Genomic DNA, 121,896 nt, shown 5'->3' with positions numbered 1-121,896 from the left:
CTCACGCAGCGATAAATAAGCCGGGGCAACGGAAGTGGTTTACCACCTGGTGAATAAACATAAGCCCTCCCCGACTTCTCTGTGTGCCAAGCTGGGGCTTGTGGCAGTTGAGGAGCGGATGCGTGACCTGGCGGAGGAGCAGGATGGACAGCTTGCCCGCCGGCCAGCCCGCCGCTTCGGGGTCACTGCCAGCCCCCAAAATCCCCCAGCGGGCAGGATGTTCTCCCTACCGCTGGCGTCCTGCCGGCGGCCCGCGCGGGCCTGTCCCTTGTGGTCTGAACACCGCGGGCTCGCAGGGCGGAGGGGCCTCTGTCAGGTGCCAAAGGCCTGAGGGGGCGGCGAGCCCCTCTGCCGACCCCGGGAGCTGCCGGCACCTCAGCGGAGTGCCCGGCCGGGACACCCGGGCCCGCGGCTTGAAGGGACACCCGGCGCGCTTCCTCCCCGTTCCATTGGCTTACACATCTGTCCGTGAAAAATCTCCTCTCTCTCTCATCGGCTAGCCTGAGAGAGTACCCACCCACCGGGGCGGGCTGCCCATCGGTGGCAGCGGCTTAGTCCCACCCACTCTCTCGAGTCTTTTTATCCGATTGGCCTTTAGGGTTGTTTGTTACGAGAGCCAGCTCTCCTATTGGGTAGAGAGCACCGGATACGTCGAGCGGGCTCTGTTATGTTTGTATGTGTAGAAAACAAGTCGAGCTGGCAGCGGTTCTTCCATTGGCTTCGCGCGCTTCGCGGGGGCGTGGCTTTCCCTCATGAATGACAACTGCCCCGCCCGCCGTCGTCGTGGCTACAGGTTAATCCACCCGTTCCGTCGCCGGTGATTGGCTGGCACCTCCTTGGCGGGCCAGGGGCGGGGCCGCCGCGCCTCCCGGGGCGGAGGGGCGGGCACGGGGAGGGGGTGGGGGAAGAGGGCCGGGGCAAGGAAGATGGCGGCGGCGGAACGGAGCCGATCCCCGATGGGGGGCTCCCCGGTGCCGGCCTGTATGTTCGCCCCGGAGCCAGGCTCCCCGGGCGGGGGGCCTCGCGTGGCGGCGGCCGCCTGCCCCCTCCGCGCCACCTTCGACGCCGAGGACGGCGAGGCTCTTAACGGCGAGCCCGAGATCGACCTTACCAGCAAGGTAGGCCCGGCGGGAGGGCGGGCGGCGGCGAGCGCCATCACCTCGCCGGGCCTCGCGCTGCCCTCTCCTTGGTGGCTGCCTTGCCCGTGGGGCGGCCCTCTGGCCCAGCCGGAGCGGAGCGGCCCGTCAGTCGGGTCCAGCCCGTCAGCCGGGGCCAGTCCCTCTCCTCGCCGCTCCCATCACCGCAGGAGAGCCAGGGGCCGGGGGCCCGCCTGCCTCCGTCGGGAGGGGATGTTACCCTGGGCCATCCTGGCAGGCTGGAGTTGGGTCCCGGGGGCTCCCCCGCCCCGCCCGGCATCACCCGTCTGGGCGCGGAGGGCCGGGCGGGCAGAGCCCGCCGTGCCGTGGGGAGGCGGCCGGGAGAAGTGCGGTAAAGTTGAGCTACGAAGAGCTGAGAGCGGAGGGTGCTGGCAGGCTTGTCCTTGTTGCTCCTTCCCCTCCTCGGCTCCTCCGGGAAGTACGTGCAGCGGGTGTTGCATCCTCTCAGCAAGTGTAGGGTTTGAAGCTGACAGCTGCTTTAACGTCTCGCTAGCGTTTTTCCTCTGCGATGGTTCTCTGTAGTTACCTCTGCTGCTAGTCGTAGTAGTTCCTGGGGCTTTCTTCACAATCATAAAAGCAGGTCAGAGCTCGTAACTTTTGAGCACAGGGGCTCGGCAACAAAGGTGCCTTGCTCTTGCAAGCTGGGTTATGTCAACAGGAAAAGTTTTGTTCACCTTAGGCGTTTCCTTGCTAAAACGTCACTTTGTCATCCAAGTGACAAAACTGTGTGGTGGTCTTATTTGTGTCAGTTCTCACTTGCATCTTGTTGGAATGTACATTGTAGTAATATGCATGTGCTAGGGCCCGCCACAGACTACATCAGCTGCCTTCCCATGCCGCCTTCTATTTTGTCCTACTTGGCTGATCTCTGTAACTGTATACCTTTTGCTGCCAAGGATTTGATGTATTGTAATGCCATCTCCCACTCTCAAGTCTCCTGAAAACTTGGTCAATCCACCTGTAATTGTGTGATCCAGAAGTCGGCATAGCTGGTTTTTCCTCCTGTTTTCCTACCATCCCTCCTCTTCATGCTTCCAGCTGGAGTTGTTCCAAAGTCCCGAGTTTTCTTGCCCTCTGTGGGGAAATAGAGAGGAATTGTGGTATGTGGATGTGGAAACGTTTGTTTTTGAGGAGATGACTAGATTTTTTACAGTGCATTACTGTGTTAAAACAAATGTTACGAAGATAAAGGACAGAAATCAAACTTGCAGTATTTATTGAGCCACCCGTTCATACCTTAATGAGCTGGACAAGATTTTGATACAGGATGCCAATATCGATCTGTGCTTTGTCTTGGACGTGACTGATGAGGAAGAGGGTACAGGAGTACATCAAGAGCTGTGTCACTGATTCTTGAGAGCCAGGAACCTGACCAAAACTCTGACGAAGAGAGAGGAATGCTCATCTCCCACAGCTGTTTGTGTTGTCAGGCCGTCTTCCGTTCCTAGAAATCTGCAGGCGCTATGGAGGTGATAGGTAAGCATTTTTTTGGCAGTTATTACAAGTTACTTTTCCATACAGCATTGTACACCTGCTATCTTTTCCCTAGACCTTTCATTCATCCCTATCTTGGATGAGAGCTAGTCCCTCCATCTTTTCTGCCTTCCCAGTTAAATTGCTGCCTTCCAATTCCTGCTTAAAATGATGATTCTCGCTGCAGGCAGTTTGTTTGCTAGCTGCTGCTTCTGTCCTGGTTTGACCCACCCCCTCACTGTGTTACATTCTTTTCTCCTAGTCCTCCCTCAGTGTGTTCAGTGTAAGGTGTGCTCTTTTTAGAGTGGAATGCTTTGGGATTCTGTTGCCAACTGTACCTTATCGGCTGGTCAAGCAAACAGTTCTGTTCATCAGCAAAAATTCATTGTCGTGTCGATCTTAATGCGTGTTTGTTTTCCCTTCATTACTAACACACTGCAGTAGCAATCATCTTTCAGGTCAAAAACGTATCACACAAGGCTATTAGGGAAACCGATACTACATTGACTCACTTGAACTATGTATGTCCACAGCAAATAGGAAGCAAAATATGACATTACAGAAGGTGCCTTTCCCCTGGTGGTGGCCTTCCAGCCATGCAAAATGTCAGGTTGTGTTATTCCAATAATGAACAGCACTACATACTGCATAGGATTTGATTTGCCCTTAATCTGTATAGTTTGGCTGCCTTACAAATAGGAGATGTTTTTTTCCTAAGGCCTCCCTGGACAAGTGCTGATAGAGCCTGAGCTCAATCTCATTGATGCCTTGAAATTGCTGTTAATTAATAGTATGGCCTTTTGCTTGCCATTGGGCAGTGCAGAATGGCACAGTCCATCTTGTCCCCCTGGAGTAAGCTCAGACAGCTGTAGCTATTACCCACCTTTGGTGTATGTTAATCCCAAAACTGGTGAGAAAAGACACTTCTTCCCAGAGACTGGGAAGGGACTTCAGAGATGGCATCTCAAACTTGTGAGATGTATTTCCTTCTACTGTCATGAGAATAAAACAATAACTCGTTGTTACTTTTTTGCCCTATAGGAAATCTGAGGTTGCTAGACCCACATGGCTCCTACTGTTAACTGCTTAATGCCTGGCAAAGTGGAAAGAACAACAGCAAAATTTTTTGACTTTATGAAAACCTCTGAAAAACGTGAATACGTAGTGCAAGCATGGAGGGGATTGCACAGAAGCGAAAAGCGGAAAAAAGCAGAGTCCAAGATGCTCTCTGACCAAGGAGATTGCAAAGAACAGGCTCCCTCTGTCCAGGAAGCTAGCTAAAGAGGTCTTCAGAACAGCAAGTAAAGTCTTGCAGTGAGTGACCTAGGAAACTGCAGAACCAGCTGGGGGCTGCAGAAGCAGCTGTTAGAAATACTGAATGGCATTGGAAAGTGTGATCCGTGAAAGCTGTGCACATCCTTCTCTTGACATCCTGCTATATCAGATCGGCTGTAAGCTTCGTCGGCCCCAGGGTAGGCTTTGGAGGACTCATGCTGTTTTGGGGCAGCACTTTACCACTGGAACACCCTTCAGCAGCACCTTTGCGCGGCAGTGAAAGCAGCAGAGTACGGGAACAGTGTTCTGATCTGTGCAACCTGACCACGTGTGGGTACCGTGCCGTTTGACCCCCTAGCCCTCCTGCCTGGCACCATGAAGAAAGGCTGCAGCCAGCTGCTCAGCTGAAATGTCCCCTGATACTTTCATCAAGACCCTGCCCACTCACACTGATGAAGCATTTGAACTCGTAGGAAAACGAAGCTGGTGATGAGACTTGAAGAAACTGAAATCAGTGTGCCTATACACTAGTGGCCCCGGTTATTTTATTGACCTTTATGTGTGTGACAGTCTGTTTAATAGATCTTCCTGAGTCCCTGACCAGTGCTGGTGCACTAGCCTGTACAGTGAGCCTGTCTGCTGTGCTTCCAGGAATTCCTGAAAATGCTTGCTGGGCGAAACAAGCCCTACCCGGCAATACATAGCCTTTCATTCCTCTCCTGATCAGGCCTCCAAACAATAGCTGATTTTCCTCTGAATACACTTACATCCCATGGTCTCCTTTAAGAAGAAAACAAACCAAATCCAAACAACTTGTAGGGGCAAAACTCAAGTCTTTTGTAGCACAAAATAGAAAGACTATGTGGCATTCTAGATCGGAGTGCTTTGCTACCCTTTGCAGACCATGCCAAGTAGTTCAAAGGCTTAGGTAGGGCACGCATCTAAATTACGCACGTGAAGGTCATTGTAGCTGTCTGGCCCTCACAGACACGTATGTGCTCTTGTGACCATTAACTTTTGAGGAAAGCATTGCTTTGGCTGCCTTAAACCTTCTTGACAGTGCTTGCTTTCTGTGCTTCAGTTTTCCAGATGGATGGATCGCTGTAGTTTTGGAAGTTGCTTAAGCATTAGTTGTCGGGTTTTTGGTTCCCTTACCCTCTAGATTTCTAATCAAGGTCTTCTTCACCTAGGTAGTAGTAGTAGGTGGTAAAGATAATTCCTCCTTGAATGTACATTTTGTTAGCCGTGCTAGCAAGTCAGGCTGCGTTAGTAGTGCGTTACACAGGCTTGAAGATGTAATCATTGTGAACTGCTGTAGACCATGTGCTTTAAGCAAACATAGCATGGATTTCAGACTGGCCGTAGTGCATAGTGGAGGGAAATAAATTTTTCTGGGCATGATTTTCAAGCATGTATGTAAGGACAACTAGTGGAAGTACAGATTTCTTTGAGTATTGTGGCATGGCACAGGTGTGTCTACCCATAGGGCTATTGGTAGTTGTTAGGCTTTACAACTCGTACTAAAAGTGCTTTTTTAACAGCAATCCATATCTCAATCACAACAGCTATTGAGCCACTGTAGCAGGATGCTTGGCCATCAGCAGATCTGTAATCTTGGAGGCAGCTAGAGAGCAGGTAGCTTTTTGATCCTGAATGGGTGACGAATGTCTCCTTGGTCTGCCACTGCCAAGACATCATTGCCACTGCCAAGACTTGTCATCAGTGTGACCACTCGGTGGAGGCCTCTGTGCAGGTGTCCTCAGCTGTACTGTATGAGTGATGCAGGTTTTTGCCAGAAACTCTCTTGTTGTCCTCATTTTCCTCTTTGTTTCTGTCCAGTTTTTCTTTCTCTTGATCCCTCTGCAGGGAAGGACAAAGGAAGTTGTGGTTGCTGCAATAACTGCAGTCAAAGCTTGTTGGTAACACAGCCACTGGCTTGCAAAACTGCAGCTCTCCGCTGATGAAACATCCAAATATGCTCGTACAAACTGCTTTGTATATCTGCCTGTCAGCATTGTAGTGCAAAGTACCTGAAGTTTTGTTAGGAGTTTGAAAATAATCCTTATTTGCGTTCTCTCCTTCCTCTGTGCCGCCTCAGAAAACAAAAGGAGAGATCAAGTATGTGAAAGACTTATGAGATGCTCTAGGCTTTGGTGCCTAGGTGTGCTCTGCTGTGAGGTCTGGCTAGCTTCCTCTAGCTGTCCTGTCATGCTCTGGGCGAGCAGCAGCACTCTTTGCAGCAGAGACTGTGGAGTAGCCAGCTAAGGAATTTCTTTGGAGAGAGTATCTCCTCCCCTTTCTGTTTTCCTTGCATGGAAACATATTACACGGAAGTAGAAGTGGGATGTTCACTTAAATGTGGCTTTTAAACATTGGTTGCTTCAAAATGAGATGCTTGGTATTCTTATTTGCTTTGAAGTATATCCTCCAACATAAATGAACTCTGAGCTCAGGCAAATAACCTTGTGCAGTGTCACAAGGAAATAGATGTCAGCAAAGCTGCTTAAAAAAACCCCAAAATAACAAAACCAAACCACTAGAAAGTGGTCCTTAAAAAAGAGCCTGTCTCTTTCAGTAAAGCACACGGATTGATTGTCCTTATAACTGAAGCTGGTTTTGAAATTGTTTGCTTGGCATCTGCAAATGGTTATTTAATCTTTTTTCCAGCTGGTGATGGTGAGTCCAACTTCAGAGCAGTATGACAGTTTGCTCCGGCAGATGTCAGAAAGAATTGATGAGGGATGTGGGGAGACCATCTATGTCATTGGTCAAGGATCAGGTGAGTATAGTTCCTCAGGAAAACAACAGAAAACATTAAAATTATAAGAAAAAACAAGTTCATTTAACTGGACTGCTGCTGAAGGTAGTACTTACTTCTCCAGAGTAACTTGGAAACCTCCATAAAGTATAGCAGAACATGTGGGACAGATTCTTTTATTTTATTCCTACCAGCAACTGTCTTACGTAGCGGAGCTAAACATATTTTCTGTATAAAATCATGCACGTTCTTTTTTTGGAAATAAGGCACAAGTTGTCTGGGCTCACCAAGAAAAGACGAAGGATCTGGAATTATAGTAACAGTTTTAGCACAGAAGTCCTTGATGTCTGATGGAGGTCTTGTTCTGTTCTGGTTTTGTATTTACTCCATCGTAAATAACAAAATTTTTGCCCCACGGGAATGTATTGGGAAATACTTCAGATAGCCACAATATATGCTGCTGACTTTCTTTGTTAGTGTGTGTCTGTACTGTGGAGAGAAAGATTTTCCTTTTCTCAGCATGAGGCATTTATTGTCACGTTAACTCAGGTGTAATTGCTGTCATTTGCCTTTGCAGATTTTAGCAGTTAGCGTGGATTACCATTTTATTCTTTTTCACAGTTTGAATATTTGCACCTGATGCTGGTAAAATAATACTGAACATGGCCTTGCTTTGAAATTGAAATTTCTTTTTTGAATGAAAATAAATTGTCTATGGTTATCAGAAGGCTTAAGGCACGTTTCAAATATATTCGGTATCTGCTGGATATCAAACTGTTACGATAAAACATTCTACTAGTTACCATGTTTGAGGAAGAATGCAAAACCCTGGCTGTAAGTGCCAGGGTTGGCTGAGATAATGGAGGGAGAGAGTTTTGTTACTTCTGAACTGTGTGCTTTTTGGGTTTTCTTGGTGTCTTGCGAAGCAGTTGACATAGAAGAGAAGACAGGATTAGAAGGCCAGTGGTCGTGCAGCCAATATCACAGAGCTAATAGTCTTGTGTCCAAGCGAGATTCCCACATGTAGTCTGAATTCTTGGTGTTTGGGATAACCACATCTTCAGGGAGGTCTAGCTAGTCGGGCTAGTAACTGCTTTCTCTTCTAGGATACCTTGTGTGGGTGTTAACTGGTGGTTGTTGCAGTGATGTACTTAGAAGCAGGCATTTGTTTCTTAAAGTGTGAGCTAAAACTTCTGACTTCATTTTGGGTTGCTGCATAGTCAAGGAAGATGGAGATCTTTCCTGTAAACTGGAAATAGTAGCCAACAGAAAAAAATCTTGATCTCTGCCACCGTCCTTCCTTCTCATTCATTTTGAGTGTCTGTGATTTTGATCATCATGGATACCCAACTCAGATGACTGAGAAGTGAATGAAGACTGCCAGGAGGCTCACTGCTTCATCAGTAGTGACCCGTCCCTTTCTCCCTTGGCGTTTACCCTCTCCTGTTCCCTACTTCTCATTCCCTTTCTATGACCCAAGACCCCAGCTGTGGTGCTTTTTTTCCCCACCATCTCAACAGCTTCTCAGCCTGCTTATGAGCTAGGTTGGAAAACACCCAGCAACTCTTACTTGTAGAGCTGTGGAGTGGTTCATGCAAACTGCAGTTACTGCTCACTAGCTGATGAGTCAGCCATGCATATGAATGCACACACAGCAATAGCTTTGGTCATCCAGGTGCAATGTGGCTGTCCACCTTTGTTGTTGATTTTTTTTTACCCATAGAGGAGATTCTGGCCTGAAATCTGTACAGCTTCTCAGCACCTGGGTTAGGAGAGAATCGGAGAGCTGTAATGGCCTTTAAATTGTCTAGGTAGTTGCCACTCGATTGCTCTGACTGTCAGCTCTTTGCTCAGGTGGGCTGCTCAGAGGCAGCAGTGCTTCCTTGTTTTTTTTCTGGCTTTGTGTGCTTGTCAGCATTTCTTTCAAGTGCCAGGATGAAGGCAGTGAGACAGGCCAAAAACGTTTTTGTAACCGGAGTACGTGGGGGCTAAAGAAATTGCTGTGCAGGCCAGGCTTGCAGAAAAAGTGCACTTGGGACATGGTTTTATAAAATAAGCCGATTGTTTAAATTGGTCCCACGTTCACTGGTTAATTGTGGTGATACTTCAGTCAGAGCTTTTGTTTTGTTAATGCTTTTCCCCTTTATTGCCATGAGAGAGGAGATGTTGTATCTGACTGAAGGGAATTGCACACAAAGTACCTTCAGCATGTGAAGTAAGGGAATTAGACAGAAACATGTCTTTCTTGCCAATCCCTAAGTAGTTGCTTGTAGAAATTGTGAGGAAAACTCCTCTAGATGAAAGATGCTGCTTTTCTAGTATCTTTTAAGACTCAGAGCGAAGACAGTCCTTTTTTTTATTTTGGGCAAAGGATGCTTATTCTGTTTACATGGCTGACATCTCCAGTCCACCTATAAATCCTGATTGGTGTGGGAATCCACAGCAGGATGACATTCCTGCCGGCCGTTGCAAGGTGGTGCTCACTGACTGTCCTTTGTTTCCTCAACATCACACTAGATGGGACTGAATATGGTCTGAGCGAGGCAGACATGGAAGCATCTTATGCCACGTTGAAGAGCATGGCAGAGCAGATCGAGGCAGATGTGATCCTCCTGCGGGAGCACCAGGAGGCAGGGGGCAAGGTGCGCGACTACCTTGTTCGGAAGCGTGTGGGTGACAACGACTTCCTGGAGGTCAGGTGAGGAGCCGGGTGGAGACAGGGTTAGTCAGCAGCCCAGCTGCATTTCTACCGTGTGAGCAGTCCGTGATGCTGAGCCAGCAACGCTGATTCGAGTCTGGGTGTTGTAGCTACCCAACAAAGAGAATTGAGCTTGACCACTCCTTGCTAACGAAATCGCCTTTTTGATGTTGTTGCTGTCTCTTTTGTGAACAAACTGTTTGTGGAGATTTGCCTGTGTTTAGCTGAGGGCTATTGCTGTCTGGGTGACAACTTCATTGTTTGGGGATCTTTTGTGTGCCAGAATCCTGGTAGGGAGTTATATGTGCACGAGTGTCTGTATTTGTGTGCATATATGCACGCTGCTGGAGTACAATATTTTTGACTAAGGGTTCAATTCTATTCCAAGACTGTGATGCTTCAAGTCACCTTTTAATGAGCATGTAACAGCTGGTGTGATACGATTTGAGAGTCAGCCCAGAACTGGATGGAATGGATTGACAATGTCTGCCAACAGCCCTAATAGCCACCTATATCAGGGACAAGGATGGAGGTTGCTGTAGGAGGGGGCTTTCCCCTAAACCGTTTCATTGTTGTTTGAGCTTTTCCTTTTCTGGAAACAGCAATTTAAAATCAAGTGCTAGGGAGAGCACAGAAAGCTATTGCAATGTGACAAACATGAAGAAGGCAGAGGTATTCTAGACCAAGTTGGGATTTAGACTTTCTTTTGAATTGCCACAGTGTATGTGTTGGATTGCAGAGGCGAGGAGTTGGACAAGAAATATTCTATATAGCATCAAGCAATGTTGGGTTCAACTGTCTGTGTCCTGGGCACCAACGACATGTTTCCACAGCCTTCCGCATCCCAGTCCGCAAAGCCTGCGATCTCCTGTGTTACCTAATCACTGTGAAAGAATCTCTGCTTTGCTTGTGAAGGTTCAACATTTTTGAATCTCTCTTCGAAGGTTAGCGAGAAAAAGCTAGTAACTTGCAGGAGCAGTAGTGTTTGGGGTTTTTTTTCCATTGTTTGTTTGTTTGTTTCTTCAGGTATCAGATTTACTAGGTTTCTTTTTTCTTTCCCCTTCAGGGTAGCAGTGGTTGGCAATGTGGATGCAGGAAAGAGCACGTTGCTGGGTGTCTTGACACATGGAGAACTAGACAACGGCCGAGGCTTTGCTCGGCAAAAGCTCTTCCGCCATAAGCACGAGATTGAGTCAGGCCGCACCAGCAGCGTGGGCAATGACATTCTGGGCTTCGACAGTGAGGGCAATGTGGTGAACAAGCCCGACAGCCATGGTGGCAGCTTGGAATGGACAAAGATCTGTGAGAAATCCACCAAGGTCATTACTTTCATTGACCTGGCTGGTCACGAAAAGTACCTGAAAACCACCGTATTTGGCATGACTGGCCACTTACCTGACTTCTGCATGCTTATGGTAGGTAGCAAGACAGACTTACGGTGTCAGCAGGAGCAGTGCTGTTCACAGCTTGAACAACCTCAACTTTCCTGTTGCAAAGTTCCTGTGGGGTTGCGGAGGGAGGCAGCATCTCACAGAGGCGGAGAGCAGCAGCCACTGTGGTTATCCAGACAGGGCTCTGAGACAAGCGCCCCAGAACTGTCAGTCACAAAGAGACACAAGATGTATAATTCTCGAAAACTGAAAGATTTCTAAACTCCATAACACCTTGCTAAAATTAGGGAGTAATGAGTCCTTAGCCAGTGTCCAACAGTATTTGAAATGGGCTGGGTCTGCTCATACAGTCCCGGTGACATATCTACAACCTAATCACAGCCTACTGTGCAACAGACACAAGACCTTCTCTGTAACCCCGCTCACTGCAGGAGGAACGTTTACATCCCAGTGTGTCTTGTATCCCTGGTATAGGTTGGCAGTAATGCTGGAATTGTTGGAATGACCAAGGAGCACTTGGGTCTAGCTCTTGCACTTAATGTTCCTGTCTTTGTTGTGGTGACCAAGATCGACATGTGCCCTGCCAACATCCTGCAAGGTGAGTCCAACAAGCTCTCTCCAGGGCTGTTTCTTACCTCTGTTGTCCTCTGCTTGGGTTGAGGAATTACTGCTGAAGGAAAGCTGCTTTGTCTGGTTTCAACTGCATCTTAAACACCTTCCAGAAATCTATCCTTTTCCCTTGCCCATTTTGCAGGCAGTTCACTTGTTGTCACCATTTCAAAGTTACCCAAGTTGGGGGACTTAGCTGGACAACCCCAAAGTGTTTGCTACAGGAGCTCTAAGGGAAGAAGCATACAGTTAGAATTGTGGCTTTACTTTCTCTCTGTGTATTTAAACCTGGAGGGAAAGTCTGAAAGTTCTCTTGAAAGATGCTTTCCTCCTTGCCCACACTTTGAGCATGATCTTAAGCTGTGAACTAACTTGTTCTCCAGCAGCCGTCAGGTGAAGGGGCAGCTGCTTGTTACATCCTGCTCACCTGAACACTTCTCGGACACGCTGGCATAACTACAGCAGCTCCTTCCTCTGTCTGAAAAACCAACCAACACTTAATAAATCATGGTTCAAAGCAGCTGTATATGTGGGCTATGGTAACAGGACTGGACTAGACACAAGCAGGGATGGCTTGTGCAGCAGGGGCTAGCAACTTTTTTGCTCAGCAGCAGTTAAAGCAGCACCTCTAACCCCAGCAGTGTCCCTTTAACCTGTGCTTGACACTTTTTCAGGCTGTGACCAACTCTCGCCTTTAAAATTCTCTTGATGCATTTCTCACACCTTCAGGAACATGCTGTGGTCAATTGGAGCAATGTTTTTTTTTTTAAAGCATACTAAGAATCAGGGAAGTGAATGCTCCCAGTACTGTCTGTGATTAGTTCAGTATTGCAAAAATCCTAAATATGTTTCAGGTGGATAGATGCATGTGATCAGAAAATAATCTAAACGTCTCTATTATAGATGTTTGGCAAATAAATGTAAGGCTTGACCGCAAGATAACAACTGGGAAAGAAGGAGAATGTTTGGCTCGGGTGAGGGGAGAAGAGCTGCTCTTGGGAGAAGCCACTCCTGTGTCATGTTCTGTTTAAATTAAACAGACACAAGATTTGGCTCAAGTGTATCTGTGGAGAGCAGATGGCATGATTAGATGTTTGTGTTTCTGTATACAAAACATTACTTTCCCATAGGCAATCATTTGTTGACAAAAAACATCTAATTGGATGACAATTGGAGAATATAAATGATTTGCTCTTTTAAGCCCTTAATAGCCTTTTTTTTTCTTCTCATTTATTTGAAGGCACTTTGCAGGAGACTGATGCTAGTGCATCAGGTAATGCCCCTGCTGGCTCATAGATATGAGGCTTAGAAAATAAGTTAAAAAGAGGCAAAAGATCAAAGTTGGGAGCCATGAGATTTGTCCCAAAGTATTTATTTCTGAATCTGGTCCACCTACACTGTTGTAGTCTGTGATGGTGATCTTTACCTCTTTCATGCTTCTCTAACCTTCTAGGGCAGGTTGATTGCCAGGGAAAGTGTGTTGAGGTTTGGTCAAAATTGATTTCTAATTCGCATATTCTTAAATATTCAAATTCCTGAGTACTGCTGGTTTTCATTGAGTTCCATATAAAAAATCCTTTATAGGAAGAGGAAATACCTTGTAACTGCTTAAAGCTACTTTATGGACAGTAATAAAACGTCTACTTCACAGCATTGCACTTGGAGGTGCAAACATGTATGTCTGTTCATGTATGGTGTCGCTTGGCAGTGGGCTAGCTGGCATGAAATGGAAGATGGAATGGCTCCTAAGTCCCACCTGGGCTGCAGCAAACTCAGTCTCACTCACGCACCTTTAGCCATCTTCTCCTGTCTGTTTTTGGCAAGACCACCAGTCTCCCTTCGGGGAGAGACCCCACAAAAGCGATTTGTAAAGACAGGAGATGCTGCCCTAACAATATTCATTTCACCCTTTAAGAAACCCTGAAGCTGTTACAGCGACTGCTGAAGTCCCCAGGGTGCAGGAAGATTCCCGTGCTGGTTCAGAGCAAGGATGATGTCATTGTAACAGCCTCCAACTTCAGCTCAGAGAGGTAACGGGAGTAGAGGAGAGTCGTTTCTCTTTCAATCCTATTTGGAGACCGGGTGAGAAGATTCAGAAAGAAAGTCCCATTGTCTAGATGTGTGAAGGTTGCATCTGCCATGTGGTGTGTTGATTCCATAAGAATGTGTTGATTCTGAGATTGACCTGCTTGTGTTCCCCTCTCTGAGACAGAAATGAGAGGCTGCTTCTGGGCAGTCTGCAGAAGATGGCAGGGTATTCAACTTCCTTCAGTCCTGGAACCTTACACCTATTCCTGAATGCCATTAGAAGGCAGGGGCAATGTTGCAGGTTTTCAAACATGGGGTGTTGTGCATCTGACTGCTTGCCAGACCCTCCTTTCCTAGCACTGTGTATTGAATTCAGTCCCAAGATTTTGGGTGTCTCCCTACATGTGGAATTCCAGGTAGGGAGGTGAACTAACTCCATTTTCGTCAATTTTCTGTTACAGGATGTGCCCAATTTTCCAGATTTCAAATGTTACCGGGGAGAACCTAGATTTGCTGAAGATGTTTCTTAATCTCTTGTCTCCACGGACCAGTTACAGGGAAGAAGAGCCAGCAGAATTCCAAATAGATGATACTTACTCTGTCCCGGTAAGGTGCCTGGTATTTGGAAGAATCTTCTGCACCCTCTTTCAGATTGAAGAAGGCATCTTCCCTAGAGAGGGGAGTTCTAGAGCTCTTCTGCTCGCATGGTCGAGTAACCCCAATTACTGTTTTTTCTTTTTGGACATAGGGTGTAGGAACAGTTGTGTCTGGGACAACACTGAGAGGCCTAATCAAGCTAAATGACACCCTGCTGCTGGGGCCAGATCCCCTTGGCAACTTCCTACCTATTGCTGTCAAGTCCATCCACCGCAAGAGAATGCCTGTCAAAGAAGTGCGAGGAGGTCAGACTGCCTCCTTCGCTTTGAAAAAGGTGAGGTGATCTGCTGTAGACTCCCAGAACAGGAACCGCCCTCTTAATTTTAGAAGGCTCTTGGAGTTCTGCTGCAGTCAGACTGCTTTGGCAAACCTTAGCTGCTTCATTTCACAGTGTGTTAAAATTCCACAGAACCTCTGTGGGTCCTGTGTCCCAGTTGCTCCACCTGACAGCTGCCAGGTAATAGCAGTGTGGCCCAAAGTCATGAGGAATAGTGTTGGAGATGTGTAACAAAGCAGAGGCATTGTCAGAGAAGCCTCCTCTTGTGCTGCAAGCATGTTAGTGGCCTAGGCAGGGTATTTACGCTGTTCCTCTCAACTTGTAGGACCAGCTGCATGATTTGGGGTTTAAAAATTAGAAAAATTTGATGCGATTCTTCTATCTTCTGTCGATAGAAGCTGCACTGATTTTTTTTTTTTTTTAAGGGAATGTAGTTTAAGCTTTATCAAACTTCATGTGTTCAGTCTTACCATTTTGTGTTAACAGACATCATGCTTTCAGAGAGATCATCTGCTTGGGTAATGTGCAACCAGGATGTATGTTTTGCTCTTAAAGGATCAGTGAGTTAAAACTTCTGTGTCAGTGTCCAGCATTCCCAGCGCTCTAACTGAAGCCTCCTTAGAAACTTCAGCTGTACTTGGATTTTTTCCAACCTTTGCATAACATCGTTACATACTGCTAAACAGCTCTGGCTTTGCCCTCTGGTGAACATGAGTTAATATCTATGAAATCCCTTAGGATCCTTCTGGATGTAGTCAGCCAGAGAAGCAAATCGTCTTCCGTGGAGAATCACACTTAAGGTTTTTTGTGTCTCTGCTTTTTAGATCAAGCGTTCTTCCATCCGGAAAGGCATGGTAATGGTGTCACCCCGCCTGAATCCACAAGCATCATGGGAGTTTGAAGCAGAGATTCTGGTGCTCCATCACCCCACCACCATCAGCCCACGATATCAGGCCATGGGTATGTGTCTCAGTGTTATTTCGTCTTTGTCTCCCAGTGATAATAGTTTCTATTGGCTCTAGACCAAGAGAATTTTTCTCCTGATGGCTCTGTCAGCCTGAATATAAACCATAGTTTCTGGTTTGACCTTTCTCAGCAATGTGTTACAGAGAGGGGAGGGAGCTGACAGAGTAGAGTGGGGGAGGCTGTAGATAAAAAGGAGATGTGTGACTCCAAGTGTGCTTGGAGCCTGCCTGAGTCAGGTGTCCATGGTGCAAAGATTCTTCTGCTTCAAATGCTGACTGAGACACTCATTTTAGGTCCTGCTCTCTAGCCTGACTCTTTGGTGTGTAGGTTTCTGTTGATGATGCTTCAGGAAAGTCTCTGTTCAAAGGCAACTGTTATAGCTTGTATGTTTTCTTTTTGAGGATTGAACAAAGGCAGCTGTGTGACCTGTATAGCCTTCGGTACACAGTAGATTTTTACAGTGCAAACTCAGTGCTGTCAGCTGTAGGGTAGCAAGAGCTGCCTTAAATGTCTGTCCAAAGCTTATTCTGCGAAGGGAACTGGCTGTTGAAAGCCTTTGTGCATTACATTCACAGTGCATTGTGGCAGCATCCGTCAGACGGCCACAATCCTCAGCATGGACAAGGACTGCCTGCGGACAGGAGACAAAGCCACAGTGCACTTTCGCTTCATCAAAACCCCGGAATATTTGCATATAGACCAGCGTCTGGTCTTCCGTGAAGGCCGCACCAAAGCTGTGGGTACCATCACTAAGGTAAAAGCTGAAGAGTCCAACTTGGTTTTTGCCCATTACCTGCTCTTGGTGCTGGGAAGCCAACAGGAGAATCCAGATAGCTCTGGAAAATTGAGGGAAGAGGCCATCCTTCGATCACAAACGTCAGCCCTGACATGGGCTGCAGATGACCGATGTGCTTTGTCATGTGGTGGGTCTTAGCTGGTGTGAATGAGGGAATGTGAAGGCAGGGGGTGAGCCAGATGCCTCTGGTTCTTGCAGCTCGGTCTCTTTGTGACAGCTCGTAGCTGGTCCCTTTGAGGAGTCCTATTTTGGAGGGCTGAGCGTCACCTCAGCCAAGTGGCCCTTTGAGTGTCACCTCAGCTGAGTGGCCCTTTCCACCCTGTAAAGGTTCTTGAGGGCAGCTCAAGGTCCTGGATTTCTTTGAGCAGCTTCTGCTGCTTTCTTCTCCTGATGGCTGTTGGTATCGATTCTCTCAAAGGTTTTTGTTAAAAAGCAGCATTGAACCTTGCCATATTGGCCTAGCTATTTTCCTGCTGATTTTGACCTCTCCCTTTGTAATTTGCAGTTACTCCAGACCACTAATAACTCGCCAATGAACTCCAAGCCACAGCAGATCAAGATGCAGTCAACCAAGAAGGGAGCTGTTACGAAACGAGAGGATGGTGTTCCCCCAGCTGGGATGGCAGCTGGAGGCCCAGCAGCTGCGGACGAGGCCTCCTCAATAGCTGCAGCACCACTGACACCTACTGCCCTGCAACCATTGGTATGTGAGGAAAATGCCATGTCAGTCCTAGCTGTTTGCATCCTGATTTCATCTGTAGGAGGAAGGGCACTCTAAAGCACAAGCGTTATCCCGTCATACCCTTGAATTCACCTTGGGACTCAATGTGCAACAGAAACAGATAGAAATATCAGTAGTCTTACAGCAGAAATCAGAATTCTCTGACTGGATGACTCCTCAAGGCTGACCTTGCAGCAGCTCGCAGCTTAGGGTCCTGGGACAATTCAGATTGGACTTCAGGGAGTGTGTAGTCTAACGTCCTTCTCTAAGTAGGATTAGCTGTGAGGTCAGGCCAGGTTGCTCAGGGTTTTATCCAGTCATGTCTTGAAAGCCTACAAGGAGGAAGACTGCACAACCTCCCTTGGCAACCTGTTTCACTACTTCAGTGTGTTTGTGAGAAAGAAGTGTCTCCATGTATCCAGTAGCTGAACTAGCGAAGCACCTAACACGCACTCACAGAATAGGTCTCTGCTGTCTGAAAGAGAGGTAGAACATCCCTACGGTAGAGAAATTAGAACCTAAGTAGTAGTATCAGACACAGGTTGCCTGTCCTGTCAAGGAGGGAGGATGGAGACATCCAAGGAGGAGGAAAGGCTTATCTCTTTCAAGAGAATTATATCTAGGTAGTTTAGTTGGTTTGAGCTCTGCTCAGCTTGTCTGAGAAGGATACCCAGCCTTTCTGGTCTGAAAGGAATGGAAACTCAATTCTAACTACAGGCTTTGGGAGCTATTTATTCGCTTTATTACATGGTCTTCTCCTTTTAGTGTACTCCTCTAGGAAGTGAAAGTTTCAGGAACTGACTCTGTCAAGAGACCCGGTCGGTGTTCCCCCTCTTAATTTTAGCCATCTTAGTTGTCGTTGGTAAAATCTCGGCCTCTTGAGCCAAGCCGGCTGCTGAAAGAGGGCCCTCTGGCAAGGGTTCTCTCCCTTTGCATGTGCCTGTGGCTTCTTACTGATCCCACATCTCCTTGTCTTGTTGCAGCATCACTGTGGTTTTAAGTAGTGCTCCCAGCTTGCTCTTTGTTTTGTCCCTCCCCCTGAGAGTTTGTGTTGCATTTGTTCTTTTGTTTTGTTGTTTCACCTCTGCCTCTCTCTCCTTGCTGCATCCCCTCAGCCTGCGCTGGATGAAGAGCCCCACGTCCGTGAGGGCCATAAGGTATTTGGCTGCTTTAAAAGAGAACGGTGGGCTTGCTGGCCTGAGGCTGGGAACAGTCAGGTTAGCAAGAGAGGCCTGATGGGGGAGTGGGGGGCTCTCCTTCCATTCTGCACAAAGCCAAGGGAGCCTGAGGCCTCCATTTCCCAGGTGCCGAGCCCCATGGCACCTGCTGACTCTCCTGGGAGTGAAGTGTTCAGAAAATTGGGAAATCAGGTCCTCCCCAGCTTGAAGGGCTGAACTTCATGCTGGATCTGTCTCTTCTCCTTCCTTCATGGTGTGTCTGTCTGCCTTATCTCCTTCCTGGAGGGGTAGGAAGCCCATCAGTCACAACTGCCCTTCTGCTGTCTGGATGTGTGTGTAATCCCTCTGAACTCCTGCTGTGTTGATATTCTGATTTAGAGGTCTCTGTGCACTACAGTGTGTCGTCTTGTTTTTCAGTCAAAAGTCGGAGGAGGAGGCCGGCGACGTGGGGGTCAGCGTCATAAAGTGAAGTCTCAGGGAGCCTGTGTGACTCCTGCCAGTGGCTGCTGAATTTCTTACTCTGAGGAATTCCTCTCCTTCCCTTCATTTCTTATCCAAAAGATCTGGAGCAGCTTAAACCAAAACCCATCCCAGCTGATTGGCTGCAGAAGAATCATCTCTCCTCCCCAAAGGAAGTGATGGAGAGGAGCATAATTTCTAAGCTGATGAAGGTGATAAGACACACAGAACTGAGTAACTGACACCTTCCTCCTCCCCCTATCAACACATTTTTGTACATCATGGGCTTAGTTTTTATTCTTTTTAGTTTTTATTATATTTTGTGTGCATGAAGATGAGAGGAGAGTCTGGATAGAACTGAGAAGAGCCAGTTAGCTGCCTCCCTCCTCCCTCACCCCGTTTTGTCCACAGGACTTGCTGCTCTCCTCCTGTGTGCTCTATCAGATCCAGGAGTTGTTGTCAAACACCTGAAATTGCAGACTTGCAAAGGTTAAAACATGTTGGTTAGGATGGTTCCATAGGGTATTGTTTCCTCACCACTGTGGCCCTGTGCCAATTGCATTTCTGGATTCCCTCCGTCTTAAACTATTTCTAAGTGAGTTTAATTTAATGTTATAGTGACTGAAGTTGGAAGGAGGTGGTAAGAAAGTTAATTAGTTGGCGATCTAAGAGGGAAACAAATTGGAAAGCAATTCCTGGTGTTGCAGAATCCTATACTAAATATCCTTGTCAAATACATGAATAGCACTGAAGATTTTAATTAGAGATGGAATTAAATGGGCAGTCATTTGCCCATCCTATTCCCCTTCCCATCATGTTGCTTTTCCTATTGTTTGTTCAGTGCACATAGGAGCAAATCTAACCTGCCTCTCGAGGCTGCAGCAGCTCAATTGACAGTATTAAGAATGTAGTGCAGGAACATTTGGTCGGTCCCTTGAGCCAGAGAAAGCCTTCTCACCTCCACAGACAGAGGTCACAGGTGGTAATATACCTTTGGAAGAGAGACACCGGGCAAACATGACCTCCCTTTGATTTTATTTGCTCCAAGATTTCCTGAATCTTTTCTGGAACTCACTGGCCAAACTTTGCCATGGCAGAGGTAGGATTTGTCTTCTTGACGTTGCCAAAGAGGGCAATGATGAACTGGTACCAAATCTAAAGAAGTGCTTTCAGGTTTGGAAGGATGTGGTAATTTTTCTGACTTCCGTTTCTTTAAGATTGTGATGGTTTTTAATGACAAATTCTGGCTTCTTCGATAAGGCCATGCAAAGCCAGTCTATGAATTAACTTTATTGTTACCGTGTTTTTGAACCCTGGGTTGTGCAGGCAATCGGTTCCCTGCTTATTTTGATCTCTCTTCTTCTAACCCTGCCTCTTTGCTTGGATACTGTGAGGACAGGAGTTATCCTCTGCCAGCTTGTGGTGAGCTGTGGGAGTGTGGTAGCATTTTGAGGGAGGAGGTGGCATCCTCAGCAAATCGTTGCTCTCCCTAGCAGGTGCGGTCAGCCTCGGTTTCTTTGAGGGCTTCCTCCTCCAATGAAGGACTTTTATTTTAATTCGAGGGAGACGGACACATTTCTGTCCCTCCTTAGTGGGTTGCTCCTGTTTCTCACACTGTGGCACCTGTGTGGAGTTCATTCCAGTTCACCTTGCGATTCGAGGTAGGCTTTCAAGCCGACTGAGGGACAGCAGGCTGAGGGTGGGGAGGGTGCATCTCCCAATGCCAGCACCAGCACTCCAAGAGCATTAAGTGGTGTTGGAGAGGTGAGGAACATGGTTTGGGGCCGAGAGTGCTGTGCCTTAGACACTGCGGTGGCCTGTGAGTGTGGGTGGCAGCGGGGAGGTCAGACAGTCCTTTCCAAACTATGTGCCTAAATACCAGCACTCTCCTGGCGAGGGAGGAACTATAGGCGGCTACAACACTAATAGCACCCGCCTTGTGAAGGGGTGTGAAGTGTGGCTGAGCAGGGCACGAGGGCCTGGTTCCTTTGTCTTCTGGCCCTCTAGCAGCATAGAACTGCATGTGATTTCACTGCCCTTTGCTTCCAAGGGGAGCGAGGAGCTCCAGGCGGTTTTCTCTTTCTTCATTCCTTGTGCTCCAAATGAAGGAGACTGCCGGGACTGGAAGAGGGTTTACTTCAGTTTGTGCAAAGGAGGTGGTGTGATCTCTCTTTTGTGACCAGCATTCAAAGATCACTCAGGCTGGTGTGATCTATAAAATAAATTTTAAAAAAGTTTGTTCCAAGTTAAAAGCATGTCTTGTTGCTTTCTGTCTCTCTGGGAAACCAGCAGTTGCTGCTTTAACACCGAAAGCCAGACCAAGCGCGTTTGCTTTGCACCATGCTCCTTCGCTGGCTACGAGGGGCGGCCATGTTTGTAGTGATGGTGGAGGGGAGAGCTCGCCGTGCCATGGGAGAGCCGCCGCTGAGCCTCTGCGCAGCCCCCCACAGCTTTTACTCTGCCCAAGATTTGGGGCTTCTCAGCGGCAGAGTGGTGAAATGAGAACGCTTGCGCGGTGTGAGCGATGCTGTCTGAGGTGTGTACGCAGGCACTTGTGCGTGTGTGTGAAGAACGGCTGTAGCAAATGGTTTGGGTCCCACTCTATCCAAGACACTTTGCTGAAGGATGCAGATTTAGCACAGCACTTCCATGGCTTGCCTAAGCTTGTGCTTCCCTGAGCCTGCGCAGTCATTTGCACCTCACCTGTTTCTGTAAATACAGCAGGACTCTTCAGTGCTTGGAATGGGCCTTTTCCTGCCTCAGTGGATCTCATAGGTTCCTGCCCTGCACAGCCCTTTCCTAACACAGGTCAGTGTTGGGCTGGGAGCTGGTGGTAGGTGGAGCGAAGGCCCACCTGGCCCCTCTGCTCCTGCTGTATTGGCACTATGGACACCAGCAGGGAGTCGGCGATGCTGCTGGAAGTGTGCTCCACCCTCTGCTCATGTTTACGCGTGAGCCCTTGGTCCTGAGCACCCAATACTCCATCCCTTCCCTTTTGTTGTCTATATCAGTTTTTCTGCTGTGTCCCTCTCTGAGCTGGGGCACTGATGTGCCCAACATCCCTCCCACAAGGAAAACCAGTGAGGGCAGATCCAGGGCCAGCAGAGAACAAGCCTTTCCCTAGGGTGGCCTTCTGCAAGGAGCTGCATGGGTGCTCTTCAACACAAGTCTGCCTCCAGCCCATCCTGGTTAAGCAGACACCCGTGTGACCCTCCCCAAGCTCGATCCAGTCCAATTTCCCTTTTTGCAGCCTTCTTCTGTGCTCTAGGTTAATTGTCCTCAGCATGAGAAAGTTAAGTATTTCCTTTCTACTTGCTCTTTACAGGCCATGTTAAGGAAAAGAGAGCAACATACAGCTGCCCTTAATTGTGACTTGTGACAGGCCAAGCCTTATTTGCCACTCCTCAGGGCCAAGCTGGGCTCTGCTCATGGCCAGGATAAGGCAGTGGACAGACTAATGCCCAGGGACAGTTTTGAGGTCACTGCAGGATGGACTGAGCACACAGCCATGGTCCATCACAGACCTAGACTGCCAGAAGTCATCCAAGATGCAGTATTTTGATTTTAAGTGTCCCAAGCTATTCGAGTTTCTAACAGTAGGTCTTCTTTTCATCACTGCTCGAAGCAGCTTTGGCATCCACAGAGGCCTGCTTGATGACAAGGTGAAAACTGCTGACCCTAGAGTTAGTAGGTCAGGCTGGAAAACAAGGAGAAGAGGAGCGCACTCTGACTAGTAGGTGTGCATCATGCTCACCAGCAAATTCACCTGCAAAACACCCAAAAAGCTCACAGCAGTTTTGATATAATTTATTTGTCTTGGTCTTTTTTCTTCTTGCATAGGCATAAATTACAATCTGTTGATTAAAAAATAAAATGAGGAAAACAGTGCAGCATTTGCAACAGGCTACAGCATCAAATACCAACTTGTCTCCTGCCTGTAACCATCTGTTTCTGCAGGGCTAATTCAGAACATGGGTGTAGGGCAAATCAAGGAGGAAGAACAGAGGAGGGAAATGGAGTAAATAAGGGAAGTCTGCTCTGACAGCTCTTTCGCATTTCTCCTGCCTCACCAGGCTCATCTTCTGCATCAGCAATAGGATTAAATACCCCTGGGCAGAGAGGCAGTTGTATGGATGTGCTCTCTTTTCCATCGCAGCTTGGGAAAGCACTACAGAAACACTGCAAGCTGCAGTTGGTAGAGGTGCTCAGGATGCAGCCCCAGCACTACTGCAGAATTTAGGGGCTGAAAAACAGCTTCTAACTTTAGCATGCTTTTCTGGGGATCCTCCTGCGTTTGTAAGAGCACAACTCTGTGCATGCAGGGCACCCACGAACATGACTTCAAGGCAAGCTGGCAGCTGTAGACAAGTTTAAAATAACTTTGGCTGCAGATGCCAAGAATTAAGACTATGCTCAATAAAGGAGAGAATGTATCGTCACTGGATCCGGCTGTGGGTCTGCTTTCTCCCGGCAGCAAGGCCTCCCAGCTCTGCAGAAGGGGCTCCACGGGGTAATTTAAACCTGTTGGGAGGTGGGGGCTGCACCCTTTGGGCTCACTTCCCTTGCTTGGAGCAAGGAGACCCCTGCAAGAAGGGACAGGCTGCCATCAGGCTCATCCCCTCGTGCTGGCACGGAGGGGCTCAGGGCTCAGCGCCTCTGCCCAATAAACATCAGGGCGTGCTGAAAGGAGACGCTTCTTCAGCCCCTTCCCCCTCCTCTACACACCTTGCCCTACAGCGCTTCAAGCAGAGACCAGAGCAGGAATCAGTTCATGGTGCTCCTCCAGTGCTCACTGTGTTGGGGGAAGGTGATGCCAGCATCGGACAAGGCTGACACACTAAACACGAGCCCTTCAGCTTTTCTTTCAACAAAACGCAAGACAAACGTGGAGGTTATAAACACCGTCCAAGAACATAAGCCAAACTAAGCGTGCTGCAGGCAGCCAGGAGGTGGAGCGGCCAGATGGCCCTGACACTCCTCAGCCTGGGGAATCATGGAATGCTTTGGGTTGGAAAGGACCTTAAAGATCATCTAGTTCCAACCCCCCTGCCACAGGCAGGGACACCTTCCACTAGATCAGGTTGCTCAAAGCCTCATCCAACCTGGCCTTGAACACTTCCAGGGATGGGGCATCCACAACATCTCTAGAAAACCTGTTCCAGTGTTTCACCACCCTCAATGTGAAAAATTTCTTCCTTGCATCTAATTGAAATCTCCCCTCTTTCAGTGTAAAGCCATTGCCCCTCGTTCTATCACTACACACCCTTGTAAAAAGCCCCTCTCCAGCTTTCCTGTAGGCCCCCTTTAAGTACTGGAAGGCTGCAATAAGATCACCCCGGAGCTTTCTCTTCTCCAGGCTGAACATCCCCAACTCTCTCAGTCTGTCTTCATAGGAGAGGTGCTTCAGCCCTTGGATCATCTTCATGGCCCTCCTCTGGACCCGCTCCAGCAGCTCGATATCCTTCTTGTTTTGGGGATCCCAGAGCTGGACGCAGTATTCCAGGTGGGGTCTCAGCAGAGCAGAGTAGAGGGGCAGAATCACGTCCCTCAACCTGCTGGCCACACTTCTTTTGATGCAGCCCAGGATACAGCTGACTTTCTGGGCTGCCAGTGCACATTGCCGGCTCATGTTGAGCTTCTCATCAACCAGCACCCCCAAGTCCTTCTCCTCAGGGCTTCTCTCAATCCCTTCTCCACCCAGCCTGTACTTGTGCTTGGGATTGCCCCAACCTATGTGCAAGACCTTGCACTTGGCCTTGTTGAACGTGTTGAGGTTTGCACAGGTCAACCTCTCCAGCCTGGCAAGGTCTCTCTTGATGGCATCCCTTCCCTCCAGCGTGTTGACCACAGCACACGGCTTGGTGTCATCAAACTCGCTGAGGGTGCACTCGATCCCACTGTCTATGTCACTGACACAGATGTTAAATAGCACTGGTACCAGTACCGACCCCTGAGGAATACCACTTGTCACTGGCCTCCACTCAGACATCGAGCCATTGACTGCAACCATCCAGCCAATTCCTTATCCACCAAGTGATCCATCTGTCAAATCCATGTCTCTCCAATTCAGAGACAAGGATGTCATGTGTGACAGTGTCAAATGCTTTGTCTAGTCCAGGCAGATGATGTTGGTTGCTCTTCCCTTATCCACCAATGCTGTAACCCCATCATAGAAGGCCACCAAATTTGTCAGGCACGATTTACCCTTACTGAAGCCAAGCTGGCTGTCACTAATCACCTCCTTATTTTTCATGTGCCTTATGGCACATGAGGTCCCCATGCATGCTTCCTGCAGTCCCCTGCCCCAACTCTTCCCCCATCACATGATGGGTACAGACAGGATTTATGTGCCCACTGCAGGCAGGACTGCCTGGCCTGGTCCTCTGCAGCCAGGGCTCAGGGAGCTGAGCGATGCCAATGAGGAGATGGCGGGAGGGAAAGGGAGCCCTTCCAAGAGAAAAGTCAGCTCATGCCAGCCACCTGCCGTCATGGACCAGGAGGTGACGGAGACAGCCCTGAGCACTGCATCCTCCAAGGTGAAGCAGTGTGCTGGCACCCCCAACCCCTGGGGAAAGTGGTCTCCTCTCTGCCCTGTCTCCCGCCCAAGAGACCACTGAGGCACAGAGAGCCACGCAGACCACCATGCAGCAGCTCCCGCTCACTGCGAACAATTGCCTATATACAGACACAGCCACGAGTGAAAGGCCACAGCCTCGCATTGCAGTCTCTGAGGACATCTCCACAGCAAGGAGGGCAGGAGTGCCTCCAGCACCCCACAAAGCAGCAGTCCACAGAGGACCTTGTCTCCCAGGTCCAGCTACCAAGCCACTGATGACCCTTATTTTAAACAGCTCTGCTCATCTTATTCTAGCTTATCCTACTGCACACGCTATTCTCCTACTAAACAAAGCTCTAGCTCTCTCCACATCTAAGCCGCTGGCTCAAGTGGAACCACGTAGCATTCTCTGGTTAAGTAAAAATTGCATGGAAAAAATATTTTTTCCTTTGTTATTACAAAAAAAAAAAAAATCCCAACACTCCAACTGGAAAATTCCCCCCTCCCCGTCCTCCTTAAAAAAAAAAAAAAATAAAATCATAGAACAAACCCAAAAGGGGAAGCAGGTGACAGGAGTTTTCAATACCAGCCGGGGAGGCCAACGGCATCGCCAAGACCCAACACAGCCACTAGTGGCAGGAGGGCTCGAGCAGACAGACAGCAGCACCAGGGCAGGCTCCACCACCAACACGTACCAAATTTCTCCCTTCCTGCTGCCCCAAACTGTTAGTTTTATGTTAGTGCTTCATTAACACTGTCTTATTTCTCCTCTGCCAGCCCAATATCGGAGGTCTGGAGGTCTTTACCTAAACCAACACCAAAGCAGGAGAAGCAATCCCGCGCAGAGGGGAGAGACCCAGTGTCCGTGATCGGTGGCTCCCCCCTACTCCAGCAGCACCAAGCCGGTCACGATGCTCCCGTACGCCATATCGCACCCGAGTCCGCGCCAAGCACGTCGCAAAATGACACACCCCTTTCACAAGCCTTGGCAACACTAGGCATGCTGTTAGAGAGGAACAGGGTAAGGGGAATGAGGGGCTGCGCAGACCCGGTAAAAAAACAGCTTAAAAAGTTAAAACATCCGATACGCTCCGAAGACAAGCCAGGCTGCGCTAGAACCCACGTGGAATGCGCTAGAGCCCACGTGGAATGCTCTTGCCTCACCACCCGCTTTGCAGGAGGGAAGGCCTCTCCCCTCAAACACGAGTTCTTCTCCTCCCCAGGGGGGAGCACCTGGATTTTTATGTGCAAAGCAGTGAACTGGACGAATCCCCTCCTGCTGTCAGCCCAGTGGCATCCTCATCCCGCGTGGGAGCCAGCGGTCAGGGAACCAGCTCCCCATGCACGCGGAAGCGGTAGATGCAGGTGTATTCGGGGTGGCCCCAATTGCTCAGCACCCGGAACTCCACCAGTGCGTATGCGCCCACAGCATCACCCTGGGGAGAGGAGGAAGGAATAACCGGAGCCCTTGAGCACTGAGAGACCCCAGGGGCTCCATCTTCTTCTTGGGGTTGAGTGCTCCGAGGGCAAAGCACTTACCTTCAGGTAAAAGGTTTGGATGGGGTCGCCATCGTGGTCGTAGGTGAACTGCCCAAGGAGCACGCCCTCCTCCTCTCTCTCCTCCTTCAAGCCCTATGAGGGAGCAGGGAGGCAGAAAGGGAGAACCAGGGGTGGTCAGAGAGGGAGAACTGGAGGCAATGAGCGCACCCAGAGTGGAAGAAAGAGATGGAGACACAAGCGCGCTTGGCCCCCACTCCTGCTCTTCCAGACCAAAACAAACAAGTGGGGACGGGGACCGGTGGGGAAGGATGGGAGGAAGACTGAGAGTTACACCAACACAATCCCCTCTCCCCCAGTGCCCCTCAAAACCCTTCACAAAGCCCAGTGCTCCCCCTCTCCTTCCCCAGTACTGCTTCTTCCTCCTCTCCAGAATAATACCCACCCCCCAGTCAGGCATGGGGCTTGCTAGTCCCCCCCTCCTGCCCCCTCCCACCATGGCATCCTCCCACTGTTTCCCCCTGCTCCTCCCTCGGGTCCAGTCGAGGGCACTCACATAGACAGCGAAGTCCTTGGTGGCGCTGGGGATGATCCCCTGGGGCGAGAGAGCTTTTGGGATGTGCTCCAGAGTCACGGCCGTGGGGCGGATGACGTTGGAGAGGTGGATGACAGCAAAGCCCTGGGATCCACGAAACGCCCAGCAGTTTCCGGGGTCAACATTCGACTACAAGCACAGGAGCAAGACAAAAGCAAGGTTACTACCATCTCCCAATATCAGCCTGGCCACTTGCTTGGAGTGACAGTGAGAGCCAAGTAAAACCCACCAAGCCCATGTGAGAATCAGCCCATCCTGTCCTCCTCCTCGGCGGGGTCTCACCCAGAGGGTGCCTACCTGCAGGATGGCACGAGGGGACTGCGACTGGTACCACAGGGGGATGCCGAACAAGCTCAGCACCGCTGTATGCGCATCATAGGTCTCTGAGCAGCGGGTGTTGATGATGCTGGCCCCTGCGGTGGGGAGGGGACGGCAGCGGGTAAGCCCCGTGACACCCCTCGCCAGGACAGCTGGTTTGTCCCAGGGAGGGTGAGAGCCCTCCGACACCTACCTGCCGACTCCAGGGCGTAGTCGACCATCCCCACGCGGTCCTCACTGTAGCGCTTCAGAGCTTGACCCACAATGAGACGCACTTGCTGCGGCGGGAGTAGAGGGCACAAGAGGGGTGAAAGGCTGAGGCAGGCATCCTGCCCCCACCCGTCTCCGCCCTGTGGGAATGGAGAGGGCGCAAGGACCTTCCCACAGAACAGCCACGGGATGAATCATCACAGCCAAAACGAGAGGACAGGCATTTGGCTGGGAAGCCTTGTTAGAGGCTGCTAAAAATACCTCCGATAAGAAGTGCTGTGCAATGAAGGGGCAGCACCCAGGCACACTGGGCTCGCCTGTCCCCATCCCAAAGAGCAGGCTGGCCCAAGATCCGTTGGTGGTACCAGACGGAACTCAACAGCCTACCTGGTCCTCCCCAGCATCGTCTACTTGTCCCCTCTACCCCATCCCACGGGATCCCCATCTGGAAAATCTGATGTTGTAGTGGAGGCCAACCAGAGCATCCCTCAGGAGCCAACGCCAGGAGCCAGGTCCCTGCAGCACCACTCCAGGTCTAAACTTCACAGCATGCAGGAAGCCTGCACAGGCTGCGGGCACTGCTAATCCCACTTGATCCCTCCCCTCCGTGGGGAATGGCCAACAACTCTTTCTAAAGCAAGCAGGCTCATTTTTTCCCGTGGTGTCATTCTGCTGAAATGCTTTGCCCCAAATGACCCTACAATGCTGCTGAAGGAGGGAGAAAAGCAAAATGCTCAACCCGCAGGTGCCTTGCTGGCACCTGCCCCACTTCTGGGCAAAAAATGCACAAGCAGAAACTTTAAGACAGCAAGAGCCCCGCAGGCATGTAGATATCATCACCTACAACCCCTTCCAGGACAAGGCATGGGCACAGCCCAGGGGAGGCTGGCAGCATAGAAGGGATGGAGGAGTTTCAGGATGCTCTTGCCAAGTGGGGTGTGAGCCCAGGATTGATATCTCAACTGTAAGGGCTGTCCCCATGGCTCTGCCACTGTGCCAGGCATGGGTGCCAGCCCGCCCTGCACATACGCAATGGGGTACAAGCCCCCGATCCCACACCTGTGGTCACCACCACGTTCCTGGGGCTCAGGCCAGCGCTCACCTCTTCTGTCACCCCCGCAGTCCCCTCTTGCCGTGAGGTCAGTCCAACACCACCCTGAGCACCCTGTGCCAACAGCCTCTGGTTTTCCAAGACTTTGGCCAGGATCTTGTGCTCCAGGGCCTGGAGCTCCGCTTGCAAGTCTTCGTGGCGAAGGAAGAGCCCGTCCTGCCGGGACTGCGACAGGAACCGACTGATCCATACTGGGAACTGCACTCCCATCTGAAACAGTGGGGACAGAGCTCAGGCCAGAGGCAAGGACCCTCGCGCCATACTCTGCAGACCAGGGCGGGGACCAGGGACTCACTTCAGCCTGCACCGCCTTCAGCTGCTCCAGTATCCCCTCCATCTGCTTCCCAATAACTTCCTTGTCCGACTTGAGGCTCGACAGCTCCCTCCTCAGCGCTGCCACCTCCTGCTCCAGCTTGCCTACTTCCTGCTGGAAGCTCTCCCGCAGGCCCTCCTGCGCCAAGCTGTGCCTAGAGGAAAGCAGCAAAACCTTGCGCTGACAGTCCCAGCTCCCCTCTGCGGACACGCGGAGGAGGTTCATCCCCCATCGCCTATGCTCAACCCCATTTCCAGTCCCAAATGGTTTCAATTCCTGTGGCAACAACCTCTTCTACTGCATCCCATGGGAAAGCATCCCCAGCTCGCCACTCAGCTGAAGGGCCACATTCCCCACAGTAATGCAAAACGATGGTGGTGAAGGTCATTTGCCTCAATCACCCCTTGAGCCCTGATGCCACCCAGGATGCTTTCTTGCCAACATACCCACATATCCATCCCTCCTTTCCCCCTCCAAGATTGTACCTTTCACCCTCTCCTTTGCCCTGAGCAAACCAGACCTGGAAACCCCTTCTAAGCCTCGCTGTGGGGACCTCATCCTGTGACCTGCCTGCCCCTAAAAGAGCGGTGGCTCTGCCCAGGCAGCCAGTGTTACCTCTGCCACTCCGAGTTCAGCTCCAGCAAGCGTGCCTCCATCTCCTGCCAGGAGAAGGGGAAGGAGTGAGACTGGTGACGCCAGTGGTGAGGATGTCCTGCCCGAGTACCCTTGCATGCTCGTCCCCTTACCTGAGACGCTTGTGTCATCTTCTCCAGGCGCCCATCTAAATCCCTTTGCACCTGGGCTCGGAGGGCATCCAGCTCGCCCTGCAGGGTGAGGGAACATCAGAGCCCAGCCCTGTGTGCCCCCATCTCCCCACGTGCCCCCTGTGCCCATCACCTGGAGGTGGCTGGTCATGTCAGTGCGGAGATGCTCCTTCAGGCCCACTTCCCGCCGGCTCACCAGCCCCTCCAGCAGTGCCAGGACATCCCCCGGTAGTGGCTGTCCTGCCTCTGCCACCACTGCTGCCCGCCGCTGTAGCTCCCACTGTGACACATCAGCCTCCAGCACCTCGAAGCGTTTCTCCAGGGCCTGAAAGCGAGCCAGGAGCCGGTGCTTCTCCCACAGCCCCTGTGGCGACAAAGGCAGGGTGCAATGCAGCCCCTCGGGGAGGTGCGGAGCCCCGGGGGACTGCCTACTTCACAAAGACCCCTGTGAAAGGGGACCCAGACTACCTGCTCCCCAGAATCAGTGGCATCTTATTCACCTTCTGCTTCTCAGGAGAGGGCAGATGTTCCCCCTGCTCCATTCCTGGGACACCGCGAGATGGCCACAAGTTGGGGGAGCCATTTCATCACTGTGGAGCCATCATCTCCCCCACTTCCCCATCCCCTCAAACGGCTCCTTCAGCCATGGACAACACTGTCCCAGCTCTCCCTGCAAGGCACCCACCCGACCCGGGCCACCACTTTGCCAAGGCTTACCTGGTCCAACGCGGTCAGGTCCCCTGCCTCAGGCACATCGGAGGATGAACGCTTTCCAGCTCCCCACCATGGGAAGGCAGGGAGGCTGAGTGTCGACAGGACATTTGGGGAGAAGTACCAAGCTCCTGGGCATGTAGGGAGATGAGATGGTTAAAACGGCAGACTGGTAACAGGCCATAGTGGGGAACAGGGTGGACTTCCAGAAGCTCAGCCATCGGCATTGCCTGGGGTTACCAGGAGGCCCCAGCACAGGGGCGCAGATGCACCAGGGTACCAGGAGCCACGAGCACTGAGCTCGGGGTCATTCCATCCCCCCGGTACGGCAGTGGGATGCTCTGAACTGCCCCAGATCTCAGGGCAACAGATCAAGCCAGGCCAACTCACCGTAAGCAGCAGCAGTGAGGAGCAGGAGGAGCAGCAGCAGCAGAAACCTCTTCAGTGGCGGGTAGCGCCTGGAGCACAGAGAAGAAAGAGGCACCTGTACGACTGCAGCCACCTTCCCCCACTGCAGCGGTCCTCTGGATGGAGGCCAGAGGGAAGGCAAAGTCCAGCTGGGCTTCGGCACAAGACACCCACTCCATGCGTGCCAGGCTCTGCGGGACATCCCCTCTCCGGGGTCCTGTGGGTTTTCTCTATGCTTCCCCCATCCCAATGTCCCACCACCATGCTCACCTGGAGAAAGAGATGCCATCCTGGTGGGGAGCCGCACCGGTGAGGCGGTGCCAGGCAGCTGCCAGCCCCGAATACAGCCACTCCAAGAACCAAACTGCTGGGAGAGAAATCAAGCCTCAGGCAGGGTCCTGGAATAGATGTCCCCTCCGTCCCCAAGGATGGTCCTACAGGGCAATAAAGCCCCTCCACCCCATCAGAGAACAGCACACACAGCACGTGAGGAGTGGAGACACTGGCAGGGAAGAAAGGTGCTGCTGGAAACTCCCCTCACCAGCCCTCCACTCACCTGGGGAGGTGAGCACCTGCCAGAGGAAGGAGCCCACTCGGGAGGCTGCAGTCCTCAGCCCTGACCCAGAACTACTCTGGCCTGAGACAAAGTGACCTGGAAAGGAAGAAGCGAGGCAGTAAGTCACCAAACGGAGCCTGCATCATCACTATCCACTGCCCAGAGCAAAGGCTTTGCACAGGGGGTGGCATGTAGGAGAGGGGCTGGCAGCACCCTGGGCATAGTCAGGCCCTGGGCTGGTCCCCTTGGGGATGTCTCCCCCAGCATCCCTGCCACCATAGAGAGGCTGGTGCATCCCTACCGGCATAGTCGTCTTCTGAGGAGTACCCAGACGAAGAGGCGTAGGCATCATATGTCTTGCTGTCCAGCGGCTGGTTGATCTTGCTGGACTCAGTGTCCCCTGTACCTCTTCTCTTCCTGGTGGAGAGGTCCCCACCTGCCCCTAAAACATAGAGTGCCCCTGAGAAACCACAGCCCACACACCCCCACCCCCTGCCCCCCCCAGAGGGGAATCCAGTCAGTGGGCCTGGGGGGCTGCCCCAACACCCCCTCAGTGCCCAGGGAGGTCCCCAGCTGCCACAGGAGGGAGGGCTCACCCCAGTATGTGCTGCTGTCCAGGGCATCATCCAGCACAGAGCTGCCCAGGGCAGCAAGGCCCCGTCTGCCTCCCAGGTAGGACTCACTCATCAGGGACTCACTGTAATAGGAGGTCTGGGTGGCAGGGGCAGAAGAGAGGCGCTTCGTGCTGCTCGATTTCCTCCTGATTGCCCTGCCAGGGCCAAAAACAGGCTCATCAGCTATGAGTGGTTATGGGGCAGGGGCAAGGGGTAGTCACAGTGCACCCATAGGGGAGAAATGGGGCATTCACCCCAATCCCTCAGCCAGCATCGCTTCCCTCCGCCCACCACACTGTACCAGATAGCGGCAGGTTTCAGAAGGTGCAACCACTGCTTTGCGAAAGGCCCTGCAACCCATCCCAGGGCAGCTGCCAGCACCGCTTCCGCTCGCACCGCTGCGGTTTTCCGGCCCGGCACTTGCAGCACACCTCCCTCCCACCATCAAGCCAGGGGCGGCAGCGGCTGGGAGGAGGCACCCCAAGCCACGGCAGCCTCCTGCACTGGGGTTCAGGGTGGGACACAGAGGCACCAGAGGCAGGGAGCACAGGGCTTTTGCCAGAGTGGGGCTCAGCCAGTGCTGAGGTGGCCGGCGGCCCTGCCAAAACACAGCGATCTTGCCAAAATGCTCCCTTCTGCAAGACACCCTGATGCCCCATCCCAGGAAGGTGCCTGATCTGCAGTGGGGGATGCAGCACCCGGGCCGCATGTGTGAGGGGGGACCCCCACCCCTCCCCACCCCTGCACCTCACTAACCTGCCATTGCTCTCCTGGAGGGAGCTGCTGCTGCTGCTGGTCATGGCATCATCGTCCCCGGAGTAATAGCGCACAGCGATGAGACGCTGGCTGCGGCGGGACATGGCAGCAGCACAGGCGGGGTCTCAGTTGACCTGGGGGGGTCAGGGTTTACCTGGGGGACCAGGGACAGAGCAAAGCGTCGGTGGGAAGGGACCCTCCTGGAGGGACGCCACTCGCAGGGGTCACCACCTCTGCAGCTGGCGCGCCGGCACGCAGCAGAACTCCCCGCAAGCAGGCAGGCAGCCGCGGGGTGCCTGGAGCGGCTGGGAGCGCTTCAAACGCGTCGAGGGTCGCCGAGGGAACTGGGCTGGGAGGGGCCGCTGCTAGGACACGGCCGCCCGCCCCGCAGCCAGCGCGCCGCCTCCCTTTATGACGGCCTACAGGCCCTTCCCCTCCCCCCCCACCCTGGGCCACCCAAGCAAGTATACCCACGAGAGCGCGGAGCCGCTGCCCCGCCGGACCCTCTGCACCCCCCTGGCCCAGCACCCGCCGTGCCCGGCTGCCCCCGGCCCCGGTACAAGCCAAGCCAACCCACCCGCAACCCGCCGCCCGCCCCACGCAAACCCACCCGCGAGACGCAACGAACAAAACCGGAGCCAACACCGCCACCATCCCTCCCCACCGCTGCCGTCGCTCCGCTCCCTTTTGTTTTGCAGGAAGGCGGCCCTGCCCCCGCCTCCTCGGCCCCCCCACCCCGCCGCCGCCGCCGCCGCCGCCGCCGCCGCCGCCGCCGTCCCGCCCCGTTGTACCGCGCGCGCGCGCCCGCTGGGGCCGCCGCCTCCGCCGCTGGGGGGGCCGCCACCGCCGCCCCTCCCCCCCGCCCTACAGGGGCCTCTTCGGTATCCCTACGTTATTATTGTTGTTGTTTTATTATTTATTATTATTATTATTATTATCATCGTCATCATCATCATCATCATTTGGTTATTTTATTAACACCATTATTATTTGGAGGGCAGCAATGGGGGCACCCGTCCCCGCCACCCAGTGCCCGGGAGAGCTGGTCGCCAAACGCCTCAGCCCCAGTGCTCTCCTTTGCCCCCTTGCCAACCAAGGGCTGCAGGCAGCGCACGCTGCCAGGCAAGGGCAGGCCCCCGGGCAGGTCCCATGGGTGATGCTGCCCAAAATGGGGGCTCCTAGGTGCAGGGCTGTGCCCCAGCCCCATTTGGGTTTTGCTGAGGTGGTTGGTTTGCCAGCCCCAGTGAGATGGGAAGTACCCGGTGCACCCACGCACTGCTTGGCACAGCCAAACCCATCCCTGCCATGTGGGCAGCCTCACTCGATGCCCATGTGCCCACGCTCCCTCGACCGGGCAGGCGGGTTCTGCTGCTCCCCAGGCCCATGGCCTCAGACACCCCGTTACCATCCCTCTCCCCTCACAGGCAGCCCAGCCGGCTCGGCAGCGCAGTGCGAGCCAAACCCAGCTGCTCCCATGGGACTTTGAACACGCAGCAGCACAGCTGGGACCTTGTGCAAACTCGCGGGATTGAGAAAACAGCCGCCCTCCCACGCTGCGGTTTCTAAATCTGACGGTGCCTCCAAAAAAGATTTGCTTGGGGAGGCTCAGTGAGGGGAGGGGAAAGTCCACCTGTGTCTGGAGACAGTTATGGGGCTGCATCCGTGGGGCATGGGGTGGGAATGGCCCCACCAGCTTTGCATATGGCAGCAAAAAGGCATTTATAGAAAGGGTTAAAAAATAGGAAGCTGGCAGAAGGAGAGTAACCTGTTGAAAAAAAAAACAACAAACCTTATCCTGCCTGTGCTGGAGTTTGGTGTGCAAGCGGCAGGAGGATGTGCCACCAGCATCTGGGAGGGCACACTGCAACAAACCCCAATTCAGAGTCTCCAGCCCTATTGTGTAAGACAGACAGATCCTCTTTGTCTCTCTCTTTTTTTTTTTTTTTTTTTTTATCCTCTCCCTTTTGAGCCCATTTTTTCATTCTGGCCTAAATCTCTGCCCGGCTTTTCCAGGGCAGCTCTGTCCTGCTGCACCAGCCACCCTTTTTCACCCTTTCCTGTGGCTTCCCATCACTCTGCGGGTGACCAGCCGTGCCAGAGGACATCTCTCCTCCCTGGTGGTACCTTTATCTCTGGCCATGCCGATGCCAACCCTTGGGCCCTGTCCTGGGGACACTGGTGATGGCCGTAGCGATGGCACCTGCCGCAGCTGACGCAACCCTGCTGCGGATTAACTCCCCTGGGAGGCTCCGGGTATAAGCTGGGCACTGAGCCACTGTGCACTAAATAGGGTACATGGCCCTGAGTCAATCTGTCCCCTCCCAAGAGTCACTTTTTCGGGCGGGGAAGGAGCTGGCGATGGTTCCTGGGGGATTTGGGGGGATGCTGAGGGGGAAAATGGGGCTTGTCCTCCCCTTGCTGCACCCCTGCTGCTGCAGTGGAGGCGTGGGAAGAGCGGGCCAGGGATAAGCAGTGAGTGGGTGGGAGCTTGTGCCTCAGTTTCCCCACAGTGGCAGTGGGGAGCCTGAGCTCTCTTTTTGAGGGTCACCAGGGCATCACCGTGCTGGGACAGGGGTCAGAAGGAGCTTGCCAACTGCTCGAGTTTGGCAGCTCTTGCTGGGGAAAGGCAGGAAAAATCTCTACCTTTTCCTAAAAGGCTTTGGAGGGCTGAGGTGACACATCCAGGCACGCAAAGACAAGCCAGGGCTGGGAAAGCAGCCCCAGCAAGGGAGATCTCAGCTCGTGTCTTCTCCACTAGGCCAAACTTTTTATTTAAATATCCCCCTCGTCCCAGTTATCCTTACAGCCTGCTTTCCTGGTGCATCATGCCGGTGGCTTTGGCACTGCCGAAAGTTGATGCTACACAGAGTCAGATCTGCACACCAGTCCCCGTATTGCCCCCGGCAGCATGCCGAAAGGCCCCAACCCAGCGGGGTACCAAGCCCCTGTCACACCTGTGACCCCATGTCATCCACGAGCACCTTGTCCGGGCGGGCCGCTCTGGCCAGGCAGCGTCCCACTGCCGCCAGCACCTTCCCCAGGCGACGGTCCAGCGCCCGCAGGTGGGGCTCAGCCAGGACAGGGGCCAGCGGGTCAGTGGCCAGTGCCTCCCGTAGCAGGTCGCTCAGGCGGTAGGGCTGGGTGGCCAGCAGCTGCAGCCGCAGGTAGGTTGACTTCTTGATACTGCCGAAGATGAGGAGGGAGAGGTCTCAGCCCAGAGTGCCTCTTCCTGATGGCCGCCCTGGGGCGAGTGGCAGGAGCCCCTTACCTGCAGCACTGCTGGAGGGGCGCCAGGATGGACGGTTCATCACGTGAGTGCGTGCCGAAGCTGAGGGGGAGAAGCCCGCCGGTGGGCATCAGGACAGCATCACTCTGCGGCTCAGAACCCAATGTGGGGCATGTTTCAGCAAGACCCGCGGGCTCCCCCCACCCCTTTGCCAGGATTGCTTCCCCTCCATCCTGCTTTACCCACGGCCGTTGTCCAGGTGGAGCAGGAAAGTGTTGTTCCCAAATTTCTCAAAGGTCTCGTAGTGGTGCCGGTCCATGTTCCCTGCAGAGGGGCAACAAATTAGCCATTGGGTGATGGGCCGGGAGGGGGGGGAGCGGGGACACAGGGCACCCTCCTGATGCCAGATAGAAACCCAGAGGCTGGGGAAAAAGGCTAGGGGCACCTCTAAGGTGCCCATCTGGTGGCTGCAGCTGCAGGGGAGATCTGAGCGGAGCCCCGGGGGCCTCCAAGCCCCTTCTCTTCCCAGCAGCCCCCGAGCTGCAGAGAGACAGCAGTGGCAAATGGAGCAGAAGTAACGACAAAGGCATGGCTGCAGTAGCCAGGAACGAGGAGATGGGAAGCTCTCCAAGTCAGATGAGGAGGACAGCGTTGGGAGGAAGGAGCCGACCTGGGGACAGGAGAGGCAGCATGAGCCCCAGGGAGCATCGCCACTGGCCCCAGCTCCCCAGGGGCTGCACGTGAGAGTTTGCCAGGAGGCGCTTCCTATGCCCAGGGTGTTTAGCTGGGATCTCCCTGGCATCTCTCATCCTTCAGCTTCTGCCCAGGAGGTGTCTGAATGGCACAGGCTTTTGATCTCGTTTTGGGTAAGAGTGGAGCTCTCTGCAGCCTGAGCAGTGGTTTGGCCAACAAACCTTGCAGGGCACAGTACCATGGGACACGGAGCCATTTGGGCCTCTCAGTCCTGAGGGGCCCCCGCAGCCCCCAGCACTGGCACAGCAAGGCTCACCCATGAGGAAGTCGAGGACCGTCATGTCGATGAGGTCAAGGAGGCGATGGCCGCTGTCATAGGGTGGCGTCTCTCGCACCTGAGTGCAGTAGTTGGGGTTCAGCTCCCACCTGCAGGCAGAGGCCAGGGCAGGGAATGGGGCCATGAGAGTGGCTGTGGGGCAGCCCTCTCCCGTCCCACGGCTCTGCTCCCCCGTGCCCCCCATTCCCCCTGTTCCCCGGCTCACTCAGCCTTCTTGCTCTTGTGGTAGGAGCGGCGCCAAGGGCTGCGCCAGGAGCGACGCTTGGCCAAGGTCTTGTCGGGCAGCAGGGCAGCCATGGAGCCCTCCAGCTGGTCCGGCTTGCCACAGAGGGCATGCTCGGTGGAGCAGTAGTAGGAGCACTCCCCGTAGAAGCAGACATTGCCCGCTGGCCATGGGGACAAAGCAAAGGTTGATGAAGAGCAGGAGGGCAGCCAGCCTGCTACCCCCATACAGGGTAGCCTGGCAGGCAGCCGGGCGAGGATGCTCCATGCACCGTGGCCACATACCACCGGCAAAGCAATGGCAAGGAAAGCCTTGAGGAGCAGGGCAAACGGTGGGAGCTGGCACAGTCCCCAAAGGGATGGTTTGCCCCAGTCCAGGGGGAGCCAGGGCAGGGGCAGCTGGCTGCGGGTGAGCTCCATGTGGGTGGCTGCAGGAGAGGATGGACAGCACGAAAGCTCACCTGGGGAGATGAAGAAAGTCTTGGCCAGTTTCTTGTCCGTGGTGATGTCACGAATCTCCTTTGTTATGTTGACCAAACGGCCAGAAACTGGGGGAATTCGCCGGAAGCCCAGGATCCTGAAACACAGAACTTGGAACCATTTATTGCCGACTCTGTCCGGTTTTCACAGCGAGTTATTAAAACCAACATGAGATGGAGGTATCCCTTGCAATGGGAAGGAAGAGGTGGAATGAAGGAGCAGCTTCTCTGCCACTTCACTGTCACGGGAGGGCAGAGTTGGATACAAAGCTTGCACTTACCTGTCTAGGTGGAAGGCTGCAATCTCCGCATTGTGCCGCTCAAAGTCCGAGAAATAGAAGAAGTCGACGGGAGTCTCCTGGTCCCTGGTCTGCCTGAGAGGAGAGGTGAAGGTGGGGGCAACGGCCATGGACAGGGTCACCCCTAGTGCGAGCTTGGCCCCAGACCCCCCAGCCAGGCCCCCATGCACCCCCATGCTTGTAACCCAAGGGCCGGGAAGTTCTCACGGACTGACTGGTCCTCCTATCTTCTTCTTTCTACCACTGGAGGTCACTACTCCATTACAAGCTGTGCCCAGACTGCCGCAAGCATCACCAGGGAAGGCGACGGGAAGGGAGCCATCCCGCTCACTCCAGTTTTGGGGTGAGGTGGGGCAAAGTGAGACAACGCACGAAACGTTTCTCCATTTCACCCTCCGTGGTCTCTTCCGGCTGCTCCTCGCTACCTAACAGAACTGTACAGGTGGGGTACGGGATTGTCCCTGGCTCTACTCACTTCATGGGCTTGAAGAGGGCCTGCCCGTAATTCGGGAATGTCATGATGAGCTTGAGCTGGGTCCCACCAGACTTCTGGACTGAAAGGGAGCACATGGGGATGAGAGAGGCGGGCAGCGAGCAGCAAGGCAGGAGTGAGGGCAGGGGTGCAGGTAGGGACGTGGTACCTGAGCTGACGATCCTCTGTGTGGCCAAGTCCCGGAGGAGGGTGGGCATCAGGGGGTCCCGACGGGGGTATAGCTCATAGCGGTTGATGCCGACGTGGAATTTGAGCCAGGCAGGGTAGGTGTCGTAGGCCGTCTTCCCTGTCGGGAGGAGCGTCTCGGCTTTACTGCTGCTGACCCTGCAGCCCAACAGCCACCGCCATCCCAACAACAAGAAAAGCGTTTAGTTGAGACAGGATGGGTTCTGCATACCCAGGCCCTTCCTGGGAGCTGGTGGCATGGAGGGTGAGGTGGGGGGAAAGTCTAGCACAAGACCTGGATGGTGGCAAACCCCCCTGCCCCGTGCGCCCTCCTTGGGGCTTCTGGCACTTGGGCAGATCCCACCCATGGCTGGTGGCCAGCACAGCTGGAGGGGGCTCAGTGGCTTCCCTCGCATACCCCATGGAAAAGCCCCGGTCTGATTTTGCTCCTTTCATCCGTGCTTTTATTTCCCTGCCAGAGCAGCTCATCTCATCATACTTCCCCAAGGGATTACCTCCCAGGAATACTATCGGCTACACGCACCCATATGCTCACTGGGGACACACACACGTCCATAAAACAGAGGTGAAGGAGCAGGGGCTTCCCAGCCATCCCCAGCACTGACCTGAACTCCCACCCTCAACATCCAGTTCCTCTTGGACAGGTTTATCACACACCCCTGGTTTCCCTGGGGGGATGAGTTTGGGTTAGCACTATCCCTGCCTCTGTGCCTCTTGCAAATTTGCAGTTTGCTGCCGTTCAAGGGGGGCTCCTGGGGGTATCTGCTCCTTCTGTACCAGTGCCCACCAGTACTGCAATGGGACAGTCCAGCTCAGGACATCTATAACCCAAATCCACATGTCTCTCTCTCTAGGAAAATGCAGACTGTGCCCCGATTTCATCAAACCAGACCCATCTCCCATAGTTATCCATAGGCGAGGTTGTCCTCAGAGACAAGGCAAATGCCCATTTGTGGAAACCAGCTCTTAAACCAGCTTTTATTCGCTCCCAATTTTAGCGGCCACCGCATTTGGTAGGTGTGCTTTCCATAAGGAAGCTGCTACGTGTTATCAACACTAAAGCTTTTAATATCTTCCCTCGTAATTAGAGGTTAGTAGTCCAGTGATAAAAATAGGCTGTCGGCAGCAGTGAGCTCACCATACGGCCAAGCCTAAAGAGGTCAGGCGATGTCCTGCGAAATGCAGGACGGGAATGGTCTCACGGTTAGAGGTAACCTACATTGTGGGCTTTGCATCTCCAGTGTGCCAGGAGAGAGAGATAAAGCTGGTTAGAAATCTGGAGTGGGGACTTCCTCATGCATATAGAGAGACCAAAGGTAGACTCTGCATTGGGGAAGGAAAGGAGATGAGGAGATGACCTAAAAGATACCCTACATAATACTATGAATAATTCAAGAATCTCCTTTGGCTTTGCCGTGTGTGCTACAGGATCCAGGGTAGCAGCCCAGAAATTCAGGTCTAAGAGAGGACTTGAGGCACAAGAAGAGCATGCTTGGCAATTGGGAACCCTCCGGGGTACCGTGCTCATCTACGGAGGGAAACTACATGTTTGGTCCCTGCCACTTGTCCTCTCACTCACTTATCCCCCAAAAGCAAACCAGGGCTGAGCTTACTCCTCACCATTCGTCACTCCCACTGCTGCGCAGGCTGAACTTCTCCATGGGGTTGATGACAAACAGCTTGTCTTTCTCTGTCACCTCCGGGATTGGGATGTTGTAAAGAGGATGCTCGAAGAGTGCTGCCAGCTTTGATCCCGTGGTCCAGTCCGCATTCCTGTCTCCACGCTGGTGCCGGACTCCTGGCTCTCCAGCCCTTGTGTGCAGCATCACTCCCTGCGGCTGGGAGCTTTTCTCCAAGGAGCCGTTGCTGCCACTGAAATCCTGAAGGATTCGCAGGCTCAGCTTTTTGGGGCCGACTAGCATGGTGCTGCCTGACGGCACACCTGAGGCTTTTGGTGCTTTCACATCACAGCCACAGGGCCTGCGGGCTGCAGGGAGAGCCAAATCCATTGCCAGGTGCACCAGGAGGGCCAAGAGCAGGAGAAAGAGGAGGCTGACTTTAAATTTCCTTTGGATAAGTGTTTGCAGTCGGCGCTGCATCCTTCTTTGTCTGAGATGCTCAGCAAGGGACGGGCACCCACTCAGGGGCTAAAAGAAAGTTGGTGTGGCCGCAGCCTCCGTGCAAAAATGGGAGCGAGGTGTCCTGGATTTAGAGCATCGCAGCAAGAGAGCAACTGGTGCAAGGGCAGAGCTGGAGGAAGAAACATCTGCCACCTCGCAGCTTGACACCACCGGGCCAGCAGCAGAACGGGGCAGGAGGTTGTAGCGGGGTTTATCAGTGCTGATAAGGGGCGAGGTGGCACCGCCAAGGTTAGCGTGAACGGGGCAAGTTCCAAATCAATAGCCCCGGGGACAGCGATGGCCACAGATAACCCCTGCACTGTCCTGTCCATCCATGCCATCCCCAACACAGAGCTGCAGGACATTTCTGGGTATGCAGGGCCTTAAGGCGGTTCTGCCCATCTGAAGCACCCACCCTGCCCAGCACTACGCAGCCCCATTCCCCATGTCCATCGTATCTGCACACTCATAGTCCAGGAAAGCTTTTCTCCTGCTGCTCAGCCACCGCAATTTTATCATCCCTTCGAATACATTCGTAGAATCATAGAATGGTTAGGGTTGAAAAGGACCTTAAAAATCATCCAGTTCCAACCCCCCTGCCACGGGCAGGGACACCTTCCACTAGATCAGGTTGCTCAAAGCCTCATCCAACCTGGCCTTGAACACTTCCAGGGATGGGGCATTCACAACTCCTCTGGGAAACCTGTTCCAGTGTTTCACCACCCTCAATGTAAAAAATTTCTTCCTTGTATCTGATCGAAATCTCCCCTCTTTCAGTGTAAAGCCATTGCCCCTCATCCTACTGCTACACGCCCTTATGAAAAGTCCTTTCCCAGCTTTCCTGTAGGCCCCCTTTAAGTACTGGAAAGCTGCTATAAGATCACCCCAGAGCCTTCTCTTCTTCAGGCTGAACAGCCCCAACTCTCTCAGCCTGTCTTCATAGGAGAGGTGTTCCAGCCCTCTGAACATCTTCATGGCCCTCCTCTGGACCTTCTCCAACAGCTTCATGTCCTTCTTGTGTTGCGGACTCCAGAGCTGAACGTAGCATTCCAGGTGGTATCTCATGAGAGCAGAGTAGAGGGGCAGAATCACGTCCCTCAACCTGCTGGCCACACTTCTTTTGATGCAGCCCAGGATACAGTTGGCTTTCTGGGCTGCCAGCGCACATTGCTGGCTTGTGTTGAGCTTCCCATCAACCAGCACCCCCAAGTCCTTCTCCTCAGGGCTGCTCTCAATCCCTTCTCCACCCAGCCTGTACTTGTGCTTGGGAAAGGTCACTTGTATGCATCCCCCCTTTCAAAAACCACGCAAATTAGGTAAAACAAAGGCGATGTGAGTAGGAGCATGGCTGGGAGGCGAAAAGGTGGGCTGGTTGCGTAAGGAAGGGCTGCCAGGGCCTCTGAAGCAGGCAGGAGCAGGGATGCTGCCTGCTACCTCAGGCATCAGCAGAGAGGGTCAGAGGGACCCACTGAGCACTGGGGAGGATTGGCAGCTTTCAGAAGGGAAGGGCAACCTATTTTTAGGAGAAATTCACCTTTCCAGTGACACCTAGGGATACAGAGCCATGCCGTATGGGCGAAACCGGTTGGTGACTTGTAGGGAGAGAGCTTTGGATTTGCTATGGGACAGAGAAGCACGAGACCACCTGCAAGCCTGGGGCTTGGGTATACAGTCTGGAGCGATCCTTCTCCTCTTTTCAATTTCCCAAAGGATGTAGAGGGCACGTGAAATCATCATGCAGTCCTTCCTTGCTGTGTGATGTGCAAGCAGCCAGCTTGGACATCCTTGCTCCAAGTGAGGCAGGGTAGCATGAGTGGTGGCCAGGAGGGGGTATGGTGGAGACCCCCTTCTCTGCCGCATCCCTGCGCTACCCTCTCGTCTGCACTGCCCTCTCCGCACTGTGCCACGCCGGCTCAGTCCGTGCCGGGCTCAATCCCCTCCCAGACAGTGTGGTGAGAACGCAATGTTCCCGGTGTTCTTGGCTTGCAGTGTCCCACGGCGCGACAGTTGCCTGGAAACTGCCTCCGGCTGACACTGTCAGCCGCCCCAGATTCAGCCAGCCCCGCGTTCCCTTCCCCGTGCCTTGTGCTAACAAGATGGCCGAGGGGAGACAGGGCTTGCGGGGATGAGGAGGAGGAGGAGGACAGCTTTCCAGCCCGGCTGGCGAGCTTGAAGCCCCACAGAAGGAGCTGGGTGGAGGGAAGCAGATGGCTTCCCCAGGAAAGGGAACACAGCGTCTTGCTCCAGGAGGTTTGCTGGATCCAGTCCGGACATACAGTTTGGAAGAAAGCACCTAGGAGGGGTTGTAGCTGGAACATGGGATCGTTAGGTCATTGCTTAGCAGAGAAAAAAAACCCAACAAACCACCAGCAAAAACCATGTGCTAACTGCTTGCATCAAAGGAACTGGGCTCGACTCCCGCAGCGGGACCACAGATTTCTTTATTCCAGAGCCAGCCCTGGGAGAGCGAGGGGAGCAGGAGACCCCCCGCCTTCCAGTGCCCCAAACCAGCTCCAAACTGGGCTGGGGGCAGGGCTAGAAACCTCCCTCCCATGCACTAGAGCCAGACAGGGACAGAGACTCTATGGGCCACAGCCACTCTTCTGACTAGGAGTCCCATTCCTGGGCTAGAGGATTTCACAATCCTCCCCACCCTCCCACCCCCCGCCCAATCTAGCATCCCATTGGAAAGCAGAAGCAGGGGCATTAGGTGGGGCACTTGCCACCCTTAGCACTTCAATGCCAGCATTAAGTATTAACCCAAAGATTTTTCAGGGACTCAGACATGAGCCTGCAGCAACAGGGAGGAGCTGGAGAGCTTCAAAGCCTGCTCTGAATGCCTGACAGCATGAAGACATACATTGTTGCCATGACATCATCACAGAGAAGTGGTTCAGTTCACACCTCTTCCTTCTCGTCTCCCCCCGCCCCCCGCTCTTCCTCCATCTTCCCAGCAGGTTCGAGTCACCCTTGGGGTGGAGGAGAAGCCATACGCCTGAGGACATTTCCACTGCTAGCACTGAGTCAGGACTCTCCAGCCGCTGATAATGATGTTGCCCGTCTCCCCTCAGCAGGGAGGCATGAAGTCATGAAGCACAGCTCTCTGAGCTGCTATTGCAGCTTTCCGGGATGGGTGGATAGGAAGGGTCGTTTCAGCTGGCACCGATGCATCACCCCGTGTTTTTCATCTCCTTTTCTACATCTGACTCAGCCTGATGCTTTGATGGGTAATGGCAGCAATATGCAGGGGGCAAGAAATGAGAGGGAGAAGAGAACACAATAGCAAGCCACCTGTTGCCAACTTCCCCAGCTTTCTGCTGAAAATTCATAAGGTAAAAACCTCCAGCAAGAGATTGCAGTTTTATAGTCAAAAGCAGATAGGCCCTAGAGGCTCCAAAGCATCAGCCGCAGAGGACTGTCTTGTGGGAAAACACAGGAGAAGGGACCATCTCTGATCCGTGAACCGTAATCCTCTGCAAATTACAGGCATGCCTGAAAATGTGCCAGTTCAACAGCAAAAGGAGGGCAAAAGTCTTTTGGAGTGGGAAAACTGAACACTTGGGCAGGAAAACCAAACACTTTCCTCAGAGCAGGGGCCTTGACAGGCACAGCTGAATTTTGGGAAGCTGAGGTTTGCGCTTTCACATGTAGTGCTGATGACAGGTACGCGGACCAGCTACGATGGGTTGGCTTCTTCGTGGTGACTTCTTGTGGGAAATCTGTTACCCTTGGAAACAAAATCAGCCTGCTGCTCTCCTGTGAGCCACCTTGCACTTACCTTGGAGGAGTTACAGCGTGGGAGCTGACTTGCTGCAAATTCACACCTTGCTCACCTCAATCTGTTTGCACACTCATGCTTTGAGAAGGCAGAGGAGCAGTCAACATTCGCCTATTGCCGATGCAGGTCATGGAGACATTAGCTTTGGTCAACTGGTGGCTAAAGAGATAACAGACTGGCAGCGAGGCCGAAAGATTGTGTGTTGAGGTAAGCAGCTCCCCATGGTCATCTGCAGGTCAGCATGACCCTGCAGAGATGCCCATGACCAGCAGCAGTTAATTATTCATTAGTGTGAAAGAGGCACTTTCACAGTGATTAAAGCAGCTGTGGTATGGCTGACAGTATCATCGTGCTTCAACATAAGGCATTCCAAAGACACTGGCTTTACCTTTTCCTCTGGACCTTCAGGCATAAAACCTAGAGGAGACAGGAAGCTGTGGAACAGCAAATCAGCTTTTCCACCTGCCAGCTGTAGAAGTGCCAGTCAACAGTGCTATCTTCATGTAAAGGCAGCCAGCTGGAGTGAGTAACCGATGACATCAAGGGACAGCTTGAAGGATTTGGACTCCTCTACACTGCACAGTGATCCTGCCACCATGGTCCACCACACAGGGCAGGTATCATGGTACCAACTACCTTACAGTACTAGTTCTGTGTCCTCCCTACCTTGCAATTCCCTTTCACCTAACCAGTAAGGAATTAGATGAGAAGACATGAGACTCAGCCAGCACAGATGGTCTGAATTTGTATTTCTAGATGTCTTCATATTACTCCAATTCCTGGCTTATAGAAGAGATCCTGACATGCCGAAATGGAGGAAGGACATCTCCAGCACCATGCTGAGGTTCAGGGAAGGAAGAGAAGGAACTGTAAAACCTTCCACCAGTTTGATCCACCCCGAGCCCTAATGCAGAAAGGTCCTTTGAAACTGAACTACGGCCTAGACTGTGGCCTCTCATAAAACATGAGATGCCAGTGGTACTGCTGGTGACATTCTCAGAGGAAAGCCTGAAAATCAAGGAACCACAAATGCAAGACCCTGAAGGTCAGAGCAGAGGCACGGTGCCTGGGCAGAGGGCACAGGTACACTCCCTTGCTGCTACTTCAACAGCTGTGTGGACTGAGGACTTTGGTCAGCAGCGCTGCGGGCCGTGGCTTGCACCAGTGAAAGGAATTCAACAGGGAGGATGAGAGCGCATCTCTGATACCTGTGGGTCACCCAGGAAGCAGGCGGGATGGAGACTGGTCACTGTCCTCCACATAAGCCACACCATTGCTTATTTACTTCCATGTTTCCTGAACTACTTTTCGTCCTCATCCTCCGCTTTGGGATTTTCATTTTAGAACACACAGAGAAAAGGACATTTTACTAAATTTTTATTGTAAAAACACAGTTCCCCAGATCTATATAAATAAGCCATATACGTAACATACAATTATGTTCACTCCATCCTCCAGCATTGACAGCTTTAAAAAATGAAGCAGGCTAAAAGAACGCAAGTCCAAAAAGACATTAGGTTCCTGATGACCAAGTGATATCTCACATGGAGCCTCCTTCCTCTACCAGCCTCCAAACAAGATGCTGAAAGTACACAGCACTTGCAACACCCCCAAGAACTGACAGGGAAGCATTCAAGCCTTATGAAGAGTTCTCACCCACTCCCCAGGTGTCGTCAGCCGCCCATGTTTTCATGCCATCTCAGTGTGTGGTGGGTGAGAAAGGAGGGGGCAGTTTGCATGGCAACCTCCTACACCCAGGCAGCTCAGCTGTTGTACCCTCCCAAAGAAGCGGGGAAGGGCAAACCGAGTCCTGCTTCCCTGTGGCTAACACCTCCACAGGCAGCGTGAAAGGAGACCCTTGGCACTGCCAGTTCTGTACAGACATCTTAGAAGGGGGGAAGAAGGTATTCTCAGCAGAGAGAGGAGAGACAGGCGCTGCTCAGAGCCATGCCACACAGTAGTGGGGAAGGCAGAGAAGAGAAGACTCGACGTGGAACTAGTGGGAGGACAAAAAAAACCATAGGGCTAGATAGCACCTTTTCTCTTTTGCTTCCCCCTCCTAGTGCTGCTGTAGGGCTCTGCAGCGTGTCATGAGATTACCTATTCCCTACCTCCTTCCTGCTTCAGTTCAAACGCCAAGGAAAGAGCCACAGCCAGATGAGAAAACCCATGAGCAGGGACAGGACAGCCTAGCAAGTTTATACACAACACATGCACCAACTATATGTATCCTACAGAACTCTTAAGTTGTTATGAAAAAAAAAAAAATCTTGATGTTTAACTATTAAAAATAAAGCCCCACCTCCAGATTGTACAAAACCTGTCAAGAGAAGGAAGAAATCTCTTGTATGCAGTGAGTCTGGGAGCTGGACAGATGTCAGGAGCACTTCCAGACACACACAGCCAGGCTGCCGCCAAAGAACATGTACAGCAGATTCTTCACCTCGTGAGTGATCTCAAAGCCAAAACCTTCCCCAATCACCACATGCCAGGAGGACCCAAATTTCTTGTCCATCATCTCTTTGATCATCTTGGCAGCACTCTGGAAAATGTTAAGAGGGAGAGCATAGGGTGAGACAGAGCAAACAGTTTTTATGCAAACATCCCTCTAGTCTTCTTCTCCCTTTAATAAGCTACTCAAGCCACAGGCAAGAGGTACAGCAGCTGCACTGCAGAAACCGGGAGCTCCCCAGAGCTACACCCAAGGGTAAAACAGGTCTCTGTGTTTTCAGCAGCCTCTGACACAACAGCTAGGAGAAACTGAAGAACTGCATCTAGCAATCACTTCTCTTGTTCACACAGACTGAAGCAAGAGTTCTGGTTTAGACGCTGATGGAGTTATGCTGGGAGCAGCAAGTGTGAGAGGAGATTCAGGTCACTAAGCTGCAGCTATTTTTACAGGAGTCCTTTTTTTTTTTATACCTCAGCTAATTACCAAAACACTGGAACTAGGCTGACTTTCAAAAAGATTGCTTCTCCCAGATTACACCCTACTTGGTCTAAGAAAGGAGAGAGGAAGATTTTGCAGTGACACGTGGTATCTCAGGCAGGATGGGACAGAAGGAACCTCTGGCTTCATAGCTTTACCTTGCTCCAACACAAAACTGCTTCAGCAACAAGTAGTCTGTGCCCTGCCCATGGAACAAGATGTGTTCTCTATCTTTGGCTCTCAAAGTTAAGGGCAACCTTTCCAAAGACTGTAATTTATGCATCACTCTCGATTCATATGGTCTCAGTAACTTCATTCAAGAGGCTGAAAGCCAAGAGGAGAGACTTAACAGACTCTTCCTAAAGGTTCAAAGACTTTCATGTGCTCACTGCCAAAATAAGTCTCTTCCCCTGGTGGGGAGGGCCTTGTTCAACTCTGAGGAACTGATGGGAAGGGCCCATCTCCACACAGTCCTGAATGAAGCCCTCAGGACACAGGCATTTTATGAACAGAGTGGAAGCATGTCATAGGTAAGGTAGGATCAGGAAGGAGGTAAGGTTTGGGAGCAGCATCACTACTAATCTCTGCTTCCTGTATGAAAGCAAAGTACTATTACGGATCTTGCTGACAAAGGGAACTGAATCTGAGAGCTAGACAAGCTCTTTGCCTTCTTCTACCCTTACTCTTCACAGAGAGTAATAGGATGTCAGGATCTGACTCCACCCTGTCCCACCCCCCTAGCCCTGCTCCTGCAGGTTCTGAGCTGCAGCAACTGGAGGCCAGCCGTTTGGGGATTTGGTTAGTACCTCATTGTTGGTGGCATATTTCTCACATGCTGTGACACACAGCTCCATGGCCTCTACACGCATCTCCTCCGGCATGTCTGTGTGCTGGAAAGAGCAAACAAACAAGAGGAACTAAGCAGAAAAATAAGAGCTAGACACAAGACAACAGTAAGCAGCCCTTACTTTCGTGAAGACTATAGCGGGGGCCTAGACTGCTGGGCATGGCAAAAGGCAGCTAGTCTGTGTGACTTTTACTGCATGCTTTAAGGTTGGGGGGCATCACCAGCAACACAGGTTTGTCAGTACACTGAGCATTTCCACTGTTTCAGAGAAAGGTAAAAATGAAAATGGCATATTATGTTACAAGTGACCCATTTGTTCCTTTGTCCCAGCCAATGCAAGATTCTTCTCTACCTAATATTAAGGCCGGCGATAAGTGAGCACAACTTAAAGGAGGAGATAAATACATTTGTCAGTTTTTCTGTTATAAAATGAAAGGAAAGCAGGCTAATACTGCTCCAACCACAGTCCTTAATTGTTGCTATAAACATAACAAAGCAGTCTAAATAAAACAGCCTTTTCTTCCTTTCCTGCTATCTGGCTGGCCAGCAAGATCTTTTACTCCAGCTCCTCTAAGAAAAAAAGCAAGCTGCATCCAGAACACAGGAGAGGGTTCTGAAGGCAGCATGTTCAACCTATTAGACAGGTCACTTTGCCTCAGGCTTCTCCTGGCTGACGGGGAAAAAAGGTGCTAATAAATTTCCTTGGCAGAGGTCAAGGACAGAGAGAAAGCAGCGGCGACAGCTGGGATCCCTCTGCAGGAGCATAGGTACACACGTTCTCACAGCAGCTTGTCAGGGGGAGAAATTCTAGTTTGGAAGGCTGGTAACACTGGTAAACATGTAATCCATCCCTCTTCTTACCCTAATCAGTGGAAAGCTGTGAAGTCTTTTATAGTCAGCCTCCTCCTTCTTCCCCTCCCCGGTGTCTGCCATGGTCCTTCCACAGTGACCCCGGGAAGGGGTGGAGGGGCTGCCTGGAGCTTGGCAAGGTGCTGTGGCACAGACAGCTGAGAGGAACAAAGCTATGAGGACACAGAGCAGCTTCAGCAGGAGGGGAAACTTCTCGGCCCAGAGGACGCTGCTTGAACAAAAACAAACACAGGAAAGAGAAAGAAAACTTTAAATTAAAATGGAAGGTCATTAAAACTATTACGATTTTTTTTCCCTTCTGTCTCAGTTACTTACTGCTTCTCAGTACCATCTTCACACACTGCACACTCAGAGAGTTATCTTGCAGACCATTAAAACAAACAAATTTTAAAAATGTATCATTTGCCATAAATGAGGCTTCAAGAGCACAGCACTTCCCAGAAGCACCAATTCAGCTTGAGGGAAGAGCCAAATCAGGGTACAGCTTCCGCCAAGGGATGAGGGAACAACACATCAGCCATTATATCTATTGATTAATTCCAAAAGGATTTTCCCAGTACGCTATTACCTGCGAGAGCTTCAAACTGCACATGACAAGTGAAGGGTAAGAATATTTTAGGAACAGGATCAGTGTACGTGTCTGGACAGGAAAGTTTAACAGGAACATCTTGCTCTGTTTTATGCACTTGCTCCTCACATGTCCAAGCATTTGTCAGCTGGGGAGGACCATATGGGAAAACACTGGACCATGTCCCTGGGCCTAGTTACCAACCAGCTTCTTCCTGGGCAACGCAGACGCACAGCACTGTTTGACTGGCAGATTCATAACATGTCATCGCAGTCTTCCCTCTGGTTCTCTCATCCAGAACAAAGCACCTTCCTCTCCTAGCCAGAGGAAGCAAGGGCGATCCCATATTAAAGGGAGAACAAAATGAACACAGTGCCAGGCAACACCACACTGACCAAGCGCTTACGCCAGGCGTATAGAATTGCTGGTGAAAGCACCAACTCTAACAGACTACCGACTCTCACACAAGGGACCATGGGACCTGTAGACATCCCTACCACAGCCTCCACAGGACAGAACCACCGCCTGGCTGGCACCAGCCTCCCGCAGCAGGGCAAACCCCGGGAATCACTTCAATATCCAGCTTCTCCCCGAGATGTGCCCGGGGCCACAGACCGAAGCAGGTCGCCGGAGGCTGCCCCACGGGCCGGTTTCCCTGGGAAGGTGCCACCGACAGGTAGTTGCGCGGGTTAAAAGACAGGGCAAGGGAGGCGGTCCGGGAGCAGCTTGCCAGCCCTGAGTCCGGAAAGGCACACCGCAGCTCCAGCGTGGAGCAGCCGGGATCGGAGCCACCGAGCACCGGGGCACGGCACGGAGGCGCCCCCTCCGACCCCCGGCACGGCATCACCAAGGGCTGAGGGGCGAGCGGCGGAGCACGGTCCGAGCAGGCCGCACACCCGAAGCAGCTCCCTCACACCGGCCCACGGCCCTCAGCTCCGCAAGGCAGTGGGGGTGGGTGGGGTGGAGTGGAGGGGAGAGAAGGAAAAGGCTCGGCCAGCGGCCCCAGACGTAGCAGGGGGAAGGGAACGCGGGGACTCCGGGCACGGTCTCACCTGCGCCGCCACCGCGGCCCGCACCACCACCCCAACGCCGGTTGCTAAGGAAGAGCCGCCGTGCTTGTCGTGGCAACCGGCGCAGGAAGTCCCACCCACCTCGCAGTCCATTGGAAGCGAGCGCACCGCCCGGCGCGTCTGATTGGCGGCCGGCCTTGCCGGCTGGCGGGCGGGGGCTTGGGACGGTGGCAGCAGTGGGGTGTCCGAGGGGCGCCTGTCTAGCGTCGCCCTCAGCTCCCCGCGGGCGGCCTGGTGTCCCGGACAGGAAGAGGGGAAGCGGCTGAGGCCGGAGAGGGGCTGGAGAAAGCGCAGGAGGCGGTGTTAAACACCCGCGGTGTGGCGAGCGGGGAAGGCCGCGGCCTTGGCCGTGCCACATCTGTGCCCCGCAGTGCCAGCCGCGGCCCGGTGCACTTCCCCTCCGCGGGACGCCTCCCAGAGGCCGTCTCCCAGCAGCGAGGAGGAGCCGCGTCTCCCCTGGCCTAGGCTTGGAAAAGAGGCTTCCAGGAGGCTCCGGCCTTCCCACCTTTTCCAAGGGTTTGGGGTGGGTTTTGCCTAGGCAGGCTGCAGTGGCCGGCCCTGAGCCGCACACGAAGGCGGACCGCCTTGTGTCTGGAGTCTTAATGTTTTTCTGACTTAAACCCCTTTTGGGGCGTAGTGCTGCTGCCGCCTTTTGTTTTAAACAATATCGGAGTGGTTTGGGGCAGTTCAGGTTTTTTAATGTGTTTTCATGGCAACCACTCATCTTTGCGTGTTGATGCAACTGGAAAATGGAAAAGGAGAAAATGGTGCTGTGAGGATGGGTTATGAGTTTGCAAACAGCTTCTATAACACTAATCCCCATCCCCCTGAGCTCTTCGCCCCCTTCCCACCCTCCATGGCCTTGTATTTGTAACAACTATTTGCTTTGAGGTTTTCCTCGACTCCTGGCGCTCTAGGAAACCTGTGTTGTCTCTGCTTCCTGCTAGCCAAACACCGATTGCCTCTAAACCAGTTTAAACAGTTTCCTGGGGGTCTAGGATTGTATTAGTCTGAAATTAACACAGGTGGAGAAGCAGCAAGCTCCAGGATAATATCGAGGGGAAAGACTTCTCTTATGCAAAGCCCCAGCTGCTGGGCATGATGCTTGGGTTTCCATCAGGGCCTGTCCTTGTCTTGCAGGGTCGCTCACAGGCCAGACCTTCTGTGCAGTTTGGCTGGTGTATATTTGAAATGTCCTCATTCCTGCTTGTCTGCTGAGAGAAGAATTGCTTTCTAGATGTCTGAGAAGGTAAAGACTAAGGGAGGAACAAGCTGGGCACTTTCCTAACCCTGCCAGTTTGTGAAGAAGTCCTCTTCCCTTACTGTAATCCCCTATAGCCATAGGGAGGATATAGAATCATAGAATCATAGAATGGTTTGTGTTGGAAGGGACCTCAAAGATCATCTAGTTCCAACGCCTCTGCCATGGGCAGGGACACCCTCCACTACACTAGGTTGCTCAAAGCCTCATCCAACCTGGCCTTGAACACTGCCAGGGACGGGACATCCACAAGTCCTCTGGGAAACCTGTTCCAGTGCCTCACCGCGCTCAGAGTGAAGAAGAATTTATTCCTTCTATCTAATCTAAATCTGCCCTCTTTCGGTGTAAATCCATTGCCCCTTGTCCTGTTGCTACACGCCCTTGTAGAAAGCCCCTCTCCAGCTTTCTTGTAGGCTCCTTTAGGGACTGGAAGGCTGCTAGGTCTCCCTGGAGCTTTCTCTTCTCCAGGCTGAACATCCCCAACTCTCTCAGTCTGTCTTCTTAGAAGAGGTGCTTCAGCCCTCGGATCATCTTCATGGCCCTCCTCTGGACCTTCTCCAACAACTCCATATCCTTCTTGTATCGGGGATTCCAGAGGTGAATACAGTATTCCAGGTGGTGTCTCACAAGAGCAGAGCAGAGGGGCAGAATCACCTCCCTCGACCTGCTGGCCACGCTTCTTTTGATGCAACCCAGGATACGGTTGGCTTTCTGGGCTGCCAGTGCACATTGCCATCTCATGCAGAGCTTCTCATCAACCAGCACCCCCAAGTCCTTCTCCTCAGGGCTGCTCTTAATCCCTTCTCCGCCCGGCCTGTATTCGTGCTTGGGATTGCCTCGACCCACGTGCAAGACCTTGCACTTGGCCTCGTTGAACTTCATGAGGTTCTCACAGGCCCACCTCTCCAGCCTATCAAGGTCCCTCTGGATGACATCCCTTCCCAAGCATGTCCACAACATCACACAGTTTGGTGTCGTCAGCAAACTTGCCGAGGGTGCCCTTGATCCTGCTGTCCATGTCACCAACAAAGATGTTAAATAGCACTGGTCCCAGTACTGACCCCTGAGGAACACCACTCTTCACTGGCCTTCACCTGGACATTGAACCGTTGACTGCAACTCTTTGAGTGCGACCGTCCAGCCAATTCCTTATCCACCAAGTGGTCCACCCATCAAATCCATGTCTCTCCAGTTTAGAGACAAGGATGTCATGTAGGACAGTATCAAATGCTTTGGATAAGTCCAGGTAGACGATGTCAGCTGCTCTTCCCTTATCCATCAATGCTGTAACCTCATTATAGAAGGCCACCAAATTAGTCAGGCAGGATTTGCCCTTAGTGAAGCCATGTTGACTGTCACCAATCACCTCCTTATTTTCCATGTGCCTTAGCATAGTCGCCAGGAGGATCTGCTCCATGATCTTTCCGGGCGCAGAGGTGAGACTCACTGGCCTGTAGTTCCCTGGGTCTTCTTTTTTCCCCTTTTTAAAGATTGGAGCTATATTTCCCCTTTTCCAGTCAGTGGGAACTTCACCAGACTGCCACGACTTCTCAAATATGATGGATAGTGGCTTAGCAACTTCATCTGCCAGTTCCCTCAGGACCCGCAGATGCACCTCATCAGGTCCCATGGACTTGTGCACCTCCAGGTTCTTTAGATGGTCTCGAACCTGACCTCCTACAGTGGGCGGTTCTTCATTCTCCCAGTCTCTGCCTTTGCCTTCTGTGACTTGGGCTGTGCAGCTGGAGCTCTTGCCAGTGAAGACCGCAGCAAAGAAGTCATTGAGTACCTCAGCCTTCTCCATATCCTGGGTAGCCAGGTCCCCTGTTTCCTTCCGGAGAGGGCCTACGTTTTCCCTAGATCTCTTTTTATCACTGACATATCTATAGAAGTTCTTCTTGTTGCCCTTGATGTCCCTGGCCAGATTTAACTCTATCAGGGCTTTAGCTTTGCTAACCCGATCTCTGGTTGCTCAGACAATTTCTTTGTATTCTTCCCAGGTTACCTGTCCTTGCTTCCACCCTCTGTAGGCCTTCTTTTTGTGTCCGAGTTGGTCCAGGAGCTCCTTGTTCATCCATGCAGGCCTCCTGGTGTTCCTACCTGACTTTCTCTTTGTTGGGATGCACCACTCCTGAGCTTGGAGGAGGTGATCCTTGAATATTATCCAGCTTTCTTGGGCCCCTCTTCCCGCCAGGGCTTCATCCCATTGTTCTCTACCAAAGATATCCCTGAAGAGGCTGAAGTCTGCTCTCCTGAAATCCAGGGTAGTGAGCTTGCTGAGCACCCTCCTTGATTCCCTAAGAATCTTGAACTCCATCCTTTCATGATCACTGCAGCCAAGGCTGCCCTTGAGCATCAAGTTCTCCACCAGCCCTTCTTTGTTGGTGGGAACAAGGTCCAGCAAAGCACCTCTCCTCATTGGTTCCTCTACCACTTGGAGAAGGAAGTTATCACCAGTGCATTCCAGGAACCTCCTGGTTGCCTATGCCCTGCTGTGTTGTCCCTCCAACAGATATCGGAGTGGTTGAAGTCCCCCATGAGGACCAGGGCTCGTGAAAGTGAGGCTGCTCCAATCTGTCTGTACAGGGCCTCATCCACTCGGTCCTCCTGGTCAGGTGATCTGTAGCAGACCCCCATTACTATGTCCCCTGTCCCTGCCCTCCCTTTAATCCTGACCCATAAGCCCTCGGTCAGCTCCTCATCTGTCCCCAGGTGCAGCTCCATGCTGGTCTTTGACACAGAGGGCAACCCCTCCTCCTCTTCTCCCCTGCCTATCCTTCCTAAAGAGCCTGTATCCTTCCATTCTGACACTCCAGTCATAGGATTCATCCCACCACGTCTCCGTGATGCCAATAAGATCGTATTCCAACAGGTGCACACACACTTCTAACTCCTCTTGCTTATTCCCCATGCTGCGTGCATTAGCGTAGAGGCATTTAAGTTGGGCCCCAGATGAATCTGACTTCCTGGCTGGAGTGGCTGGAATTCCTTTCTGCTGCTCTTCAGGTGCTTCTAGCATATCTTTATCAATCTTGATATTACCCCCTCCTCCTTCGAATCTAGTTTAAAGCCCTGTCAATGAGCTCCACTAGCTGTTGCGCTAAGACCCTCGTTCCCCCCTGAGAAAGGCAAGTCCCATCTGGTGCCAGTAGGCCTGGTGCCATGCGGCCCATCCCATTGTCAAAACAGCCGAACTTGTGGCGATGACACCAGCCACGGAGCCACATATTAATTGATTGGACGCATCTGCTTCTTCCAGTGTCACCGCTTATCTTGTTGCATCTTTCTCTGGTGTAACAGTGAATCAGACCTCCTGGTTGCCGTTTGCCTGACAAAGCAGTGGTGGAGGCAGCAGAGCCGTCTCTCGGCTCAGACAGGCGACGCTGCAGTGATAGTTCATCTTTCCCTTTGCCTTCGCTGCTGCCGGTGACAGGAATGAAGCGCTGCCTCTGGTCCCCCTCCTTCTACCCATCCCCCCCTCCTTCTACCCGTCCCACCCCCTGCGCCGATTCCTTCTCTCTCCTTTCGGTAAGTCTCAGCCTCTTGCAACGAGGCAGGCCCAGCACTAAAATTCTCAAGAGACAGATAAAAGCTGGGAGATCATCTTTTTTTTTTTTTTTTTTTTTTTTTTTACAGAGGAGATAATTAGGAATAGAATCTCTGCAAGGAAGAAGATCTTCCATCATCATTACTTTATCTCCAGGCAGCTACTCTAATCTCTCTGGGGACAGAGTGCTTTCAAGCATCGTATTCTTGCTGTGTTTTTTTTGATGCTTTAATCCCTGCGCAGTTCACCCACTTTTGCTACTAAGCAGCAAGTTGGCGCGAGCTGGTGTGTTTGTGCGCGTATGCCTCCGTTCGGGGGTGGGGGGAGCACGCATGCATGTGTGATTCTGGCTTCAATTAAATGTGCCTTCGTTTTGATCAATGTGTCCCCAGGGAGCGTTTCCCTCAGGAAGTGCTGGGACTGGCTGTAAGGATTATTCATCAGCGGCTCCTAGGTGAGAAGCTCAGGAAAAATGGCCAAACTCAAAACTGCAGAGGGCTCAAAGATAGGAACTCTGCGTTTTGTGATTGTGGTGGGTGATACTGCGGGGCTGCAAGGTAGAGATGCCTCCTGAGGAAGAAGAGTGTCCCGGTGGCCTGTCTGCATCTGCTATGGCTTGGCAAAATGCAGGCACTTCCTTTCTGCACCCTCAAGTGCTGGGTTTCGGCGGGCTGCCTCTCTACAGCACCACAGGCTGGGCAAAGCCTTGTTGGGCCGACACAGCTAACACGTGCTGGTCCCTTAGCTGCCAGTGCAAAAGGCAGATACACGCCTGGCTTCACATCGCTTGGTCTTTAGTTTCCATACCGATCGACCAGGTGCCCGTCTGTAGATGAAGAGGAGTCCAGGGCAAGGGTGGACTGGATCACCCCTTGGATCTATAAGGAACTGTAATCATTGGTCTGCTCTGGCTGGCCCTTCCTTCTTTGCCACTAGCCACTAGAGATGGAAACTCTTTCAGCCTTTTGCCTTTGGCAGCCACGGTGGAATGCATGAAAACAAAGAAGTGCTGTTTGCCACCCGACATTAGATTGCGTTGTACTCCTCAGCTGTGAAACAGAAATGTAACTGCTGATTGCAAAATATATCTATATATAATATATATACCGTCCCACACTTTCTTTTAGCCATTTCCATTGTTGACAGTAGAAGACCGAACAGCAGGCTGACTCTTCATCAGGCGCAGGGCACTCACAGACTCTTTTCTTGGCCGCTTCTGGCCAGGTTTTGGAACCTCCCCATCATCCCCGTGGGCACAGACCCTGCCATGCCCCGTCTCCTCTCTGCGATAAAGCAGGGGGCTAGAGTTTGCTGTCCTGCCTGTGGGCCACAGCCCAGGGGCTGGGCACTGCTCCGTGCTGCCTTGGGTAGTACCAGAAGGCTGGGGCTGGAGACTTGGGACACGCTAAGGTCTGCCCTGCAGCTGCCCTGGGGTAGGTAAGATGGTCGCAGCTCTATAGAGGCAGGAGGAGTGCTCGAGAGACCCTGTGGGGATGCCAAAGCCACGTTTCGCTGGGATCAGCACCCTGCCATGTTGCATTGAGCTGAGGGAAGGCAGAGACGAGGCCACTGGTGTGCAGGAACAAGTGGCAGCCAAAAGCAGCTCAGCCCTCTGCTCTGAGGAGAGAGCAACCCGCTTTGGGACAGCCAGATCCTCTGGCCTGCTGGGCAAGGCAGTGCCCTACGCATGATTCCATAGCTACTATCTCTAGTAACAGCTGCTGCCACAGTACTAACAGTGGCACAGGGGCTGTTCCTGTGCCAGATGCTCTGGAAGCACGGCGCGTTCCCTGTGCGAGTGCTGCATGAGTCTTAATGAGCCTTCCTGGGGAGGGAGCGAAGGAGGATCCCGAGAAGACGGAGAGGTGTGGGAAGGCAATTAAGGCATCCCCCCGTTGCTAGGGCAGTGCAAGTAATGGGGACTTCAGAAGTGTCACCTCCTGGGGACAAACTACAGACTGGCTTGACCTGGTTTGACAGGACCGGGAGGCTGACATGGCACAGGGAGCTGTGACCTGTGAGCCCAAAGCTGAGGCTGCAGATGTCAGGGAACACAGGAGCTCCCCAAAGCCCACTCTAAGGGCTGCCTGTGTCCCCGGGGAGGCAGAGCCTGCACGGCTGGTGGTGCCCTCTGGAAAGCCAGGCAGGGGATGGAGAGGTTCAGGAATTGCAGCATTTTCTTTGCAAACCTGGTAATTAATAGCTGTCAGGCCTGAAGGTTTCCCATTGCCATGTTTGACTTGGTCTTCTTTTTCATTGCAGGATGAAGCCCTTTTCGGCGGGGGGTGTTTGAGTCCAGCTAAGCCTATGTGGCAGTGAGTCCTGCAGATTAGGAAGGGAAATGGCAGTCCCTTTCCTCCTCTCGAAGCATGTTAGCAGCCCCTTGGTGAGGAGATTGAGGAGAGCGTGCAGGTGGTATCCATCACATCTACCTGTCTCCCCCACCATCTCCTCTTCCACCAGCCCCCGCTGAACTGCCACAGCCCAATGGTGCTCCTGCCTTTGCTCTGCCCACATTTTGGATTGCTTTCAGCTCTTTCCCTCTTCCACCCCTGCCCTGTCGTAATTATCCAGACACAATACAGCATCCCAGCTGAGTGGACTACACCAACCGCAAAACCTTCTCCATGCCATTGTTAAAATTTTCCTTCTTTAACCCCCCCCAAGAAGGTGACTTTGTTATTCCTCGTCTCTTCTGCGCACGACGCGTTGTTTTCCAACCAGCTGCCCTTAGAGAGACACGGGGCTTCTCCTGAGTGCTCCTGGTTAATTTAGAAGCAAGCAATATGTGTAGGTCATTGTAATTACTCCTTCCAGCCAGCAACGACATTGATTTATTGTCTTCTCCACCTTTTAAGCCGTGTCAGGTTTGCAGCTCTTGCAGGGCCTGGCTTACCAAAAATAAATGGTCCCTTCTTGCTCTGCTCCCCAGATGGGTGAGAAGGAGCCGCCGCTTCCCGCAGAGAGCCAAGGCAGGATGGAAATCAAATATTTATTCCTACTCGTGATTTTCTGTCTCCCAACCAGTTTCTAATCTCTCAGTAATGCCTTCGGTTCCTGAAGAGCCTTATAAGGCGGCATTTGCTGTAAGCTTTTAAAATGTCTGGATAAATTATATCAAGTTTTCCTGTGTCCCCCCGCAGTGTGCCCAACTGGTTGTGACCCTCTGGGGGGAGAGGAGGTCGCCCTGCAGAAGCTGTGTCGCTGGGCTCCCCCATTTCTCCTGTCCCAGCAGTGACAGATCCATGCGTCCCAGCGACACAGCTGGGGTTGGGATCACACCAGCATTGTCTGGCAGGGAGGCAGAGGGCAGTGCCGAAGTCCCTGTCTGAGCATCTCCTGGTATCCCCTTTGTTTCTGATGAAGGTTCACACAGATTTCAGTGTGGGCTGGGTTTCCGGGCTCTGGAGGAATAGGTTTTATGCCAATACCCTACACCAGCAGTCAGGCTGTTTCCATCCTTGTTTATCCTCACGCAGGTCTTCTGCCTGGGCCAGCAGCCCCAAAAGGCCCCTCACAGGGCTCCTGCAGGTTTTAAAAGGAGGAGCTTCTGGACCAGCATCTCCCTTATTTCACCTCCTCTTAAGTTTGTGACCTCAGCAATCGTTTTGGACATTTCCTCCTCCAAAAGGTGCCACTCTTCCTAATTATAGTGCTGTTGTTTGTGCACACAAGCAGAGGTCACCTGTTGAAGTCCCTCCTGTTAGTGATGGGAGGGGGCGGTGAGCCTCCAGCTCAGCAAAGCCCTTGAACTTATGCATTTTTTTTCTTCAAAAACCCCTCAACTTTGAGATGTGCTGAAGGTGAGAGCCCCAGAGCTCACCTTACAGCATTAAATACCCTCCAGTAGGAGCGATGAAAGCTGCGGAAATGGTTCTGGATCAGCGAGGAGACCTCACCAGCGCAACAGCCATGGCAGGACCCTGGGGAAAACTGGGCCTTCTGCCTTTATGCTCTGTTTTCGCCAAATATCGGTGAGGTGGTGGTGCCTTTCCTAGGAGGGACAGGACCCACTGAGGGGCAAAAAGCATCATGCAGACCTGGCCATGGGTTGCTTTAGAGTAGGCAGCTCCAAAAGCTGTGCTGAGGGCAAATCAGCTCATGCCTGACTACGTCAGGAACTCATTATTAGTACTTAATTAGATTTATACCTCAGGTGAGCTCCTTGCCATGATGGTCTGACCCAGAGGCTGTGGTTTCCCTCTGGTTTCTGCTTCCCTGTCATGACGGTGGGGGTTTCCTCCTCCACAGAGTGGTGCTTCCCCCCAGCCGCCCCCTGTACCCCATGCTGCTCCATGATGGGGCAGATGAGGGGTGCCCAAACTGTGCCCCCACCCCCGAGGCAACAATACCCAGATGCTCACAATATTTCTGTAACCCCAGCTATGCAGCTGTAGGCCAGACCGTCTCCCTCCAGAGAACCCACCCTGAGCATCTGGGGGAAGGACACCTCGGCACGGGCCAGCTGGTCCCCTCCATCCCGGCAGCGACCTCACACCCCACCAGAGGCTCGAACAGAAGATGTCACGTTTATTGTCCACAATCAGCTTTACAAAAGAAACGTCCCAACACAGACGCGCCTCAGGGGCCCCTTTCACGAAGAACGTGCCTTAGAGGAAGCGCGAGCGAATGAGGCAGAGGGGGCAGCTAGGGGGGTGCACGAAGGTCACAGTGTTTCCCACTCGGCACGAGGGCTGCGCCCCATCCCCGCCGCATCCCACCCGGCGGGCTGAGCCACCCCACCGCCGGTGGGGACCCTGCGGGACAGGGTGGGGGCAATGCTGGGGAGGGGGGGGCTGTCCCCTCTGCCCACTTCGCCTCTCCAGGGCTGGGGGGCAGCCGTCGCCGAAAGCACAAAGTGGGACTTAGGGTAGGGGGGAGCGCGGGAAGCTTGACACAGCATTAAGCAACCATGAGACCCCTGAAATTACCCTCCCACCCCCCTGCCAAACACACACACACACACTCACATATTGACACGTTGGTGATCACGCGGTGTGGAAACAGCATATTCTCAGGCACTCCACAGGGAAAATACCAGCCCACCCCATCACCCCCCCAGTTCCAAGGCCAGGGGCAGCCCTGTCCCTGGCTGGGAGCAGCTCAAAGCAGGAGACCCAGGCGGAGGTGAGGGCAGCAATCCCATCAGTGCCCAAAAGGCTGGGGGATGAATGCCAGGGCTCCTCTGGCCACCACCATCCTCTGTCTCATTTTTGTTCTTGCTTTCATTCCCTTGGATGGCAGTGCTGTGCTCCCTCCTCCTTGGCCAGAGCTGGGGGAGATGCTTTGGCCTTTTCTCCCAGTTTCCTCAGTGGCGGACTGACCCCCTAGCTGGGGTGGGGTCCTGCTCTGCCTCCCTCTGCCTCAAAAGCCTGACTCCCCTTCAGGCAGCCCTGCCCAAACAGGCAGCAGAGGCAGGGGAAGTGGCGCAGGGGGGAAGCACCACCTCACCGACCCTCCGCCATCCTCCCTTGGTCTCCTCGGGGCTGCAACTGAAAACCAGGGTGGCAGGAGAAGAGGAGGAGGCTGAAGGGGAAGATGCTCCTGGCAGAACCTTTGGGCCCATTTGGAACACAGGCTCACAAAACCAGACAGCGGGATGGTAGAAATAAATAAGGAAAGGGGATGTGCTCGTAGGATGCCCGCACACTGGCATTCCACTGAGGCCGGACCGTGCTCAGGGCAGACGGAGGTCTCCCTCCCACTCTCTGTTGGGGCTGACAAGGCAGGGACCCTCACCGCACCCAAGATGCCTGTGGCTATGGTGAGGTCCTCCTGAAACAGAAGTGGGGCAAGGTGAGACCTAGGGGCAGGCGTGCCAGGAGCTGGGACAAGCCACACCGCCAGCACAGGGGCAGGAGAGAGGCTGCTGTGACCCCCCCCTCCCTCCTGGGACGCAGGCGTGGGGGGCTTGAGCATTGCCCTGGTGCAGTGGCAAGGCTCGGCGGTCTAGGAAGGGAGAAAGGGGCTCCTCACTGTCTCCTTCAGGGCTGCCACCGGGGTCCTTGGCACTGGGGAGGGGACGAGGGGCCACTCATGCCTTTCTCCCTTCCTCGCAGGCAGCGAAGCTCCCCTTGCTGGCACCCCCGAAGACCTCCACCGCCTGGTCGTCCCACTGGATCACGTTGCCTTGGAGGTGGGAGGTGCAGTTGGCCAAGCCCAGGATCTCTGCTGGCGCCAGCATGTGGTCCCACACGCCAAACTGCGCCAGCTCCCCCACGAAGGCCTGCGTGGCGTCAAAGCGGCCACCCAATGTGTCCTGGGAAAGAGCAGAAGAGGTGATGGAACAGGGATAGGAATGGGACAGGAGAGGGGATGCGCATCCGCCAGGCAAACAGGGTGGAGGAGAGGGGGAGAAGCAGAGCGAGATGCCCAGAGGCAAGAAGGGGAAGGGATGGACGTGTGGGGGAGATGCAGGCAGACAAGGTGAGGAGCAAATCGGGGACAGAGGGATGGGGAGAGGGAAGAGGAGAAGATGATGAGCACACACAGCCTGCCTGGAGGTGAGATAAGCAGGCAGGAGAGCCCCTCACCCGCACTGCCAATGTGCCCTGCCCACACTGACTCCTGCCCTCACCCCATTTGGGGGTTCCCCCTCTGGCTGGCTTCGCGCCAGAGCGATGCAAACCGGCAGCCCTCAGCAGCAGGCTGGCACGTACCTGCTCCTGGCCCAGGATGATGACGCCCTGGGGCTTGATGGCGTGCCAGGAGGCCAGGTTCTCGCCAGCACCCCGCTGCTCACCGTCCTGGTACGCTGACCACTTGCCATCTCGGGTGGTCCATGCCACGCAGATGTGGTGCCAGGCTTTGTCCTTCAGGCTCAGCGGCAGCTGGGCAACCTTTGTAAGAAGAGCAAGAGTCTGGCACTCAGTGGGGCTGCTAGAGGACCCCAGCATCCCTCCAGCTCCTCACAGAGCAAGCAGTACAACCCCATGGTGGCGGCACCCTGGATTCTACAGGCATTTGGATGCGCTGCTTCTCCCTCTCAAAACTAACCCCTGCAAGCAATCCTCCCCATCCTCATCTTCCTGCCTTCTCCCTCCACCTCAGGCTCCTTCCTCCCAGCTCCTCCATGCTGGTACCCCAAGAAGCATCATTTCCCAGGAGAGTTGAAGCAAGGGAGATGAGGGCAGGGGCTTCCCTCTCGTCCCCCGTCCAGCTGGACTGACCTTGTCATTGATGAGCAGTTCCAGGGGGTTGGTGCCCCACTCCAGCAGCACGATCTCATTGGCTTGGCTTGGGACAGAGTAGGAGAAAGGGGTGCCAAGCCCCGCCAGGGCCTTGGACTTCAGCCACATGCAGATGGTGAAGGCATAGAGCTCCGGCAGGCTCTTCTTCATGCGGGCGTACATGTAGTTGTTCTGCACTGGGATGGTCACCTTGAAGGCATCAGGAGGGCTGTAGCCCGGCGGTCCTGCATGTCAAGGATGGGGAGGAGAGAGGAGGATCAGCACCCATCATTGGGATGAGAGTGGCCAGTCCTGAGGCTCTCCTGGAGATGCACCTTAGGGTAGGGACCCCCCTGCACCGCCTCCATCCCTGTTGGGCAGGACTCACCGTGCTCCAGCTCTGTCACCCGGTTCTGAAGGGAGTTCAGTTCCTTCTCGATGTTGTGTTGCTGCTGGCTGCGGTCGGTGCTGGCAGCCTGGCGCTCCTTCTGCAGGGTCAGGATCTTGGAGAGGAGCTGCTCCTCCAGCTGCTCCATCTTGGTGTGGAGGGCATCGCGGGCGAGCGCTGGGGCAGTGGGCGCCGAGCTGTTGGTGCGGGCTGGCAGCTCCTGCTGCACTTGGCAGCAGCCATGACAAGGTGGAGAAAGGAGGGAGAAAAGAGAGAACTCAGCGCATCATCACCATGAGCGGTTAAATAGGGACATGCCCAGCCCGCAACACCACAGGGAGTGCTGGGACCACAACCCCACATCCGCAGAGAAGTGTTCTCCAAGAGCCTCCAACTGACTTTGTACTTCCCCTCTCAGAGCCCCCATTGAGTTCACTACTATGAAACAAAGCTTGGCTGCTCTTAATGACTTTCTGCCACTTCAGAAACAGAGCAAGGATGGGACACTCAAGTGCTTGGGTCATCCCTTGGCACTGCTCCCATGGGCAGCCTCGGGAGCTTGGAGCTTCCCTTCCCCGCCACGCGTGAAGCTGCTTCACCACGGCCAGCACGTTAACATCGCATAACAGGGCTGTATTCCTCTTAGCCCAGCTCAACCAGCATGTGGGGGTGCATGCACACACACCAGGTTGGGCAGGAAGCTCTCTCTGTAAGCGTAAGCCAGCCTCTCCCAGGCCATCAGGATGCCACAGAGAAGTGGGGCTAGTGGTGGGTCCTCTGGTTCTCAAGACATGACCCATCACTTGAAGATATCCAGCATACCTTGTCCCATCAGGGTTAAAACCCAGACTAAAACCCTTCCCTTGGCTGATCCAAAACCCAGTGCCTGGTGAAGATGCTCCCAACCGCTACTGCACCCTGCAAAGACCCTGGATCTCACCTTGCTGGGAGACCCCATCCCGGCTGGAAGAAAACTAGGCTGGAAGGGAGAAGGTGGCTCTTTGTTTTTCTGCAAATAGCAGCCCTCTCCCTTCCCCACATCCCATCCTTGGGGCGTTAAGCTCTCTGCCATGGGCTTGGAAAGACAATGACAACGTTCTCCATGCTGCCAGACCTTCCTGAAGGTGCTGGAGTGGCCGTGGTGGCCCCTCCCTTGGCCTCTTGCCAGACCACGGCCACTCCAGCACTGAGAGGTGGTCTGCATGGCTACTTCAGCCCTGGACATTCACACAGCTTGTGCTGGTGGGACATGAGGTGATGCCATCCCTACTGATCTGGACAGGCCCCCACTCTGGCCTTTGAGCTAGCCTGGAGGAGGTCACCGTGCTCATCTGTGGTTGTAGCTTCCAGCTTATTTTTCTTCCCTGTATCCTCCTCTTCCAGGATGGAAAAGGACTTGATCACACACACACCAAGATGCAAGAGTGGGATGACCCCCACGTCACCCCCAATCTTTGCTATCCATCATGAACAGGGGAGGGGCAGGCCAGAGGAAAGCCAGATTTGGCTGGGCAGGATGCAATCTTGGCGGATGGGAACAACAGGGAGAAAGTAGCAGGGAGAGAATGAGTGAGAAGATGGTGCTGGTGTGAGCACAAACGGCCCCGTGCCAGGTAGGAACACGATTGGGCTGCAAATAAGAGGATGGCTGTGATGCCTTGGGGTCTGGAAAAGCCTTCAGTGGAGTCTGCAAGCACAAACCCCCAGGTTGTGCAAGGAAAAATAATGTGGAGAAGCAAAACCCAGCAAGGAAAGAGAGGTTGTGCAGGGGACATATGTCAGCCCTGACCAAACGCCAGCTCTCACTGCGGGCTTGCTCCAGTGCCACTGGGGATGCTCTTGCAGAAAGCAAAACCCCTCTGGGAGGGGAAAAGTGCCTGGTAAAGGGCATCCAACCTTTGGTCTCCTTAAAGCAGGGAGGGATTAGCCAATAGGGAGGGGGTTTTAGCCCTTTTTTTCGGGGCGGGGGGGGTAGTCTTGGGGACATGCTGATGCAGCTGGCTGAGAAGCAGGGGGAGCATGGCAGGAGGGAAGGAAAGGCGAATGGAAAGGTTAATTCCCATCCTCCCTGCAGGGATAATTCCCACACAGGGCTGCTCGCGCTGCTATCCAAGAGGAGCTGGCTGTGTTGGCGAGGGGCAGCACAGGAAGGATGGGGGTTGTCTTCTCCTCTTTGTCCGCATCCCGCGGGCTCTGAGAGCTTTTCTCATCCCTTCAGGCTGCCTGTCTGCGGCGGAGGCTGGCACGCTCCTGTCTGCCGCACGCTTTGATTGCTCGAGCTGCGGGTTTGGAGCCTACGTCCCTGCTTTCATGCATGGCTCCATCTGTTAATGACGAAAAAAGAAAAGGCTGGGAGCTTTTGTCACTCTCACTAGCCCCCAATAGCCTGCCCTACATTATTCAGTAGTGACTGAGTGCTTTTTTTTTTCCTCCCCCTTCCTCCTGCTTTTCTCCCTGCTGCTATTTTCTTCCCTCTGTAACTTTTCTCCCTATGGCTTTTTCATTTCTCTGGCTTTGGAGCCTCACCTCCTGATGGTTCCCTCCACACACACACATGCTGTCTCTTCCCTTTTGCTCAATTCCTTCCCCTCTCCTGAGTTTTTCCCCTCTCCATCCCTCTCTATCTCTTCCCAGCCACAAGACCGGCTGAACCACTGCCAGCCCCACGTTCCTCCTGGCAAGGGATGCAGCCAGTGCCCTCATCTGGCAGAGTTTGGGGGCCACCCCATCATCATCCCAGGAGCATCCTAGCAGACACCATCCCCATCCCAGGAGCATCCTAGCAGACACCATCCCCATCCCTGCAGCCAGACAGGAGACTGGACCTCCCCATCCCACCTCCTGCAGTCGGGACATGCTGGGTGATCCGGCCAGTGCCAAGCTGGGCTGCATCCCCTAACCATCCTCCGCATCGCTGAGCTGTCGCTCGAGCATCTTTCTCCCAAATCAAATTATTTGCAAAATTATTAATGCTAGCTGTGCAGCTGTTATCTACTAGTGACCTTTGGGGAGGAGGGGGGGGAGGGAAGTGCCTTCTCCCTGGCTGTTCCGCATGCACCCGGTTTCCCATCTGCCGCCACGCAGGCAGCAGGGGAGTGGGCAGCGGGTGCGGGGGAGGCTCGCTCGACGCTTTTTGGCCACCGGAGCTGGCAAAAAAAGATTGAAAGATGCCAGGTAATATTAATCACATTAAATGTCAACGGCTGGCAGTGGGGTGGGGAGGGGGAGGCAGGGGGGCCAGGGCAGCCACGCCACCGCACACTCGCTCAGGCTGTAGCTCTCGGTCAGCAAATTCACTTTGATTTATGTAAGGAGATCAGAGCCTCATTTACTAATGCACTGACAAATCTGGGTCCCGTCGATCCCCCTCAGCCGCCAGCACACAAGTGCCCACCTTAGTTGCTGGGACAGGGCGAGCAGGACCATGCGCCAATGCCCGCCAGACGATGCCCCTGAAACATCCCAGGAATCACGATGGGGAGCTGGGTGTGTGCACAACAGCGGCCCTGTTCCCTTCCCCGGACCAACAAACCCTCCTGGCCTGTCTGCAGCCACCGCCGCAGGATGGCACACCTGCCACACCAGGATTTTTCAGACCCTGCCACGTTTTTGGACCCAGGAGGGAACTTGGGGGTCATTAAACTCCACGAGGGACTGCCCAGAGTGGGGTAAAGCAGGGATGCATTGGCCTTTCCCTCCTCCTCCTTGCAAGAGGAGGGCTCATTGCTGATTCCCATCCTCCTCAAACTTTGCTGGGGGCCTGGGGCTGTCACGATTTGGGGCTCTCCATCCTCTCTCTGTCAGAGACAGAGGTGGGAGGGAGGCAGCTGGCTCACTCCTGTTTCCATGCCCTGACCTGCTGGTTTCCTGCCAGCAGCTGGGTCAGCAGCCACAACGGCACAACTGCACACTGGCTGAAAAGCAAACAGGCTGTTATGGCTCTGCTGAGGCTGGGTCCCTTGTAGGGCCCATCAGGGTTTCCCTCCATCATGGTCAGCTCCCCTCTGAGGGACAATGGGGATGAGGAAGGCATCTACATCCCAGCACAGCCCAGGAGGCCGAGGCAATTCCCTCCCCACTCCAAAGCTGCTCCATTTTCCTTTGCAGCAGTAATTAAAAGTGTGGAAAAAGGAGCATTTGGACCCCCCGGCTCCACATGCTAAGATGCACCCAAGCGTACAGACACGAGCATGTGGGGCATGGGGAGGCCTGAAAAATGGGAGAAAAAGCCCAGCCAGGCTGCTGTGCATGAGGAAGGCACGAGCAATGCCTTGAGGGGGGTTAGCAGGAGGTGATGGAAGATGTCCCCTGTGAACACTTTGCCAGTGCTTGCCCATCCCCACCAAAACGGTGGAGGGCAAAGAGCAAGCCTGTGGAGGCCCTCCCTGCATCCCCCCTGGGAAAGCCTGCTGCCAAAATTAAGAATCAAATGACTTAATAGGTTTTCAGCACATGGATAAATCTTGTTATGCCTTACAGCTGGTGCTGAGCGCGCCCAGATTAGGTCAGCGATCTTCCACCAGGCCTCTCCTCGCAATCCTGGCTCTGGAGCCCCCAGCAGTAATCCCTGCTGGCAAACTCACTGCCAGCAGGGAGGTGCACTGGGACACAGCCTTCCCGGGGGGCCAACAACATTTTGTGTCATCCCTCTCCCGAGACTAAGCCACCCAGGGCTTCGCCAGGGTTTTCTCTTCTTCATTCCCTCCCGCAGGGTTTTGCGGAGCCTCCGGCACGCTGCCCATCACCCCAGGACCATCCCGGTCCAGATCACCTCCTGGGGTGATCGCTGCCTCCCTTTGGGAGAGCTGCTGGGCGTGGGGATGCCCCCCATGCCCTGGGGTACCCCAGGAAGGTTCCCAGGACTGGCAGATGGAACTGCATGGGATGGAGAGACACGAGCACCCTGCTGTCAAGTTTTGGGGTGCCTGCTCATACATGGGGAGGCAAAGGCAAGCTGGGGAGGGGAGCGCAGGCAGCCCTCCCCTCACAGCCAAGGTGCGACCCAGGGGCTCGGCTGGCCAGGCTGTGGCTGTCCCAGGCAGCACATTATGGCAGGCTGGAGCCAGAGCAGCCCAAGTCCAGCCTACCTGCGACACACTGCCATATTTCTTAAGCCCACAGGGCTCGCCAAGACCCAGGGTGTTGCTTCTCCCCTGCAGAGTACCCTTGGGACCCTCGAGTCCCAGCAGCACAAAAGGGAACATTTTTGGCAATATGACGCTTGTTTTCCTCATCAGCACGTGTCTGTGCAAGCCTCAACCCAGCATCGCTTCAGGCTCCCCAGGCGCAACGGGAGAGCCTGCTCCGGCTCTGGTAAGCTTCACCCTCCTCCACCATGAACCTCCTGTGATCACCACAGACCCCAAAAGTGGGGCCAGGGCAGCTCAGGGGTGACACAGGCCCTCAGGAAAGGGGGAGAGGGTGACCAGAGAGCAGCTAAAGGCCCGATGCTCCCTGAGGTTCAAACTGTTGTGCCAGGCACTGTCCCACTGTGCATCGCCTGGTCCTCATGCACACACAGGCATGTGTAAGGGCTTATTTTTTCCCCGCTTTTATTTCTGGGTGAGCATGTCCACCGTCTATGCAAGCATTTCTTAGCCTGGTTGTGTGATCCTGCTTGTGAGAATCTGACTGGGGCTGCAGGGAGTTTCAGGGTAGCTCTGTCCCTCCCTTTGGCTGTACTGGGCTCTGGGCATCAGGCTCAGCCAAGCTGCGCGTCCCCCTCTCCCCACAAGTGCCAGGCATGCCTTCTTCACCGTGTGTGTGTGTGTGCACTACCCTGACAGCTCACAGGTGCTTCCTCCGGTCTCCAGCTCTTTCCCCATGCGTGTGTGTGTGTTCACTTACCTTTCCCTGTCTTTCTATCCCTGTTCATATCTCCAGCCATTACAAAACTCACCCCCCCCCCAGTCTCATTTCTCAGCCTGTGACCTTAGTGGCTCTGAATTTTCCACCTGTGGCCTGCCGCTATTGTGCCCACAGGGCAGTGAGGGGGGGCAGAAGGGCAAAGGTGGGGAGAGGGACCCTCCCCTCATCCAGCTCCACGCTCCATGGAGGAGTGGAGAGGGCGACAGGGAACCAAACGGGAAGATTAGGAGGTTGATGATTTGCAGGAGGCACCTTGCAGGTGGCTCTGGCTCTCAGCAGACCTCAGGGAATAACATGTCCCACAGAAAAGATGGGACATCTGAAGCAAACCCTCCAGGGAAATCAGACAACTCCATTCTGGCAGTTCTCAGATGCTCAAACTACTGCCCCGGCTGTAACCTGCAAATTCTGCCAAGGTCTGTGTGACTGCTGAGCCCACATCAGCCCAAATAAATCGGCACACACACACACACTCTATGATGGGCCTCATCACAGGTGTCACCGTACAGCCTTCAGTGCCACCGGCTTGCAGCCGGGCCAGGGCTCAGCCTACCAGGCACACGCTGCATGGATGCTACAGAGCAGGGACCGGGGGATCACATCTCAAGTGCCAACAGCCCGATGTCACAGCAATGGGCATGGCAAGTGCCTCCCTTCTCTCCTCAGCTCCTACGAACAGCACGGGAAGGGGTGCTGAACTCACAGCGCGTGGCACCACGCTTTACTTTGTGAGATGTCCCATTCATAACTGTGCTGGGATTTACCTTTCTGCTAAAGGGCAGGATCTGGCCCTGAGGTGACAACTTGCTGCCCTTGGCCCAGCAGACGCCTTGGTGGGTGCTACAGGGTGAGCGAGGTGCCCTACCTGGGTGCAGGCTAGTGGGCAAGCAGGGCAGCCCCGGCCCCTTGGGGCCACCCAGCTGCAGAGGGAAGAGAGGGGGGCTGAGAGGAAGCCCCCAGCCCTGGGCAGAGACCTCGGGGAAGAGAGGAGAAAGGACAGCCTGCCCGAAGCCTCATGAGGGGGATGAGCTGGTTTGGGGAGCGGGTGGCAACAGACCTGGGGAGAGGCACGTACAGGAGCATCCCCTTGTGAACATCCCGCCCCGACCCCCGGGAGCATGCCTCGCACCTCTATCCGGTCGATGCGGTCCTGGAGGGCGCGGACGGCCTCCTCCAGCTCCCGCACAGCGGGCGGCTCGGCGGGGGGGTGGCCCATGGTGCCCGGGCGCGGGGCGGCGCGGAGACCGGCGGCGGCGGGGGGTGCGGCGGCGGCGGCGGTGGGGGTTCGCAGGCCGCCCTCGCAGCGGCTGAGCTTGCCGGTGAGCTCCCGGATGGTCTCCTGGTCCATGCGGATCCGCTCCTTCTGCTCCAGCGCCGTGCGGCGCAGTTGGGCCGCCGCGCTCCGCAGCGCCAGCAGCTCCTCGGGGCCGGGGCTGGTGGCGGGGCCGGTGCCGGTGGCCGGGCACTCGGCGCTCAGCGGCGTGCAGACGAAGCGGCTGAAGAGCGGCGGCGGCGGCCCGCCCGGCAGGCGCGGCCCGGCGCTGGCCAGAGCCTCGGCGGGGCCGTGCAGCGCTCCCAGCCCCTTGTCGGCGGCCGGCAGGAGGGCGGCGGCGGCCGAGTCATTGTCGGCGGCGGGAGCGGCGGCGGGAGCGGCGGTGCCGGCCGGGTGGACGCTGGCGATGATGCAAATGATGGCCCCCAGGAAAGCCAGCATGCCCGCCGCCAGCAGCACTGCCAGAAACTTCAGGGTGGCAGCGGCGTGGGGGGCCCGAGCCCGCGGACGGCGAGAAAACAAAGCGAGTGGGGAGGGGGAAACAGAAGGAAGGACGGACAGCCCGGAGGGACCCGGCGGGGACGGACGGTACCGGCAGCAGCACCAGCGCCGGGGCCCCGGCGCGCCGCGCCGCGCTTATATGTGCCGGGCGGCGCCGCACGCACCGCGCCGCCCCCGCCGCCGCCCCCGCCCCGGCCCCGGCCCCGGCCCCGGCTCGGCCGTGCAGCCCCGCCCGGCCCTGTCTCTCTTAGGGATCCCCTCCCCAAGCATCCCTCCCCGGGCTGCAAGTGCGAGGGGCCCGGGCGGTGGGAGGTGAGCGGGCGAGGGGCGCCGGAGACGGGAAGGAGCGGGCGGGGAGGTGGGGACACCCCGGAGGCACCCGGCGCCGGGGGCAGCCTGGGCTCGGGCTCGCTGAAATCAGCCCGGCGGGAGCTTCCAGCCAGGGGATGCGCCTCCGGGACAGCCCAAGAGAGAATTTTTCCCTGCGAGATGCTTAGGCTGGAAGTTAAAGGGCCCTTGGTTACCCTGAGGGTCAACACCTCGCAGTCGGGCGTTCTGTGGGAGGGTCTTTGGGGCTGCTGGTGGGCCTTTCCGTCCTTGTCTTTCTCCTAAAAATTAGACCGTCGACCTTCTAGCTCTTGGAAAATGCCTCCTCCAGGAGGGCAGACGGGACGGCTGTCCTGCTCTCCCATCCTAGAGAAGACTTGCAGAGAGCCACCATGGGATGCCTCACCCCTTGCCCCGCACACCCACACCATCCATTTGGGAAATAAATACCTACATTTAATCTTCCCCTACCACCCCTTGATCTTAAACTGCTCGTAAAGAAGATACTTCAGGCGCCTGCTTTCTCCTTGTTCCAACAGCGTGCTTGCCCACCTGACGCAAGCCGTGCCATGCCACCTCCCCAGGCACACCAGAGTCTCAGCCACTCAGCCCAGCTGAGCCAAGAGGAGCAGTGGAGGGAAAGCAAATAAAATCGATTTTGAGCTCAGCTCAGTAATGGCAGGAAATCCTTCCTAGCCGGCAGGGAAGCGGCAGCATGTGTGTTTGAAACAGCTCCAGCGCTGGATATGGAACACTGGTAAAGATTACATCTTCCCCCGCCCCCCAGGTGTGTTTCAGTGGATAGCAAACGAGCCAGAGCTACAAAGGCTCCTCAAATTCGGCTTCTTGGGAGGAGAAGGCGAGGAGTGGGATGCCGCTGGCGGGGCATGGCCACCCTCTCTCCCTGCAGAATGCATTGCACCCCAGCCTCCCAAATCTTCACCCTGGAGCAAGCGACCAGCACCTGGCCCAGGTGGTAAGGCTGGTGAGTGCTCTGAGCAGACAAGAGCTCGGAGTGCTGGGACGAGTGGGTGCTGCTGCAGAGCACAAAGAAAATGGAAACCTGCACCCTGTGGCATGAAGGGGGCCACCAGCCTTCAACCTGGCCCTTCCTAGCAGTGGTGGGCGATTGCACCCCCATGTGTCACCCCCTCCCTGCAGCGTGCCCACTCCTGTCAGTGGCCAGGCAGGAGTGGATTCGAAACGAACCCATGTGGGTGCTGGACCAGCCCAGCCCAGCCCATGGCGTGCAGATCAGGGTGGGAAATGCGTCCTTTTCCTGCCTGCCCTGCAAAAAACCCGCCGTATGCCTCTGAGAGCTTTTTCGGGTCCCACGCTGGGGGAAGCGATGCTGTGCTGGGGACTTCGCACTGGCCCAGCCATACAGATTTTACTGCCAAAGGCTGTGGGATCGCAGTGGCAAGGTTTATCCCGCAGGCTGACGCTGCTGCGGCAACGAGTGGGGCAAGTGAGCCCCTCCAGACCTGCCCCGACTCACTCACTCGTGCTGAGGCTGAGGGAGGTGCAAGAGTTGGGTGCCACAGCGGGCAGCGCTCACTGCTCCTGGGGTCTCGACCTCTGCCTCTCCTTCAGCAGGGACCACAACTTCTTCCTGGAGACAAATGGGAGGCAAAAATAGATTTTCGCAGGGGGTGATGACTCAGACTGGTGAATAGCCAGAGCAGCCTCCCAGTCCCATGAAAAACAATTCAAAGATGCTCAGTGGGCAAAGACGGCTCTACGAGGACACAGTCATGCCAACCCTGCCCTCAAACGGGTGGTGGGGTGGGGGGGAGGCAGCGGGGGCACTTTGGGGAGCCCAGTTTTGAGCAGGATTGGTGACAGAAGCTGGTGGATTCAGCCCAGAGAGATGAGGAGCAAGTGATTAAGGTATTTTCGTTCCCTAATTAACACCCAAACAGTGTCCCAGGCTGGCAGCTTTCTCTCAGGAGTGGCCGTGGGCAGGGCAAGGTGGGCCAAGGGGCCACCCTGCTGCAGCCCCTGGCTGAGAGGGACATTCAGGATGGGCTGCTGGCACTGGGGGAAGGATGTCCCCTGCTCTGAGCTGGGTGGACGTGCTGCCCCCCCCCCCCCCCCCCCCCCCATTCAACCCTCTCTATGGCAACAAGGCAGCCCCTCACCCACCAGGGGAACCCCTGGCCCATTTGTTATGACCAGGCCAGCACAGTGGTGGGGCTGAGGAAAGGGGAGAGCCTTTTCCCCGGGAAGGGTAACTGGGGGCCTCTGGGGTGGGGGATTCTCTCCCCAGGGCTATCACCCAGCTCAGGGGCATACTCAAGGCCACCCTAATGGGGCAGAAGGGATCATCCGCCAGCTGCCACCCTATGGACCCAGCTCCACCTTCTCCTTAGACCAGGAGCCTTCAGTCCACCTCACCTGGGGATCTGCAGACTCCACGTAGGGTGGAAATCCTGGTTTCTTTCATTTCCAGGTCTCATGGCCCCACAGACAAGCCTCATGTCACCTCTCCCCGATTACAGTATCTGCCTGCACCAGCACAGTTGTGCAGGACCTCACTGGATGTGTTTGGTCAAGGCTGGCATCTGCCTCTCCAGCCTTCCTCCAGCTCCAGAAAGCACAGGTCAGAGGTGGCTTCATTTGTTGTACTCAGGTCCAGCCAAAAGCCCACTTGCCCCTGAGCAAAACCAGGATGCAGGGCCAAGGGAGTGCTGGCCCCGCGAGTGTTTTGGCATGCAGCGGAGGCAAGGTGAGCCTGATGGCACGACGTGAATAGCACAACATCTTGGCCGTGCTTGGCTTCAGCGGGCAGCGTTCCCTGTTCCTGGACAGCCAAGACACATCACTGTTGGAGAGGGCTTTCCCGTGACTGTCCGAGCCTTGGACACTGGAGAGGCATCTCGAGGCATCCTCAGCGTTGGCTAACGAAGCATCAGCTCTTCCCCAGGAACCCCCAGCTCAGCCCAACCTCTCCCCCTCTCACTTGAGACCCAGATCACCACACAGGAGGGCAGCCTTGCAGGTGTTTCGGTCAGAGCTTCTCCATGGTGACACCCCACAGCTGTGCCCAGCCACTACCCTTTCCCAGCACCCAGAAGTACTGATTTCCCACTCTTCTCCCCTGCCTGCCTGAAGAGCTGCCACCCAAAACCCATCTGCTTTCCCCATCACATCTTAGGCCGATAGCACTTCCCCACCTAACATTTTGCCATAACCTTTTTGTATCTACGGGCCAGAGCCTAATGCAGTGAATTTGGGGCTTTGATTACACCCATTAGGAGTATTTTTCACCATATTTCTTGCATTAGCACATCATAAAGTGCACTTAGGCACACGTTTTGGAGGTGGGAAAAGCCTAAAGCGTTTTTCAGGTTGCACTTAATTTTTGAAAGAAAAGGATGCGGGAAACTCAGGGGAAGTTCTCCAAAGCATGCTGGAGGAGGGTGCTCAGGTTCCACTTGTTACAGCTTGGCCTTCCCAAAGCGCCCCCCCTTCCCTCAGTGTTACAGGAGAAGTCGCCTTTGTCCATTGTTGGAGCTTCTCAGTGTCCAGAAAGGTCTGAGGACCCAAACCAGAAGCGACCCACGGTGCGTGTTTGATGGCAGAGCTGATGGACACGGGCTCAGGGCAGGTGCTTCAGTATCGCCACTACCAGCCCCACAGCTCACTCACACCCAGAGCAGGTCACAGCCCACCCAAAGCAGAGAAGACAACAGGTTTTGGAATGTAACAATTTATTGGGGTTAATTTTTTTATTTTTTTAAATTTTTAACTCCCCATTTCTGGCATTGATACAATATTCAAGAGCAGCAGAAAGAACAAAATGTACAAGAATACAAGAGTAATTAGCACAACCCCCACCCCCAAACCTGGAGCAAACCATTTTCTTGTGGGAAGCGCCACGGGAAGGGGCGATTCAATCACCCCTCCAGTGGCTTCATTTCCCACCCATCCGCTCTAGACAGAGTTTAGCCAGCTGGGAACTGGATTAAAAAAAAACAAAACAAACTAAACAAAACAAAGCCTGAACAAACACTATATTTAAAATGAAAACTGCAAGACAAAAAAAAAAATATATAGATACACAATTCATCCGTGCACAATCCTTAAATGCATTTTTTTTTCAAAATAAAAAAAATTGCAAGATACATATTTAGGTTTATTTTAAATTAAAAAAAAATTACCACCTTCACTCTGTATGCCAAGTGAGGGGAAATAAAGAGACAGATGGGTTGCACCAGAACCATCGGCACTCTAGGAGTTAGGTCTGACCTTCTCTAAGAGAAAGGATAAGGCTCTGATGCTGCCACAACTCAAAGCACAGGCAGAACCTGAAGCACCCAAGTACCAAAGAGCTCAGTTGGGTAACTCGCCTGCTCGAAGTTCAGTATTTGCAGGAATTTGCAGGATTTGAGTCTAAGCTTGGCACCGGGGAAGGTGAAAGGAAGGAACAGATGAGGCAGGCCCCTGTCCTCCACCACTATCAGACAAGTTTCTATCATCCAAAAAAGAAAACAAACAGGGAAAAAAAAAATCCCAAAATAGAGAGTCCTCTATTCTTAAGGAGCGTACAAGGCTTAATGGCAGGGGAGAGAAGAGAAGGAGAGGACGGCATACCAAGTTGATTAGTTTTGGGGATGTGCGGGCACAACAACTTTTTTCTAAAAAAAGTTATCATAATGAATTTTTTTGTTGTCGTTCTTTTTGAGAACTTGACCTAAGACTATGTCCCCCTTTGCAGCTGGGGGGCTGGAAGCAGCAGGACCCCTCCAGGACAGCTAACGAACAGCCTACCTGCAAAAGAGCACCTACCTGCTGCTCTGCCCAGAAGGAAACCCTCAGCACCCCTGGAGTGGGGCGCAGCTGGGGAAATGCTCGGGAGCACGTAAGGGCCCTGCTAGTCCTACGAGACCCCAAAGTCCCATGAAGTGCTTTGACGCATCCAGCTGCGCTCCTGCGGTTTAGTGCGAGCTCTAAGTGCTCAGCTGAACAAGGAACGAAGTCAAGAACCTCAAGAACCAGGGTCCTGCAATGGGAATTAACACTTCAGCTGCTTGTCCTGACCATGCCCCTTCCCTCCCGTCAGACATATCTTCTGAAGCTGGCATCACTCCGGCTGCCTCTAGCCACATTTCTGTCACCTTACTTCTTCCCTACACTGCAGCACGGCACTCGCTGCCCAAGGACCGCGCTTTCGGACAGTCCTGGAGACATTTCCAGAGAAGCTGGAAGGGACAGAAGAGCTGCCAGAGGCAGTCCATCACCACAGGAAGGGCAAACTGACAACACCTTCCTTCGCTCCCGAAAGGAGTAATTTAAAGAAAGGGAGAAAGAACAACTCAAGGCTGTGTGACAGCCTTACAAGCAAGGCAGGTGGGACACCAGGCACCTCGGATGCACCACGCAGAACACGTGCAAAGCTGCTCATGCCAAGGCTGTTGACCCTGCACAGACAAGGGTGCAAACCCCACCAGCCACGTTAGTCTGACACCAGGCAACATCAGAAAGAGAGAGAAGTAGAGGATGGAAGGGTAAAGGTGAGGACGGAGACAAGACTCCAACATCTCCTCCCATCTACACCCCCGAAAAGAAACCATGCACATTGCGCTCCAGGGAGGGACCTAAAAAAGAGGAGTAGGAAAAGAAGATACAGCCACTTATTTGCTCAACCTCAAAGCATCAATCAAACGAAGATACTTTGCTGGAGTTACCTCGGGAAGGAAGCACGGACAGGGAGAAGGGGATTTCTGAAGCAATGCTCTGCACTCCTCTGGCTCTGTGCAAATGCCGCGGGAGTCGGGCTGCCAGCACCCTCAGCAGGATGGTCCCCTCCACCCGCCGCCCCCTTTGCATGAGGGTGACGGAGGCACAGGGCAGTGACACAGCTGGCAGAAAGGCCACGGCAAACCAAGAAGGAACAGAAGCCAGGAGGCACCGAATCCCCGGCCCCAAATCAACCCTCTACAGCATGCCACCTTCAGAACAGGCATCAGGAAGGCTGCTTGCGGGGTGGTGGGCAAGACGGGGGGAAAAGGGGGCGGAGGGGAGGGTTTCTTTTATATTTATATATTTATATATAAAAAGTAAATAAGATCCCAGCTCTTGCACGATTATTGGGCGATTGAAAAATGCAGCAAAAGCAAGCGACATTGGAGTAAAAGTATGCGCCAGGCAAGGAGGAAAAGGTCTTGTCAGAAGGTGGGGAAGGAGGCGAGGGGAAAAACAAGCACTTAGCCAGACACGTGCTCCAGGTTTGTTATGTCTCCCTGGGAAGAAGGACCTGCTCCTGAGCAGCCCCACTGATGCCACAACCTGGGTGGGCAGAAGCATGGGGCACTCGGGACACCATCCTTCAGCACGGCAACCTCTTTCTGCCAGGAGGTCCCCAGGAAGGTGATCATCTCCAAACACTGGGAGCTGCCAAAACCCCCTCTACAAAGAGAGGCTGGGAAAGGGAGTGAAATCCCTAGGAAGACTCAGCTCTGAGACAGCTCCTACCTGGTAAAAAGCAGGATTGTTTTCTTTTGTTTTGTTTATTTCATAAAATCTCCCTGGGAACTTGGGTAAGGGGAGATGTGGAGAAACGCTGCCTTTTGCTTTTGAAAACAGAACTTAAGTAGTGGCTCACTGCAGTTGGGCCTGCTTGCCACATTCTATTTCTCTGTTTTCCATCCCAAAAGGAGCTTGCATCTCATTAGCTTCACACCTCCCCAGTCCCACTCTGCTCAGCGAGGAGAAAAGAGAGCATGAGACAGGAGGCTGCCACTCCAAGCTGAAGGCCATGGGAAGCACTGACAGAGCTCGACGGGCAGAGAGAGGAGAAGTTCCCAAGAGCAGCCCAGGCTATGGGAGGCAGAGACATCCGTCACCTGCCTCTGCAAAGCCAAGGGCACCAGAGAAGTCCAGACAAGAAAAGCTGTCCTAGCATCCCCTGCCTGCCACCTTCTGTTCAGACACCAACATCTGGTGAGTTCCCTCTTCTCTGCAGTCACTCCCACGCACCAGATGAATGCCCAGCAGAGACATCTTGGATGGAGAGGCTAGCACGTAAGAGCTGCCGCCTCACTTTGAAGAAGCATTCGGGCAGCTCTTCCCCACCACCTCACAGGAAGCTGGAGCAGAAGGCGGCAGCCCTACTCGAGCAGTCCTGTTGGGATGTTCCTCTCCGCTCCCCAAAACCTCCAGCATTTGCTGGCCTCAAGAAGAGAGTATGCCTCACGCAACACCTTCAGAGCACACAAGGCAGCTCTCTCATCTGCGTCTGAAGATCTGACCACTGTCAGAGAGGGGATGCTGGACGACATATAGATGGGATTCTGTTCTCTGTCCTGATGTGGTGAATCCTATATGGAAAAATGCCACTCTCCACCTGACACTGGAAGAGGCTAAGAGACCCTAAGGAGGGGAGGCGTATCTGCTTCCCAGGAGATAAGCCCACTGTGTTTTAATCCTGCTTGGATACGGGGGAAGGAAAAAGAGAAGAGACAGCAACTTGGCAGGAAAGGTACATGCCAACCCCAAATCTGAGCAGCTTGCTGTGCATGCAAAGTAAGTCAACTGTTTCCATAGTGGTGGCCTGATCCATATTCTGGCAGAACGCAACCGGCCACTTCTGAGGGCCACTCGGCCGCAAAACCACTTGGAGACTCCACCTTAGCTCACAGGAGAGGAATGGGAGGGAAGGGAACTCACTCCAACACTTGGGAGGCAAGGACGGGAAGGGTTTGTAGACAGGGTTCCTCCAACATGCAACTTGCCTTTTCAGCTCAGAGATCGCCGCTTAGTCCCAGAATGCCTTTCCTTCCAGTTCAAGCAAGCCAAACACCATCCCAGACACACATGCTTCGATACTACAAAATACTCTTTTCTCTAAGGACCATCTAATACCACTACAGTTTGTGCAATCACTGCATTTATTATTCATTTTTAAACTCTCTCTCTCTCTCGCTCTCTCCCTGTAGAAATTTTTTTTAAACTTTTCTTTTTTTATGCAAAACTAATCATTTCACTTTTTCCACTCCATCATAAAATCTCCTCTAAAAACACGACAACAAGAGAACAAACATGGCACAGACACAGAGAATATTTCCCTGTTGTTTTTTTTTTTCCTAGGTGTTACGGGGAAGGGAAGGGGATACTTTCAAATATACTCCTCCCTCAATACCACACCCTTTTTAAAGGGCATGGATGGATCTTCTTTCCCATCTCCGTTAAGGAGCAAGGGCAAAAATTCAGAAGGAGGAGTGTAACCCACGTGAATACGAAGGTAGGTTAGTTAGCCTCAAGTGGCTTGTCCACTTGAGGGAACTTGAGGCTGCTGCCGCATTCAAGTTAGCAAACCTCTAACTCAAAGCAGCATTGGATCCTCATTTCGGATCCAGAGGTTCAGGGTTTGGTTCCCACCTGGTGACCCACCCAGGGAGAGATTCATCACACAAGCAGTCGAGCTGTGTCTGCAAGCCGGATCATACTCCTTTCTTCCTCCACAAAGAGGATCTACTGCACGAGTTCCTCTGTCACAACAAGTCCCCTCATCTCCTCACCAAAGGAAGAAGGTCCTCATGGAGTATCCCTACAATGACCCACTGTTTTGCTCTTCACAGACAGTCCCCTTGCTTGTCACTCTGGAGAAAGGCAAAACCCCTTCAATTAAACAATTCCTGTCCCCTGCCCCAAAGAACACCATACAAGAGACACTGGGGAAAAGAATTCTGCCAAGCGAACACACACCTTGGCCAAAACACATCAAGAGTTTCCTATTAAAGTTCCCTTTTATCTCCCACTTAAACGCTTCAATATTTTTTTCTCAGAACCTCAATACCACAAAACAAAACACCAACACTTACACGCCAAACAGTAACTCAACAACCTAAAGTGACTGGCTGGTTTGGATCCACCCCACAAAGAAGCTCCTCTTATCTTGCAGCCGCAGAATAGTTCTTTGTTGAGAAGGGGGAAAAAAAAAAAGAGAAGAATCTCCTTGCTATTTCCCTAATAAAGAGCTTTTCCCTATGCCTACAAACTGCTCATCTTTGAAGCTGCAGTCAAATGGATAGGCTATGATAAAATAAGGGATCCCCGGGTGTGCCAGGCACAGAAAAGATGCAAAAAAAAAAAAAGACACAAAAAATACAGGCAGGTATTAATACAGACACACGCACAAGTCCAACAAGTTATAGGAAGCCTTAGCTTGGTGAATGGATTGGGGAAGTCTCTTTCTCCCTGCCCCTAGCTTCATCTGTGAATGCAACCCCATCCCTGGAGTCCACTAAGCTCTTTAACCAAGGAAAGAAAAAGACAGAGGTGTGCAAAGGGTGGTGCTAACAGCACCTAGAATCCCCCTCGGACTGTTGGCGCAGACATCGAGCTGCAACTGGTGCGAATTCACCATGCCCCACGGCTTTGAATTCCACCCGCTGCGAGGCAAGGCTTGTGGGGAGAGCGGCAAAGATTGTATTACACCAGCCGTGGCACTGGAGGCAGGGAAAAGACGAGCTCTGGGCACGGAAGCCCTAATTAAGGTCAGAAGCTGGTCTATTCCTCTGCCGCCGCGACGACACCCCTTGGGCAGACAAATATTACCTCTCTCCCACAAAATGCCTCCCTTCTACCCTCAGACCACTGCAACCACAAAACCACTACTCCACACGAGAGCACTCCCTGGAGCCAGCAGCTCCTGAGAATCCTCGTGTGGAAGCACCAGAGGGGTCAATTCCACTCGTGTTTACCCGCCCAGGGCAGGTATGTAGGTAGGTGAGCCCTGGCGCGGGGAATCTTTTTTCCCCACCCTTTGCACCTCTGCAACATGTTATGTAGAAGTCACACTGCATCCCGAATATGGGGGACAGGGCTGAGAGGGTGAGGCTCTCCCACTGATTGATCAGCACCTCTTTTCCTTGCCCCTACAGGCTGAGCCCTGTGCAAGCAGGGGGAGAAGGGAGAGCGAAGGAACAGCATCTCACCGTCCAGCTTAGGACCCATACAGAAACGGAGCAAGCCAGAACTGGCAGGTGAAAGAGAGAGCTTATTTTGGATGTGAACAAGGGTGGTCAGGGAAAGAGGGAGGTGTGGGTAAGGAACAGCAAGCTGTGGTCTTGCTCGCTCCCACTTTCTCAGGGTGAAGAGAAAGAATTTCTAGATCAGCTCACGGGAGCTCTGGGGGAAGAGATCCAGCACACAGGCATGTGACTCAAGAGAAAAGAGTTATTTCTTATTAGCACCTTTGGCTGACAGTTGTATGGGCTGTTTCAGATGCTGAAAGAGGGGAACCCTCTTTCAGGCCATCCACCTGGAAGGGAAGGCAGGAGAGATGCAGGGAAGCAAGAAGAGCAGACGACCTGCCTTAGCATCCATCCATCCCTCCCTCTCTCCCCCCTTCCGAGGGAGCAGAGGAAGCAAAAAGGGTCAGGGGAAGCCTACGTGCAAGGTGGGAGACCAGCCTCACCCTGTTGGCATATCTTCCCCCAAACTGAAGGATGGATGCATGGCCCACTCCCACTTCCACCACAGAAAGGCCAGGGAAGGGCATTTAATGCCTTTTCCCACAAGCAAGTGCAAGTGAGGAAGACCAGGAGGAAGATCTGGGCCAGAAATACACTTTGATTTTCTTCCCTTCCCCCTGCAAAGATGAGCAAGTTGGAAGATGCAGGGGAAGAAGGACCAGGCCACCTGAAAGCACCCATACAACTGCCAAGGTAGCACCAATAGTCAAAGGAAAGGGGAAGCCAATACGGGGTGTATGCTGCATGGGGCACCCCCCACCACCCCAGCTTTGTCTCAAGCACCTTCCAGGCATGACACTTCACCTGCCTCTCTCCCCCTCGCTCTGGGGGCACCTGGATCAGGCACTGCCATGACAACAGCAGAAGAGATGGCAGATCCAGGCCACAGGCCAAGAAGAGGAAAGATGGCAGGATCGGAGTCATGGCAAGGGAAAAACATAGGAATGGAAGAGACTGCATGCACATTGTGGGAAAAGGCTTGGAGGGCGCGGGTGAGGGCTCCAATCCTTTTCCATCCTCCCCTCAAGGGTCTGGAGCTCCTCTCCAGTTTTTGTCAAGGATGGAAGGGGGAGGAGGGGGAAGAGCACCTTCCCCACCACTCCCACAGGCACACAGACACATGCTCACCCATCCCTCATCCCCAAAGGCTCCACTGCCCGTTGGACAACACCACATTCAAGGACAAACAACCACTCCTCAGCCCCACCACGACCCTCCCTGCCTCTCCTCCCAGGAGCAGCGACACCCCGGAATGGTGGGTGCCCCCACTCCCCCCTACTGACATGCTCCAGCCTCCAGGCAGGAGGGAGTGGGCAGGGGGAAAGGAGGAGGAAAGGTGGCAGTGAGGGCAGAGGGACAGCCAAGGGGAGAAGGAGAGAACTAAGGACAGCCATTCGCACCACGACTTCTCACAGGAAGAGCTCCCCTCATGCCCCTGGAGCAGGGGAATCTGGCTGCTCACTTGCTGCCTCCTCCGCTGCCCGCCGCCACCTTCTCAAAATCCTCCGCATTGCAGAACTCCTTGATGGTGACGGTGAGGAGGTTGCTGGTGACATCCGTGACCACCACGTTAGAGCAGGGGGACATCTCGGGACGCCAGTCGCCGGTCTCCTGCTCCGGGTCAGAAGAGGAGAGGGACAAGGAGGGTGTCTGCCCCCCGCCACACCCTCCTGATGGAGAACGCTTGCTGGTGGCGGCTGACTCAGGTGGGATCGAGAGGTCGAGGACCTCTGACTCACGCCAGTCGGGGATGGCTGGGCTGAGGGTCTCAGGGAGCAGCTTCGGAGGGGAATCATCTGGGTCGGAGGAGGAGTGGGGGGCAGGTGATGGGCAGCCTGAGGAGCTGGAGCTGTGGGCATCATAGGGGGTGGAGCCCATAATGAGCCCACAAGAGGCTGCCTGGGAGCCTTCGGCCTCCCCTTTGCCCTCCAGGGAGGGGGCAGGTGCAGCGGACGGCTTATTGTAGAGTGAAAAGGCGCCGAACTTCATATGGCGGATCTGGGTGCGGAGGACGCTCTCGCTGAACTTTTTGCTCTTGCCGATGACACGGTTTCGGGATGGGATCTTGGGTCGAGCCAGGCCCCCGGCCCCGTTGGCTGGCTTCCCACCTTTGTCAATGACTTTGAGGTTGAGGATGATGCGGCTGCGCTTGGGCTCGCGGGGTTTCACCTTACGGTTGATGATGCGGACGGTCTCCGAGAAGGGTGAGACAGGAGGACGGATGCCAACCCCGCCACCCACACTCCCGCCATTCTGGGGGTCTGGACGGGGCAGGGGGCGCCGGGACATGCGGTGGCATCGCCGGATGTCTTTCTTGAGCCGGTGCACCGCGGCGCTGGAGTGGAGCTTGGGAGAGGAGGTGCTGGAACCAGGCTTGACAGAAAAGTGTACATCCCCAATGTGGAGGGCCTCCGCTTGGGCCCGAGCCTGCGGTGGTGGGGAGAGAGAAAAAAAACAGGGTCAGAGAGGCAGCCTAGGTGCAGCCAAATCTCAAGTCACCCATTGCTCACCTCAGGACAAGAATGCCACGTCCCATTTATACTCACATTAATGACATGCACACATACACACCTATGGACTATTAAGAGCCACGGCACAGCCCCCATAGAAGCATGGGGCACTTTGACATCCTTTTTGGGCAGCTAATTACTCCCCAGGCAGTGCCTCTGTTGACACTTGCTTCCCCCAGGAGGAAGCTGCCATCCTCCAGCCACGTCCCAGGGTTACAGTTAATGGTTTCCAAGGCTCCCCCTCAGCCTTCATCAGCCAATGTGCACAACCCTCCACTGCCAGCCAAACAACCAAGCGTCCTCCTGGGCACTGGGGTTGTTAGTGTTGAGTCAGCATCCAAAATCACGTAGTAGTCCCAAGACAGGGAACTGTATCTGGGCCTCTAAGAAATAAGTATGAGACAAGGGGGAGAGGAAGACTAATGCAACCAGTTTGCTCTTCCCTTCCTGCATCCAGGCTCGTCTGCTCTGGAAAGCATAGTAGAAGGAGGTCTTGAGGAACACAATGGAGGCGGGTGAGGGTGGTCTGACAGAGCTGTTTCAGCTAAACACAAGAAATGCAGAGATCTGAAGCTCAGTTTTAAGTACAGACCACAAGAAAGTTGTATATCCTTACTCTGCTGTGGGAGCAAGGTCCAGTGTTTAAAGCTGGAGACCAGGCCAGCTAGAACTCAAGTGATGTTTAACTGTATCTCCAAAGAAAAGATTGCCTTGTCCTTTTGAACACCACACTTGTTTCAAATCTATTAATGAAATAGAGCAGGAACAGCACTGGTTCAACTGCTCAGTGCCAGCCCTCCCTGAGAGCCAGGGCAGGGGAATAAGACTTTTAAGCTCTTCTGGTGCTTGGAGATAGTGCCAAAACCTGCCCTGGCTCACGCACCAGAGACAGCAACATTTTCTGGCAGCAGGAACAAGTTTCATTGGTAAGCTGAGGCAGTATGACCTGAAGACCCTGTGGGCACGGAAACCCAGACCGTGTTCTTACATCACCCCTTGTCAGAGCACAGTTGCTTGTAGAGCTCAGCCTTCCACCCACACTCCACTCCTTGCCCAAACAAACCCCCTTCCTTATTCCCTCGCAGTGGTGGTCACAGGCAGAAGTCACCCAGGCCTGGAGGGGACAGGCGAGCCCCTCTCTGATTGCCCATCTAGTGAGCAGCTTCCCCCATCTTGTGGGCACAACAAGAACTGCAGTGCCAGAGGAAGACGGCTGCTTTTCCTCCCCAACTTTTCCATCCCGTTGCCCCCCAGCACACGCCAAGATCGGGATGGCTTCTTGCCAGCTGAGAGCTTAAGCACTCCGACACCATCTCCTTTGTCCCCCTGCAGGCTGTGCCTCCTACCAGAGAAACGCCTGGGGAAAAAAATGTGCGGTAAAGGCAGGGATCTAACAGATCTAAGCGAGGGGCCCAGGCCAGCTCTTGCACAGTAAGCTTAAAAGCCTTGGACCTACAACCCCAGAACTCTGCTGTCACCCGGTACTCCTCTTCTCCCACTGAGATCCCCATGGGAACCATAGAAGATCCTGAATGAGCAGAGAACAGAGACGTGAAGACATTTTGTTCCTCCCTGGCTAACGCCAGATCATGCCTTGCAATCCTACTTGTATCCTGGCTTTAGAAGACTGCAAAGATGAGGCCTCCTTCCCCTGGCTGTACATGAAAACGCAGATCGAAGGCTCATCTGCACCAGGGACTCCAGACATCCGTATTAGCCAACTGACAAAGAAACAGGGACAAGCAACACGACTGTCAAGGAGGGCATAGACACTCTCCACACTAATCCTGGGCTGTACAGTGCTGTTTCACCAAGCTAGAAGGAAGCATCCTCAGCACAGACAAACCCCAACACATCCTTCTGTAGCAGGAAGCATCCCAGTGTCCAGCTAGTTTCTCTCCGCTCAGCCTCATGTGTTACTCCATGCCCCAAACTGTTCAGAAAATGAACAGACACAGCTCCTGTCCCAGGCATCCTACAGGCTAGAGCACAACAGGAGCACCGGATGAACTCCCTGCATCACGCAGCAACTCTCCCCCTCCCATCCCAATGATCCACAATTTAAGAGACCCCCCCAGGTCGTCACAGGCACAGACAGATGCACATCTAGGGCTGTGCTCGGTCTTTCTCTTCTCAGGTCCCTCTGAAGCAGATGGTAGACACCAGGACAAGCTACAGTTTGCTTTCTGACATTACATACCAGCACAGCCTGGATTAGCAATTTTGTTCTTCCTTTTCCCCACAGTTTCCCACCACAGCCAGCCCTTCCAGCATTGCTGCTCTCGCGCTTTGGGCTTCTCGCCAATTTACCACTGCTCAGCAGAGAGCAAAGTGCAACACAACCTCCCGTTCCAAAACACAAGACAGGGAAGCCACGCTGAGGGTACAGACAGACGTACAGGTCAAAATCCTCAATCCACAGCTGCAGCTGATGGACAGAGTCATCCTTCAGGGCCTCTCCTGCTGCCAATACCGCATGTCTCCTAGATTAATTCCTTATCCTGTAATCATGCCTCAGAGTGAGTTGTTCTGCCCACTCTGTGCCCCTCTGAGTCCAGTCTAATTGCCACCTGCCCGCAGCACTGCCTTCCATCACCGATGTGAGAAAGAAGCAGACCTCTCCCCACATCTCCCTTGAGCCACAGCTGCCTTACACATACCAAAATTCCTCACCAAAGCTTCCCATCAACCACATTAAATGAAAAGCGATAATGCTGGGATGGTCACTGTCCAGCCACTTCCATAGTCCCGCTGATTTTACTTTCTCAGCCTGTGCACATTAATCAGCTCCTGTCCTGTTCTGACAGAGAGACTCGTTTTGGTTTTGTATTTACACAGTGGCTAGCAGAGCCCTGGTCTGTGGCTACAACTTTTCCTGTATGCCAGAACCACTACGTCTCCTTTACTTGCCATGTGTCTGCGTTTCCAGTTACTTCTGGGGCACCTCCTCAAAGCTGAAGCAGTTTCTAACTCATGTTTCAGCTCTCTGCATTTATTAAATTCTAGTTTCAGTAGTGTCCCGGTAGACTACATGCACCATCAACCTCTTTGGTCAGATTATTAAGAGAGCGGGTAAGCTGGAACCCAGCAGTCCTCTCCAGGTGCTACACTGCTGTCCCCAGTGACCAGCTTCACACGAGCTCCAAAGAACAATATGCAAATATTGCGCTTACCTTGAGCTTGTTTTTCCAGGTAAGGTTTCAAGAAAAATAGTATCAGATGCTTTATCTAAGACCAGCCCCCAGAGTCCTCTCACTTGCAAAGCTCAGTATTCCTACCACAGGATCAGGTTTATTCAGGCATCGACTACACAAACTCAAGTCTCTTCCCTGCAGAGCACAGCACATTTTCTGGGCTCCCCTTCTCCTGCTTCCAACTTTACATTAAGTAACTTCCTACCTCTGGTTTGGAGAAGACTCAGTATTCAGTTTTATCTGTCAGAAATGCACTTCCCACTGTTATGGGTCCATCACCCTCATGTGCCATATGAGCATGAGGTCTTTGAAAAACAAACCCATTTAAATCCTTTCAGCTGTGTCACCACAGTTTTCTACTTAGAAGTTTTCCAAATGGAAACTACCTCTCTGGGTTTTGCTGTTTGCACCTGCAGGATTTGCTCACTGCTGAAGAGGTACTCAGCATGTATACAAAGTAATTCACTCTCTGCTTACAGCTCAGCCTACATCAGGACGCAGCTTCTGGAGGTTTACTGCAGTGCTCTGTCATGAGAGCAAGGCAACTGCTAGGATTGCTTCCCTCCCCCCCTTCCCATCTGGGATATGTATCACCTTTATTTAGCTTGTACAGCTTTCCCTCATTGCCCCTGGGAACTAGTATATCTCCCCTATTCCCTACTATTTCTGAAAAAATGTCCCTTGAGGCCCAGCAACTGTATTTGTTCATTCATTCCCTTAACGCACTGAGGCACACAAGCACGTACACGGACACGTGCTTAGAAAAGCCTCTCTTACCTGATTTGTATCAAAACCTCTGTAATTTGGAAGAAAAAAAAAAAAAAAAAGACGACCGAAAAAAGGCCTTGTAAGGCAACAGATTCCTAGTTAATTATTTCAAAATCAAGTCATTTCCAGTAGCGCTGCTGCACCATAGTAGCACTACTCTCTCATAAATTACTGGTTCTGCTTTGTCTTTTATTCTCCACCTGCATTCCCACAGTCCTTGCTCCAAACAGCATTCGCAAGAGCTCTTCTTTCCCCTTTTTGGCTGCCATTCTGCCTTTTTATCGCCCTCTTTCTTCTGCAGTCTTCCAAGTGACAAGGCAACAGCAAGCCAGTTCATAGCACAGTTCTCCCAAGCAACGCTGCCATAAACTACAGTTTCCCTACTGGATGGGGAACAAAACGCTACAAAGGGGAATGGTCTGTTTTCAAACCGCTTGGGGATAATTTACGAACAGGGAGGAGATCAAAAGAAACCCAACTCCAACTTCAGAGTTCAAGGAAGGGCGAAGTGACAGAACACCACGCTGCTTGGCCCCTTCTTCACCGCCCTCCACCCCCAAGACTCTCCCTTACTTCTTCCTCCCCATTAAACTCCTCTAGTCTTTTCACCTTACTATTTACAGCCACCCCAACTAGGGGTCTTTGCTAGCCACCCACTGAGCTTGCAGACCAGGCTCTGTGTCTTAACAGCACTTGCTAGACTTTATTAGATTAGCTGGCGAGTTTTGCATTCCTCTCAGTGGTGTGCTCAGGAAAAAAGCAAAATAAAAAAGCTAACGGAGAAGGGGAAAAGAAGGAGATCACTATAGCACGTGCTATGTCTCTTTCTAACCTTGCGCTAGCTTCCATTCTGACCTCCAGCTGAAGGGCCTGTCCCCAAGGACGACTTCTGCCAGACACCTGAGTAGTAAGGTAAGAGGCTTACGTACAGCGCTGCCCATTTCAGACCAAGGACTCTGCTTCCCATACGCTCAGCACAAAGTTTGCAGCATACCAGCAGCCTCCCAAGAATTACAACCCCCCGCCAAGCTTGATCTCAGCAGCTGTGGGAAAGTTTGCCCCTAGTATGCAGATCATAAAGACCCATTTCCTGCCCAAAACTCTGCAGTTGAAGTTTGCAGGGGTCACTTTCAACGCCAGCCATCTTGATAGCGATATTACAAAGCCTGGACTGTAATCTTCCATTGCAGTCTGATCGAAAGGGCAAGTGTTACGACAGCTCTCAGCACCACGAGCCTGGCTTACAAAGGCAGCAGGTGGCCAAAGATGCAGCTTTTCAAAGCTTTTCCAAAGGCGTGGGCCACTAACCTGCTGGAATGCTTTCTGCAAATCCCCCCTAGTGCCTATCTGCAGCTTTTGAGAACTAATCCCAGGGTAAACCAAGCCCCAACTGCAAACTAAAACACCCACACGAGCCAGGGGACTGTTGTGGTGTACCAGGATGCTTGTTTCAATGCCTTACTGAAGACTCAGAAGCCTAAGTTTAAGCACAGATACACAGGAAAAATCCTAGCAAGCCACCGAGTTGAGAGCAGACTAGTTTACCAAAGCAGTCCTAGGCCAGACTCCCACTTAACCGTCATTGCATCCAGGCCTGATCTGTTCAGTTAACAGATCAAAAAGAATACTGTTCTAACTGCCAAGTCCAAAGACTCCCTCTGGGATGCAAGAGTCAAATTTCCCCCCCTGCTTCCGAAATTCTCACTGGCAAGAAATTCCACAGCTGAAAGAACCAAAAACATCATTAGGGATGCGCGAGGCAGAACAGAGTCCCGCTCCTCCCGCAGCAGCGCCGGTGCTGCAGGGTGAGCAGAGGTCAAGCCCGCATCTTGGGCAGGTTGGAATTGGCTGAGAGATGCGTACGACACAAACCGTCGTGCTGGTCTTCGTCTCGTCTCCAGCCGCAGTTGCGTTGCTAGTGGTTTGCCTGAACAGAGCTCAAACGAGTTCAGATAGGGCTCACTGAGATAGGGTTACTTCTTGCTGCGTGGCCTGGGGCGTTATTTTTAGGGTAGGATCAGAAGTCACAGAAAAATAGTAAGTCAGAGCGTTAACAGTTTCACCAGCTCCAATCCCCACAGGGGCAAACAAAGTGGCAGTGGCAGCACTCTGCCCTGCCAGCCTCTCCCACAACGTGGCACCAGCCTTCAGGAGAGCTCATCTCGCTCCCTATCGCGACCCATCTTCTACAAAGTACCGAGCCAGCTCCACAAACCTACAGGTTTACAGTAGCATTTGAGAAGCTGGCAGAAGAAAGATGCGCCACAGAAACGTGTCAGGGACGTGACTCAAAGGATGCTGTTGAATAATTCAGGTTTCAAGTTTAGGGGGGGGGGCTTAAAGGGCAGGGGGAAAAGAGGAGGAATGAGCGGATTTTATTTTTGAGTTTGGGGGTTGGTTCTGTTTTTTTAAAGGAGTGAAAAATTGGCAGTGGATTTTGCCATATCACGTTCAGAATCAAAAAGAAAAGAAACTGATTACACGCAGTAACGTTAAAAGCACAGCATAAACACTTCTCTACTGCTCTGAACAATGTCAGGTGTTACAAATACCAGTATTTTTTAATTCAAGCAGAGAACTATTTTAAGCTGGTGGTTTCCCTTTAAGCGTTCCTCTGCATTGTTAGAAACCTAAACACAAGGGTTTCATTTAACGCATGACTGCCAGAAAGAGAAAAACCAACTAGTCTAGTTTCCTTGAATAAAGAGTAAGAGGTAGTACACATCAGTTATGTTTGTAGTTCTCAGTCTGCAGATACAGAAAACTGTTAGCAGAAAAACAGGCAACGCGTAAGGAGGATAGTTCCATCAGCAGGGCCTTCCGAGGATTACTACGGTTCCCTGGGTTTTACTCGGAGCACCAGAAGACACCTGTTCCCACATTCCTTCCGTGTGCTTCATTATGTGCTCTTCAAGCAGAGGAGAGGTGACACTCTACCCCTCACCACTCCTTCCGGTGCTCACACAGTTAAAGTGCTGCACTGACTTGAGTAAAGCTCCTACCACTGTCAGGCAAAGGAAAGTATTAACCTCTTTCACAGATGGGGAAACACGCACAAAGGCTAAATGACTTGCCCAAAGCCATGGGATGACTTAGTGACAGCGATGCCTTACCACAGGGTCCACCCTGGCTGTTCCAGGCTGTGAACTCCCTCACCTGTCTTAATCGTAACAAAGGTGCGTTGTGTTTCTACTTTCATTTGAAGTCTGGGACTGAGCTAGTTGGAAAGGGAGAAGAGAGGAAGAGGGGAGCAAAGCAAGGAGTTTTGTCTCTAGACTAATAAATCCACAGAGCTCCCATAGTGGTCACACAGCTACCAGATTTCTTAATTAAAAAAAGAAAGTAAAAAAACTGGCGAGCCTACACTAGGGACCACCTTCCTCGTTCATCACTGCAAGTAAGCACAGATACTACGACAGTATCTTCTTGCAGAGATGCTGGGTTTCTCAGAGGGGAACCGAAAACTTCAACTGCTATCCTACGCAGAGGTGATACATTCCTCCTTCCTCTCACCCTCCTCCAAAAAAACAGTGAAACAAGCCTGTAGTTTACAGATCAAAACATGAACATTTCACCAAACTCCTGTGGAGCACCTACATCCTGAAACATGATCAGAGGAGCACAAGCGGCAGCAGGACTCTTGCCACAGCTGCCCGATTGATCAGCGTGCTGCTAAGTTGCAGGGCACAGGCTGGACAGAATAGGCTGCTGAAGGAAGAGGGAGCAGGGCTGGCTAGCTCTCCACTGCGGCAGCAGAAGGCTATAAAGAGGGAGAGGATATTGGAAAAAGAGATTGCAGCCTCACCATGCACATACGCATGTACCGACCGTTCTGCTGGGGCACCCATTGCACGCAGACATGCTCTGCCCTCACATGCTTCTCTGTCCCTGCCTCCCACCCACTTTCCCGTTGGGTTGTCCCCATGTTCCCAGAGCCAGGCAGCAGCCATAAGTCACTCGAAAGTCCAGACCTTCCAAGGGCACGCACTGGCGAGGTTTAAGAGACATTTGGCTAGGCCTAAGTTATTTAAATAAGAGTTACCTTCAGAAGAAAAGTTTTAGGCTTAGGTCCTCTCTTCTTGGGCCCGTACAGCTCACGCTCTCGTTCCCTTTAGGAAGTCAAATTCGTCAAGAAGTTAAAACTTTTCCCAAAGGGAGAAACCAAAGCATACAAGTTAAAAAAAAAAAAAAGGAATAAAAAAAAAAAAGGGGAACCTGGACACCCTTTCCACTAGTCCACCCAAAGCCAAACCTGCTGCAGCCCCCCCAGCCCGGGGTGGGAGATGAGCACTCACTTCTGCTCGAAGGCGGCGATGAGGCGGGAGTCCAGGATGTTCTCCTCGGGTTCCCAGGTGCTGTACCTGCCGGGGGCGCGGGCAGCGCGGGGCAGGAAAGGGACGACACAAGCGGAGACATTAGCGCCCGAATCCCCCCGCGGCCGCACACCGAGACCCCCCTCATCCCATCCCATCCCATCCCACCCCGTTCCCCCCACCCCCGCAGCCCCGGGGCCGACTCCTGCAGAGCGGCGGGGGCAGCCGGCGGGTCCCCCCCGGCGGGATGCACTCACTTGATGGCCCAGCCTTTCCATTTCACCAGGTACTCGATGCGCCCCTGCAACACACGGGGGAGAGGAGGGGGGGGTGTGAGGCGGGGGCCCGGCGGGCGGGCGAGCGGCGCGGCCGAGGCCCGGCGCTGGGGAGCGGGGTCCCGCGACCGCTCCGCCACCCCCGCGCCGGCCGGCCCCTCACCTTTCGGATGCGCCGCTTGATGATGGACTCAGCGGCGAAGACGCGCTCCCCCACTGCAGACAGCTCCATCTTGCTCCTCGGCGGCGGCGCCCACAGCCCATAATAATCCCGCCCGCCCGCTAGCCCGCGCCGCCCCGCCCCCTGCCCCCCGCCCCGCCCTCCTCGTGCCGCCGCCGGCTCGCGCACACCCGCGCGCCCCCTCCCGCCGCGGCCGCGCGTGACCCTCCTCCCGCGCTCCCCGTAGTGGGGGGGGGGCTGTTGCTAAGGGGCGGGGGGCGCGCGCAGGCGCGGCCGTTACAGGGTCCGGGCGGCGGGTGGCGCGAGGGTGGGGGCGCCGTCGTCGCCCCCCGCGAGGGGCGGCGTTCCACACCGGGGGCCGGGGGCGGGCGGTTCGCGGGGGAGCGGGACTGGAAGCCCGGCCGGGCAGACCCTCGCCATGGCGGCGGTGCTGCTGCGCCTCCGACGCCTCGGCCCCTTCCCGCCCGAGCGGGTCCTTTTTTTCAGTTGAAACAATGGCGGCAGCGGGGGCCGCGCAGCCTCCTCTGCTCCTGCACACGCAGACGCACCGTCACCCACCTCTAGCCAGCGGGGTGGCACCGGGGGGAGAAGTGGGGGCGCAGGCAGGCAGAACGGACAATAAAGACGCTTAAAATCTTTTTTCTTTTTCTTTTTTCCTTTTGGCTGGTGGTGTATGTGCCCTCATTTTTGAGCCAGTATAAGGTACTGCAAGGTAAATGGGCCAAGCATGCTACATAAACCTTAAAAAAAAATGATAGAAAAATGTTAAGTCACTTAAAGGAGTTCCCTGCCCTGAGTTCTACTGCAAAATCTTATTTAATTTGCAGTGTGCTTTACAATCTCTTGCAGGTACTAAAAAGACAGAAAGAAAAAAAACTCAGTCGCAAATCATTCTCTGATTCAAAATGGAAGCTCCCAGCCCTGCAGCTGGCTTCATGTGGAGCTCATGGTCTTCCACTACCCAGGGGTACCACTCATTTTTGGGACGAGGAGAGGGCACGTTTCAGAACTATGCCGTCTGGAAGTAGGAAGAGCTGCGATGAGAGCTGTAGGCACTGGCCATCCTACTTTGCCGCTCTTTCCCAGCACACCACGACCTCACCAGCTACCTGCAGAGCACTGGCACCCCTCCGCTACCCGCCTTTTGGCCAGCCTGGCAGGGAGCGCTCACAGCCTCTGTGGCCTTTGCTAACCTTTTTTCCATTTGCCATTCACCTCCCCTTTCCCTTTCCACCTCTGGCTCAGAAATTCCACCCAGAAGGAGGATATTCTGGAAAAAGCTGTATTTACCAGTAGCAGCAGGCATGGATTTCCCAAAATCAGGGTGGTCTGGTAGGAGAATGAGCGTTTTCATCACTGCCTGTGATTCAGGCAAGACCTGTTACTGCGTTTTGTTCTTTTTCACCTTAGCGGCTGAAACGTCGCAGCCACCACAACCTCTCTGACCAGAGAAAAAGTGACTCAGGAGAGGATGTGTTCCCCACTGCCTTGTCCTCATCGGAAGGGGAGTGGATGGAGAGGTTGCTGAACGCTCACGGAGACGGCAAATGGACAGCTACATGGACCCTGGGGTTCAGGAGATGCAAACAATTCAGAGAACACAATGTTTCCGTGGTCAGGAACTGAACCACAGAGTACTTCACCACCAATAATTCTACATTTAGGTCATACCACTCGCTTTGAGGATAGGCTGTAAGAGGTCCTTTTTCAGGTATTTACCATCACAGGCCAACTGAGAACAAAACCCCAGACAGATAACTCAAGAGTCTCACCTAGTCTGGGACAAGCTCTTCTGGACTGCCCCACTTCTCTAGACACCGCTTTTTTTAATCTCAATTCTTCAGACGATCGAAGGTGACTTCAAAAGAACAAGTTGATCACACCTGTTGTGTTTTGCTTTTCACTTTTTCAACCGCTTTTAACTTTGCACATTAAGTGTTCATTAACACCATCAACATTTAAATTGGCGTATTTGTTACTGTTCACGTTGTTTAAACAACTGCTTTTACACTGTGGCTGAGCGTCAAATAATTGAACTTCCAACCATCAATATCCACCCTTAAAAGCAGGCACTCCCGAATAAAACTGGGGAAAAGTCCTCACACAGCTACACAAACACACACACAGCGGCTGTGACTGACCACCTTGTCCCCAAAGAGACATACAGGTCAGAAGCAGCACACCTCACCTCAGGGCAGGAGCACAAGGCAGCTCCTATCCATGGACCAGAAGGGACAGCAGTATTTCAGACTGCTCTATGTGCTCTTTCCAGTTATTTTCTCCTTCCACGTGTCAGCAGGACCTTCTTCCTAGCCGCAGCGACTGCTCAAATCACTGTGAGCAGCCATTGTACAGGTATTGCCCAACCCCAAGCCTCTTTCATCTAACTTTTACTCTCACAAAGCAAAATAGCAGTAGAGTATCCAGCTGGTCAGAGCATTGTTGGGTATTTCCTTTGTTTCATTCACGTTTCCAGTAAAATACTTCAAAAAAAACCAAACCCAAACACAACCTGGGAAGATGGCTCTCCCGGAACAGCTATTGTTCACTATGGGCACTGAAATAAAGTGGGGTTTTTTGGCCCCCCACTGCCCTCAAGACCCTGGTGCCGTAGGATACACTGCAGCACTCCTTGGTAGCACCAAGAAGCCAGCACAGGGAAGCACTAAGCTTTGGGGGAGCAACAAGACCGTTCTCACCATAAACCTGTGAGCGGAGGGGAGAGCAGCAGGTGCAAGAACATTTTTATTTATTCTTTAAATGGCACTGATAATGGGAAACTCACCTGCTCGAAGCCGATAGCTGCCTCCAGGCTTATTTTTTGCAGACCTGTGACCTGGCAGGAGTAGCTGCACTTACCTCCGTTAGAACAACTCCAAGGGTTGATCAAACAGCTCTGTAGCTGTTTGCCCCAGGGAGGTTGATGTCAGGAGTGGGAAATTTCTGTAAAGAAACGGTCATTCCCTCGCCTACACTGGGAACTGGAGCAGCCGCACACGCCCCGGCCCTGCAAGCAAATGCTGCATAGGTTTTTAAGCAAACCCTTGGCGCTATGGTCATCCATGTCAAAACATGGTGAGATTCCCCAGCTGCAACTCTGAAACACACAAGAGCAAAGACAGAACCCTCAGAGCTGACCACGTATCTCCTTGTACAACAGTTAAGGGTGGCTTGGCACAGCCAACCACCCCTCCAGCCTGCTAAATTCTTGATGTAGCAAAGAGCGGAGAAGGCCTGTGGGGTTCATGCAGTGCCCACACCACTGGGGTACTACGATATCCGTGGGGCCTGCCTACGAGTCCCCAAAGCAGGGACTCCAGGCTGCCACTGGATTGGGGTGATCACACGAGTCCCCTAGGTTTCTTGCATCCTAACTTCAAAAACAGTTCCTTGGCAAGCAAGATGCTGGGAATAGAAGGACCGAGAGCAGGGAAGACGAGTGGCGCTTCACAGAGAGGAGGGTACTGCCAGCTTCCTGACAGCGCTCACCATCATAGGGGCCACACGGGCTGCACTCCACTCTGTGCTTCTCAGAGCACACCAAGCTGCTCAATCCATGTCTCTCCCCCTTTCAGGTGCTGCTTACCCTAGCAGGGGCCTGGGGGGCACATCCTGCAGTGCAGCTGAGCGCCCTTGTTCTCAGGCATCCTATTGGGAGAGCTGCACAAGGCAAGCCGGCTGCGCTGCACAGATCAGAGGGGCAGCATAGCAACAGATTATTGAAAAAAAAAAGAAGCAATCCCCAGATTAACCTTTAATCCAACCAACACATGCATGCGAAAGGACAAGCCGTCAGGAGTTTCTAGCGCCAGCCAGCCTCTGCAGCACTGGCAGGGGTAGGAAGAAAGTGTCTCCAGAGTAGGCTTTCCCGTAACTCTGCACTGCAGTTTCTTACAACTTCACTGGACTCACTAGCTGCTGCCAGAAAGTAAGCGGCTGGCTGGAGTCCTGCTCTGATGCCATCACTGAAATCCAGCCACCCTGGCTCAGGTCAAGCACGCCAACTGTGCTTTGGTTAACACAGGCAAGACCTAACCACGGTTGCCTTGAGCCACGACCGACTCAGGAAACACACCCCATCCCCCTCTGCTTTTGCTCCGCGTGCTTTTGTGATTGACGTCATAGCTTCATTCGGATGCAGGGCTCACCCCCACATTACATCTACTAAAGACATCTCAGACAGCCCCACTCGCTTGCTGAGGGACCTCCATTAACAGGTAGCCTACCCCTCCACAGAGGACGGAGAGGCACACGCCTTGCAGGAGCAAGTCAGAAACCCAAGTGGACTAAACGACACTTGGGATTCTCTCCATGGAGCATCAGCAGTTCTAGGATTTGGGCTCCTTTGCTAAGCTCTGCATTACCTGCAGTGAATCAGGGCTAAACTCCAGCCAGGAGCCACTGCGACCTTGAAAGTCCTGCAGGCCAACCCACCATAGGCTTTGGCTTGGAGAAGAGCAGCTTCCCCACTGGCAACCAGCGCAAGAGCGCATTTGGCAGCCCAGACCTCACCTCAGATTTTCTCCGTTCCCACAAGCGACGCAGGATATGGGGCACATCAGTGCTCTCCTGGTGCCAGCAGAGCTGTCCTGGCACCACAGCATTATGCAATGACGTCAAGAACTCCCTAAACCCAGAGCAGCAGTCACCCTGCCATCGGCGTTCTCCCCTTCAAATTCTAATCCATCAAAGATGAACCGTCCCAGGTCACCTCTGTACAGCTCTAACTTACCCAGTGGGTTAAAAATTAATAAAAACCTAACCTCCTCGAATCAAAGTAATGACTAATGTCAGAAACAGCCTTTTGTGGGCTCCATTCTTCATCGATCCTTCTTTACTGATCTTTCTCACGCATGCACACACATTTTCCATTCTTTTTCCAGCCACGCTGCATGTTTATACCAACAGAAGTGACTGGCGGAAAATAATTCAGCTGTCGAATTAAAGCAAGGGGAGGTAAATGACCACACAAACAAACCATTAGGTAAATGTCAGTTCTCATATTTAATATTTTAATAATTTTTGTTTGCAACATTTACCACATAAATCATCTAAATAAATAGATGCTGTACAGTCTCTTATCCATATCAGTACAAAAATAAAACCACACTTTGTGTCAAATTATACTTGAGCCTGCCCTCCCTTTGCTATTACAATCTCCTTTTACAGCACATACTCGCTCAGAAAAGGCATTATACTCCGATTGGTTTGTTTGGAATTGGTTTACTCCCTATTTCCCCCCCCTCCCCGAATACATTCAATTAGTCTGTACAAAAGCTAGAAGCTCATTCTGTGCAAAAGGAAGCTTTCTGTGTGCAAAGACTCAGATACTCTAGCGTGCTGACAGGAACAACAGCAACAACTGAAGAGACAAGAACAAAAATAATCGGGGACCCCCCCCAACTGATCCCATCCCCATCTTCCCCACCAACAGAAAGGAAGCATACCAAATTAGACGAGTCAGTGTGCGAAAGAGTCCAAACAATGTGCGTACGCTGAGGGAAAATGTTGGTGCTGAAAACCCAGCGAGGGGACTGGGGTTCCCTCACTGTAGAGCTGGCCAGAGGTGAGGAAAAAAGATTTCTCTCATCTTAGCCTGCTCAAAAGGTTGTTGAGATACGCAGAACAAAAGCTTCATCTAAATTATTTTAGTTCTTTTGTTGCTGTTCTGTTGGAGACGAGGTAAGGAAATTGCCTCTGGAAAAATCCAGCAGCTACTGAAGGCAGCTCCTGGTTCATCCTCCCTTCCTCTCCCCACTCCCTGCAGAAGGACAGACATCTCCTCGTTCCTCAACTAAGCTAATAAGGTGCAATTTTTCAGACAGGAAACTCTATAAAGATGTCTCCAGAGCTGGAAGAAGTGGTCGTAGTTCCAGACTAGGACCACTCAAACTGAAACTCAACTTCATTTTTCCCTTTTCTCAGACAAAGGAGGTGGGGAGGGAGGAAGCCAATCTGCACCCTGAAGGAGGGTGAGGGACTTGGCAGGTCTCCTCTCCACCCTCCTTTACTTGGCACCGTGGAGCACACTCCCCCTTCAGCCATGGGAGGGAGGCAAGGGCTGGGGGGCAGCTCTGGAAAAATGATAAGGAGCAGCCAGCGGCCCGAAACAGATACATCTTTTGCTTTTCAAACGCCACTTTTAGACAGACGATAAGGAGTACTTAGCACTCCTAGCGCTTTGCATTTCCAAAGTGCTTCAAAACATACTTCAGATTTAAAAGCAAAAAAAAAGCTGCTTAACATTTTGACAGATTTGCAAAAAGCTTCTTTGTGCTGACACTACATTTTCTGGTTATAAAATAATAAAAATAATAAAAAAACTTTCCACCTCCTTCTACTTCAAAATACCCCTCCCAGTCAAAACTCTGCTACCCCAATAACGAGATAAGCTGTGATAGAGGTTCTGAATGGCCTTATGAGCTCTCCCCTTCAACGTCTGACTGGCCCTCTCAGATGTCATCCACACTGTGTTTCAGACAAGAACCCCTAGCATCTTTGCAGAGCAGCCCACAATAGATGGGAACAATCTCAGCAGCAACGCTTCTCCCCCATCCCATCTCCCCCCTATGAGCCATTACGTGCTCCCACCGAGCTCTGCTCCTCTCCACAACTCCCACTTAACTAGGGATTGTCTCCCACCGGCTCCCTGCTATGCGACTGTACTTTAAGAAATCAAGGGTGCAAGAGAAAGAGAGGCGGAAGAGAAAAAGGGGTCATCTCTCCAGGAAGTGCTTGCTACAGGAAAGGATCTGAAGCGTCTGAATTCAATTTTAAGTGATTGCTTCTCTCTCCTTCCAATTGTTCTGGGGATGTTTTGTAGGCCTTCCCATCTTGACCAGCTGGGCGGAATCCAGGTGGTTTGACACCCAGAAGGTTCATGCTTTCTCTGCGAGGCCAGTAAGTTCAGCAGGCAGAGGACAACATGGTCTCTTGATCATAAGCTACTGTCTCAAAACAAGTTTACCATGTCCTTGGGGAAAACCGTTTTATGACAAGCATGGCAAAAGCAACATGTTCTGTTTACCTGTATCTGCCAATGCTATACATTCCCTGTAGAAGTTACCCTATGCAAGCTGTTAACATACACACCTCCCTTGCTTTCCCAAATGGTAAGAGACATACATAAATGCAGCACTGACCATCTTCTCTCCACAGAGCCCACTCAGAACTCCAAGGGGCATCCACCCACTGACGCAAGGGATGAGCTTCATTACAAGTTCTCTGCACTTCTAACATGCCTTCTCTCTCAACTTCTCATCCCTCCCAAAGGCCTGTCCTCAACCTCCTAGCAAAACCAACTCTCAGGCAATTCCCTGACAAGCAGCTGCCCCTATTATTTTCCTAGAAATGCCCACTGCCCTCTTCTTCCTAGGCTGCAGGTAAGCAACGGAGGAACAGAAGACAGGTAGATTCCAATTAGCTTTAGAAAAGGAGGTTTTTGCACTTTCCCTACGTCAGAAAGCACAAACTTAAACCTTGAGAGGAGGGGAAGGGGTGGAGAGGTGTTGGTAGATTTAGCTTTGCTCAAATACATGGATGTGGCTAACAGCCCTCGCTGCTGTCTTCCGCACCCCGGCCTCTGTTGTGGCTGCCCCTGAAGGTCTTGCACGAGCTACTCTGCCTATTTTTTGACCTGTGCAAGGCCTCCCTTCTCTATTCCAGTGAAACCATCAAACAGCGCTAGCTGGCGTACAGCAGGAAACAGTACTGAGGCCAAGGGACCCCTGTGAGGTGAACAAACAGTTTTATACATTCAGTCACAAAACGCCAAGAGAACAACTCTGGACATTTTCACACTAACAACAAAAAAAAAGCCGTTCATTTCTCAATAAGCTTCTTTCTGTCTGAGGCTCTGACATAAGCAAGGGTCAATTCACTGACAACTTTGGGCTTATTTTGGCAAATAGAACTGCTTTTGGGTGTTCTCATAATAATATCCTGGCCTTGTTTGAAAAGAAAAAAAACACAACAACAAACCACATTGGTCTGACTTCACAAGCAGAAGGGCCCTCAAGCAAACACAAGACAATAAGGTGCATGCAGGAGCTACCAGGCTACTTAATGCCACTATTTATGTGTTACAACTTGCTGTTCCAAGGCATCACTTACATATCAGAGCAATGACATCTAGGTTATAACCATCCAGGAACAAGGAACAGAGGCAGTCCTTTCCCCCCTTTTTTTTTTTAAAAAAAAAACAACCACCCCACAGTGTTAACAATAAAGGCTTTCCAATTTCACGAAGCCCCTCAGTTCTGTCATCTATACAGTGAGTTCACTGTAAGAAGAGCTATGAAATAAAAACTTCTGTACCCTAACCGTGGCTGGTAAATTCTCACACAGAAAACAGTTCTAAGAATGACTATTAGAATGGCTCTTCGAGAAGTTTGTTTCTTGAATACAGTTCAGTAATTTCCACTGGCTGAAGTTTGTTTTTCTTGTTCACAGCCATGGAGCCAAACGAGGTATGGGAGAGAGAGCCCATTCTATTCTCAGCTTGTGCTTCAAATAGAATTATTAAACTCAGCTTCAGCTGGATGCTATTCTGGCTCTTCTAACAAACGGAATGCTTAACGAAGCTCTGAGCACAGCATCTGATTTTCACGATATGTTAGCCCAAGAGGTCCCAATTCAATTTTCAGATTTTGGGTTGAACTGGCAGACAGACAGTATTGGGGAGATGAGACAACTAAACCCAGACAATCTCTCTTGCCATCACAAGTAAAACCCCCATACATCTCTACACATGCAGAAGTGGAATAAAGCTAATTTTTAAGTCCCTGAAGACCAGCTCTACCAAGGAAGTTTACAATGATGTCACCAGACAATATGGAACAGAGCCACATTTTAAAAAGATCAAGAGAAAAATCTTCTCAAAAAGATTTTTAAGATAAGCAAGGATTCATGAGTGTAAAAAAAAAAGTCCACCCCAACACAGTCACTGCTTAGTTTCCTACCACAAACTCCTCCGCGCACACGCACACACGCAAACCAAACCCACGCACATGCAAGTTGTTGCGTCTTAACCCGATAAGGGTTAACTCCTCACTGACCTGCACACAAAGCAGTACGGTAGCCAGGTACTTTGTTCAACACTTTGTGTAGCGAGATGATTAGTCACCAGCAGAACACAAGCTAGCCTGATCCAAAAGATGATTTAAGATATGAAGCTGTGGGTGGATCCTCTTTGAAAGACCACCACAGGTCTTTGAAAACTCCACTGCAAGAGGAAGCAAATATGTTTGAAGAGAAATGCCAAAACAAAACATTGAGATGTCTCAGCTGGAGAGCGGAGAGAAAAGCAGAGGATGGAAATCCAGTTTATTAGGACAAGCTCTTTCCTGACGCAGGATTGGTATTGCTTCCAATGTCAGCCAAAGCCAGGAACCTTAGTAAATAGGAAGCTTTTCTGGTGTATTTGTACACTGAGATGAAGACAGGACAAAGGCAGCAGTAGCTGCATTAGAAGAAAGAAACCAGTTCCTATAAATGCCACAAAGATTTAGCAAGATGAGCCGGAGTTCAAGACTTGTTAAAAAATAAGCTACAATATTATGCTTCTGCAACGATAACTACTTGACCTGCTACAACCCTCAAGAGCAGACTCAGCCACATGGTGTGTCCACTGGTCACAACAAGAGAGATATGCAGGTATTCAGCACATTTGGTAGGCGTCAGGAAGAGGAGGTGTGTGGGTGTGTGTGGAGGTGACGATGACAACACTGTCTGACCCCACATCCTGCAAAAGAAGGTGCAACTCCAGATACAGAAGCCTCACTCTGGACACCCACGTTCAACAAACATCCTGAGCCTGTATGCTTACCTCATCCATGTGCCCTTGCTAGCTGTCGCAAGCTTCTTTCCCACTCATTCATCCTCCCACCACATAATTCCCCCACCAGCTTCCACTTCTCACTCTCTCAGATTTCTCCATAATAAAATTCTCTTGTCACTTCTTTGGGAGACAAAAGGTTAGTCCAGAAATTCCAGATCTTCCCAGTGGTCCTGAAACTGCTGTGACACAGTGGAAGACAGGCCTGCTCAAACAGCTCTGAGATGAAAGGGGAAATCCCAAGTCTACACCGAGCTGCCGCATCCTATCTGAGGTAAAACCTGCTTTTAATAAAAACGACAGGGGCAGTCCAAGCACTTAGTAAAAAGTAGATGTTTGGAGGACCAGAAGCCCCAGAGCTCCCAAATTCTGCAGGCCAGCAGACAAGCCCTTCAAAGGGACACACTGAAGATTTCCACAGATGTCTTTAGCTCAGAGGGCTCGTAGCTTCACTTAGAATAAATACAGCAGAAAAGAGATGCTTCAGGTGGAGTGAGGAGAGGAAACAAAGGATTTAAGGACAGTAATCATGACAGTAGCCCATGTTACCCTGCAGCACTCCGTCCGGTAGTTCCCACCTTAGACTCTAGCTTACTTTGCTTGCTTTCCATAGGAAAAGGTCTATATTCAAAAACTTATGTTATTTAAATAAAATTTGCTTTAAAAAAAAAATAGAAGAGAACATGCATGTGCAAGAACAGATGCTATGCTAAACTACCAACTCAAAACACAGCAATTCTTCAAAAACCTCAAAAGTGTCACAGGCAAGTCCAGCACAAGGCATTTTTAAGTGCAAGATCAGGCAGGGTCTATTGAAATGCAGACCACTTTCCTTGGCAAAGATCTTTAAGCCTTCCAAGGGGAAGTTCCTTCAGTAAAGTAGTACAGAATCACAGATACTGTGAGGAGACTGGAGTCATGGAAGAATATTACTCAGGCAGTACAATCCAAGAATTCTCATCGCTAAGAATATTTTTCCCCTCCTCAAATTGAATACATGCCTTCCCCACATGTTGTTTATTTTGGATCTCTCAATGGGATCCAGGAACAGAATTTGCTGCTAATCAAGGTCCATTTCTAGCTCAGTTCTGTCCAATTCCTGTGTCCTGGGCCTGTGCCAGTATCTTGGATATCTTTGCAGTGCCAGGCAATGCTTCAGTTGTCGTATTAGCCTCTCCTCCCAGGGGAGAGGAGTCAGTTTTCAACCAACTTATTACCACAGATTCAGGGCAGCATTTGTTATTAATACTGAATTTGGCAAGGGGTAAGAACACCCCACTTTCCATAACACATTCCTCACACAGCCGAGCCAAGCCTGGAAATTCTGTTTAGCATATACAGAATGGTATGTCTCAACTGTGCTGGGTTTCTGAGCTTTTAATGAGGGCAAATTGAATTTACATCGCCAATCTAGATTTCAGAGATGCGTTTCAGTCTTTCTGCATGATAACAACCAACGGGAGAAACCTCTGCTGTCTGTACAGACCCACGCTGCAAAGACTGACTTACCACAAACAGGCAAATACGGTTCTGAAGTCCTGACAGCAGGCCACAGGGAAAACAGCACTGGTGAGAAAGTCTTAACAGGCTGGAGTTATCTACACAGGCAGGATCCATCACCTCTCACTGCTGCAGGAAGAGAGGGAGGAGGAAGGTGGGAAGAGCAATGCACAGAGAAGTATCTTTATCCAAGGGATATCAATTGCAGAACAAGGCGGCAGGCTAGAGATCCAGCTCTCTTTCCACCTCCACATGCCCTCTCCCCACAAATGCAGCTGCTGCCACTTAACAGGATAAAAGGCGAATTGTTCAGCTTGCTGCTTTCCCATCTAGGAGGGGAGTCTTTGCCAGGGAAAGGGCTGTCAGTTTTTCAAATGGACGAAGCAATGACAAACACACACCCCTTAAGCTGTCCTTTTTTGCGTATCTGAAAGGGGAAAAAGAAGAAAGGGGGAGGGGGAGGGGGGAAGGTCTCTGTAAACATTTTAAGAGGAGATGTTTTGGATTTTTTTCTTAAGGGATAAAATAACCCTTCCCTAGTCCCACCCTAAAAGCACTGGTTTTGGGGAGCACTGAAAACAGAGATTCAGAACTGCACACTCCGGTCTCGGAAGAAGCCCTCAGCCACTTGCGCTTCTCTGAAAGTGACGGTAATGGAGTTTGCCGTGATGTCTGTCACTGTCACTTCGCTGGGGGGCACAGTGGGAATCCAAGGGAGACTGCCATCCACATCTGCTGCAGAAGGAGAGGCAGATAAGAGCATGTTAGAGAGAGAGAGAGGGTGAGGGAGAAGGAAGGAGGAAGAAGAGAGGGAAGGGAAGGGAAGGATGGAAAAGAGGCGTCCTTTCTGACAAACAGTGGGTGAAACCAGCCTGTACTGAGTCTGCGCATACAAGGCAAGAAAGAGCATATGCAAGCCCTCCCCTCAGAAGCTAAGGGAAAATGGAGGATCGCTGCAGGATATAACAGGAAAAGAAAAGAGTAGCAAAGGTGTCCATCTGGACACACAGTGGCATCGGAGCAGCCTACACCCAGGTCAAAAGACCCCATAACACCAGCTCATCTAACCTTCCACAATTCCCTGACACCTCTCGCTCCATCTCAGCCCCTAATTTGGCTCTGTGTCAGCAAAGCACACTCACCTAGGTGTGAGTTCACCTGCTTGTAAATGTCCTACCCTGCTAGAAAGTCAAAAATCACAAACTCTTACATATGCTCTTCAGATATGCCTACAAGAGTCAAAGGGATCCAAAATGGAGGGTACTGCACTGGAACACAGCCTGGGTGCGATCCTCTCAAAAATCCATCAATGCTGCTTCATGGAGAGGCTGCTCTCTCTGATATCCTCCCTTTGCTCCCCATTAGCTCCATACAAGAAACTCAAGCACTCCTGCACTTTCTCGCTGTAAGAATAATTATCAGTCCATCTGCCACCCAAAGCCTCGCTTTCCCCTAACCCCCAGAGAAAGCCACAAAAACACACAGAGAGAGGAAGGAAAACACAACTTCTCCCTGTCACTATACCTGTATTATATACCTTGTTGTATCAACCTGGGCAAGGAAAAAGGCCCCTTAGAGCATATTTCCTCGCCTCTGTCTCAAATACCTGGCTGCCTACTTTCATCTCAGGAGGAGTCCAACAACAAATGGAATGCCATGCAGGCTGTGTGTCAAGGGGAGAACAAAAACAGCTTAACATTTCTGTAGTGCCGTTCGCTCTTCCAATCCGCAGTGCTTTTAGGCGGGGAACTGCCCCACACATGTGCCCACCGCCCAGGATGCAACACTGGGTTCCTCTGTGCTAGCCCCATTGCTGCCTCCCTGGATTTTAGATGCTGTTCAAGTCCCTCTCAGAAAGGAGGGGATAGCGTTGATTCCCAGAAGACAGCTCTCTCCCTAATATCCTGCCTAATCCAGCCTGGCTACCAGCTACTCCTAACAAGGAGTAACAGGATTCCCTTAGCTACTACCAGCAGCACAAGCCCTAGTTTTCCACTCCTCAGGAAAGCTACGCCTTTGGAAGGTCTAATAATGCAGGGATAGAGTTTCCCTGGTAACTCAGAGCAACACGCACATCCCACAGCCCTCCTGCACAAGATGCTGGTATCCCTCCCCAAAATGCCCAATGTGCTTGGACATCTCCCGTGCCTACACTCATGCTGCCTACTCTGGGATCAGGCAGGAGTTACCATCCTCACTTCATCTCTCTCATCCCTCCCTTACAGAGCTCTATAGCAAGAGATCTTAGAGGATGTGGGGTGTGGAGAGAAAAGGGAAGGAGGGGCAGAGGAACGCACTATGGGTTCCTAGCGATGTTCCTGTATGCTCCTCAGAGCAGCACTATGAGAGGATTGCTGGTGTCCAAACTTGCCCACTGCCAGCCAAGCTCCCTTTAGCAAAGCAGCAGGCTGAACACATGCGGATATGTGGACAGAGGCAGAGTTCATCACTGTCACACCTGCAAGTCACCCCTGCTGGGAAGAAACTCTTACAAGGGAATAACTTGCAGCATCTTCCGCATGTTTTCTGACACTGGGAGGTGCATCACTGATATATGACTACAGAGAAGCAAGAGCACCAAAAAAGCAGATTAAGATGTGCTATTCATCCAAACAAGAAAAGAACTTGCAGACAAGAGGGCCACAACATGAGACAGCGAGAGCTGCTCTGAGGACCTGAAACCACAACCCTACAATGAGGCAAGCAAGGAGGAAGCATGGAGAATATCCTTCACATGCCCTAGAACTTCACAGCCAAGGAGTGCTGGCCTTACCTTCTTTGCTGGTGTGCTGCATGGCCTCCCAGTCCTCAGGGCCCTGCCTGGCCTCCAGGCCCACTGCATCATTCAGGAAGAGCTCATGCCTGCAGTTTCTGCTCTCCAGGCTCGCCATGCGGGGGAACTTCTTCCTTGACAGTCGCAGGTACTTCTGGTTTTTGCGTTGCTTCCGGAGAGAGAACGGCAGGACTGGTCCCCCAGTCTTCTCTGAGAACTCTGCCTGCCCTGGCTTGGCCCCTGGAAGGCTACTGTCTCCTCCTCCAAACCTCCGCGCAAGAGAGAAACAGAGCTTCTCCTTTCCCTTGTGGGCACTCCTCAAGTCCATGCCATACAGCCGCTGCCAAGACATCAATGCAGCGAGGGTCAGAGTGGGAATCTGATAATACAGTCAGGGCTCCCACCTGGGAGCCAGGAAACTGTTCTTTGTTCAGTCACTGAGCCTCTAGATGAGCTAATAAGTTGTGCTGCTTCTACAAGGCTGCCTCTCTCACCTCTTCAACTGCCATGTAAGCTCTTCCTAATATGTGCTTCCTAAGATTGGCTGCTTTGCTTGGCAACAGTCAAAGCATGCTGGAACTCTACTTCCAACCAGTGGCTACCTTTAACATGATGGAAAGTCCAAGCTCAACATGAAATTAAAAAGCACACAAACCAGGCAACCTGCAACCACTCAAGCTCAAAGTTTATAAAATCCTAGTTCAGAAAGCAAGTGCTGTTGGTTTTTGTTTTGTTTTGCTTTTTTAAAGACAAGTTAGCTGGTTCTTCAGCTAAAGGTTAAAATTGTCTGCCTACCCACTGATTTCGTGTTGTTGTGTTAGCTTGTTACCTCAAATTTTGTCCATGCAACAGCAAATGGACAGTCTCCACCTCCCCGTGAGTAGAGAAGTAGCTAACAAGTCAGAAATACAGAGAAGAGCAAGAGGCTACCTGCAGGAGGAGGCGCTTCGGTTTGGGGCCTCTTTTCCTGTACCCCGACGCGCGGTCTCTCTCTTCCCTGTGAAAGAGGAACACTAATCAAACCAGGTACTAAATACCACAGCAGAAAACCTAGTCAGGACTTCCACCTTTCGCAGCATAGCTCCCTCATTTCCTTCATTAAAACCCAATGGTGACCAGCATGCGCTTGGAAAACATCCCAGAATTGCTTCTTGTAGGAGTGAAAGCCTTGCAATAAGGGAATTTCTCTGACTCAGCTGATCGAGGATGGGTTAGAGAAACTTATCACCTTGCATCACCGCAGTCCAGCCCTGGTCCCGATTAAAACCTGAGACTGACTGCTCTTCGGCTCAGTGTTGCCTGTTCTTGGCCTCATTTCCTGACCAGTGCCAATCAGAACTGCTTTAACCCTGTCTTGTCCACCTCAGCCAACACCAAGGTACAGAGATCAAGACAGATTCATTGCTATGCATCTCATCTTTGATTGAAGCAGGGACAACAGGGGCACTTTATGCACACTACAAAATAAAGACACTATTTCTGTTTCCTATATCCATGGAGAGGAAGAACATGCGCCCTTACTTTTCTTCATAAGCCACTACCAGGCGAGGGTCCAAGATATGATCCTCTGGCTCCCATGTGCTGTATCTGAAGAAAAACATACGGAATATAAAGTAAACAATACTTTAATGAAACATTCTCTCTGCAGGCCTGCTACCACAGTGCTGCAGCCCTGGATACGGTCTTCACAAGGGTCAGTGAGGCCTGCCACAACATTGCGAGAGCTCTGAGGAATCTCATCCATTCCCTCCCCAGTTTCCTGCAGATACCACCTTCCCTTCCCAAAACAGGCAGGGCCAAGCATCAAGCAGCTCTTTGCAGGAGAACAGGGAAGGCTTTCCTCTCCAGGGCCCCTTCCACGCTGTTTGCAAAGCCTGTGCAGACACAAACTGATTTTAAGTTAATGTCTAAACAGGTCTCAACTGCAGCACTCCCTCAAATCCAACAAACCCCATGGAACAACGAGACGTGATCTAATACAGCTTTCTGAAAAATAGGTCTCTCTAAATTAAGAGTGCTCAAAGAGTAAGTACGCTTTCTCACCTGCATTATTAATTACCTCTTATCACTGGAGCTGAAAGTATTCACTTAAGAGTTTAATTTTTCTCCACCAATGCCATTCAACTAAACATGTTTAGATCTGGGCCCTGAGGCGAGTTGATGGTGACTTTCCAACTATTCCTCCTCTTGCTCGACTCCCCCTGCACGTTATTTCCATCCAGCAGAGGCCATCAGTATTTCTGTACCAGTGCAGAGGGAACCCATCTGCATTGTGGTCAGGGCTACCAAAACAACTCATTTTTTTAAAGCCTGATGATGCTCTGTAAGTAGCCTGCAGCGTCAGCCTACAGAGAACAGTGTCACTCACTGACTCATCTCCCTCCTCGATTGCCAGACAGCTATGACGGGAGTCAGACGCTCAGGAATGGGCTGAACTCACCTAGCAAACAATGCCAAAATCAGTTCCCAAAGGGCACAACTGCACTTAATATCAGGCAGAAACAGCCAAGAACTCCCACTGTGGAAGGTTAAAGGATCACAAGGTGGCCCTTGTGGCATGTTTGCTTCTAAGGGGTCATGTTTGTCCAGAAAAGGTGAGTGGCATGTGTCTACCATACAAACTCAAAGGCAAGAAAGCAAGTCTAAAATCCCAAACGCCTCAGAACATTAATTTTCCTGGAATGCGAGGCCTGGGGCCTGGAGGCAGAGCCCCTCCCAGCCCTGGGGAGGAGGGCCAGAGAGAAGCCACATGCAGGTGGGCAAGAATGCGTTTGTATCAGTGCCTTTAAACAGCAGGAAAGCATTTTGGGTTGTTTACATTTCTGGATGAAGCACAGGCTGCACACGAGGGCACACGATACATGCGTATATGTACACAGGGGAGGTGGTTCGGGAATGCTTTTCCCTTTCATCTCTCCATTAGACAGAAGAAAGGTACTGAAATATAGGAGCATTCCTGGAGAACGGTTCTAGAAATGAAAGCACAATTATTTTACACAAGTGAGAAACAAAACCATGAAATTCAGATATCCCAAGGTGCGCTGTACATCAGAGAACAGACATGTCTTCATAACCAGCTGATCCCTCCCTCTGTCATTTGCCCAAGCCTCCTGCAGCAACCTGACTGAGCTTTCAAAGCCATGATGCTGTTTGAACAGAGGAAGGTTTCCTCCCAGCTGCAGGGTTCTGGCACTCATTCTAGAAATTTAACAAAAATAGTTATACAAGGCCGGGGGGCAAGGGGGAGGAGGAAGACATCTGACTGCTTTTCATGGGCAGGAGAAGAAAGGGGATTTGCTTTAAAAAAAAAAAATGGTGGGTGTTGCCTTTTTCTCTGCAGCTCAGTTTCTGGCTTCGCTGCAGTGGCAAAACACTGCATATAAAAAAACAGGGTTCAGTTTGCCACGCGCGCGCGCACACACACGCACACAGAGCACTATATATATGGGCACACACAGCGCAGGCTGCAGCAGAACTGCAGAGAGCAGGCACTCTGGAAAACATAGATCATATGATCCTCCTTCCCCCTCCTTCTACTCCTCCTCTTCCCCCTCCCCTCTTAACTCCAACACTAGTTGTAAACAAGCTTGTAGCTAGAATCAGATTGTAACTCTTCCATTCCCTGACTCCAGCAGTATAATGCAGAAATCTGAGGTGCAGGGCATTAACAAGAATTTTTTTATTAGAAAGAAAAAAAAAAGTGAAATATCTATTACATGGTAAAGCAGCAAACTACTGACCTATCATTCCCTTCCATGAAGCCTCCAATGGGAATGATGGGATAACTGGTACAGAGATTACAAAGAGCAATGCGACAAGGTTGGAGAGGGGAATGAAGAGAAACACTTCATGGGATGAGGAAATGGATTCTATTGGAAGACAATGATGCAAACAGCTTGTGGTGCTGCATGCCATCACAGGCATATGTATGTTTAGAAACAAGGAACAGAGACTGCTAGCAGGATGAAAGCAACTTCAGTGCTAAAAGCAGCTTGGTTTTAAGCAACTCGAACCACCAAGTGAACAGTTAAAATGGAGGGGCGGGGGGGGGGAGGGGGAAATCAGTGCTCTTCAGATACAGAGTTTGGGGCAAGAGGAAAAGTGTTCGGACATGTCACAGCATCAAAAGAAGGGATCTGACATCCCTTTGCTCTCTGGGCAGAAGACTCTGCTTTTAATTCCCAAAAAAGAGTTTCTGGCTCCCCCAGAGTTCCAAGGCCCAGGGCAAGGAAAGGCAGCAGTAAGAATAAGGGCTGCTCTGTCCAAGGAAACATTACGCCATGCCTCAGCCCACCTTCTTGGCAAGTGACTTTACAAGAGAAGGACCTCAATGCGTGTGTTGAAAGGAGAACGGGATAAACATCAGTATTCTGGCCAAAAGGGGATGGAGCCTCACAGGCTACAAATGCATTTCCCAACCTCTACCAGTGATTAAATTAGTCTTGGCTACTTAGAAGGCTGAAGCAGTCCAAGAACTGACCCACACTACTTGGCAACTGGTGCTCAACAAGTGCACAAGGTGACACTTTGACAGAAGGACCTACAGTCAAGAACAAAGTCACTCTCTCCCACCACCACCAGAGAAGGGAAGCTGCTTACATTCACAGATGCTCTATAAGCATGAGGATTAGGCGAGGATCAGGCACGCAGGAACGCATTTCAGCCTCTAGGACACCAGGTACAATGCCAGGACCACTTCCTAGCCGGCCCCGCTTTGCAACTGCAAGGATGAATCAGTAAAAACAGCCCCCTTTGCTTAGCAAAATGTGGTGCCACTGCACGTGTAATACAGTCATACCCACGCGCATTGTGTATGTACACACGCAGTTAAAAACAGAAAAGCAAAGACAGGTTCCCATATGGGTTGGGCAGGCAGCTAAACTGCTAGCTAACATAGTAATACTCTCCAGTTACCTCATCCTTTCAATCTCAAAGCAATTCTACTGACTGTTTAGGCACAGAGCAATCACTCTTCTTCAGAGGCAGCGGCGTTTTAATAAGAGAAGTATCTGTAAACAGTGCATAGCAATGCTGCAAAAATATTTTTCCCCCCTAAAGCAAAAGCAGAAAAGGCACTGAAAATAACAGGAGGTTTCAGACAAGGAAACAAAAGCACAGTGGTAATTTTCAAGGGACAAAGATCACCTGCATCTGGCTACAATCAATAAAGCTGAAACATTGCCCCTTTCCGTTTGTGAATTGCAGAAGGGAAGGAGTAGAACAACAAACAAGACCATAAACTTGTTTTCTACTTTAAAAGACTGCATACAGCCCTAAAAATAAAGTGGGATCCTCTTGCTGCTGAGTCAGAAAAGCAGGCGCCATGCCACATTCAGAAGAATCAGGTTCCTTGTTGAACTCATAACGAATTTAAAAACATTTGTATCTAGAAAGCATCTCAATGGAATATTTCAGTGGTGGCAAAAACCAGTCAGAATAGATTGGCACGTGGTTTGTATCCCTAAGCTGTCAGTCTGAAAATAGATTTAGTTTTGGTTTGTGGCTCTTTGTTTTTGTTTATCATTGTTGGAACGTGGCACAAAAGATTACCCATTAAGAATGAGAAGCTCAGTTGCAGAGACCTAGTGTAAGCTATTACTGAATATTAAAGAAAAAAAGACAAGTAAAACACAACTTACTTTGGGGGCCATCCTTTCCACTTCACCAGGTATTCTACTTTACCCTGAGGGCGGAAAAAGGAAGAAGAAAACAGGTGAACTCTGCAACCAAATATGGGCTACAGTAAGAGATGCAACCAATCAACAGGACTAAACTCTGCAACTGAAAAGCTCACTTCCCATCACTTTATTTTCAAAACAAAGCCACCTCCTCATTCAACTACACTTGCTATACCTTTTTCCGCAGTAAATGGGCACGCAGGGGTACTTCAGCGTAGCTGAACTACCATCAGCTTGGGATCATACCTTTACAGAAACCTAGCAAGCAGAACCTCAAAAGCCAATCGGAGAGCAAGACTGCAACCACTCCTGCATTTACAGGCAATCTTACAAGAAGTCAGCACGCACAAACACGAGAGGGAGATGTATGCCAGGAACAAGTGTCAGAGGAATTTTTTTTTTTTAAGCAGAGAGAAATACAGTATTTCAGAACCTATGAAGCAACTCTTCGGCATGTTCCCTTCCAGTTGCTACAAGCTTTACTCAAGCACAGTTCCATCCATCACAGTCACTCAACCTTCTGACCCAAGCAAACAGCAGCTCACAGCTAAAGTTCAGAGCTATCCATTTATTCGTTCACTGTTAAGTACAAGATTTAAAAAGAAAAAAAAAAAAAACAGAAAAAAAAAGAAAGAAGTGTAGTTATTGGAAACCATGTTCAAGGGCTCCTGAGGAACATGGACGACTATTAAAATTTTTAATATACTGAAGGGCTTGTTAAGCACTTCCCAAAGCATGGCAGAGGCCTTTGTGTGTGCAGGACGACCACCCCTTGAAGTGCCACTATTGCAGCTGCGGACACCTTTACACGACAGCACAGCAAGTGAAGCACTCGGGCACTTGAGCCCGAGAACCATTTTCATTTTCCTCACGGGGGACTCATGGGCATCCCAAAGACTGAAAACGCTGCCCTGCGAGGAACTTTCCATCAGAGGATCTCTACCTGCTGCGTGCTCACGAGTTAATCCTCCTAACACCCCCTGGGGACAGAGAGCGTCTTCACTGCTGGGCAAACTGAGTCACTAAGCTGCCCGCCAAACCCTCTCTTGACTCCGACTGTCCGGGGCGTCGTCACCAGCACCGATTCTGCAGAAACTGAAACCCTCCAGCAATGCCCCAGAACCCCACCCACCCACCCACCTCACCAGCAACTCCCGCCAACACGCGTGTCCCTCGCCCGCCGGCCCCAGGCAGAGGCCGGTGGCGCCGCCGCCCCCGTTACTCCGCGCGGGGGGAAGGCAGGGCGTCCACGCGCGCGCCCACCACGCCCCCCGCCCGCCGCGCTTGTGCGAGGCAGGAGGGGCGGGGGGTGTCCCGGTGCCCCCCCTTCCCCCCCGCCCGGCGGGGCCCGCCCCGCCCCGCCGCAGCCCACCTTCCGCACGCGCTTCTTGCGGATGCTCTCCACAGCGAACACCTGCTCCCCGATGGCCGAGAGCTCCATGCGGAGGGCGGGACAGCGGCGCTGCCGCCGGCCACCGGCGGCCCTGCGACCGAGGGAGCCGGCTGTTGCAAGGCGGAGGGCGGGCGGGGGGGGGGGGGGGGGGGCTGCCTCCCGCGGCGGTGGCGAGGCTGGCCCGGTGGCGGCGGCCGTTGCCCGCTGGCGGCCGTTACCCGCCGCTCCCCCTCACACGCCCCCTCGCGCGCGACCGCGCCCCCTCCCCTCCCCCCGCCCCGCTTTAGAACCTGCGCAACGTTTTCCCTGGCGCGCGCGCGAGGGGGGGTGCGCGGGGGGGCGGGCCGGGCCGGCGGGGCGCGGCTTGGGCGGGAACCGGCGGAGGGGCTGCGCCCGCCTCCCCGCCTCGGCCCCCGCTTCCCGCCGCCGCTCCGCCTCGCCCCGCCGCCGGTGCCCGGCTTCCCCTCGCCGCCGGCCCCCGGCCTCCCCTTTCCGGGAGTGAGACTCCCGCTGGCAGCCCGCTTTCCTCACGGAAAGGGCCGTCGGTTCCCAGTGCCCTGGCGCTTGCGGGGGGAGCGCCGTGAGAAAGCCCTGCCCGCCCCCGGCGCGGTCTCTAGCTGCCGCAAAGCGGTGGTGTTTACGAGTGTGTTCCACAGGAATGGCCCTCAGCGATCGTCTGTCATCGGCGGCTGGTGGGAAACCAGCAGGTGGCAAAGTGTTGAGGCAGGCGGCGCGGACCGGTGCGGGAGAAATCCGGCGTGGCTCGTCTGTCCGGGCACCCGCTTCAAGTGCCTCCGCGTGAAGTGCTGAGGGATTTTACGGGCATAACGCACACGTAGCTATTTGACATCTTGAAAGAGGCAGGACCTACGGCCACCTCTTCAAGGTGGCCAAGGCTTTCTTGGGTAAGGCACGAGAAAATAGGAGCATCAGCACTGAGGTGTCCAGGCTCCTTTGTGCACCAGTCTGGTACACAGAAATGTGCTTTTCCTTCCCGACTGCTGCATTAAACAACAGTTTGTTTTTTTTTTTTTTTAAGTCTCCTAGGACATTTTTTTCATCAGAGCAGGGTCTTATTTCTACTTGAGCAGCTACCTTTCCTCCCACAGCTGTGCTCAATTGCTCCTTCACTTTGACTGTGTCACTGAATGCCGTTCATAAGCAAAATTTGAGACAGGATGAACCTTACTGTACAAATGGCAAATATTATAAAAAAGGAAGTCTTCAGTGAGAGCAAGTTAATGTTAGACATTTAGTTGAAAACGTTCATTTTCACACAACATACCCAATCCATACCTGTGGATGCAGTAACTGGCGGGGCGCTTATTCTTGCTGCAGCCGTTTAAGAACTCAAAGTTCGCTGTTGGGAATTGTGACCATTGGGCTAGCCATTAAGCAGACCTAGCAGTTTATAACATAGTTTTGAGTCTGTAACTGCATAGCTGTTGAATATTCACGGTTTGTTGTACTGTATTGCAAAATAATAATAATTAAAAAAAATTGATCTTTTTAATTCTTGATTCTTTTTAATTCTTCTTTTCCCATACGATGTTTCTATGTTTTAGAGGCAATAGAGAAAAATATTTAAGATAAAATTTACTTTGTTTCTTAAAAAGAAGACCTTCAGAAAAGCTAGAGACAAAAGAAGATCAGAATATTTCTCTCAAATGCAACGACCTGTTTTTAATCCCTTTCTTAGCACTTGAATCCAATTATTGTGGTGCCGAACTAGAAACTGAAAGAAACTGTGCTCCAATGACCACCTTAGGAAAAAATAAAGTAAAAAAATAAATCCTACAGTCAGAAAAAAACGTGCAGATTAATCCATTATTGATAAACTGTTGCACTTCTTAGTATAGGATATGTACAACTAGTTATTTTATATGTGACTTTTTAAGGTCAAGGATATATAAACGTATTTGTCAAAATTAAAAAAAAAACTTTGTTAACGAATACTAAAGGAGTTCTCAAAATGAATCAACCTGCATTTTGACCACAAGCTATAATACTCTTATTATAACCAGAGGTATACAATGAGATATCATCAGTATAATTTCTGCACAATTATTCCCTTCTTTCTTTTCTGCTTTTCCCTCTTCTCACACCAGCAATGGACCCAAGTGAAGTTTAAGCAATATTTGCATCAATTATGTAGCAGCTTTCAGAAAATGACACTCCTTTGCCTGGAAGGATGAGTGATGAAACCTCTCCACAAGATGACATAAGCATGCAGCAAAGTTCCAGGCAAATCCCACACCATAACAAAAACACGTGTTCCTTGTCTGCTGGGGGATTTTTCCATGCAAGTCCTCCTTCCTTCGTGGGGGCTTTAGTCTCATGTGTGGTTGTACTGGCTGCAGTGAAGCCTGTGTGAGTCAGGACTGCTACCAGGACAATGCTCCCCTGGTTCTCCAAGCACCTCCAGCACTGGAACATGCTGCTTATACATCATTTTACTGTTCAGAAAAATGCTAAATGTCTCACCGTATTCTGGTCAGGTTTGTTTGTTTGTTTGCTTGCTTTTTGTTTTGTTTTTGTTTTTTTGCCGAGGGTTGGTTTGTTTAGTTTGGGTTTTTTTTGCAACATTTTGGACAAAAAATGTTATTTTTTAAAGCTGTTACACCACAGTTACTTTTCATTCTACTAAGGATTGGCTGAGTAGGGTTTTTTTTTCGCACTGACACCAAAAACTGAACCTTAAAGGTGAAGAGCAAGAACATCTCCTTTTCTCCCTTTCCATCCCAAGTTGTGAATTACCGTTAAGTGAATGTCACTAAGCCATTTATAGGGACTAGAAATAATTAAGACAAACAATTTAAGCAATCAAAGTTTTTCAGATCTTACAGCCTGTTTTAGCAGTACTTTAAAAGCCATTCTGTGATAAAAAAAAAAAACAAACTTCTCTAAACTATATCAAGAACTAGATTACGGCAGTCTTTATTGGAGTTGTTCTTGTTACGACTAATTGTACAGTCGCACTAATATACAGCAGTGAACTCAATGTGCCGAAAACCAAAGCAAATATTGAACCTTCCTTAGTACAAATTCAGAGACCCAGATCCAGGAGCCTTTAATCAAAATTCCAATTAATGTCAAAGAGTTTTACTTGAGTAAAAATTGCTAGCAGAATCTAGTACAGAAAAATTACCATTTTAATTGCTACTAGTCTGATTAAGCAATTCAGCTTCCAGTTGATACAAGCACTTACATTAACACTAAAAATTTATTAATGGTCATTTATATTCTACAAAGCTTAATCCTGCCAAAGATTTTTTTTCCCCCAGAAGACTGCAGCAAAGATCAGGATAGCTTCAAAACAACCTAGCACATCCCTGAAGAAATGCTGCTTGATGAAGCTTCAAGAAACGATCTTGCAGCAGAAGCAAGCCTTGGCAGCCTACAAGCACGGTGCTGCCACGACTCCATAATGTCACAGGAGCTGGTAGCCATGAAAAGCCGTGATGCCGATGCTGTTTGCGGTGTATCCCTGACTCGGTGAGTGAACCAGCCTCTCTTTCTCTGCAGTGCTGTATGTTTAATTATCAGTAGATGGCACTCATCATGCTGCTCTGCAAGTGCAGGTCCATTTTATACGCAGATCATGGTTTCAGCAGGCAGCCTCATAACACATCATAGACATAAAGGATAGCAAACGGACACGGTCAGTGCTGCCCTGGCCCAGGAGAGCAGCTGCTCAGAGACCTGAGCTGGCTGGAAGCACAGCAAGGCACAGGTAGGATGCACAGGGTATGGTGCAGTTAAGCCCAAGGGCACCAGAAAAACTACCCTGCTGGTATGCCCACATCAATCAGTATTTTTAATGTTAGTGTCTTAAAGCCCATGGAAAGAATGCAGCTGCCCCCTGCTGCCAGTTGGCAGATCCTCTGTTTATTCGGAGTCCTTGTGACAGCAGACAGTGAACAATGTGTTTAAAGCTGCATTTCTGCTGTGTGTTCCTCACTTGGCTCTAATCCTCTCCCAGCACAGAGATTTCCCGACAGTGGATGGCCAGTGAGCCCCCAGTCCCAGCACAAAGTAGTGCTCTGCCTCTGAGGGGTTACACCACACACAAGGAAAACAAACATGGAAGTCCCCTTGCCTTGGCCAAAGGAGCTAGTCCTAGAGGACAGAGGGAGGATCATCTGGCCCAAGCTTAGGTCCCCCTGAGAGCTCTGGTTGGGGTGTGTCATGAAGAAAAATGCATTCTGTGGGTTCAATGTCATTTTGCTTCCATCCTTAACTGTTTCTTACCCAGCATGGGGTTTCTCCACCCCCTACAAGGCATACATGACAGTTGCCAACTTCAGCCTTTCATCCTCTTTAGATGAGAGCACCCAGCATTTCTCTTTCATTGTGGCCATGCCTTGGGTGCAGATTTGAGGCACCTGGAGCACCATCTAAAGGGGATGGTAAGCACCGAATCCTAGACTGTGATCCTTTAAACAATACACAGTGGGTACTCATCCCTTAGTGTCACCTCAACTTGGTGTGCAGCTCGGTTTTCCTCTGCACCTTGGCTCACACCCAGGTGCAATTGGGAACCACTAGGTAGGTATTACTTCTCAGTCTTCCTTGAAGAGCTCAGCTGCTTCCCAGAGCAGGATCAGTGCAGAAAGTAACAGCTACTATTCTTTGAAAATGCCGCTGGAGGAGGACTTGTTGTTTTCTTACCTGTTAAATGATAGCTCAACCGTTATAGCACACACCCAGCAGCGCTGGTGATCAAGGTCCAGTCCCTCCTCTGTCTTCAGGGCCATGGAATCCCATCTTCTGGGAGAATGCCCCAAACACCAGTTTATTACCTATCTCAGGAGCAAGGAGACCACATATTGACCCCCTAAAGTTGTCATGCTTAGTGCAAGACAAATTCAGAGTTTACTGGGCCAGGGAACAGGTGTGACACATCTCACCTTCATGGTCATTTTCCTGGGTGAGAGGAGATCTGTGTCCTTATCCCGATCCCTCACTGTGCATACATGTTATCCAGTGCCTGACTCATGCAAAATACCTAAATGGGTCCTAGTGAATGTGCTGAAGTGCCAATCTCCTCTTTCCAAGATAAACACTTACCTAGATAACAGTCTTCCTTCTCTCTGGACCACTTTGACTGCTGAGTGCTTCTGTGTCACAGCAAGAGTGAAGTGTGCTGGTTTGGTACACAAAGTACATAATTCAGATAAATTCCTCTACAGGAAGCTGTAGTAGGATTTTCACTGCTCTGAAGTGAAGCCTAGACTTGAAGTGTGGGTGGACAAGAGAGAGTAAGTGCTTTTGTCTTTTTTTTTTTTTTTTTAATATTTTTTGCGGTTTCAATGAAATCAAGTTTTGTTGTTTCAATTATTTTGTGTTTTGTTGTTTTAGTGAAAGCCTGCCCATTTGTGGACATATGATATGTCTTTGAAAAACCTTAGCTCCCACGTTCTCTATAGAAACTTCTGCAGCTGTTCAGTTGCTTAAAACTTCCAAGGACTCTCACCCTCATGTACGAGCCTCTTGCAGCATCTCCTGTCTGCTGAACATCCAGCCCTGAAAACGTTTCTTTTCACAGAGGACTATTTGCACATGAGACGGTGCACGTCCCATGTTCTTCCACTGTGAAAGGGCCAGAGTTGCAGTGGTCACTTTCCTCATGCCTGAAGCACCCTGAAAATTTTGAAATACTTAAAAAACAGGTATGGGGCCAGAGAATCTTCCACACTTAGCTGAGCAGCTCAGCATCTACACAGGCCATGATGTAATTGGCATTTGTGTTCAGATCTCCTGCTCTGGAGCCAGAAGCAGGCACCCAGCTTTCAAGGCAGGACCCATCTGAGTTATGCCCTTGGGATGCAGAAGCTAGAAGGTGCTCTTCATCCATATTACAGACATAATATATTAAAACATGCCCTGCCCTGCTGTGCCATGCGGGGTAGAGAAGACTGGGCTGATGGAAAGGGTACGTTACAGTCCCTCAAGGCTGAGGAGAACACTTAACTCAGACCTCCCACTTTCTGGGAGACTGCTGTGACCACACAGCTACCACTTACACACATGCTGCGCTGTGACAGCACCTTCACAAGGTGGGTGCCTGATCTCAGATGACAAGGGAGGAGGTAGACAGAGGAGGAGGAGTAAGAATGCACAACCCTAACTCCTAAGTTCCAGGGAGGGATTGAGCTCTCACATGTTTTCTGTCTGCTTCTTCTAGGCAGCTCCCTGCCCAGGTGATGGTTTGCCTTTTGGGGTGCCTCCTCATATCAGCAGAGGCCAGAAACTTGAATGCAGTCATGGAGGGCACCTTAGGACCTTGGTGTCTTGCCTTCTGGGTCTGAGAAGGCAGTTGTTGCCACTGGCACTAAGCTTATGTTTTGTGTGGAGCATTCGTTGTCCTTCTCATCAATAATTTCCAATGTAAAAACTGAGCACCAGCTGGTTTCATCCTGAGGGAATGTCCTTTAGGCCCTTTAAAGCCATTTTTAATCCTCATGTCTGACCACTATCCTCACCAATCAAATGGAGCCCAACTTCTGCCTCCTAGAAAATGGGAGTTCATGGCTTGTCACTCAGGAGGGTCCTGCTGGTGCACGGGGAACGAGCCGGGTAGTCCAGGAGGAGGGTGCAGATCGCAACACTGCACCATGTCACCTCTCTGCCCTGTCCCTTGGAAGCAGTATTTCCAGCAGTGATGCAGAGAAAGGAGTTACTCTGTGACTCAACTACTGTTGATTTGTCTTGTATATTTGGGCTTGGCAAAAAGCTGCTCTGTGACTTGTCTGCAGAACAGGATTAGTGTTATCTGCTGTCTAACGGCTGGGTTGTGAGGATCGAATAAGTAATTTCTGAAGCACTGGGAGAGGGACAAAAGGCATCAGAGAGGAATGAAGCGCCCTAAGGAGCCCTTTGCCTGATTTCCCAGCACGCAACATCCTGCATGTGGACTCTGAACGGCGCTTGTTCATTAGGTGGCACTACAGGCCCAGGATTTCACCGGCGAGCACAATCTCCAGAGGGCTCCTCTGGGTCTGAGCAGGGGTTTGTCGGCTCAGATTCTTCATTGCCCTACTTGCGTCTTTTTTTTTCCTGGGGAAACACGCTGTCCTGACAAATCCTGGAAGAACACAGACGTGGTATTGCAAAAGCAAAGCGCCAGCAATCAAGACTTCCAATACAGCTGTCCGGGCCCCAAGTTTCCAGGAACTGCACAGCGGGGTCTGGAGCTGCTTGGGGTAAAACCTGTGCAAAAGACCTGCAGTCCACCCACCTGCCCTGGCTGCACCAAGGCAGTGCAAAGGGCTGTGGGGCTGCTGCTTTCCCTTGAAGCAGGAGACGGCAGAGCCGGTCCCCTCAAAAATCTCGTCCTTTCTCCAACGGCCTGCAGAGAGACCTTAAAGGCTGCTGGTGATCTGGAGGGTGCTCTTCAAGGACAGGGCAACGTGCCACTGCACCCATGCCTCCTGCCTCTGCTGTGGAGCTGGTAGCAATGCCCTGAGGCTTGGAGCCTCCTGTGCTTTTGAGTCGAAGATACCCAACACCTTTCAGATTGTGCCTCTTCCACTGAAATGTCCTGAGCAGAGACAGGGTAGGCACAGCACCTGTGTTCTTCTACAGTCATCCCAGCCACCTTCTTCCTCACCTTGATTTCCTTGGTATTTCCTTGGGTAAATGTTTTTACAAATTTTCAAAGCCAGGCAGCGTGCGGGCAAGATCTGAGAGTACTTCCCTTGAACAATTCGGTTTAAGGTGTTTTGACTCCCTCTGCTAGCGCTGCCAGTTATTCCAGGCCTGGCTCAGTCCTCGCAAAAGCCCAGCTCTACCAAGGCACACCTGACTTGCCTGGCAACTGCCATGGCTATTCACGTCCCAGTGCCCTGATAGAGCCGGGCCTGGGCTCCTCCATCCCAGCTGGTGGCTTAGTCATTCTCTAGCTCCAGGTCAGTAACCTGCAGCCTACTCAGTGCCCCTCTGTCTGAAGCTGAAAGATAAATGCCCTTGAAATCTGAAGTAACCATGATAATTTTATTTTGAACAGGAAAATAGACTGTTTTTTCCCCTTATCTAATTGATTAGGAATGTCAAATATTCTTTTCTGTACACCGTGCATGCCTCTTATTTTTGTAGGAAGCAGCTGGTCTAGGGATTGAGCCAAACACTTTTTTTAGCTAGAAAAAAAAATAAGCTTTCTTTTGGGGCTGGGGGGGTGTCACTGTATTTCAT

General features: G+C 52.1%; 7 protein-coding genes across 10 annotated transcripts; 1 reads left to right on the top strand and 6 right to left on the bottom strand.

The window, feature by feature from the left end:
• Positions 1-926: 926 nt before the first annotated feature.
• On the top strand, positions 927-20,643 carry GTPBP1 (GTP binding protein 1). 3 transcript variants are annotated; one of them, XM_086611067.1, is made up of 13 exons: positions 927-1,118; positions 6,573-6,684; positions 9,181-9,361; positions 10,428-10,776; positions 11,227-11,350; positions 13,277-13,391; positions 13,851-13,995; positions 14,138-14,320; positions 15,148-15,283; positions 15,865-16,043; positions 16,591-16,788; positions 17,922-17,963; positions 18,402-20,643. In XM_086611067.1, exons 1-13 carry the CDS (start codon positions 927-929, stop codon positions 18,492-18,494), a joined length of 2,049 nt encoding a protein of 682 aa, XP_086467193.1. In that variant the 3' UTR covers positions 18,495-20,643. The 3 variants fall into 3 exon arrangements, with proteins under 3 accessions (XP_086467193.1, XP_086467194.1, XP_086467195.1); XM_086611068.1 differs by lacking the exon at positions 17,922-17,963; XM_086611069.1 differs by lacking the exons at positions 927-1,118; positions 17,922-17,963 and adding an exon at positions 4,865-4,896.
• A 5,075-nt stretch (positions 20,644-25,718) lies between these two features.
• SUN2 (Sad1 and UNC84 domain containing 2) lies at positions 25,719-33,054 on the bottom strand. The gene is made up of 17 exons (XM_086610195.1): positions 32,853-33,054; positions 32,079-32,251; positions 31,784-31,918; positions 31,483-31,578; positions 31,197-31,290; positions 30,909-30,976; positions 30,525-30,649; positions 29,941-30,171; positions 29,790-29,867; positions 29,659-29,702; positions 29,026-29,191; positions 28,722-28,940; positions 27,603-27,687; positions 27,389-27,504; positions 27,053-27,220; positions 26,539-26,631; positions 25,719-26,435 (listed from the first exon to the last, which is right to left on the bottom strand). Exons 1-17 carry the CDS (start codon positions 32,954-32,956, stop codon positions 26,322-26,324), a joined length of 2,109 nt encoding a protein of 702 aa, XP_086466321.1. The 5' UTR covers positions 32,957-33,054; the 3' UTR covers positions 25,719-26,321.
• Positions 33,055-35,800: 2,746 nt separating this feature from the next.
• On the bottom strand, positions 35,801-40,886 carry LOC104376544 (extracellular serine/threonine protein kinase FAM20C). Its single transcript, XM_086610194.1, has 10 exons — positions 40,408-40,886; positions 38,750-38,925; positions 38,584-38,662; positions 38,091-38,183; positions 37,792-37,907; positions 37,314-37,494; positions 37,088-37,197; positions 36,321-36,402; positions 36,121-36,180; positions 35,801-36,035 (listed from the first exon to the last, which is right to left on the bottom strand). The coding sequence occupies exons 1-10, from the start codon at positions 40,884-40,886 to the stop codon at positions 35,801-35,803; spliced, it is 1,611 nt and encodes a 536-aa protein (XP_086466320.1).
• A 5,159-nt stretch (positions 40,887-46,045) lies between these two features.
• DNAL4 (dynein axonemal light chain 4) lies at positions 46,046-51,015 on the bottom strand. Of its 2 annotated transcripts, none has more exons than XM_086610354.1 (4): positions 50,952-51,015; positions 49,323-49,542; positions 48,421-48,504; positions 46,046-47,227 (listed from the first exon to the last, which is right to left on the bottom strand). In XM_086610354.1, the coding sequence occupies exons 2-4, from the start codon at positions 49,392-49,394 to the stop codon at positions 47,063-47,065; spliced, it is 321 nt and encodes a 106-aa protein (XP_086466480.1). In that variant the 5' UTR covers positions 49,395-49,542; positions 50,952-51,015; the 3' UTR covers positions 46,046-47,062. The 2 variants fall into 2 exon arrangements, with proteins under 2 accessions (XP_086466480.1, XP_086466479.1); XM_086610353.1 differs by having other exon boundaries at positions 49,323-49,539.
• Positions 51,016-61,811: 10,796 nt separating this feature from the next.
• Positions 61,812-70,943, bottom strand: NPTXR (neuronal pentraxin receptor). The gene is made up of 5 exons (XM_086610307.1): positions 70,332-70,943; positions 63,335-63,557; positions 62,947-63,191; positions 62,437-62,616; positions 61,812-62,036 (listed from the first exon to the last, which is right to left on the bottom strand). The coding sequence occupies exons 1-5, from the start codon at positions 70,914-70,916 to the stop codon at positions 61,812-61,814; spliced, it is 1,458 nt and encodes a 485-aa protein (XP_086466433.1). The 5' UTR covers positions 70,917-70,943.
• An 11,761-nt stretch (positions 70,944-82,704) lies between these two features.
• Positions 82,705-92,575, bottom strand: CBX6 (chromobox 6). Its single transcript, XM_086610665.1, has 5 exons — positions 92,507-92,575; positions 92,326-92,369; positions 92,051-92,116; positions 91,798-91,864; positions 82,705-83,710 (listed from the first exon to the last, which is right to left on the bottom strand). The coding sequence occupies exons 1-5, from the start codon at positions 92,573-92,575 to the stop codon at positions 82,742-82,744; spliced, it is 1,215 nt and encodes a 404-aa protein (XP_086466791.1). The 3' UTR covers positions 82,705-82,741.
• Positions 92,576-103,163: 10,588 nt separating this feature from the next.
• Positions 103,164-113,751, bottom strand: CBX7 (chromobox 7). The gene is made up of 7 exons (XM_086610360.1): positions 113,683-113,751; positions 112,272-112,315; positions 108,154-108,219; positions 107,563-107,629; positions 106,633-106,972; positions 104,460-104,594; positions 103,164-103,988 (listed from the first exon to the last, which is right to left on the bottom strand). The coding sequence occupies exons 1-7, from the start codon at positions 113,749-113,751 to the stop codon at positions 103,954-103,956; spliced, it is 756 nt and encodes a 251-aa protein (XP_086466486.1). The 3' UTR covers positions 103,164-103,953.
• Positions 113,752-121,896: the final 8,145 nt, after the last annotated feature.

The sequence above is a fragment of the Tauraco erythrolophus genome, chromosome 4, assembly GCF_009769465.1.
Source record: "Tauraco erythrolophus isolate bTauEry1 chromosome 4, bTauEry1.pri, whole genome shotgun sequence".
Lineage (NCBI taxonomy): Eukaryota > Metazoa > Chordata > Aves > Musophagiformes > Musophagidae > Tauraco > Tauraco erythrolophus.
This window is presented reverse-complemented; position numbering and strand designations above follow the sequence as displayed.

Excerpts from the sequence above, each read along its gene's own strand:
- LOC104376544 (XM_086610194.1), bottom strand. The coding sequence starts at position 40,886 with ATGCAGCGCCGACTGCAAACACTTATCCAAAGGAAATTTAAAGTCAGC. Across the intron at positions 38,663-38,749 it reads ACAGAGGATCGTCAGCTCAG|TCCAGAAGTCTGGTGGGACC; the intron begins GTACCACGTCCC and ends GCTCCCTTTCAG. Across the intron at positions 36,036-36,120 it reads CCCCTCCAGCAGTGCTGCAG|TATCAAGAAGTCAACCTACC; the intron begins GTAAGGGGCTCC and ends CATCTTCGGCAG.
- GTPBP1 (XM_086611067.1), top strand. The coding sequence starts at position 927 with ATGGCGGCGGCGGAACGGAGCCGATCCCCGATGGGGGGCTCCCCGGTG. Across the intron at positions 6,685-9,180 it reads TGTCATTGGTCAAGGATCAG|ATGGGACTGAATATGGTCTG; the intron begins GTGAGTATAGTT and ends ACATCACACTAG. Across the intron at positions 11,351-13,276 it reads CCCTGCCAACATCCTGCAAG|AAACCCTGAAGCTGTTACAG; the intron begins GTGAGTCCAACA and ends TCACCCTTTAAG.
- SUN2 (XM_086610195.1), bottom strand. The coding sequence starts at position 32,956 with ATGTCCCGCCGCAGCCAGCGTCTCATCGCTGTGCGCTATTACTCCGGG. Across the intron at positions 29,868-29,940 it reads ACATGACCAGCCACCTCCAG|GGCGAGCTGGATGCCCTCCG; the intron begins GTGATGGGCACA and ends CTCACCCTGCAG. Across the intron at positions 27,221-27,388 it reads CCCCTCGTGCCATCCTGCAG|TCGAATGTTGACCCCGGAAA; the intron begins GTAGGCACCCTC and ends CTGTGCTTGTAG.
- CBX7 (XM_086610360.1), bottom strand. The coding sequence starts at position 113,751 with ATGGAGCTCTCGGCCATCGGGGAGCAGGTGTTCGCTGTGGAGAGCATC. Across the intron at positions 112,316-113,682 it reads GCAAGAAGCGCGTGCGGAAG|GGTAAAGTAGAATACCTGGT; the intron begins GTGGGCTGCGGC and ends TTCCGCCCTCAG. Across the intron at positions 103,989-104,459 it reads GGGCTTCTTCCGAGACCGGA|CAGTGAGAGGTGATGGATCC; the intron begins GTGTGCAGTTCT and ends CTCTTCCTGCAG.
- CBX6 (XM_086610665.1), bottom strand. The coding sequence starts at position 92,575 with ATGGAGCTGTCTGCAGTGGGGGAGCGCGTCTTCGCCGCTGAGTCCATC. Across the intron at positions 92,370-92,506 it reads TCAAGCGGCGCATCCGAAAG|GGGCGCATCGAGTACCTGGT; the intron begins GTGAGGGGCCGG and ends CGTGTGTTGCAG. Across the intron at positions 92,117-92,325 it reads TGGAAAGGCTGGGCCATCAA|GTACAGCACCTGGGAACCCG; the intron begins GTGAGTGCATCC and ends CGCCCCCGGCAG.
- NPTXR (XM_086610307.1), bottom strand. The coding sequence starts at position 70,916 with ATGCTGGCTTTCCTGGGGGCCATCATTTGCATCATCGCCAGCGTCCAC. Across the intron at positions 63,192-63,334 it reads GGTGACAGAGCTGGAGCACG|GACCGCCGGGCTACAGCCCT; the intron begins GTGAGTCCTGCC and ends CTTGACATGCAG. Across the intron at positions 62,617-62,946 it reads AACTGCTCATCAATGACAAG|GTTGCCCAGCTGCCGCTGAG; the intron begins GTCAGTCCAGCT and ends CTTCTTACAAAG.
- DNAL4 (XM_086610354.1), bottom strand. The coding sequence starts at position 49,394 with ATGGCAGACACCGGGGAGGGGAAGAAGGAGGAGGCTGACTATAAAAGA. Across the intron at positions 48,505-49,322 it reads ACAGCTTTCCACTGATTAGG|CACACAGACATGCCGGAGGA; the intron begins GTAAGAAGAGGG and ends TGCTCTTTCCAG. Across the intron at positions 47,228-48,420 it reads AATATGCCACCAACAATGAG|AGTGCTGCCAAGATGATCAA; the intron begins GTACTAACCAAA and ends AACATTTTCCAG.